At 34.2% G+C, this 127,906-nt stretch overlaps 10 protein-coding genes, 1 non-coding gene and 1 pseudogene across 16 annotated transcripts; 6 read left to right on the top strand and 6 right to left on the bottom strand.

Moving 5' to 3' along the window:
* Positions 1–25,518: 25,518 nt before the first annotated feature.
* On the bottom strand, positions 25,519–28,913 carry LOC108329184 (chitinase-like protein 1). Its single transcript, XM_017563273.2, has 3 exons — positions 28,271–28,913; positions 27,234–27,393; positions 25,519–26,192 (listed from the first exon to the last, which is right to left on the bottom strand). Exons 1-3 carry the CDS (start codon positions 28,668–28,670, stop codon positions 25,778–25,780), a joined length of 975 nt encoding a protein of 324 aa, XP_017418762.1. The 5' UTR covers positions 28,671–28,913; the 3' UTR covers positions 25,519–25,777.
* A 1,825-nt stretch (positions 28,914–30,738) lies between these two features.
* LOC108329185 (CRIB domain-containing protein RIC4) lies at positions 30,739–32,185 on the bottom strand. Of its 2 annotated transcripts, none has more exons than XM_017563274.2 (3): positions 31,848–32,185; positions 31,597–31,734; positions 30,739–31,117 (listed from the first exon to the last, which is right to left on the bottom strand). In XM_017563274.2, exons 1-3 carry the CDS (start codon positions 31,966–31,968, stop codon positions 30,867–30,869), a joined length of 510 nt encoding a protein of 169 aa, XP_017418763.1. In that variant the 5' UTR covers positions 31,969–32,185; the 3' UTR covers positions 30,739–30,866. The 2 variants fall into 2 exon arrangements, with proteins under 2 accessions (XP_017418763.1, XP_017418764.1); XM_017563275.2 differs by having other exon boundaries at positions 31,597–31,731; positions 31,848–32,177.
* A 9,315-nt stretch (positions 32,186–41,500) lies between these two features.
* Positions 41,501–43,277, top strand: LOC108328639 (probable xyloglucan galactosyltransferase GT12). The gene has a single exon (XM_017562530.2). It carries the CDS (start codon positions 41,532–41,534, stop codon positions 43,137–43,139), a length of 1,608 nt encoding a protein of 535 aa, XP_017418019.1. The 5' UTR covers positions 41,501–41,531; the 3' UTR covers positions 43,140–43,277.
* Positions 43,278–43,669: 392 nt separating this feature from the next.
* On the bottom strand, positions 43,670–45,985 carry LOC108328147 (auxin-induced protein PCNT115). Its single transcript, XM_017561961.2, has 5 exons — positions 45,553–45,985; positions 44,960–45,163; positions 44,565–44,737; positions 44,345–44,447; positions 43,670–44,233 (listed from the first exon to the last, which is right to left on the bottom strand). Exons 1-5 carry the CDS (start codon positions 45,763–45,765, stop codon positions 43,898–43,900), a joined length of 1,029 nt encoding a protein of 342 aa, XP_017417450.1. The 5' UTR covers positions 45,766–45,985; the 3' UTR covers positions 43,670–43,897.
* A 5,696-nt stretch (positions 45,986–51,681) lies between these two features.
* On the bottom strand, positions 51,682–51,784 carry LOC128195689 (small nucleolar RNA R71). Its single transcript, XR_008247486.1, has one exon. It is a non-coding gene; the product is annotated as a small nucleolar RNA R71 (small nucleolar RNA).
* A 5,292-nt stretch (positions 51,785–57,076) lies between these two features.
* On the top strand, positions 57,077–64,562 carry LOC108327144 (probable xyloglucan galactosyltransferase GT14; annotated as a pseudogene).
* A 515-nt stretch (positions 64,563–65,077) lies between these two features.
* Positions 65,078–67,388, bottom strand: LOC108328146 (auxin-induced protein PCNT115). Its single transcript, XM_052873328.1, has 5 exons — positions 67,001–67,388; positions 66,394–66,597; positions 66,001–66,173; positions 65,781–65,883; positions 65,078–65,669 (listed from the first exon to the last, which is right to left on the bottom strand). Exons 1-5 carry the CDS (start codon positions 67,211–67,213, stop codon positions 65,334–65,336), a joined length of 1,029 nt encoding a protein of 342 aa, XP_052729288.1. The 5' UTR covers positions 67,214–67,388; the 3' UTR covers positions 65,078–65,333.
* A 4,746-nt stretch (positions 67,389–72,134) lies between these two features.
* Positions 72,135–79,376, top strand: LOC108327145 (uncharacterized). 3 transcript variants are annotated; one of them, XM_052873326.1, is made up of 14 exons: positions 72,135–72,413; positions 72,730–72,803; positions 74,067–74,147; positions 74,590–74,656; positions 74,850–74,914; positions 75,873–75,974; positions 76,836–76,925; positions 76,996–77,070; positions 77,150–77,182; positions 77,284–77,364; positions 77,506–77,568; positions 77,861–77,923; positions 78,436–78,501; positions 78,908–79,376. In XM_052873326.1, exons 1-14 carry the CDS (start codon positions 72,371–72,373, stop codon positions 79,037–79,039), a joined length of 1,035 nt encoding a protein of 344 aa, XP_052729286.1. In that variant the 5' UTR covers positions 72,135–72,370; the 3' UTR covers positions 79,040–79,376. The 3 variants fall into 3 exon arrangements, with proteins under 3 accessions (XP_052729286.1, XP_052729285.1, XP_052729287.1); XM_052873325.1 differs by having other exon boundaries at positions 74,590–74,671; XM_052873327.1 differs by lacking the exon at positions 77,861–77,923 and having other exon boundaries at positions 74,590–74,671.
* Positions 79,377–80,961: 1,585 nt separating this feature from the next.
* Positions 80,962–92,842, top strand: LOC108328145 (fanconi-associated nuclease 1 homolog). Of its 3 annotated transcripts, none has more exons than XM_052873323.1 (15): positions 80,962–81,189; positions 81,269–81,377; positions 81,461–81,903; positions 81,981–82,085; positions 82,615–82,873; positions 82,958–83,020; positions 83,307–83,381; positions 83,499–83,620; positions 88,284–88,354; positions 88,435–88,522; positions 88,613–88,753; positions 88,824–89,044; positions 90,955–91,228; positions 91,357–91,590; positions 92,301–92,842. In XM_052873323.1, the coding sequence occupies exons 1-15, from the start codon at positions 80,968–80,970 to the stop codon at positions 92,658–92,660; spliced, it is 2,787 nt and encodes a 928-aa protein (XP_052729283.1). In that variant the 5' UTR covers positions 80,962–80,967; the 3' UTR covers positions 92,661–92,842. The 3 variants fall into 3 exon arrangements, with proteins under 3 accessions (XP_052729283.1, XP_017417447.2, XP_052729284.1); XM_017561958.2 differs by having other exon boundaries at positions 92,226–92,842; XM_052873324.1 differs by lacking the exon at positions 82,958–83,020 and having other exon boundaries at positions 82,615–82,700; positions 83,329–83,381; positions 92,226–92,842.
* Positions 92,843–95,021: 2,179 nt separating this feature from the next.
* LOC108327146 (uncharacterized WD repeat-containing protein C2A9.03) lies at positions 95,022–100,089 on the top strand. The gene is made up of 9 exons (XM_052873322.1): positions 95,022–95,284; positions 95,435–95,602; positions 95,751–95,837; positions 96,271–96,405; positions 96,737–96,847; positions 97,821–97,912; positions 97,985–98,090; positions 98,968–99,054; positions 99,441–100,089. The coding sequence occupies exons 1-9, from the start codon at positions 95,171–95,173 to the stop codon at positions 99,852–99,854; spliced, it is 1,314 nt and encodes a 437-aa protein (XP_052729282.1). The 5' UTR covers positions 95,022–95,170; the 3' UTR covers positions 99,855–100,089.
* A 6,759-nt stretch (positions 100,090–106,848) lies between these two features.
* Positions 106,849–110,607, top strand: LOC108328992 (probably inactive leucine-rich repeat receptor-like protein kinase At3g28040). Its single transcript, XM_017562942.2, has 2 exons — positions 106,849–108,843; positions 108,929–110,607. Exons 1-2 carry the CDS (start codon positions 107,297–107,299, stop codon positions 110,403–110,405), a joined length of 3,024 nt encoding a protein of 1,007 aa, XP_017418431.1. The 5' UTR covers positions 106,849–107,296; the 3' UTR covers positions 110,406–110,607.
* A 522-nt stretch (positions 110,608–111,129) lies between these two features.
* Positions 111,130–116,080, bottom strand: LOC108327147 (eukaryotic translation initiation factor 3 subunit H). The gene is made up of 12 exons (XM_052873321.1): positions 115,954–116,080; positions 115,772–115,851; positions 115,338–115,454; positions 115,133–115,236; positions 114,930–114,996; positions 114,083–114,216; positions 113,958–114,006; positions 113,647–113,718; positions 113,464–113,565; positions 113,321–113,388; positions 111,567–111,719; positions 111,130–111,410 (listed from the first exon to the last, which is right to left on the bottom strand). The coding sequence occupies exons 1-12, from the start codon at positions 115,961–115,963 to the stop codon at positions 111,353–111,355; spliced, it is 1,014 nt and encodes a 337-aa protein (XP_052729281.1). The 5' UTR covers positions 115,964–116,080; the 3' UTR covers positions 111,130–111,352.
* Positions 116,081–127,906: the final 11,826 nt, after the last annotated feature.

The following is a 127,906-nucleotide window of genomic DNA, read 5'->3' as shown; positions in this document are numbered from 1 at the left end:
CTACCCACTCTTGAGTTCAAGCTTCCACTTACGCGGACCACTACAAAACGTGCGTTAACGAACGCTCTGCCGTAGTAACTGCCGAACGAGTTCACAGATTTAGTTAACACAGCGCTCGTTGGTAACTTCCATAGCGTTCCCTGACGGCTACGAACGTTCAGCAGTTGACGTACTGTTTACGTTGATTTGACCATTGCCATGCACTTTTTTGCATTTTTATATCATTGCTTAAGACGCCGTTCGTTAACAGGCCGTTCCTGAAGAGGTCGTTCGTTATCCATGGTAACCGTTCGGCCCATTTTTAGAGCCGTTCGGTTTCTGAACTTGGTTCTTAGGACCGTCCTTATTTGGTGCCCGTTCCGAAATATTCATATTACCTTAACAACGTTCGTTCTCAATGTTAGTAGCGTTCGTTCTTAATGTGGTTTTTATTCCTCTGTTATCCATTTAATGTACCCCAACCACCACGTCATAAATTATTACGACTTATTTATTATGAAATAAATGGTTGTTGAAACGGTTCAACACATTTACTGCTTCGTGGAACGGATTCAAATTCCACATCTCCCAATGCCATTCAACGTTCTTGTAACCAACCAATTAATTTACTCTACCAATTCATTGGACACGTCTGACGGTGCACTGTTCTGACTTTTCGTCAAACCTCTTCATTGTGTATATATATTTGTGGTTTAGGGTTGGGTAAATGGAAAGAGCCAAACATATTGGTTTTGCTATTTCAAGTTATGGCTGCCTCAACCTCCGCTCTAACATTACGAGTGTTGTGGAAATTTGGATCCATCCACTTTTCTCATTCGGTAAGCATGTTCTTCTTAATTAATTTCTTCTCATGAAAGTGACCTTATACTTGGAAAAAACTTGTGCAGGACATTGGGTACGTTGATAGGCACTTTGCTGCGGCCTTTCAAAATGAATTAGGACCGACATGGTCCTTGCTCGACAACAATGGTCACACGCATGTGGTGACTTATAACATGGATATCGTCAATCCAAGAATAACTAATGGTTGGGGTCAAATGAGAAACATATACCCTGAAAGATTGAACGATTCCCACATAAGCTTCGACTATGTGGGTAATAATAATTTCCATATCACCATATATTTCGGTGCTTGCTCCCAAGAGCGTAGGGAATCCTTCATTTATGATGGTACCAATTATCCTGATACGTCATTGTTTTCGGTGAAGTTGACAAAATCACAAGCACGGGGAAGTCATTTGGTACGTCCTCACTATTTTTTTTTTCTAATATATAGTTGTCATAAATTGGACAATGTGATTTACTTCATTTTTGTTACTGCCACAGGACTTGCAAATTGCATTTGGGAATCTTATCCGGAGCAAAGGCTTGACACAGGTTATGCTCCTTGGACAGAAGGACGGCATCATGTGTAGTGTTTTGGTTTCTGTCACTCGCAATTCCACAAAGTTTGGCAAAGGATGGAAGGAATTTTGCACGGAATATGGGTTGAAGGAGGGAGACGTGGTAGTCTTTGAGGTTAACAATCTTGGAAATGACATTTTAGTTGAAGTTTATATTAATGGATGTCCCTGTACTGTGATACATCCAATCTCAGTGTAAACCATAATGTACATTACGAATTCATGTTACTGTCTTTGAATTTTTATGATCTAATGAAAATGCAATTATTACTTATTTCTGTGAACCACGTTGGTCTTCATACAATTGATGTACTTCAACTTCAATAATTTTGACTTAACTTCATTTGTTAAGGTAAAAAAGAATAAATTAATTAATTCATTAAAACCATTGCAATAAAACATTTGTTGTCAAAATGATCACTAACATTTCCCATTTACTGAATAAGATAGTAATAAATATTGAGAAGTAAATAATATTTTGGAACATGAACTAAAACATTCTAACAAACAAAAGGTTTATTACTATAATTTTCTTAACCTTTTACACATCAAAACTGTTAGGGCCTTGCGAGTTTACGAGAGAAGAAGATATAGGAGGGGGAGAGAAGGGGACCGGACGGTAGAGGACAGTGGCCGAACGTTTGAAAGCGAGGACGAGCGTCCTGAGCGAGTGGAGCTGCCTGAGCGAGGACCGAGGACGAGCGTCCTGAGCGAGCGGAGCAAGGACGATCGTCCTGAGCAAGTGGAGGTAACAGGAAGGGCGGACGAGCGTCCTGAGCGAGAACCGACGACGAGCGTCCTGAGCGAGTGGAAGCAGCAAGGGCGGAACGAGCGGAACGAGGACGAGCGTCCTGGACAAGTGACAGCACCAACGAGCCTCTAACTGACAACAGTAGGATTAACGGGAAACTCGGGGGACGCTCCTCAGGATATTATAGTAGTAAATATAGTACCAATGTTAATAAAGGAGGAACCTAGGGTTTACGGCACGTTTTTGATAGGCATAATTACCAATGTTTTCAAAATTAAAACAACTATTTCAACATGATTCCAAACATGATAACATTATCTAAAACTGAAATTCGTAATGTAATACAACTTATTGAGGTACTCATTTTTTTCTTCTAACACCTGCAGTATAAGGACTTCTTTTTACGACACTCTTAACCCGTATTCGGGGTTGCGCTTTCATACGATCATACATTGTGTTTTGTTGCATTTGAAATCCACGTTCAACCACAGGGGTTTGCTGGTCATGCTGAACCGGTGTACTTTGACAACCATCTTCACTTCCCCACAACGGTTCTTCCACAAATTCTTCATTCTTATGTTCATTTTTTGCTTCAACCAACTTTCTTAAATCGTCAAATTCGGTAAACTTAATAACTTTGCCCCCAAAATAAAACCCACTCATGATATCTACCCATTCACCACATAACTTAGATAACAAATTCCTACCTATCTTAATAGAACTTGGCAAGTATAACAACCAACCAAAAACACTCTTCTCAATGTATCCCTTCTGCTCAATAGTCAACCGTTCGTTCAAAACACCTATCATCTTGCTTCCGCAGTAGTGTCTGAACACTAACTGCATAGGAAGTCATGCTTACTAATTAAATACAGTCAAACAACATATGTATGCAAATCAAATACAATCCTACGTACCTTCTTCGTTCTATCACTTCCTTTGTCACTTTGTTCACCACGTTCTTCCTCCATCACACTACAACAACACAAAAACTTAAATTACATTACACCAACACAATGAACTAAAACAAAAAATTGGAAATCATAACAAACATTGTCAACATATGTTAAAACACAACAAAATATAATTCTCATTTATGAATGCACATAATTCGTTCCACATAAAACAACATTTTCAAACAATCATGCTACAGGAACAGAACTGGTTCCTTAGGCAATATAAGTGGGTACCTGGGTGACAGTTTTTGCTCACAACGGCCAACAACTTCCACCCCTATGATTTTCGGGTGGCTTGTTTGGTTTCCCTCATTTTATCTACTTCTAAGTAATCTGGGAACACTCATGTTAACATTATTTCATCATATTCCTGCCACACAAAACAACATTTTCAAACACTCATGGTACAGGAACAGGACTGGTACCTCAGGCAAAATAAGTGGGTACCTGGGTTCCAGTTTTTGCACACCAAGGCCAACTACGTCCATCACTCTCATTTTGGGGTGGCTTGTTTCTTTTCCCACATTTCACCTACTTCTAAGCAATCTGGGAACACTCAGGATAACATTTTTTTAACATATTCGTGCCACACAAAACAACATTTTTAAACACTCATGGTACAGGAACAGGACTGGTACCTCAGGCAAAATAAGTGGGTACCTGGGTTCCAGTTTTTGCACACCAAGGCCAACTACGTCCATCACTCTCATTTTGGGGTGGCTTGTTTGTTTTCCCACATTTCACCTACTTCTAAGCAATCTGGGAACACTCAGGATAACATTTTTTTAACATATTCGTGCCACACAAAACAACATTTTCAACCACTCATGGTACAAGAATAGGACTGGTACCTCAGGGAAAATAAGTGGGTACCTGGGTTCCAGTTTTTGGACACCAAGGCCAACTACGTCCATCACTCTGATTTGTGGGTGGCTTGTTTGTTGTACCTCATTTCAGCTACTTCTAAGTAATTTCGGAACAATTTCTTAACATTTTATTAACAAATTCGTCTCCCATAAAAATACATTCTCTAGGACCCTTGCTTCACCAACATTACTGCTACCAAACCCGAATGAAGTGGGTCATTGGGTTCAAGTTTTTTGACAGCAAGGCCAACTAGGACCATGACTACGAATCCAACAGAATTACAGCAACAATGTAAGATTAAGCAGACAACTTGTATAAAAATCAGTAACAGAACAACATCCACTTGGGAGACGTTTCCTACATAACCAAATCCAATCCAAAAACAACATCATCCATGTATTCAACATTCATTTCACTGAAAAATGAAAAAATAGACCAACCTTCAGTGAACACGACGCGTGGCGGTTGGAACAGAGACGGTTGCCTAAGGTGTCGGTGGAACTCACAGTGCGGAAAACCCCTCTTTTTGGTCCACCTCACAGCCCACACTCTGGCGAACGTCCGGCGGCACTCCGGGACAGGGACGACACCACCTGGGACGAAGCGATACCTTCAACGCCTCCCTTGGTCGCAGGGCCAGAACGGACGACACATGCTGCCGTGTTCGCGTCGACCGCTCCACGTCGGAGCTGGAGGCGTTCGATCTCTCCGACACGGCCTTCAACAGTGGACGGCGGCACTCCGGCGCGGACTCGGTCTGTCTCTCTGTCGCTCGTGATCCCTCCTTTCTCCAACTCTCTCGTCTCTCTGTCTAGGTCACACAAGTCGTTTTGGTTGTTCGCGCCGGTTCTCTGTCTACGAAGTGAGAAAATAAAATTCAAATTTGAAACGCACACCCCAATCTGCCCGTGCCCGTCCTCGCCACGTCAGCGTTGAAGCAGGTTTCATCAGAAATTCTCAGATTGCAGCAGCTTTTTCCAACCAAAACGTGGGCCGCTCACACGCTGACACGTGTGCTGTGTCCAAATGTTGTCAAATTTGGTTGTTCGAGTATCATTTTCCTAAATTTAAATATAAGTGATATTTAAATATTTGGATGACTGATCTACTTTGACCGATCGATTGTTAGAGTAACAGGACTAAGAAACGTTTTTATGTCTATAACATCCTAGATTATATAGAAGCATATAATATAGTGAGTCTACATTTATATAAAAGAGAACAATTAGAGTAGACTGTAAATAAAGTAGTTAAGCTTACAGTCATCTCAGAATGAGACATAATTTAAAACTTAAATGCAAATAGAGTATTTCAAAAGGATAGGAATCATAGGGAAATCCTCAACAACTAAATAGTAATTCAAAACACAAGAAATACTAAGAGAATCCTAAGGAGACTAAGCAGCAACATCATCTTCCTCCAAAGTCTGCTCTAGAGGCACCTTATCCGTCTCTGCTCACATCCAAATGGATGATCATTGCAAAAGAAAAGCATATCCAAGCAAACACAAACACACAAGCAAGGGTGAGCTAGATATAAAAATCATGTTATAGCAGTCACAGACAATATGCAAGCAAAGACAGATATAGTACACTACACCTACATGACTTGCTGCACTTAAACTTGACTCGTCCGGACTTAGAATGATTGCCGAGCTATGGCGGGTCATGCACTCGTGGTGACCTCTACTACTTTGCAAAGTCATTGCCAATGGGTTTCACCCTATCACACTCACGAGGTTAGTCCGTTATCACTCACCTTGGGCCATACTAGAAGCACCCAAGACTAGGATCTCCTGCTACTACTCACGACATGGTTCAATCCTCTCTACTTGAGAATGATCGACCATTGTAGTTCCAGGATAACCCCCAAGACTGAGCTGCCATGCAAATCATTGTAAACACTAAGGGCACCACCATGAATCTTCTCCTTGAAGATCATGGAATTACGTCCAATACTATAGGGCACCACCATGTAACCTCCTTAGAGATCCATGGAATTACGTCCATCAACCATACTTGTTACACTTAACCACCAAACATGTTTCATACCATCACTTACTATCAGTTCAATAACATTACTACCATCATACTATGCATTTCAATTATTCCACACACTTGGTTCACCCAAAGCAAGAGCAAAAGAGAAGACTGGATCCAAAGGGTTCGCACAGCACACCCTATTCACAAGGCAAGACAAGAGGATCTCGCACATCGCACCCCTTAATTCGCATAGCGAATTAACTCGCAGCATGCATCAGACTTCAAACCTCTCGCATAGCGACTTGGGTACGCTATGCGAGAGCCCAGACAGAGACCAATCCCCCTAAAACTCTCGCTCTGCGCCCCACTCGCCTTTCGAATTAAATGGGCAGTGGTTCCAGACCACTATCATTTGCATAGCGACAGGATTCGCCAGGCGAATCCACAACCAGAGAGCAACACGCTCTGGTAATTCGCACAACGCACCAGCTCGCACGGCAAATTACCTAGCCAGTGAGCACCCTCTATAGAGTCTCGCTATGCGAGACCGCTCGCATAGTGACTCTACATCATCTGCAGAACGCAAATTCTGCAGAATCACACACTCACATCAATCCTTACCATTTTTAGGCCTCTTGGCCAACTTCTAAGATCTCCAATTCGAAGTATATGTTGAATTAAACATGTCTAACTGATTCTAACCCTTTCTAACATCTTTTTAAAGTGTTTATGCATTGATTTATACTTGAAAACTGAAAATCTCTCAACCCAGGGGCCCAAATCTAATTCCACCATTTTTACCATGATCTAGTCCGGTTTTAAGTTCCTAGCAAGTCAAAATTGACCTATCTGAGCTACCCAAACAGCCCAATTGCACTCTAGACCTCCAATGCCCAAAATCGTTACCTCACTTACTCTCCAAATGAACTAAAATCCTGATAGAACACCAAGTCTCCCACTTATTCAATGTTACAACAGACCTCTTACCCCAAGGCACTTCAACATAGTAATTACATAAATTAAATACCCCCACACAGTATACAACCATCGCACTCCAGTTCCACCGTTCCAAGATTCAACACATGCAACTACATCATTCCAAGTCAAAACACAATACCAACAGTAAAGCAGTTCAAAACTCAGCATACATCACATGTAAACAATATAAAAATGTATCCTAGCTCCCCTTACCTGGAAAACTTCACAGCACAGCTTACAGTACCGTTCTCTACAACACCTCACACAGCAATGACACAACCCCACTCTACAAATCACCCAAGTGGCGATAGAAACAGCTCTTAGAGCTAGAACGAACATAGGAAAAACGTAAAGAAGGGTACACTAGGAACATGTGTAAGACCCTTGTAAACTCAAAAATTTACCAAGTTGTAAAAAGTTCAAGTTATAATGTAAAATAGAATGCTGTCAAAGTTTGACATGGTTTACTATTTTATGTATAACTTTTTATACAATTAATATTTTGGGTTGATTCTTTTTTCATTGGAAATTAGACTCAAAGAGCTTCGATTCGAGTACTCATACGCCTAATTCCGACTTCGGGAAGGGGTTCAACTGAACTGTCAAAGTTGTGACAGATGTGCTGTCTGGGTGGATGGCGCCCAGCGCCCTTTCCTGTGGGGCGCCCGGGCGCGAGAGTTGTCAGTTTTCGCGTTTTGGATCTAAAACACGTGGGACTTACGTGGAAAGTTGGGGAATCTGTTCCAGATCCAACATTTCGGTCCTTTGGGCCAAAGAAGAGCATGGGATGATCCTCTTTTTCAATTTTGAGCGATTCTTTTTGGAGTGAAGGGCCATGGTTGTCCCTTGGGGCTGATTTGAATAAGAGAAAGGGGTGGATTCTGCACTTGGACTTAGGTGCTGAATTACAAAGAAGAAAGTGGTCCGTGAGAGAGTTTTCTAGGGGTCTTTGGAGCAAGGTGCTGCCCAGATTCGTAGTGAAGGATTCAAGGTGTTCCAAGGAAGTCTTCAACAGGTAAGGGGAGCTAACTTTGATTTGGAAAAATGCACATGTGTTGTTTGATGAAAGTCCTGCGAAATGTGATGAATTTTAATGGATTGAATGATGGGAGTTATGATGATAATTCGTTCTAATGTGTTTGTATATATAGATATGAAGTTTTAGATGAATTGGTTCTTGAAATGGGATGAAGAACGTGGTGGTTTTTCCTTAGCTTTTTCCAAATCCGAAAATCATACTTCTTGAACAAATGATTAGTTTGAATGGGATGGATGTGAATGTTTGTTGTGAGATCTTAGATTGGAAATGTCCTATTCTTAGATGATGGTTGTTGAGTATGTTTTGATGGTAAAAAGATGAATCAAATGGGATTTTGCTATAACTTTGATATATGAAATTTGTATGAACTTTATGATGAAAAATTGATGAATATATTGGATTGATGGTGGAAATTCGTTCTAGGATGTTGATATACATGTATATGAAGCTTTTGCTGGATTAGGTTGTGAAATGGGATGAGAAACATGATGGTTTTACCTTCCTTTTGATCAAATACGAAAATTGGGTATTTTGGTTGGTTGATGAATTTTGGATGGATGAATTGATGGTCTGTGTAGAAATCTTTAATAAGATGAAAGTATGGTGAGTTAGGATTTAAGATGTTGATGTTATAAAAGTTTTATGTTGTGGAAAATGATGGAATTTATAAGTATGGTTTGATGAGTAGTATGAGTGATGAGTTTTGGGAAACTCACTTAAGCATAGTGCAAATTCAAATCTGTTTGTGATGATTGATGAATTGGTGATGTGTGTAAACTGTTTTGGGATGGATTGAACTCAGTTTGGGAGTTTTTTGAGTGATTAAAAGTTGGTAGAAATTATGCAGAAAAATATGGGGCTATGCACTTAAAGAGTTGATTTTTGCATGAGAAATTGGATAAGTTGATGTTATGATGTTTCTGGCTGATTGTGGAGTGGTAATAGACTCCAAATATGTTTGAAAACATGTTAGAAGTGTTGAATATGTACTGGAAATCAAATCTGGAAAATTCTGGGTGAAAAACCAGAATCTGGTTGCTGTCACGGCGCTCCAGCGCCCATTTATCGCGCTCCAGCGCGCGATGGTCAGGTTGAGTCGCGCTCCGGCGCCCTCTGGTCGCGCTCCAGCGCGCCTGAATACAGCAGCATGCTGCAGATTTTGTTTTTGAGAATTTTGGGGGTTTTGGATGTCCGTTTTGGACGTTCTTTAGTTCGTTTTGGGGGGTTTTGACCCTTCCGAAGCTGTTGGTGATGGTTTCAAAGCTGTTTGAGTTACTTAAATATGGATATAAAAAGGATATAAAGAAAATGTGTTATGTGTACATTGTTTTGAGTTGTTAGATATATCTATTTGATATGGAAATGTTGTGTGATCGGTTTGACATTGCAAATTGATATGAGAATGATGTTGGATGGATAAGTACTGTTGAAATCATGGTTGTATATGATTTGATTATGAGTTTCATGTTAAATGAAGAATTGAGGTTATTAATGATATGGTATTGTGATAATGTCACTTATGCATTTGAATATATTGAACATATGCTAAGTTCATGGTTGGCGAATATGTGATGATGATATGATATGGGCGTTATGGTATGGTTGGATGGGTATTGTAAGAATTATTGTATATGGGTATTTTGGTCAGATGATGTTATTAATCGAGTGGTGGATAGTAAGCGTTGTGCGTGTTGTCCCGGGGAATCTCTTTAGGTGAGTGATGGGGGGTATACTTGCACTTGTCCGGGGAAGCTCTTGTTCAGAGTGATGGAAGGTGACATTGTGTACTTGCCCGGGGAATCTCCCTATAGAGTGATGGGAAACAGCACTACACATTGGGGTAATGTGTAACCGCCCGGGGAATCTCTTACATTTATGTAAGAGTGATGGGGGTGACGTGGGGTACTAGTCCGGTGAAGCTCGAGATAATTAAATTGGCGTTGTGCTTGCGGGCCCGGGGAATCTCTTTAGGCGAGTGATGAGGGGTATACTTGCACTTGTCCGGGGAAGCTCTTGATTAGAGTGATGGAGGGTGACTTGTGTACTTGCTCGGGGAATCTCCCTATAGAGTGATGGGAAGCAGCACTACACATTAGGGTAATGTGTAACGGCCCGGGGAAGCTCTAAAAAGAGTGATGGGAGTGACGCTAGTACATATTTGTGTATGTATTTTGATTGATCTGTAATATTGGTGGATGTAGTCTGATTTATTTTGTAATGCATATTGGTGTATGCATTCTAATTTGATATTTTGATACATATTGGTATATGCATAAGGTTGAAGCATAATTCGTACTTGGGTATATAGTTTGATCTGGTTAAGGTGTGGATGATAGTATGTTATTATGAGTATATTTATGATGTATATGAATTGTATTTTTGTTAGCTCACCCTTGCTTGTTTGTGCATGTGAATGCAATGATCGTATAATGTGTGATGTTATACGGGAGCAGATGTTATTGCAGATGTGATGGATGATGTTTCTGAACATGCATAAAGGATGAAAGAGAGATGGGATAGATGACTGGGAATGTATTTGTTTATATTCGATCCTGACTATTTAAACGTTTTATTTTCGGAATAATCAGTTTGTAATAAATATCGTACTATTTTTCCGTTGAGGTTGAATATTAAAATTTGAATTTTTACTTACGTGTTTTACGGAAAAATTAGTCGGCGTAACACCAAATTTCGGGGTGTTACACTTGTGGTATCAGAGCAGTGATTCTTTTTCGAAAATAAAATTTTAAGGATTGGGGAGTGAGAAATTCTATCATGCATTCTTGTAATTTTCTTGTTTGTTTATGAAATTGATTGTGTCATTACTATGCGTGTAAAGAGCATCATGTCTCAGAGAACTGAGAATTGCAACTCTCACAATGTGACTGAGAGAATCAAAGGAATTGTTGATGTAGTTTCTTATGAGAAACTAGTGTAAACTAGTGTTTTCTACAACACATATCGGGTTAGATCTCAACTAGTTCAGTCTGTGTCGGATGCCCGATCTTCGTAGCAGGGCGCAAGTTTAAAGCAAACTTGATTTCCTTGCCTCTTCAAGGTCTGGATGTTATTCTAGGCATGGATTGGTTGACTGCGAATCACATTCTTCTCGACTGTGGACGAAAACAGTTGGTGTTTCCGGACTCTGACGATTTTAAGTTGATCACAACTAAGGAAGCCTTAAAGGAGGTCAGTAATGGAGCCACATGTTTTGTAGTGATGGCTCAGGAGAAGAAGAAGAGTTCTGGAGAAAAAGCAATGAAAATCCCAGTGGTGGAGGAGTTTATGGATGTCTTTCCGGATGAAGTTCCAGGATTACCACCAAGCAGAGAAGTAGAGTTCTCCATTGATCTAGTCCCAGGAGCTGGACCAGTGTCTGTAGCCCCGTACAGGATGGCTCCGGTAGAATTGGTCGAACTAAAGAAGCAGATTGAAGAGTTGTTAGAAAAGAAATTCATCAGGCCAAGTGCTTCACCTTGGGGGCACCAGTACTATTAGTGAAGAAGAAGGATGGAAGTTCGAGGTTATGCATTGACTACCGGCAGTTGAACAAGCTGACGATCAAGAACAAGTATCCATTACCGAGGATTGAAGACTTGTTGGATCAATTGCATGGAGCTAGCGTGTTTTCAAAGATCGACTTAAGGTCTGGGTACCATCAGATCCTAGTGAAGCCTGAAGACATACAGAAGACAGCCTTTCGGTCACGTTACGGTCACTACGAGTTTGTGGTGATGCCGTTCGGAATGACCAATGCTCCTGCAATATTTATGGATTACATGAATCGAATCTTCCGGCCTTGGTTAGATAAGTTTGTTGTTGTGTTCATAGACGACATTCTCATTTATTCTAAGGATCAGAAAGAGCATGCTAAACATTTAAGGACAGTGTTAGAAACACTCAGGGAGCACCAGTTGTTCGGGAAATTATCCAAGTGTGAGTTTTGGTTGAGTGAGGTACAGTTTCTAGGTCATGTGATTTTCTGCCCAAGGAATTTCTGTGGATCCAACCAAAGTAGAAGCAGTGTTGAAGTGGGAACGTCCAAAAACAGTATCCGAAGTGAGGAGTTTTGTTGGCCTGGCCGGGTACTACAGGAGATTTGTCAAAGATTTCTCAAAGATAGTAGGTCCACTGACGCAGTTGACTCGGAAGGACCAACCATTCTCTTGGACAGACAAGTGTGAAGCAAGCTTTGAAGAGATGAAGAGAAGTCTGACAAGTGCTCCAGTGCTAATGATCCCAGATACTTCGAAGGTTTTTGAAGTATTTTGCGACGCTTCACACTAAGGACTCGGATGTGTGTTAATGCAAGAAAAGAGACCAGTGGCCTACGCATCGAGGCAATTGAAGGTACATGAAAGGAATTACCCAACACACGACCTCGAGTTAGCCGCTGTTGTTTTCGCTCTGAAGGCTTGGAGACATTATCTTTATGGATCACGTTTTCAGGTCTTTAGTGATCATAAGAGCTTGAAGTATCTTTTCGATCAGAAGGAGTTAAATATGAGGCAGAGCAGATGGATGGAATACTTGAAGGACTTTGACTTTGACTTACAGTACCATCCAGGAAAGGCAAATGTTGTTGCAGATGCTTTGAGCAGGAAGCGGATACAGATGTCAGCTATGATGGTTAAGGAACTAGAGCTAATCGAAAAGTTTAGAGATATGAACTTGGGTTTACAGTTGAACCAAGATCATATTTGGTGTAGTCATTTGAAGATCACAAGTGACTTCTTGGAGAAGATTAAAGCAGAGCAAAAAGAAGACGCAAACTTACAACAGACGGTGGAGTTGTTAGGGACAGAGCAGGCTAAGGATTTTAGTCTAGAAGCTGACGGAGTTTTGCGGTTTAGAAACAGGGTGTGTGTTCCAGCAAAGTTGGAATTGATAAGAAAGATTCTGGAAGAAAGACATAAGAGTCGTTTTAGCATACATCCTGGTATGACTAAGATGTACAAGGACCTGAAGGATTCTTTTTAGTGGACTTGAATGAAAAAGGATGTGGCGGAATTTGTCTCCTCTTGTCTAACTTGTCAGAAGGCTAAGATTGAGCATCAAAGACCAGGAGGAATGCTGCAACAGTTAGAAATTCCCCAATGGAAGTGGGATGACATATCAATGGACTTTGTGACTCATTTACCAAGGTCCCCGAGAGGTCATGATTCTATATGGGTGATTGTGGACAGGTTGACAAAGTGTGCTCATTTATTACCCATCAACCAGAAGATGTCATTGGATAAGCTAGCAGAACTTTATATTGAGGAGATAATAAGGTTGCATGGAGTACCCAAGATCATTATTTCAGATCGTGATCCAAGATTTACGTCAAGATTTTGGAAGAAAATGCAAGAATCTTTAGGTACAGAGTTAAGGATGAGTTCATCTTATCATCCCCAAACGGATGGACAGTCTGAAAGGACTATACAATCCTTGGAAGATTTGCTGAGAGCATGTGTACTGGATCACTTAGGAAGTTGGAGTGAGGTGTTACCTTTGGTGGAGTTCACATACAACAATAGCTTTCATGCGAGCATTGGAATGGCACCGTATGAAGCTCTCTATGGGAGAAGGTGTAGGACGCCTTTGTGCTGGTTCCAAGATGGGGAAGTAATATCGGTAGGTCCAGAGTTGTTACAGAAGACAACCGAGAAGGTTAAGCTGATACAAGAAAGAATGCGTGCAACACAGAGTAGGCAAAAGTCTTATGCAGACAAACGACGGAGACCTCTTGAGTTCGAGGTGGGAGATCATGTTTTTCTGCGAGTCTCTCAGATGACAGGAGTTGGAAGAGCCATCAAGTCAAGGAAGTTATCTCCGAAGTTTCTTGGACCGTTTCAGATTATCAAAAGAGTAGGACCAGTACCATATGAAATTGCACTACCTCCTCAATTGGAAAATTTACACAATGTGTTTCACGTTTCTCAGTTGAGGAAGTATGTGTCAAACCTTGATCATGTGCTCGAATTGGATGATGTTCAAATAAGAGAAGACTTGTCATTGGATACGAAACATGTGCGAATACTGGATGTTCAGTCGAAGCAGTTGAGAGGGAAGGATATTCGTACAGTGAAAGTGTTGTGGAATGAGAAGACTAAAGAAATGACTTGGGAATTGGAAGAAGAAATGAAAAATCTTTATCCTCATCTTTTTGGTTAACAAGTACAATTTTCGAGGACGAAAATTTTTAAAGGAGGGGAGAATGTAAGACCCTTGTAAACTCAAAAATTTACCAAGTTGTAAAAAGTTCAAGTTATAATGTAAAATAGAATGATGTCAAAGTTTGACATGGTTTACTATTTTATGTATAACTTTTTATACAATTAATATTTTGGGTTGATTCTTTTTTCATTGGAAAGTAGACTCAAAGAGCTTCGATTCGAGTACTCATACGCCTAATTCCAACTTCGGGAAGGGGTTCAACTGAACTGTCAAAGTTGTGACAGATGTGCTGTCTGGGTGGATGGCGCCCAGCGCCCTTTCCTGTGGGGCGCCCGGGCGCGAGAGTTGTCAGTTTTCGCGTTTTGGATCTAAAACACGTGGGACTTACGTGGAAAGTTGGGGAATCTGTTCCAGATCCAACATTTCGGTCCTTTGGGCCAAAGAAGAGCATGGGATGATCCTCTTTTTCAATTTTGAGCGATTCTTTTTGGAGTGAAGGGCCATGGTTGTCCCTTGGGGCTGATTTGAATAAGAGAAAGGGGTGGATTCTGCACTTGGACTTAGGTGCTGAATTACAAAGAAGAAAGTGGTCCGTGAGAGAGTTTTCTAGGGGTCTTTGGAGCAAGGTGCTGCCCAGATTCGTAGTGAAGGATTCAAGGTGTTCCAAGGAAGTCTTCAACAGGTAAGGGGAGCTAACTTTGATTTGGAAAAATGCACATGTGTTGTTTGATGAAAGTCCTGCGAAATGTGATGAATTTTAATGGATTGAATGATGGGAGTTATGATGATAATTCGTTCTAATGTGTTTGTATATATAGATATGAAGTTTTAGATGAATTGGTTCTTGAAATGGGATGAAGAACATGGTGGTTTTTCCTTAGCTTTTTCCAAATCCGAAAATCATACTTCTTGAACAAATGATTAGTTTGAATGGGATGGATGTGAATGTTTGTTGTGAGATCTTAGATTGGAAATGTCCTATTCTTAGATGATGGTTGTTGAGTATGTTTTGATGGTAAAAAGATGAATCAAATGGGTTTTTGCTATAACTTTGATATATGAAATTTGTATGAACTTTATGATGAAAAATTGATGAATATATTGGATTGATGGTGGAAATTCGTTCTAGGATGTTGATATACATGTATATGAAGCTTTTGCTGGATTAGGTTGTGAAATGGGATGAGAAACATGATGGTTTTACCTTCCTTTTGATCAAATACGAAAATTGGGTATTTTGGTTGGTTGATGAATTTTGGATGGATGAATTGATGGTCTGTGTAGAAATCTTTAATAAGATGAAAGTATGGTGAGTTAGGATTTAAGATGTTGATGTTATAAAAGTTTTATGTTGTGGAAAATGATGGAATTTATAAGTATGGTTTGATGAGTAGTATGAGTGATGAGTTTTGGGAAACTCACTTAAGCATAGTGCAAATTCAAATCTGTTTGTGATGGTTGATGAATTGGTGATGTGTGTAAACTGTTTTGGGATGGATTGAACTCAGTTTGGGAGTTTTTTGAGTGATTAAAAGTTGGTAGAAATTATGCAGAAAAATATGAGGCTATGCACTTAAAGAGTTGATTTTTGCATGAGAAATTGGATAAGTTGATGTTATGATGTTTCTGGCTGATTGTGGAGTGGTAATAGACTCCAAATATGTTTGAAAACATGTTAGAAGTGTTGAATATGTACTGGAAATCAAATCTGGAAAATTCTGGGTGAAAAACCAGAATCTGGTTGCTGTCACGGCGCTCCAGCGCCCATTTATCGTGTAACACCCCTTCTCGGAATGTCACAGAAAATTTTTCAAAATAATAGTTTACATTTAAAGGCACAACATTTAATATTATTACCAAAAAAATACATCAAAGTATTAAAGAGTAATTATTGGATTACAAACCGAATATTAAAAGTTGTTTTAAAATTACAAACCATAACAAATTAAAAGTCTGCTTAAAATACAATTCTTCACAACAATTTATTTTCACACTTTAAAATTTCCATGTAAATTTCCCAACACGCTCCTCGTTCTAAACTTCTTCAGCTTCACCTGGAACATCATCTACTCCCGTATAACGATACGCATTATACGATCATCGTAGTCACACAAATAGGGTGAGCTAACCATAACCATAAGATAATAATTTACAGATAATCGTAAACACTAAAAACATCTAATAATATTAATAGCGTATTAATAAGATCGTAACACCTCTGCCGAAAGAACTTAATATCATAATGTAAAGCTAGATAACCAGAACAAGGAAATTTCTTTGGACACGACTCGAAGTTATCAGACCTATTGATTTTGTCCTTCACACGCAGCTAATGGACGCTGGTCCTTCACACGCAGCTATTGGACCTATCTCGGTTCTTGTCCTTCACACGCAGCTATTGGACACTGGCCCTTCACACGCAGCTATTGGACCGCGGATAAGAGTCGTCCTCCACACACCGCTTTAGACATATCTTCCCGGTTCTTCAAGGACTTACGAGTAAAAACATTGGTGAGTAACATCCATTCACCAAGCACAATACTCAGCACGATTTAGAATTTTACGGGCTAGATATCTGTATTTCCCTCGAAAGGGTAAAATGACAGAACTCGTATCCACCTATCGCCTTATATAGGCAAAAAGGAATTTATCCTTTTTAACTACCGAGATAAAGCATAAAAATATTTTTAATTATACACGATAAGAATATAAAATTCTTAAAGGCTATCTCATTAAATTCCACAAAAATAAAGTACATGCCAACTTGCATTAAATACAGAAATCACATTCAAGACAATTTGCTGTCAATTTCGGCCTTCGCTTAATGTTTCACCCGTAACTCACTCTATAGAATTCTGAATGAATTGATTCTTGTTTTGTTGGATTCCAGACTTAAAAACCTTTCATATGAATGCTAACTCGTAATTTTTGGATTAAAGGATCAGCTGCAGTAAAATTTTTAAAGTAAACATTTTCGTAACATTTTTCTGTATTTTCAGCTATGCCTTTCTTGAATGTTTTGTTTATTACTCTCTCCACATAATTCCAAATAATATGGTTCTTTTTGCGTTAGAAAATAGACTCAGTAAGCTTTCTTTAGACACTGAAATTAAAATTTTTGGACCACTGTACTAACTGCAGTGAAATTATGAAAAATTAGCTTTGTCTGAGCTTCCTGGACAGGTGTACATGACTCACGGTAAATTAATTATAGCAAGTAAAAAAAAAATTGAACTTTTGCTTCAATTAAGAGAATACAAATGAGAGGGGTGCCATGGTTTCAAATCTGATTTCCAAGGCCAAATTAGAGAAGTGATTAAATATAATTCTAAAACACATTATTAAACAAGTTTTCTATAAGGCTTAAATCCTTTGTCCTATGGTGCTTATACGTAGGGTTGGCCCTTTTCACATAGATAACAGTTTGGCATTAAGTAATAAGGCATGGCATCATTCTTATTAAAATAATTCATATTTAATCTAAAATGGCCAGAATCTAGTACCTTTAATGGGCTACAACGTTTTCTTTCGAGTAAAAAGAACCATGAGGTATGGTCTCATGCAAAGCTCTACTTTAAATAAAAAAATCCAGCAGCAGTATTTATAAAATCTGACATGTTGGTTTAGACTTTCAATGATTCTTAGGATGTTTATCTACTCCACGGGTGTCTTCATCATAGCCATACTCTCTGATTTAGGACAGAGCAAAAGAAATGACATGCTACAACTTTTCTTATTAAAGAATTGATAATTAGACAACATGCCACGGTTAAACTATTTTATGGCAGCAACAAAGATTCACTGCAAGGTATGGTTAGTGAGAGAAGTTTTATTAAATAAATGAGACCCATGCATGAGGTATGGTCTATCTGACAGAATAGGTACAACTATGGAGCAATACAACGAAACAATTATTTTTTTTTTATACTCCAATATCCTAGATAAGTGAGGTTTAACTCTCACGCGTATTACTACCCTAAAGAAAGATTGGTAAGTTCACCATCTAATCTGAACCAAATCTACAAGGCACACACACATATATATATATATATATATATATATACATTCAGCCAGTCTAGCTCCAATTTTTCTTTTTCTTCGTTTCAACAAAATTTCGTGCAGAGACATAAAGTTTGCAGATTATATGGTTATACAGCTACAAGGATCCAGAACAGAGAAACCAGAGCTCATCTTTCAGTTTAAATATTGCAAGGTGTCATACGATATATATATCAAGATTAACTCTTCTACTTTTCAACATAAGTAAAGAAATGAATTAACTCCCCTACCTCTTTCTCCAGCAAAGATTGGTTGGTTCTCCTTACTTTGTTGATCTAAGTCTCCTTCTTCCTTAGTTTCTCAACTTCTCCGGCAACACTCCAATTTCAGATATCTCTCCCGTTCACTCTTTCAGTTCATACTATTTTTTTTTTCTTTTCCTAATGAAATCCTACGATTTATTAGCAAACAGACGGTCCCTCCATTTCCAAAGAGGAATCATGTTGGTCACTAGAAAATGATAATATTGGTTCTTAAGGTCAAAATTTCGTTCAATGTTTCCCACAGAGTCATTTTATGATGAAAGTTTTGTCTGATGTGTGCACTTAAGAAGATATTGTGCTATGCTTACACAAAAGGTGACCCCAAGGTAAAGGAAATAGACCAAAACCGTGAAGAGTGGAGAAAGCAACAACAATAAAAAAAAATTATCAGATGAAGTGGGGAAAAAGATTGGTCATGGTTGAAGAAGAAAAGATTCATGGTACTCAATATGGCCCTAGTATGCACGAAAATAAATTCTGCACGTGGCCAATGTATATACATCATAGTTCAAGCTTTTAGAACTAAAAAAAATATATGAAGAATTAATTATAATGATAAAAGACAAATAAACAAAATTATGAAACTTTGGAAAGAAAAAAAAAATATGTTAACAGTTTTGCAGAGAAGTCAAGATGGAATTGTAAAAGTTCTAAGTATAAAAATACTCAAATAATAATACACAAAGAAATTGTCATACCCTTACAGTAACACATATCAAGTGATAAAAATTCGAAGTGATTGAAAGTCACTTATTCAAGAAAGCACACAAACAATTTATTCATAACTAAAGATCAAGTTTTACAGAGTCCTAAAGCCATTTAATTCAATAACCATGGTAATTTAACAAAGTAAGTAATATAATAGAATTACATCTTAAACACTTAAATACACAATTACCATCACAAAATAAGAAATTCTTACTAACTAAATATTAGTTGCAAAATAAATTATCTTATAGTATTAATTTATTTTTGGGTCTTACATATCGCGCTCCAGCGCGCGATGGTCAGGTTGAGTCGCGCTCCGACGCCCTCTGGTCGCGCTCCAGCGCGCCTGAATACAGCAGCATGCTGCAGATTTTGTTTTTGAGAATTTTGGGGGTTTTGGATGTCCGTTTTGGACGTTCTTTAGTTCGTTTTGGGGGGTTTTGACCCTTCCGAAGCTGTTGGTGATGGTTTCAAAGCTGTTTGAGTTACTTAAATATGGATATAAAAAGGATATAAAGAAAATGTGTTATGTGTACATTGTTTTGAGTTGTTAGATATATCTATTTGATATGGAAATGTTGTGTGATCGGTTTGACATTGCAAATTGATATGAGAATGATGTTGGATGGATAAGTACTGTTGAAATCATGGTTGTATATGATTTGATTATGAGTTTCATGTTAAATGAAGAATTGAGGTTATTAATGATATGGTATTGTGATAATGTCACTTATGCATTTGAATATATTGAACATATGCTAAGTTCATGGTTGGCGAATATGTGATGATGATATGATATGGGCGTTATGGTATGGTTGGATGGGTATTGTAAGAATTATTGTATATGGGTATTTTGGTCAGATGATGTTATTAATCGAGTGGTGGATAGTAAGCGTTGTGCGTGTTGTCCCGGGGAATCTCTTTAGGTGAGTGATGGGGGGTATACTTGCACTTGTCCGGGGAAGCTCTTGTTCAGAGTGATGGAAGGTGACATTGTGTACTTGCCCGGGGAATCTCCCTATAGAGTGATGGGAAACAGCACTACACATTGGGGTAATGTGTAACCGCCCGGGGAATCTCTTACATTTATGTAAGAGTGATGGGGGTGACGTGGGGTACTAGTCCGGTGAAGCTCGAGATAATTAAATTGGCGTTGTGCTTGCGGGCCCGGGGAATCTCTTTAGGCGAGTGATGAGGGGTATACTTGCACTTGTCCGGGGAAGCTCTTGATTAGAGTGATGGAGGGTGACTTGTGTACTTGCTCGGGGAATCTCCCTATAGAGTGATGGGAAGCAGCACTACACATTAGGGTAATGTGTAACGGCCCGGGGAAGCTCTAAAAAGAGTGATGGGAGTGACGCTAGTACATATTTGTGTATGTATTTTGATTGATCTGTAATATTGGTGGATGTAGTCTGATTTATTTTGTAATGCATATTGGTGTATGCATTCTAATTTGATATTTTGATACATATTGGTATATGCATAAGGTTGAAGCATAATTCGTACTTGGGTATATAGTTTGATCTGGTTAAGGTGTGGATGATAGTATGTTATTATGAGTATATTTATGATGTATATGAATTGTATTTTTGTTAGCTCACCCTTGCTTGTTTGTGCATGTGAATGCAATGATCGTATAATGTGTGATGTTACACGGGAGCAGATGTTATTGCAGATGTGATGGATGATGTTTCTGAACATGCATAAAGGATGAAAGAGAGATGGGATAGATGACTGGGAATGTATTTGTTTATATTCGATCCTGACTATTTAAACGTTTTATTTTCGGAATAATCAGTTTGTAATAAATATCGTACTATTTTTCCATTGAGGTTGAATATTAAAATTTGAATTTTTACTTACGTGTTTTACGGAAAAATTAGTCGGCGTAACACCAAATTTCGGGGTGTTACAACATGCAACTTGCCCTAAGTCCCAAACATTGGAGAGCAATGAAGAGCTACTTACCCGCTGAAGAATGAAAATCTAATCGGATGGTTGCGAAGCTCACAACACCGCGGTCATCTGAGCACCACCTAATCAACAATGCAACGACTGAATGTGAGGGAATGGTAGAGCGAAGGTAGAGCAAAGTTAGGGAAAATAAGAGTTCTAGAGAGAGAAGGGAAAGCTGAGATAATGAACTTAGATCTGAAAGTCATTTCTAAGGTCATAGTGCCTTTAGTCTTACGGGCCTGACTGCCTCAACATAAGTTCCAACTGTTTTTGGCTCATTTTTCAGATCTTTACAATGTCAAGTAAGTGTGATGCACTATTTTTATTAATAATATTTACTACTATTATTATTTCTTGTTAATAAAAGAATCAAATTATATAATTGATTACATAACATTAAATCAACGTTAAAAAAAAGTAACAATTTTACAAATTAAATTTTACTTTTATTTCCTTTTCATCAAACAATATATTCCACTCTGTTTCTAATTATTTATTTTTCTGATTTATCCATTTTCACCCTGTGCTTAAATTTACCAGATTGAATATTGATCCATTTTTTATTCATAAATGGTGCTGGTTTATTTGTTTCTATCAACTTCATTTTCACAAATTTATTAAAAAACTTGTGAACGTGAGCATGTTGGTGACTCGGTCAACAAAGTCCACGATTTCAATCCCCCAACTTACATTATTTGAATACAATACTGTTTATAATAATAAATGATTTTTCAAATTATTGAATAAACATTTACAAAAGAATTTAAAAAATCGATTTTACGTTACTCATAAAAAAAATCTTTATATTATTAAGTAAAATAACAAACTATATATTTATAAACTAATATTCTCTATCTTATCATGATTTTTTTAATTTCTTGTTTAAAAATTAATCTTGATTACATTACACAATAAGAATTACAAATAAAATATATTTTTTTATTGCATGTTCTTTTAATGGATATTTCAGAGTTCATATTGTTATTTCAAATATCTTAAGATAATAAAATCAAGTAGTTGAAGTATTATTATGAATTACACGATTGTTCAGTTTAGGAGAGTCATTTAAAGAGTGTAATTCTTAGTAAAATAATTATTAAAAAATATATTATTATAAGGGACATTAATATTTCAAAAACGGAGATTAGTGAGTCGAATCAAATTAAATTGTAACGTTTTAACTACTACATTCATAAATAAAAAACAGTTATAACTTACTTATCAGCTATAATATTTATTCAATAAATGTTCAATCTAATCATTAAAAAACAAAAATATACCTAATTTTGTTGGACTAACTTCTAAAGTATGTATTACTATTTTGGTTAAGTTTTCTTATACAAATTATATTCTTACTCCAAGCTTACGTTATTGTATGCTTCTTAATTTTTATTGTTCCGTTTGGTCTGATCGACTATTAGTGTTTGTATGAATAATTTGTTAATAAATGTGTAATAAAAAATAATCAATTACTTAAATATCAAATATATATTTATAAACTTTCATTATGGGTTTCTAATTTAAATTGATTCAATTGTAAGTTACACACCAATAACCTGATTTAAGATTAATCTAATTATCCTCGATAGTTAGTTTTTGTTTGTGATCTAATTAATTTACTAATTATTTTTTAATTAGATAATCGATTTCTCAGTCCATTGACTAAACTGTCATTACAATTAGTATATTTAAGATTCAGTTAAAAGTGTTTTTTTAATACAATATATGTACCTAAATTTTAATAAAATGATTTAATTTAAAAAAAATTGATTCACTCACATGTTTGTTCCACGTTTACAAGGTAGTGTTTGGATTTAGCGACTTACAGGTATTATTAATTAGTAAAGTAACACTGGATCCAACACAAAAGAAGAAGAAATAGTTTATGCATGGCATGTGTTCAACGATGTTTCTCCAAACTCAGAATTATTTGACTGTAAATCTGGCAAACAGGTTTGTCCCGACAACATTTTATAAGGAGGTTTCACGTGGGACTTTGGAAAAGTCTTAAATCTTATAATGGAGAAAGATAACATATATAAAACACTCATTTTCCATCTTTCTTATAATTCACCTCTCTCTTCGTCAGCCACTTCAATCAAATGCACATCCTAATAATTCAACTCTAACATTATCACAATGGAATCATTAGTAAGTCTAAACAAATAGAAAAAGTAGAACAAATATCAAAAAACTCGTTAACTTTATTATTTTTAGATTTTTGATAAAGAGTGGTATTAATCTCTTATATGGTTGGACTTATATTCATGTTTGTATCTCTCTGCCTCCTCGATAAATCCAACAGTAGTATTAAAATCGATGATTTGTCTTGATGACCGATTTAAACAAATATAATGATACCTATATCAAAAATCTTCTTAGTAAAGTATATTTAGATAAGTTAACACAATTAAAGAGATAATAATTCCAAATCGAAACAATAAAAAATTTATAACTTTTAAGAGAATTAAAATATATTAAAATATATTGTTGTTATTTAGTCAATTTTCAAATAATACTGACGAGAAAGATTGTTTAACTAACCTGAAAAAGAATCCATAGTTAAGGTTGGCTTAAAACTACATTATTAGTATAAGAAAAAACAGGGTCTACCAAAAATTGAAGAATAAAATAACACCAATGACATTAATTAAAAAATAGTTGTCGTAGGAAAAAAAAATAACCCTGCGTAGATGTTAATAAAAATAAAATAAAATTTCAGCGTAGATGTTATCCAGAAAAAAAGATCTCGCAAAAAAACTGTTAACTAAAATTCAGTTAACTAGATTGAATCAAGTAAAAGAAAAGGTATGAAAATAAAAGGTATACATATATGAGATAAAAAATAATATAAATTTTTTAAATTACTTTTAATTAAATTTTTTATTTTAATTTTAAATAATCTTATTTCTCTCAGAAGCTTCTGGATTTATTTTAAGTATTTATCTAATAACATATAAATCTCTAAATAAACCATATTCCACCCATAAGACTTGAGAATTTTAAATGGATATTAACAAGAGAACAAAACGACAACCTAGACATAAAAAAGAACAATAATTGTCGTTGATTTATGTTTTTTTTTCAATTATGTACTTTTTAAGTCATTTTTTTTTCATTTTATATTTGTTATTGAACATCTCATTTATGCATTTATCATAATTTTTTTATTTTGTATGATTTCTTTTATGTCATCGCATTTATCTATATTTCAAAAGTTATTTTTTAAAATTATTTACCAGAATAATAATAAAATCTTAAGTATCATCACCCCCTCTGCATAAGTATAATACGCTTTTGTTATATATAAATACCCAACAATATAACGAAAAGTTGTAAAGGGCATTTTCTCGAATTTATAAAATACCAACTTTGGGAGTTTAGACAACAATGAGTACGAATGACCAAGTCCTTATATTTGGACTTTTTCCTTTTTGCACCCCTTCAATATCTGGGCACTTCTATCCATTTTCAAAATTGGCCCACAAATAACATCCACAGACGAATGTAATACTGACCCGTGCTTGCTATATTAGATTTTATAAACACAAGACAACTGTCTGAAAAAAAAAAGAATGTTTGAATATTTAGATTGAAAAATATTCACGGATACAAAAAAATATCAACATTTAATATAGACCTAGACAGAATACAAATGATAAATTTATAGGTTAGATTGATAAGAGAGATATATAGATAAAATGAAGGTGTATGTTTATCATTACTTATTTAAATTAAAATATAGTTGTTTAAAAAGAAAGAATTTAAATTGTACTTTTGCCTCTTATTTTCAAATTCATTTTAGCCTTTTTATTTTATAAATTAAGTCAATTTAGTTCTTGAAATGGAGATAATTGAGAACACAATTTTTAGTATTTTTTCAATTGGTTCAAAATGTGAACCTTATCCTTGAATGAATTCACTTCTATAAAAGCTATGAAACTCAATTAATGTTTAAAAGAAAATCATGAATATAACCAAGTTAACGCGAAAAGTAAGTCCCACAAAATTAATCTTTAGATATTTTATTGATAAAAGTTCAATAAAGTTCTTTAATTAAAAAAGAAAAACCTTAAAACCAAGTCTCTCAACTTAAAAAATGCAATAATATACCAATTTACTTGTAAATTGTCGTATACTTTGATCATAAATTACATTAGACATGAGTTAAAACTGTTAATAACCATATAATTACACTTTTAAAAAACTAAGAACCATATAAAATAAAATAAATGAATGATAAAACTTAAAGAGTAATTAAATTACACAGTCGTCTGATAACGGATGCGCAACAGTTCTATTTACTTGTCATTTTATATAGCTGGCATAAATAACTTATATGGTTAGCCATTAATGAAGACCAAGATGAGTTCCAAGAAATGAAGATATTCAAATTTACATTGCAACCAAGAAATGTATATGTAATAATGATAACGACAAAATGCCCTCACAACGTACATATATACCAGATACAAATTTTTCACGACGTATGGTATTACAATATGACTTAACTACTAAACAATGACGAAGAAAAGCTAAATGAATCCGCACACTGCCATACAAAGTTCAAAATTATTGCATACCAATAATTTAAAGAACCCTTATTAACTTACACTTTCAAAGGGATTGGCACAACAGTATAATAAATGTAATCTAAGTTGATGAGGCAGCTTTGGAAGATGGATTGAAAGGAACCTGCTCAGCGCATGTAAGGTATTCATGGGGTCCAGCCTGTTCTCTACCAACTCCAAGAAGATCAAGATAGTACATGTAATGGGAAACGATATTGTTCATCGTGTCCACATCACCTTGACCACAAACACCATCCCCATAGAGAATGTTCATTGTAGTGCCAAAACCAGGAACGCGATTCTCCATAGTGTCATTCTTGGTAGGCTTCCAGTTGCCAACGAAGGCATCATGAGCAGAGGGCTGATACTTCCTTATTGGTGTCATCCATCTCCATATTGCAGCCTGGAAAGCAAGGGTTGCATTCTGCTCTATGTATTCTGGATGGCTTAGAAGATCCACCTTCAAAGCTTCTCCAACAGCACCGTAGTTGTAGTTCCTGAATTGATCATGTCATTAAGTATAACCTCCACATTCAACAAGCACAGCGATGGTGATAAAACCTAATGAATCTTTTTCTTATTGAGTATTTGTATTTTTCAACTTTCAAATAAAAAATGCTCCAATAAAATATAACCAGAACTGCCTTCATAAAATATAAGTAGCCTTAGATGCTACTTAATTTGATAAGATGGCCATTATGCTATTATGGCCAAATATCTACCTATTCAGACCAAACAGAACTGGTACATCAGAACAATAAAAGGTAGGGAATCAGGCTTAAGATTTTATTGGTGTCACAGAAAAATCTGCACATGCATATAACTGTTCATAATTTTCATTGATATCACTGATAATTTAAAAATTCATCTGCACAAACCCAGAAATACAGCTCTGTGTCTCCCAATTACTGATAAATTACCGTTTTTTCTTTCTATTCAAACTTATCCTACTTTATCTCTTGTTGCAATAGGTTCTTTCTTATTACTATAATCTTCAAACTTGGTAACGTAATGTCCATTTAACTTCTATCTTTACTTTGTTATGATTTGAAGGAACTATAATTGTCTTAACCTTAAAGTAGTTCTCTGTCCACGAAATGTGTCATTTAGATTGCTAAAACAATTAGTTTCGTTGCTAAAGTGAGTGTGATGATCATGATCATTGATGTACTTTGGATGAATTAATTGGTGATAGCACCAGAACCTAACTGCTATCCATGAACTACATTTTTTTCAGACAAGAGAGAAAGCTATGAATTAACAAATAAATTTGCGGTGTGTGTTAACCCTTCAACAAGTGTGATGGATTTGATAAAGATTGGTCAAGGATATTGCAGAAACCTTTTAACAACACTGGTTACATTTGAGACGAATGGCAATTTTCATGAATGAGAAAGAAACTAAGCCTAGCTTAGGTACCTTTTGTTATCTCTTATGGATTAAAAAGCTATTTAGTCAACAAAGAAAAGAACACCGGGAATTCCAAACCAGGAAGATATGCTTCAATTATCTGTACAGCTAAACAAACATACACATACCAGAAAATGGGAATAGCACCACGTCCATAGTACTCAGCACCGGGAGTACAGGGGTATGTGAGTTTGAAATACTCATCGCAGTATGACTGCATAGGACTCATTTCATGATTGTAACAAAGACCCCAAGCCAAAGGTCCTCCAGTAGCCACTCCATAACCACCTGGTACAAGTATTATAAGACCAATCAACACCACACAGTTGTCCAATTAAAACACAACTAAATCAATCACCTTACTACGTGCAACTCTCGCCAAACATCTCTCTACCTTAAAATGCGATTCGACACATCAGACACCATATGTCAATCAAAAACCAAATCATCTAAAGACAATATGTGCCAAACCAACTAAAGATCCAATTCCCTTCCCCGCATTCAACTTTCCACAGATTCACACATTCAACAACTATAACCGCCGGACAGAGACAACGCATGTTTTAATTCAATAAACCAGACTCAAATATGATAACTGAGTGAATGCATGAAAAAATTGACAGCCCCGACTCAGTTCCAAACAAATCAAGGTTACAGCATAGTGATAAAATCACACACAATAAGAAACTCCAATCATTCAAAGTTTCAAACACCACCGACAAACATCGCACAATCTCAAAATTGCTTGCTCGACCTAATTATGTCTATCCCACACTCGCACATTCAACAAGTCAACCGTCAAAGAAAAATCAGACAGAGACAAAATCAGATCACTCTATTCATTTCGACAAATCAAACTTAAAAAACACGTTCAAAATCAGAGATGCCCAATCGTCATCCAACACTTACAAATGCGAAGACTGCGAGAGTGTTGACTGCACTGTCTCAGTTCCAGACAAATCAAGCTTTACAGAATGGCAATCAAACCAGACCACGCAGCAACAAATGAAAATCATCCAAAGTCTCAACTCAAGCACAACAACACACACAGATCTCACAATCTCAAAACTGCAAGCTCCAACTTAAACAAAAAATTTCACACTCCAAACCAAACATACACAATCCATAAATAAAATTCACAAAATGTGGACGGTAGAGAACTCACAAGAGGTCTTGCTGCCGACATGTCCGAGGAACGCGGCAATCTCCATCATCTGCATGGTCTTGTTGCCGGTGGTGCCGAAACCTTCCGGTTCGAAGAGAGAGGCGGCGGCGATGAAGGAGTGGTAGTCCCAGAATCCGACAGCGTGCGCCACCGGAGAGTTCCGCTTGGAGAACAGATTCTCGAACTGGTAGGTCTGGAAATAGTCGGTTATAGTGAGATTACAACAGTAAATTGACCACCCCTTGCATTCCCACCCTTTGTCGCAGTACTTCTTCCCGTGCTTGTACTTCACCAGCGTCTTCACGTTTGAGTCCTGCTGCGCCTCCACACGCGCCGCCACCACCGCGAGTACCACCACCAACGCGATTGCCGCAACAGCGTTTCGCTTCGCCCTCTCCATTTCTCTCTCTCTCTCTCTCTCTCTCTCTCTCTCTCTCTCTCTCTCTCTCTCTCTCTCTCTCTCTCTCTCTTGACGTACAGAGAAGAGGGAGAATCGACCAAATAATAATAACACTACGAGTTTTTCTGGTAGAAGGTCCTTCTCCTATGGCGTTATGCGTGCTTACTCTGTGTGAGATTATAGATCGAACACTTTAGAGGAATCGACGGTGGATAATGCGTTGGTGGGACACAAAGTGTTCGATGTTTAAGTGATCACAGACTGGCTTTGAGGCAAAGAACCGCATTTCTCCACCGACACCCAAGCAGGACACGTGAAATGTCAATATTGCCCTTCGGTACAGCATTGCTTGGTCAGTTGGTACGTCTTTTTTTTTAGTCTCGTTCTCGCGGGTCTTTTCTAAGCATAAATTATAAACATTTTAAGTATCTTAATTTCAAGAATAATAAGATTGATTTTTAATAATAAAATTTCATTGTTGATTAAAACGATATTGATTATGAAATCGTTAACATAAATTCCGAATTTATGAGTGAAATAAACATAATTAAAAATAGCAAAAAGTAATTAATCATGTTTATGAAATATTACAAAATAGATTACCATCTCAGCTTGTAACTCCATGCATACATACCTATTAAAAATAAACAAAGATTAAAAAAATTATAAGAAAGAATTAACGGCCAAGTATTTGCTATTAATTTATTTTATTAACTCGTTTTTGTGATGAGTTTTCCATTTACAAATTAATTTATACAGTTTGCTAATTTAAAATTGAAACTCCCTATAATTTGAAAATAGGTTTAAGTGTGAAAAAATAGAGTGAAGAGAGGTGTCGGTGATGATAAATGAACAAAGAGAAAGACATAACATAATTAACGACAACCGACACAAACTTAGCAACAAATTATCTTCTCATAATTATAATTAAGAGTACACTCCAAATTATAAAACTCTTATATAGAACATAAACTTAACTAGAATGAGAATGAGAAGAGCTTAACATTGTTTTGAATTTTTGATAAATTATTTCAAAAGAAAATTATTTGGATTTTACATGTTTAATCATTTATACTTTTTCTTCATTATTCTCTCTCTATATATAAGGTGTATAATGTTTTGAATTCTAAAACTATCACGATTTTATTTTCAAAAAATATTTAGAGAATAGAAAAAGAAAAAATATTTAAATTGTATCTGATTTAACTCGTGAGATTATTGGATGTAATATGAATAAATATTTCAGTTGAATGCATGAATTTAATTTCTCAAATATTAAATATACACTTGTGTTGAAGAATGATCATAGCCCTCATAATTATTATATTTTTAATTATTGTCATCATATCACTTATTTTATATAATTCTTCTATGTCTTTTTCAACCTCTTTCCTGATTATAAATTTTTGTGTATAACATATATTCTATTAAATTTTTTTTAGTATAACTTTTTTTGTATACTTAAAAATTTTTATTTGAATCTTATGAGGTTCTGTTAATTTTTCTTATCAACATTTGAAATTTTACCCGTTTTATTTATCTATTTTTCATTTACGTTTAAAATACGATCTGAATCCTTATGTTTCATTTCTTTGTGTCACTTTATTTTTAATTGTTTATAACATTTAACTATTTGTACAAGAAATACTGAAATTATCATTGTTTATTTTCTTTATTTTTTGTACAACAATTTGAAATGGGAAACACTCTGAAAATAAGATCACGAATTGGTAATTAAATTAAGAAAACAGAAAATAAAAACACAAGCTAACAGATTTTAATGATTTGTACGAAGATAGCTGTGTCTGGTAAGAGGATGAGAAACTACGAAGACAGGAATGACAGAGAGAGAAGGTGGATTTTTTAATTTGAAATTTTATTTAAGTTAAAATTTTAACTTTTAATTTTTTATTTAAGTTATAGTTAATATAATACTTTAAAATAAAATAATGAAAGTGAATGAAACTTAATTAAATATACAAAGAAAATAAAAGGAAAGAAAAAACTCAAATTAAAAATGGAAAGACTTCAATATTGAAGAAAATAATGTAATGAAGCTTGGGCAATCTCAAGAACAGAACAAAACAAACAAGCATTCATGAATTTTCAATCTGTGCAGTTGTGTATAAACTCCTAGGTACATAGTCATCAATCATCACCATTAATCTACAATTAGAAAGGGTTCCCAGAACTGTTTTAACAGCATTTTTTTGAGGAATTAGCATCATCAATGAGAGAACATTGAGCTTGGGTAGCCATGGCCAATTCAAATTGCTTGAATGAGATTGGAGACAGAGACAACAATTCAGGTGCCTTCAGATTGTCCCAACCCCTTACATTATTTGTAATGCTTGACCCATCAATTCCAATATGTGTCACATGCTTCACATCTGTTGGAAACCCAATTTCCATATCAGATGCCATTTCCTCCTCCTTCTCTCTGTAAACTGCATTCAAGCCAATAAAATGTGAGCCTAAATTTCAAGTGAAAAAGTTAAATATCTAAAATTTATAAGCTCAGCCTAAAAAGTTAAGAAGTAGAACTTTAAGTTTAACTCAAATCCACAAAATCAGCTTGGAAAGTTGAAAGGTAAGGTTTGCATTCATTTATATATTCTAAATTAGTTTTATCTCTAGTCGACGTAGGACTTTTAATACATTCCTTTATGTCAAAAAATCATCTTGTAAGATGAGATTTATATCTATTTATATATTTTAAATTAGTCTTATTTCTAGTTGACGTGAGACTTTCAACACACCTTTAATATTAATATTGGGAAACCGGTTTATAAAATAAGGTTAACACAATTATATAATCTAAATTGATCTTATCTGTCATTTTGAAAATAATTGAGATTAAAATTTGACGAAGTTAAGACCAACAAAATTCATGACAAACAGAATGATTAAGAGTTGTTGAACTCACAAAATAATTGAGGAAAATTCTTGATGGTCTTGATTATTCTGTATATGCCAGCAGCTACATTAGGCTTTGGTAGAGACAGAAATCCAGAAGGCTTGCCTCTCTTGATATTGGCTCTGACTATTGATCTATCATGTCCTTCTTGCACAACGAATATCTCAAATTACTCATAACACTCCAATCACTCAAGAACAAGAAGAAAAAAAAAAGAATTAACAGAGAGACAGTAAGATTATTCAGAGAGAAGAAACTACTTGAAACAATAGTGGCTTTTGAATCTTCTTTTGATCCTTTGGGTACACCCAACTCCACACTTGAATGGGAAGCACAGCTGAAAGAGCAAGGAACAACTATTCTTTCCATACGTTTTCTCATCTCTCCCAAAACCTAAACTTTATGTTTGTGTACCAACTTCTTATGCTGCAAAGCTTGGCCTAGATAGCTATCTATGAACAGGGTGGCTAGAATGTGGTTATATTTAGGTTGCTGTTTGTCTTTATGAGCAAGAAAGAATGATTTACGTGGGGAAAGAAATTATTTTGAATCCAAGTTTGGTACGAGGGAAAAAGATGTATAGAGTATATATAAATGATAATGGAGTGGGTGTGTTAGAGTAATAGAGTGGGTAGTTGGTTAAACTGTGCAACTCAACCTGCTTTAGGAATTTGTACCAAAATTGAAAATACTTTTAAGTTTGCCAGGCTAATAATAAGTGGGATTAGATTAGTACTGAGTTCTAAAACTAACTTTTGTTCTTCTACAAGCTCCCAAATAATTATCATAATCACCATATATATTCCAAAGTGGGCTCCTCCTAACTAGCATCACTTGTGTACTAAGGCATTCTTTTGCAGATTTTTCACATCTTTGCATCATCATCAATCAACCCTTTGTTCCCTTCACTTTATTTCCTTTATAAGTGTCTCGTTTTGAAATCATTTGGTAACTTAATCAGACTCTATCATTCAGCTTACTTAACTTGTGTATATCAACATCGTAGAGTGAATCACAAGGGAGCTCTGCAAGTAATATTTAAGCACGTGCCCTCCCTTCTTTTTCGTTCTTGTTTCATGATTTTGTTCAACTAAACTCACTTACTTAACCTTTTTTTGCTTCAAGTTTCATTAGTTGGGTGGTGTGGTCAAAGACAATTTTTCAGTAATGAGTTTGGGTTACTGGTTTTTTGTGGGATATCTGAAAACAAAATTTTCATGTGTGCATTGAAAGGTAAGATAAAATTACTTAAGAAAAAGTTACCATCCTCACAAGGCAGAAAGTACTGGAAGTATTTTCAAGTGCATGGTGTGAAGCAAGAGCCAAGTTTCCAATGGCATTAAGCATAATTTTCTCACCATATCACACTCATACTAATGTCACGTAGGATTTAGTATCAACTTAAAGCAAGGTTCCTATTATCAGTAACTGACAAGTGTTGTCAAATTGCTTGTGTTTTTAGTTTTTAAGAGTGCGTCTCTCATATTGAATGTGCTACATTTTGTTGGTTGTCTGTCTATCATTTTTCTACGTGTAAGAGTGTGTTTTCTTTTCATCCTTTTCTTTTTAATAACCTTGTGAGTTTTTTTACTATTATGATATTTATGAATTACAAACTTTTATAATTTTTTTCATTTGCAATTCGATTTTTTATAACTTTAAAAATTAATTTAATTATTATAATAATTACTCTTTTTTTAATTCTTGAGAGTAAAAATGTTATATGATACGGAAGACTTAAATCTAATAACCAATTGAGTTTAATATCATGAATAAAACACATTCATTCAAAATGCTCTCGAAAAAGTAAATTATTTAAAGTTAATAACTTTGATGTTTTGTATCAATGTATTGTGACATTACTTATGTATTAAATTCAAAATTTAAGGTACAACTTTTAGGCTTTGTTCACTTGAATAGATTTGGAAGAGAGTGATTGAGAGGATTTGAAGGAAAAAAATTTTGTTGTTTATTTGAGTGAATTTGGAGGTAAATTAGAGTGGATTTGGAAGTAAATTTTTTTAATCTGTCACGTCAATCAAATCCTACACTAATTCTGACAAACTTTACTTCCAAATTCACTCTCACTTACCTCCAAATCCACTCCAATAAACAACAAAAAAATTTACTTTCAAATCCTCTCAAATCCCCTCAATCACTCTCCCCCAAATCCATTCAAATGAACAAGCCTTAATATTATACATGTTATTTGTTCAATAGATTTATCTTTTATTTTTGTAAAATGATTTTTAAGATGATATACAAAACAATTATAAGCTGGTAAACTTTTACTCAATCAAAAATTAATATGATGTTATTTGGTTATAAGTTGGTTAGTTCTTATCTGGTCACAAACCAACCAATTCTTATTCGACCACAATCCAATCAGTTTTTATTCGACCACAGACTGATTAGTCTTACTTTAGTGACATGTTATTTTTTAGTTTAGTATAATCTGAATCAAAAGTAAATGGATCACTAAATCAATCTTAACCCATATAATTATCTATAAACAGTGTAAATAATTTACATTGTTATAACATTAATTATTATCATATATAACATTAACTAAGCACCCAAACATTAAAGTATTTTTTATAAACATGTCAAACGTCCATCCATGGAGAAGCACTACAGAAAGACAGAAAGAAAATAAGTTGTCTGACAAAATCAATAAAATTAATCTTTTTAGAGTATTTTGGTTCACTCACTAAATACAATAGCATTTTCAAGGTCATTTCTTCAATAATTAAGTTGCATGTAACGAGTAAAATATTTAGACAGTTAACTACAAATTGTGTTCTATTAATAAAAAAATTACAATTTCATATTAATATTTTTAAAAATATTGTTATAATGTTTAAATTAAAAACTTTGTAGAAATTATTTAAATATATTTACCTTTTAACTTGATGGTCTTCATTTAATTTTAACAAAATACTTTACAATTTTAACCCACCAACTCCGAATAAATAACTAGTAATGCATTTTAATAAATTCCAGTCATCAAAGAAAATCTTTACCCCTTGTTCCAAAGTTTCAAATATGAGAATTTCAACCCTCAAATGAATTATAATTAAGTACACTAGAAAATATACTTTTAAAAAAATATTTTAAAAAATAAAGGAAACTATTTTTTTTCTTTGATACATAGTAAAAAATAAAACAAAATATTGTCAATAAAAAAAGTAATAAATTTTAACAAGATTTACTAAGAAAACTAATAATAATAAGGTTTAATGTCTCAATAGGTACCTATTTTCACCCAGAATTTCAAATAGGTCCCTTTCTTTTTCGTCATCTCAATTGAGTCCTTATTTTTGTAAAATTGAATCAAATAGGACCTTTCCGTCAAATTGAAATGACGCCGTCATTATTTTCACCCAGAAATAAAGCATATTCTTCTTAACGACGTCATTTCAATTTGACGGAAATGTCCTATTTGATTCAATTTTACAAAAATAAGGACTCAATTGAGATGCCGAAAAATAAAAGGGACCTATTTAAAATTCTGGGTGAAAATAGGGACCTATTCAGACATTAAACCTAGTAATAATGGGCCACTAGAGTAAAGTCACATGTAAGATTACGAAAAGTTACAAGTATTCCACAAAATATCATATGATCGAATATTATATCATTATCATATACGCCAATTAAATAGTTTTTTATCAACAAAATAATATTTAAAAATCCTAAATAATGGTAATAATTACTAAGACGTTATTATATAAGAAATTTCAAATTATTTCATCCATAAAAATAAATAAAAATCTTCCTTTTGCTCTTGTTCAAACTCGATCATTATTCTAAATGTATTATTGGAATGCTAGGATTTATTTATATCTATTTGAAAAGTTTTATATATTTGTAGAAATGTGTACATAATGACAAATAAAAACAAAATCATTCTAGAGAACATATCTTAAATTGTATTAATTCTCACAACATAATTTTTTTTAAATGAGATATCTTATATGTAAAACAAACAATTTTTATAACTTGGAATCAACTCCTTAATAAAAATATTCAGATTATTTTTTGATATAATGCCAAAATTGCATATTAATCTGCTTAATCATATTATGTTACCTATTAATTTAACATTAAATAGTTAATTAAAGTCAACAATTATTGATTTGATATCAAAACCTATGAGGTATATGTCAATAAAATTAAATAATTACATAGAAAATATTAATTTGATAATTAAACATATAAGACACATTTAAATGAGAAAATAAACCAGGACATTATATTCACACAGCTAAGACTGACTACAGTTGTCGGAAGTGTATGTGTGAAAGCTTCTCCATATAAGTAATATTCTGAGAAAAATTAGGAAATATATGCATACAATTAAAAATTCTATCTGTTAAACAGCTATTTTTAGAATTGTTGATGTAATACGTAATATATATATATATATATATATATATATATATATATATATATATATATATATATATATATATATATCAGTATATCAGTCTCAGTTTCACACCATTAACACAACGTGTAGGCGTCTAAATCATAATACATCAAATGCACGTTGTGCACAGCACATCATCTCTTGCTGTTTGATTACAGTATAAAGGGTGGTTGATGACGGTAATTAATTATTGTAATAATTTTTTTTTTAATTCTTGAGAGTAAAAATGTCATATAATACTGAAGACTTAAATTTAATAACCAATTAAGTTTAATATCATGAATAAAACACATTCATTCAAAATGCTCGTTTTTTTTTAATTATTTAATGTTAATACCCTTTGTTGTCTCGTATCAATGTATTATTAAAAACTTATGTATTAAATTCAAAATTTAAGGTACACCTTTTAATATTATACATGTTGTTTGTTCAATAGATTTATCTTTTAGTTTTGTAAAATGATTTTTGAGATGCATACAAAACAATTACATGGATGTTACTCGGTCACAGATGTCTACTTGTAACATCCCAAAAATACAATAATAACCATATAATAGAATTAATTACATTTCATAATCAATCAGTGCAGTCTTACACTAATACCAACGTTCAAAAACCGAACGGCGTTGAGTGCAGAGTTAATTTACAATAATACAGAAATAAGAAAGAGTCAGGATCGAACAGTTTTACAAAACCAATTACCGAACGATCGTTTACAAAACAACCAACATCTAATACTACCGAACGACCTAAGGTTCGGCCTTGACTTCAACGTCCACCAGATTCTCCTCTTCAATCATGTCTTCCAACAATGCTTCACCTTCTGCTCACATCCACACGGATGATCATTGCAATGACAAGACGGACGTACAAGGACGAGACAACACAAGGAAAACACAGGGTAAGCTTATGTAATTTAATTCACACATCAACATATAAATTAAACATTCCAACAACACAAGAATAGCCCAACATATATATAACGATACGAAAACTATCACTAGACGGACCGTCCGGACTGTATGAATCTGTGTAGCTACAGGCGTTCTTGCACCCGGGTGATGTAGTAACTGGGATACACTCAACAGCTGCCACCCGAGGTTAGCCCTGTCCAAAGTACCCCTAAGGACTAGGACCTCCTGTCGTTCCCACACATGACCTACCCCTCTACGTGAGGACGAGTACTCACGGAACATCAGGATGAACTGCCAGCATTAGCATAACCACAGTCATACTTTACCAATCCCAATATTCAATACATGAGTCGTTCCTCCCTGGAATGCTCGTTCAAAAACCACAACCGTTTATTCATCTCATATACTGTTCATCCTTTATAATCTTCCACTTTATTATCAATTTCATCATCAGGTACAAGGACATAAAATAACGAACGTTCAGCCCTCTTCAGAACGAGGACGAACGATAAGAAAGAGATCGATGATTCTCCCGTTCAGAACAAAATAAGACGAAGAGAATTACTTTTGGATTTACGAAATGAACCGAGTAAAATAGTGCAATATGTGACGAACGGTATTTACCACGTGAGTCAGTTGAATGAACTGAATCTCTCGAGTTCAAACCAATACTTAAGAAATAATTCAAGTATGGAGGCCTTAGGCCGGATCCAATGCAAGAAGAATATTCAAGATGTTAAGGATCATATTTAGAATAGTTCACATACGGAAATCCAATGCCAGTAAATGACCGAACATGGTAAAAGAAAGTATTACTACAGTTGGACGAACGTTATTTTATCAAGATTGATTATACAATAGTACGAGCGCTTGGTATAAGACCGAGCACTAATCAATACGAACGCTAGGTATAAGACCGAGCACTACTTAGCACGGACGCTAGGTGTAAGACCGAGCGCTACTAATCTTAAAGTAAGAGGGTATATATATATGTATTAGTTTATTTCAGATATCAGGGTACAACTATACTGAGCCGAACGCTCAAACATAGTATTTTCACATGAGGACGCTCGTTCTCGACTAGAATTCTCTCCAAATGAAAGAGTTCCATTTTAAAACAGTTTACTAGAACAAACCGAACGGTAGAGGACCGTTCGATAACGAACGTACATTATCATAATGAGAATTTCATATTCAGAATTTCATCTATTTTCAACTCAAGTTTTCAACATATCAGTTCATACCTTATAAATTCATATCAAATATCAATTTACATACTTTATAAAATTCCACATTAATAATTCATACTCCAAAATGATTACTCATGTTCACATTTCTACATATCAACCATCATCATACATATCAAGCAGCATGCATCATATTCATTCCTTCAAACAACGGACGTTCATACAGTAAGACAACATGCAAATGTCAATTAAATTAAATAAACTTCCCTTACCTGGATCAGTGAGTGAAACTTTCTAAACGTAAGATTTTGGGTTCGCCGGTCTACAGCTTTCTACCCTCAAAGATCACTTAGTTCTTCCAACTAAATCTAACCATATAAAATCAAGAATAACTTAGACTATACCCCTTCATGCAACCAGAATTTGGCTTTGCATGTAACAAAAGAACGCTCGACGAAGAAGAGAAACTTACCAGTTTCAGAATCTGGAACTGTTTGGTCCAGAATGAAGCTCACGACGCCGGGAATCCTTCTACGGTGCCTGAACAGTGATCGGAGCAGAGAAGAGTGAGCTACAGTAGAGTGAGAAGGGAAATTTCTAGAGAGAAGGAGGAGGAAATGGAAAGTTAGAGTTGGGAAGGAGAAGTGCATGCAGAGGAGAGTGAACAGGGTTGTTCAGAAAATCATTTTTTGTCTACCCCACGTCCAACGGACGTGCACTCTCCTATGGACACCTGTCCTCCACTTACTGATTTTCAAATCTTCCATTCTTGACACCTGGCGTCAGTGTGCAGAGTTTTGGGTGTGTTTTAAATGAATCTGAAAAGGGTTTTGGACGCATTAAATGAGATTAAACAGGTGGGGTTTGGGTTAAATTTCCGAGATCTGACACTACTCGATCAAAAGCTAATATGATGTTATTTGGTATAAGTCGAACAATTTCTATCTGACTACAAACTAACCAGTTTCTATTCGGTCACAAGTTGATCAGTCTTACTTTAATAAATTGTTATTCTTTGATTTAGTATAATCCGAATAAAAAATAAATGAGTGTTTATCTTTGTTCCTCTCCGCATTTCTCCATGCATCCCCACATTTTTTTTTTTAAATCTCAAAACTATTTCGTACATTTAAGAAAATCATACACTCCACTTTTTTTCTTCAAGAGATTTCGAGATTCGTTGAAATTTTTTTTGAAAGCTTCAAAAAGTTTCAAAATTTATTAAAGAAATTTACTTTTGAAATATATAAATGCAGAAAAAATTTGAAAAGGTCTCGAATAAAACACTCAAAGTATATGGGTCAAGGTCACCGAACTATCTTGATCCATATAATTATCTTATAAATAGCATCAATAATTTATATTTATTATTATAACATTAATTATTATCTAACATAGTTGAATATTAAAATATCTTTTATAAACACGTTATGGAGGTAGAAAAAATAGAAAGAAAACTAATTGATAAAGACAAAGTCAATAAAATTCATCTTCTTAAAGTATTTTGACTCTCTTCCTATATACAATACCAAATTTGTTTTCGTCATTTTAATGTGGTCATTTCTTCAATAATTAAGTTGCATGTAAAAGTATTTCAACAAAGTTAATTACGAATTATGTTTTATTAATAAACAAAAAATACAATTTCATATTAATATTTTAAAAATATTGTTATAATGTTTAAATTCAAAACTTTGTAGAAATTATTTAAATATATTTACCTTTTAACTTTATGTACTTCATTTAATTTTAAGAAAATACTTTACAGTTTTAACCTACCAACTCCAGATAAAGAACTAGAAATACATTTTAATAAATTCCAGTCATCAAAGAAAATGTTCACCCCTTGTTCCAAAGTTTCAAATATGAGAACTTCACCCCTCAAATGAATTATATTAAGTAACTAGAAAATATACTTTCAAAAAAATATTTACTAAAATAAATAAGGAAATTATATTTTTCTTTAATACCTAGACAAAAATAAAATAAAATATTGTCTATAAAAATTTAACTAAAAGAAAGTAATGAATTTTAACAAGATTTACGACAGAATAATAATAGTAGTAATGGGACCTAAACTGGAGTAAAGTCAAAGTAAGATTACGAAACAAGTTGTTCCACAAAATATCATGTGATAGAATATTATATCATTATCATGCCAATTAAATAAGTTTTTTGTCGAAAAATTAATATTTAAAATATCCTAAATAATGGAAATAATTACTAAGACGTTAAGAAATTTCAAATGATTTCATCCATACAAATAATAAAAAAAAAAATCTTCCTTTTATTCTTGCTTAAACTCGATCATTATTCTAAGTGTATTATTGGAATGCTAAGATTTATTTAAATCTTTTTGAAAAGTTTTATATTTTTAGAATATCCAAGAAAGATAATATACAAGGCAAGGGATTAGAAAAGAAAAAACAGAAATATGTACATAATGACAAATAAAACAAAAGCATTATAGAGAACATATATGTCTTAAATTGTATTAATTCTCATAACATTTTTTTTAAATGACATATCTTATATCTAAAACAAACTATTTTTATAATTTGGAATCAACTTTTTAATAAAAATGTTCAGATTATTTTTTGATATAATGCCAAAATTACATATTAATTTGCTTAATCATATTACGTTACCTTTAATTTAACATTAATTAGTTAATCAAGGTAAACAGTTATTGATTTGATATCAAAACGTGTAAGGTATATGTCAATAAAATTAAATAATTACCTAAAAGGTACAAAATATTAATTTGGCAATTAAACATATATAAGACATATTTGAATGAGAAAATAGTAAACCAGGACTTTATATTCACACAGCTAAGATTGACTACAGTAGTAGGAAGTGTGTTTGTGAAAGCTTCTCCATGAGTAATATTCTGAGATAAATTAGGAAATTCATTATATGCATACAATTAAAAATTCTATCTGTTATATAACTATTTATATATATATATATATATATATATATATATATATATATATATATATATAGGTATCAGTATTTCACACCATTAACACAAACGTGTAGCAATCTAAGTCATAATGCATCAAATGCACGTTCTGCAGCACATCATCTTTTGCTGTTTGATTACCGTATAAAGGGTTGATGATGATGGTGTACTTCAGTGACTCTGCACATCATTTTTTGTCATCAATGCATGAATGGCAAGTTTATGGTTTTTGATCTGTTGAATGATTTTATTCCTTTAATTACTTTCCATTGTTAGTCAGTTCTTCCTTTAATGCAGAAAAGGAAAATTAATATTCATTAATGATTTTTGAGGCCAATAGTTACTTTCCTTCCTTTCTTTCCTTCTTTTCTTTCCATATTAGCATTCATTCCTACATAAACTTTGTATTTCATAATCCCTCAGAAAAAATGTTCTTTTACTGAATGTCAGAAGGCCAAGCACAGAACATGGACAAGCCTCCCTTGAGGAAGTTCTTTGATAGCCTACGGTTTGTGTTTTTAATATCCTTTATGTTTTGTTTCTCATTGCTTCTCTTGGATTACTATGTGGCTGTCAGTGATCATGGAATAGAGTTTATACTTTTCCACATTAATGGTACCAACCATGCTCAGAGGCACACCATGCCCGAACCTTCAAATTCTTCTTCCATTTTTAATGAAACTGCCCATTGTCCTGAGAAAAAAATCCATGCAAATCAAAATGATGTATCAGCAATTCCTGCAGCACAAGGTGAAGTTCATAAGAGAAACAATATTGGAGTTGTTGCAGATCCTCCCTCAAGAAACTTGGATTCTTGTTCAGGCAAATATATCTATGTTCATGATCTTGCTAGGAGTTTCAATGAGGATTTACTGAAGGGTTGTCATTCTCTCATGAGGTGGTTTGATATGTGCCCTTACATGACCAACTTAGGCCTTGGACCTAAGGTTATTGAGAAACCAAAGGAGAAGGTTCTGCTGAAGGAAAACTGGTATGCAACTAACCAATTTTCACTTGAAGTTATTTTTCATAACACAATGAAGAACTACAAGTGCTTAACCAAGGATTCTTCTCTGGCTTCTGCTATATATGTGCCCTATTATGCTGGCCTTGATGTTGGTCAGTACCTTTGGGGTGGATTCAATGTTTCAATAAGAGATGCTTCACCAAAAGAACTAGTGAAATGGCTGGCACAACAACCAGAATGGAAAAGAATGTGGGGTAGGGATCATTTCATAGTTGGAGGGAGAATTAGTTGGGACTTCAGGAGAGTAACAGATACCAATGATGATTGGGGCACCAAGCTAATGCTTTTGCCAGAAGCAAAAAACATGTCAATTTTGCTGATTGAATCTGCTGGTTCAAAGGAAAATGAGTTTCCTATCCCATATCCAACTTACTTTCATCCCACTACGGAGAGAGAGATTTTTCAGTGGCAGAAGAAAATGAGAAATGTGAAAAGGCCTTACTTGTTTTCTTTTGCAGGTGCTCCAAGGCCTGATTCTAATTCATTATCATCTTCCATCAGAAATGAGATAATCAAACAATGCCAATTTCGTAGTAGTTGCAGATTTCTAAATTGTCATGATAGTCATCATCATAACCATTGCAATGATCCTGTGCAAGTGACAAAGGTGTTTCAAAGCTCAGTTTTCTGTATCCAGCCTCCAGGGGATTCATTCACTAGGAGATCAACTTTTGACTCAATTTTAGCTGGTTGCATTCCTGTTTTCTTTGATCCAAACTCAGCTTATAACCAATATTTGTGGCATTTACCCAAAAATGGTTCTAGCTACTCTGTATATATACCAGTAACAGATGTCACGCAGAAGAGGGTAATGATCAATGAGACATTGTCTAGAGTTCCAAAAAGTGAAGTTTTGGCTATGAAAAAGGAGATTATAAAGCTTATTCCAAGAATAATATATCGTTATCCAAGTTCTAGATTAGAGACCGTTGAAGATGCATTTGATATATCAGTTAAGGGAATTCTTGGTAGAATAGAAGCAATAAAAAGGGACACTACAAAAGTCAATGATTCCAGTTCCTAGTGTGTGGGAAGAAGGTGTACCAGGCAGAAGATGTTGCTGTTTAGCCTCATTTTTGTTTCACTTTGATTTTTAGAGCAGATACATCCTCTTGTACAATATTTCACAGCTATTCATTCATTTTTAATGCAAAGGTTCGATCTTAACTCTAATAATATGGTCATGTTCTGTGTATGTGTGTGTATTCATTTAAAAAGGTGTTTGATTACATTTTATCATTTCTAGAAATATTTGTTAAATTTTAGTGATTCATTTTACAACAAACTCAACTTCTTTTCCGCAATTTTATATTATCTTGTAATATGTCGAATGATAAATCTGGTTGTATAACAAGACATGAATGATCAAAACTAAAAATCAGTCATTGTTCATATAATCACTTGTTAAATTCATATGCATTTCTTATAATAAAAATTGTTCTCATTTATTATGTTTCTTTATATAAATATATAAGAAATTTCGTCCTCCACATTTGGTATGAAATAATTCTAGATTCTAGAATCAATTGCTAAGAATTTCAGAACGCAAAGCCATAATCATTTATCTGTCTGAACTCATTTCCACTGAACTCAATTATAAGTGTACACAACTGAAGCAACATGGAATCATCTGACAGAGTTCAAACCACCTGAAAAGACACCAGCTGCTGCTAGAAACTAGAAGAGTTCAAAACAGATAAATTTATTTAAGCAGCAAATGCACATGGTACTACTAGCAGAGTCATACAATGGTACAAGCATTAAGCAATGCACTTGATTTGATCATGCAGCTTTCCAAGAAGAAAGTTGTGGAGTATTAGCAGTCTTCCATGTATTAGCCCCATCCATGTATCTACCACCCTTGATATCTTCAGCAGCAAAGGACTCAAGTTCTGCTATTTCTTCTGGTGTTAGTTTGACAGACAAAGCGCCAAGGTTATCATTAAAGTTCTCAATTTTGGTTGTTCCAGGTATTGGGCACACGTCGTTTCCTTGGTGATGAACCCATGCCAGTGCAAGTTGAGATGTAGTACATCCCTTTTTTGTAGCCAGTTCCTTAACCTTCTCAAATATAATATTATTGTGCTCTACATTTCCAGGTTTGAATCTGGGCAGAAACTGCAATAGAATTAAATACACGTAGAAGATTATATTCAGGTATCAGTGATGAAATTTACAAGTATTTGACATGGATTTCAGAACTTCTGTAATAGCATGATTTTCACAAACCTTCCGGGAATCATCCGGTGCCAAATTCTCAAGCAGCTTTGTTCCTGATGACAAGAACCCTCGCCCAAGAGGACTATATGCAACAATTCCAATGCCAAGTTCCCTGATTAGTGAAAATTGAGTCATAAAGTTATTATACCTCGCATGATAGCAGTTTCATTGAACCTCAGAAAGAGAACTGTTTGATAATAAAACATAATGTTTGTGTGTTGAATCACACCTGCAAGTTGGAACTATTTCTTCCTCGACATCTCTTGACCATAGCGACCACTCCAACTGCACTGCTGTTATCGGATGAACTGCATGTGCTCTTCTGATTGTTGAAGCTGAGGCCTCAGACAGACCAATATATTTTATCTTTCCCTCCTCAACAAGTTTTTTGAGCTCCCCAACCTTACAATGCAAAAACAAGGCAAAAACTTGAAGTCATCATAGGTTATCCTTTTCCATATGTGAGCAAATGATCATATCTCATGTCAAACATAAATTTCATGATGTCAAAATACACAGGAGTGATCAATGAGTTTAAAATTTCCTACAAGCATATTATCAGTGTAGCCAAATATGTCACCAAAGAAAAGTCAAACAGAGGAAAGCACAGAGAAAGGGTGAAACCGTGACTTCAATAGGCACACGAGTATCAACACGATGTTGGTAATAGAGATCAATGCAATCGATCTCAAGTCTCTTCAAGCTGTCCTCACAAGCAGCCCTCACATATTCTGGATCACCTCGTATCTCCCTTTTCCCTTCAGGTGTGACTTTGATTGCAAACTTGGTAGCCAATTCAACCTTATCTCTCCACCCTCCCTTCAGAGCCTGCAACAAACAAACACGTATGCACACATCGTTTTATCATATCGTAGCAACAATAAGAAAGAAAAACTGTAACCACTGCTCTCGGAGGAACCAAAAGCATCAAAAGGAATATCAGGAAGTGTAATAATAAACTCTTTCAGTGCTTTCCGATGCTACTTTGATATCAGAAGCTGACTGAGCTCACATATGTTCAAAAGTTAGAGGACTAATTAATTCATGAAAAGAACATAAACCAGAACAAAGTTGACCCAATAAAAAACAGTTTCTTTTTTTCCTAAAAGACTCAATCTTTCCTCTTTAAAGCACTGGTTAGCTAGACCCAGAAGAAACATATGCATGATCAAGTGAAAGCACGAGAAATATGATATCAAACAGCACAAAGAATCAACCTTTCCTAACAGGACTTCGTTGGTGTAAGGACCGTAGATGTCAGCACTGTCGAGAAAAGTTACACCACTTTGAACAGCATGGTGAATAAGAGCAATCATATCAGGTTCTGGCTTAGCAGGACCGTAGTTCGAAGACATTCCCATGCACCCCAATCCCTGCACAGACACCTCCAACCCTTGAGAACCCAACTTCATTCTACCCACTCTCGCCATGATGCTCTCAGTGATTCTTCTTCCTCTACCAAAACACTATAATTCCACTTTGTCTGCTTGCCTTGACGAACTTGGGTTGGTTTTAAGTATGGCGGAATCCTTTAAATGTGATCAATCCAGAAGATTAAATTATTCTACGGACCCTACGAAAGGTTGTGCTTCATGCACTTGTCTCCTCCATTGTCCTTCTCGTAGGACTGAGTAATGTGTGGTCCAGGACATTTCCAACTTACAAAGGAAAAAGTTTTTTAACAAATTCATTTTTTACAATAACACGTGGTTAGTAACATGTATCAAATATACATATCAATAAAATAATAATACATAATTAATTATTAAGAAAAATTGTTAAAATATCAGTCGTATTTCAAATATTGAAACCTTAATTATTAATTTGACTTTTATGATGAAGTCTTTTGTTTTGCTTCATATTTTTTTTACTTAATTTAATCTTTATATTCTTTTTAAATGTTGTTCTTATTATTAAATTAACATTATTAACATCTTTTTAGAAGTTTTAAATGTTTGCAGTCAATCTTTTTTCTCTTTGAATTACGTTCTACTTAAAATATACACACCTTAAAAATTAGAGTAATTCTAAAATAGAAAGATGATTCAAATTTGATAGTAACAAACTTAAATATACTTCGGATATATTGTGATAAAAATGTGTTAGTACTTTTTCTAATATTTGAGATGAGAAAAAACGTATAGAAATTGTTTTGGTAAAGCTCATACACAAAAAAAAAAAAACACGTGACCTTTTGAAGAACACGTCAAAAGGATTTATAACCCAATAATTTTGTCATTTTAAAAATTGTTGAAAGTAGAGTCCGGACAAAATGTTATTATTAGACATTGATGTTATATATATGTTGTGATGCTAATGGAATAGAATAATAAAAAGAGCAAATAAAGTAACTTTTATGAAAGCATAATGTGTCCTTGATGTTACACGGAGTGATTTTGGAACATAACTACATGTCAATTTTTAATATAAAAAATTTAACTTATTTCTCAAATTTTTTAAATTCTCTCCTTTTGTCAACTTATTAAAAACATTTACCACTTGATATATCTTTTATTTACTTTATTTATCAGATGGTGGATTTTATTTTCAAATTTGTTTATTCCTACTACGATTTTGAAGTTCTTTTATAAGTTTATTATAGGTTTATAGTCGATAAACAACTTTATTTTTAAATCTAATATGTCTAATAAACATACATCTCAGCGTCACAGAGATTAATACATGTAGGGGCTGGATGGAATAAAACAAAATCAGCCCAAAATGTAATAAAAACAAGACTATTACTTTCCGCACCTTCAAAATTCCAGTACTACCATATGACTAAATTCTTCTTGATAGAAAAAATAATAAAAATCCTAACATAAACCCCTTTCCTTCTCGTTACAAAAGCGCCACAATTACACCTCCATTGTCATCAATGCCAATGTGTTTCAGATTTTGAATGTAATAAGAACTTTCAAATTCTTAACATATTTTAGTTTACTTATGAATTATACAATTTATAAAAGGTTCTTTCACTTTAAACCTCCAAAAATTTTATCCTACACCTCTAATTTTCAAAAATAATTTTACGGATTTTATTTATTTATTTCGAAATCTAATAAAAACAAATGAAAAATTCATTATCAAATTTTGAAATTTAAATTTGATAAAAAAAACATCTTTCATCAAATTTAAAAATTTGATAAGAAAATAAAAATCCTTCATCCGAAATATGATAAAAAAAATATTCATCGAATTTTGAAATCTAATGAAATGCAAAAAAGTGAAATGTAGAACTTTTTGAATTATAAAGGACAATTTTGGATTTTTAAAATTTTGAAAATGCAATGATTGAATATGCAAGTGAAATATTTCATAAAGATAATAATACTTTGACAACATTTTAACATCATTTATGTGTCATTATGTGATTATGTGAAATAATTTTGGATTAACCACATACACGTAGATGATGTTAAAATGTTGTCAAAGTATCATTATGCATTTATAAAACGTTTTCAAACCAAAATGTTACCCGATTGTACAATCCATAAATATTAGTGAAAGTGTGCCTTTGGCTAACTGAGGTGCATAAACTATATGTATGTGCAACATGTAACACCCAAATATTTTAAAGGGTATTACTGATAGTAGAGACTAAATTAATTTGATATCTCATATAAACAATCAAACTTTATTTCAATTACTCCAAAGTACAATACCAAACTTACAAACTTTAAACAATATAGTCTTCACCATTGAAATTTCAACTTATAAGTTTTACACAACATAATCTTCCCAATACAAATTTATTCTTTTTACAAAAATCCCTGAAAGTTTTTCCCCGCATCTCTCTCATCTCTAAGCTTTTTCAACCGCATATGCAACATTATCTAATCACATATAACATGAGTTATATGATCATAGTACAAACAAATAAGGGTAAGCCAATCATATCATAAAATCATTAAACTTGTAATAAAAATATTATAATCATGTATTTCTGCAATTGATAAAATATCATTATTCCGATGTCATTAATTCATCATTATCAAAATCATCTTTCTCATTTCCATAAATCTTACAAGTGTACCATGCTTACTCATGAAGCCTTATGGTCAGACCGCTCTGTGTCTGCTTCCTTAAGCCTCACTTATATATTATGTCTTACTTTCTGAAGCCTTATGGTCAGACCCCTCTCTGCCTGCTTCTATAAAACTTACGAATCATATGTTTATGTCAAAGCCTTATGGTCAGACCACTTTCTGCCTGCTTTCATAAATATCAGGTGTTACTTTGCTCATACCAAACTCTCATGGTATAACTCGAACATACTACTCCCGGTAGTAAACGTCATTTCATAAGTAATGATTTCTCATATCCACTCCAACATTTCATAAAACCAACAATTCATACCCTCTTATCCACCTAACTCAATCATGTTCATTCTTTAATCATGAATTCATAATAACCCGTTTTGGTATCAATAAATTAAACATATTGCCAGATATCATGCTTCATATTATAAACTCATTTTGCCCATAACGAGTATAACTCAACATATTTTCACCAAACAAAGATCATGGATCAACCAAAATATATCAACATATCTTAGGAACTACATATTAAAGTCTGGGCTCAATGTAATGATAAATAAAATATATATGAAATTTTTACCATGATAATATTATGCATCTACAATCAACTTGTTTTATTTTATTTTCATCCTAGTAGAGATTTTTCTTTACCCCAATTGGTCACCGGAGAGGACTCAGATGTCTGAACGCATCAAACTCACCTTCGACGCCAGCACATATGACTAGTCACAACTGACTGGACCAGGCCAGGGTTGCTCTATGATCAGGGATGTGCCAACTCAGGTTTTTAAGGTTCCTCTATCCAACCAACAAAGAAAGGCCCTCAATAATTAACAATTGATTTGTTTAAATTATCTACCATGTTCTCTTATGCTCTAAATTTGAAATGCCAAATTTTAATGTGTTCACTTCCTCTCATAGCAACCTCAAACAATATCTGTACATCTATTTAATACCCATATATAAGCTATTTCAGAACCCTTACTTCAGACCTTCCAACAAGATCAATTTCAGCCAACAAACTCATTCAAAACAGATTAAATTCATCACATCACAACATGTACAATTTCACAGTTTCAGTTATCATACCCAATTGATAGGTGTAAACTTTACTTGTTTTTGTTGCTTAAATTGTTGTGCTTTTGAGTAAATTTTAGTGTTAATTCTCATGAAAAATATATAATTATTGATACAAGTATAATTTTGACTGTTTAAATGTTTTTGATGTTTTTGTTGTTTATTTTGATGAAAAATAAGGATTGGATACCATCAAAGACTTGGACCACACTCATGGGCGCAGTTTTGCCGAGAGTTTCACGCCCGGGCGCGAGATAAAATGGGCGCCGGGCGCGACTTAGAGGGATGCAGTCGAAGATTAAGCGGACGCTCGTCACATAGCGAGCGCGACGCTCGTCTAGGGCGCTCGTCCGGATTCTCGTCCAGAAAATAGGACGCTCGTCCAGCAGAGGAAGCAGAGGACGCTCGCCCAGCTGGCAGAGGACGTTCGTCCAGCGCTGCAGAGGACGCTCGTCCAACTGTCGCCAAGAAAGGACGCTCGTCCAGCTCGCAGAAGTGGCCGCTCGTCCAGCTTGCAGAAGTGGCCGCTCGTCCAGCTCGCAGAAGTGGCCGCTCGTCCAGACCGCTCGCACAAGTGGACGCTCGTCCAGAAAGTGGCCGCTCGTCCGGACGCTCGTCCAGAATTGGGACGCTCGTCTAGAAAATTGGATGCTCGTCCAGAAAATGGCGCGTGACTCAATTATTGAACCCTTCTCTTTAAAAGCTGATTCAGAGGAGTTGCAGAGTGAGATCTGGACGGAAAGGAGACCAGGGGAGACGCTGCAGCAGCTGCTCCAAGGGCTTCCATGGTGGAAAATCACCAATTTCCACCATCCAATCCATCATTTCTCTCTTCTATGATGTATATGTGTAGCTAAAACTCCATTTCACTGGGGTTGAGAGTAAATTTCTGAACTTCTATGTAATTTTTCTATTAATGCATGAACTTGTTTGAATTATGTGTTCTATCCTTATTATTCATGCTTTTGATGGGAATCTGAGCTATTTGAACGGTTAAATCATTGGGAAATGTATGAGACCGCGGACCTAGGATAGAACTGCTAAAGGATTTCGAGTCCTAGACATAGGAGGGAATTTTTAGTCATCTGTGACATTGTGTTTAAGGCAAATCTGATAACTGAATTAGCTAAGGGATTAGTAATTTAGTTTGAGTGATTATGAACTGTCATCTGAGGGATCAGGGACTGCATGCACCTAGAATGTCGATGCTTAATTTTGAGGAATTGTGTTAGTAGAAGATTACCAGAGTGATGAATTTGAATTTCAACCCCAGTGAACTTTAATTCATCTGTTTTTACCACTTTAATTTCATCTGTATGCAAATCTTAATTGTGTTGTAAAATTAATCGCTAAATTAGTAAACTTTAATCAATCTGTGAATCAAAACAAATCTCTTGGGAAACGATATTCCGGACTTACCGGTTTATTACTTGTACGATTCGGTACGCTTGCCGAGGTCTAAACAAGTTTTTGGCGCCGTTGCCGGGGATTTGTTTTTGTTTTCGTTGGTTGTTTGTTGTTTATCTGGTTTAATTGATTTTAGCTATCTGTTGTTTAAGTGTGTATTGTGATTATATTTGAATTCTTGTGCATAATTGTTATCATCTGTAGAGATTGTGTATTTTTGGATTGTTTCTTTTTGGTTTGTGTTTTGTATGAGAAGCAGAGAACATGTTGAAAATCTACTTTTTGATCCAGAAATTGAAAGAACTGCTCGAAGAAAAAACAGCAGAAGAAGGAGACAAAGTAGAGAATCCAGAGAAGCCTCTGCTATTTCTGAAGAAATTCTGGACTCATCATCTGGTCAAAGAAAAGAAGAAATGGAAGATAATCGCACTGGAGAAGGTTTTGGGCAAGGAAGACGTACTCTTGCAGATTATAACACTTTCTCAGGACCTCTGCACTTCAACAGTATTGCAAGACCAGTGGTGAATGCTGCCAACATGGAGATGAAGCCAGCTCTTATTCATCTGGTGCAGAACAATCAGTTTCATGGATTATCTCACGAGAATCCATACACTCACTTGGCTACTTTCATGGAGATTTGTAATACAGTGAGGATTCATCAGGTTCCAGATGAAGCAATCCAACTTAGCTTATTTCCATTCTCATTGGCTGGTAATGCAAAAATGTGGCTGAATTCCTTTCCAGAGAATAGTCTGACAGTCTGGGATGATGTAGTTGCAAAATTTTTGAATAAGTTCTTCCCTCAGTCCAAAGTCAATAAGGGAAAGCAGGAGATCTCTTCTTTCCAACAAGATGCTGATGAAACTCTAGGTCAAGCATGGGATAGATTCAAAGGCCTACTGAGAAAAACCCCTACTCATGGATTTGATGAGCCTACAATGTTAAATCTGTTTCTTGGAGGGCTGAAATCTCAAACAAAGTTAATGTTAGATGCATCAGCTGGAGGTAATATCAGATGGAAGACACCTGAAGAAGCAGATGATCTGATTGAAAATATGGCTGCAAATGATAATGAAGTTCAGAGTGAGAGAGCTCAATTTCAACAAAAAGGTGTTCTTCAACTTCAAACTCAAGATGCTTTACTAGCTCAGAACAAGATTATGACTCAGCAACTTGAGACATTAATGAAGAAGTTATCTCAGCTACCTAAAGAACTGCAAAATGTTTCTCAATTTTAACATCAGATGGTTCAGAGTTGTCAATTGTGCGAAGGAAATCATAATAATGGTCAATGTGCAGTGCAAATCATGTCTCATGAAGAAGTACACTATATGGGAAATCAAGGTCTTCAGACGAATTATGATCAACGTCAAAGTTTTAATCAAGGATGGAGACCTCATCCGAGTATGGGACAAGCTGTTCCTTTCAATAGACCACCTCCACAGAACTTTCAGCAACAACCTTCTCTGACAGAAAGAACTTCAAAACTGGAAGAAACTCTTCAGCAGTTTATGCAGGTATCAATTTCCAACCATAAAAGTACAGAAGCCTCACTTAGGAATTTGGAGATTCAGGTGGGTCAATTAGCTAAGAAGTTGGAAGAAAAACCAGAGAAGGACTTTGGGGCAAACACTGAAGTAAATCCAAAGGCAGACTGCAATGTTATTACTACAAGATCAGGAAGAATTCTGGAAGAAAGAGGGATTGAGAAAAAAGTGAGTGAAGAAAAAGATGAGATGAGTAAACAGGGAGATGAAGAAAAAGAGAGAGAGGGAGAGAAAAAGAAAGAACATGTGTACGAGAAACCTCTTCCATATCCAATGGTTGTCTCTAGAAAGGATAAGGAAAGACAGTTCCAGAGTTTCATTGATATTTTCAAGAAATTGGAAATCAAGATGCCTTTCTCAGAAGCACTGAAACAAATACCTGCTTATTCAAGATTCATGAAAGATTTGCTCACTAAGAAGAAGAAGAAGTATATTGAGGAAGAAACTATAGAAGTACAGGGCCAATGCAGTGCTATCATTCAGAAGTTGCTTCCTCCAAAGTTTAAAGATCCAGGTAGTTTTACAATTCCATGCACCATTGGTGAACTGGCTGTTGGGAATGCGTTAATTGATCTTGGAGCCAGTATCAATCTTATGCCTCTGTCAATGTTTAAGAAGATTGGAGAATTAGAGTTGAAGCCCACACGCATGACTCTACAATTAGCAGACAGATCGATCAAATATCCGCAGGGAGTAGTAGAAGATGTTCTGGTAAAGGTAGATAAATTCTTATTTCCGGTGGATTTTGTTGTCATGGAAATGAAAGAAGATACAGAAATTCCTCTGATTCTGGGAAGGCCATTCATGAAGACTGCTCGAGTGTTGATCGATGTTGATGAGGGAAAGCTCAAAGTGAGAGTTGAGGATGAAGAAGTAAATTTCAATGTCTTTGAAGCAATGTCTCACCCAAATGATGAAGATACATGTTTTCAAATTGATGAACTTGAAGAAGTCTGCATGATTGCACAGAAGACGAAGCATATATCCTCACCTCTTAATCTGGATGTTTTAAAGGAGATTCCATCTGAGGAAGAAGAGAAAAGAGAACAGAAGTTGCACTTGAAGTTGCTACCTTCACTTCTGAATGATGTCAAACCCTTGGATCAACCACAGAGTGCTTCTTAGTGTCAAGCTAAAGACGTTAAACAAGCGCTTACTGGGAGGCAACCCAGCTTTCTAACTCTATCTATTTATGTTTTCAGTTCTTTTGGTTGTGTGGATTGAATTATGTTTCTGCAATGATTTGATTGTGAATTGTGTGTTTGAAGTTTGAATTTGAATTTGGAATTTTGTCCATGATAACTGGCATGATTGTGAGATTGTTATTGCAGAATCTGAGTTTTAGAACTTGTGTTATGATTATATATGATTTGTTCTTGAATCTGATTGATTGTGACCCAGAAGTTGAATATCTTAGTGTACTGAGAAAGCTTTGAGAGCAAGTGAGAAGTTGTTATTGCTATGAATTTGGTTTTTGCATAATTCTTATTAACACAGATACATTCTGGTTTAGAAATGAGAAAGGCAGTTTTGTTTGATGAAATTAGCTACTTGGCCAGATGACTACCCATATGTGAATATTAATCCTTTGTTATCCTGTTTGAGCCTTATATATATTTTTGTGTACCCTCAGCATATTACAGAACAATCTACCTTATCCAACACTCTAGAAGAAGAGAACAAGAAACATAATTGTCAAGACATAGGTAGAAATTAAGTTTGGGGGAAATCATATTCAGTTGAATCTTAAACTGAAAAAAAAAAGTTATTGTATCATGTAAATATGAAAAAGTATCAAAGTTAGAGAAAAATTCAGAAAATGTGTTATGTGATGAATGAAGAGGTAGTTGATGAATAAAGTTTCAATGTTGTTATGTTATTGTTCTCCTCTTCTTTAGTGTTGTTTTGTTTCCCTGTAAAACCATGTTTCTTCTAGCCAAGCCAAGTTATAACCTGAGAAAGTCCTTTTGATTTAAATCAGAATGTGTGAATTGTGTATGAGATGACTTGCAAAAGTTGATGAAGTAGTTTATGACACTCTGAGCGTGAATTAAATTGTAAACACTTGCAGGTTGAGATAAACACAGATTGAGCATTGTGGTTTTATTCTTTTTCTGGTTGTCTTATCATTTTGGATTCAAGAACTTGTCAATATAGGAGTTATAACATTTGATATGAATATTTGGAGGTGTAGGTACAATCTTTACTCTTGTGACAGATATTATGTGATGGAATATTAACTGCTTTGTTGGGTTCGTTTTTCTATTGTTTTTGTTTATTTTCATGAGGACATGAAAATATATAAGTTTGGGGGAGTTTGATAAGTGTAAACTTTACTTGTTTTTGTTGCTTAAATTGTTGTGCTTTTGAGTAAATTTTAGTGTTAATTCTCATGAAAAATATATAATTGTTGATATAAGTATAATTTTGACTCTTTAAATGTTTTTGATGTTTTTGTTGTTTATTTTGATGAAAAATAAGGATTGGATACCATCAAAGACTTGGACCACACTCATGGGCGCAGTTTTGCCGAGAGTTTCACGCCCGGGCGTGAGAAAAAAGGGCGCCGAGCGCGAATTTACCGAGAGGTTCGCGCCCGGACGCGAGATAAAATGGGCGCCGGGCGCGACTTAGAGGGATGCGCGGACGCTCGTCGAAGATTAAGCGGACGCTCGTCACATAGCGAGCGCGACGCTCGTCTAGGGCGCTCGTCCGGATTCTCGTCCAGAAAATAGGACGCTCGTCCAGCATAGGAAGCAGAGGACGCTCGCTCAGCTGGCAGAGGACGTTCGTCCAGCGCTGCAGAGGACGCTCGTCCAGCTCGCAGAAGTGGCCGCTCGTCCAGACCGCTCGCACAAGTGGACGCTCGTCCAGAAAGTGGCCGCTCGTCCGGACGCTCGTCCAGAATTGGGACGCTCGTCTAGAAAATTGGACGCTCGTCCAGAAAATGGCGCGTGACTTAATTATTGAACCCTTCTCTTTAAAAGCTGATTCAGAGGAGTTGCAGAGTGAGATCTGGACGGAAAGGAGACCAGGGGAGACGCTGCAGCAGCTGCTCCAAGGGCTTCCATGGTGGAAAATCACCAATTTCCACCATCCAATCCATCATTTCTCTCTTCTATGATGTATATGTGTAGCTAAAACTCTCATGGTATAACTCGAACATACTACTCCCGGTAGTAAACGTCATTTCATAAGTAATGATTTCTCATATCCACTCCAACATTTCATAAAACCAACAATTCATACCCTCTTATCCACCTAACTCAATCATGTTCATTCTTTAATCATGAATTCATAATAACCCGTTTTGGTATCAATAAATTAAACATATTGCCAGATATCATGCTTCATATTATAAACTCATTTTGCCCATAACAAGTATAACTCAACATATTTTCACCAAACAAAGATCATGGATCAACCAAAATATATCAACATATCTTAGGAACTACATATTAAAGTCTGGGCTCAATGTAATGATAAATAAAATATATATGAAATTTTTACCATGATAATATTATGCATCTACAATCAACTTGTTTTATTTTATTTTCATCCTAGTAGAGATTTTTCTTTACCCCAATTGGTCACCGGAGAGGACTCAGATGTCTGAACGCATCAAACTCACCTTCGACGCCAGCACATATGACTAGTCACAACTGACTGGACCAGGCCAGGGCTGCTCTATGATCAGGGATGTGCCAACTCAGGTTTTTAAGGTTCCTCTATCCAACCAACAAAGAAAGGCCCTCAATAATTAACAATTGATTTGTTTAAATTATCTACCATGTTCTCTTATGCTCTAAATTTGAAATGCCAAATTTTAATGTGTTCACTTCCTCTCATAGCAACCTCAAACAATATCTGTACATCTATTTAATACCCATATATAAGCTATTTCAGAACCCTTACTTCAGACCTTCCAACAAGATCAATTTCAGCCAACAAACTCATTCAAAACAGATTAAATTCATCACATCACAACATGTACAATTTCACAGTTTCAGTTATCATACCCAATTGATAGGTGTAAACTTTACTTGTTTTTGTTGCTTAAATTGTTGTGCTTTTGAGTAAATTTTAGTGTTAATTCTCATGAAAAATATATAATTATTGATACAAGTATAATTTTGACTGTTTAAATGTTTTTGATGTTTTTGTTGTTTATTTTGATGAAAAATAAGGATTGGATACCATCAAAGACTTGGACCACACTCATGGGCGCAGTTTTGCCGAGAGTTTCACGCCCGGGCGCGAGATAAAATGGGCGCCGGGCGCGACTTAGAGGGATGCAGTCGAAGATTAAGCGGACGCTCGTCACATAGCGAGCGCGACGCTCGTCTAGGGCGCTCGTCCGGATTCTCGTCCAGAAAATAGGACGCTCGTCCAGCAGAGGAAGCAGAGGACGCTCGCCCAGCTGGCAGAGGACGTTCGTCCAGCGCTGCAGAGGACGCTCGTCCAACTGTCGCCAAGAAAGGACGCTCGTCCAGCTCGCAGAAGTGGCCGCTCGTCCAGCTTGCAGAAGTGGCCGCTCGTCCAGCTCGCAGAAGTGGCCGCTCGTCCAGACCGCTCGCACAAGTGGACGCTCGTCCAGAAAGTGGCCGCTCGTCCGGACGCTCGTCCAGAATTGGGACGCTCGTCTAGAAAATTGGATGCTCGTCCAGAAAATGGCGCGTGACTCAATTATTGAACCCTTCTCTTTAAAAGCTGATTCAGAGGAGTTGCAGAGTGAGATCTGGACGGAAAGGAGACCAGGGGAGACGCTGCAGCAGCTGCTCCAAGGGCTTCCATGGTGGAAAATCACCAATTTCCACCATCCAATCCATCATTTCTCTCTTCTATGATGTATATGTGTAGCTAAAACTCCATTTCACTGGGGTTGAGAGTAAATTTCTGAACTTCTATGTAATTTTTCTATTAATGCATGAACTTGTTTGAATTATGTGTTCTATCCTTATTATTCATGCTTTTGATGGGAATCTGAGCTATTTGAACGGTTAAATCATTGGGAAATGTATGAGACCGCGGACCTAGGATAGAACTGCTAAAGGATTTCGAGTCCTAGACATAGGAGGGAATTTTTAGTCATCTGTGACATTGTGTTTAAGGCAAATCTGATAACTGAATTAGCTAAGGGATTAGTAATTTAGTTTGAGTGATTATGAACTGTCATCTGAGGGATCAGGGACTGCATGCACCTAGAATGTCGATGCTTAATTTTGAGGAATTGTGTTAGTAGAAGATTACCAGAGTGATGAATTTGAATTTCAACCCCAGTGAACTTTAATTCATCTGTTTTTACCACTTTAATTTCATCTGTATGCAAATCTTAATTGTGTTGTAAAATTAATCGCTAAATTAGTAAACTTTAATCAATCTGTGAATTAAAACAAATCTCTTGGGAAACGATATTCCGGACTTACCGGTTTATTACTTGTACGATTCGGTACGCTTGCCGAGGTCTCAACACCAATATAATAAAAGTCATAAAATAGTTTCACAAGAGCACACCAGTTCAACATTCATATGCAAATATTTTATAAAATAAATTCATACAAAAATAATTAGCTCCCATTACCATCAAAATAATATTAATATAAAAATTTAGGGGAATCAAGAAGTTGAATCTGGCAGAGCCGGTTAGACAACTTCTCATCCTTCCAGAAAGATGCAATAAAAAAATAGATAAAAAATTAAAATTTCTGGGGAAACAAGAAGTTGAATCTGGCAGAGCCGGTTAGACAACTTCTAATCCATCCAAAAATACAATATAATTAAATAACAAGAACAATAACATGTCTGGGGAAACAAGAAGTTGAATCTGGCAGAGCCGGTTAGACAACTTCTAATCCTTCCAAAAATGCAATAAAATAAATAAGTAAAGCAATAAATAGTTTGGGGAAACAAGAAGTTGAATCTGGCAGAGTCGGTTAGACAACTTCTAATCCTTCCAAAATACAATAAAAATAAATAAGGAAAGCAATAAAATGTTTGGGGAAACAAGAAATTGAATCTGGCAGAGCCGGTTAGACAATTTCTAATCCTTCCAAAATACAAAAAAATAAACAACTAATAACATACAAATGGCATAACATAATCAACATCACATTTTACAACTATCACACTTGGATATCATCACAGAAGCATACTCTTATTTAAATTTCAAGATCATACAGAAACAAAATACTCCATATTCAAGATTTAAGATCAGACAAAAGCATAATATAGCATATTCCAGACTCAAGATAATACAAAAGGAAATACTCAAAGTTAGCTCCCCTTACCTCTATTCCAGACTTAGTTTCCTCTTCTTAAACCGTTCTCCGAAAACATCCAGAATTTCCCCTCTTCAACTAGAATTTCCTCCAACTCTCTTCTCTCACAATTTCTCTAGAATGTTGGTGCAAATCTTCAGCCTCCCCCCCTTGGCTATTTATAGCCAAAAAAATTTACTATTCATTTTTACTATTCACTTTTACTATTCATTTTTACTATTCAAAAATTATTTTTTATTCACCATTCTTATCTCTGAATGATTAATTCTACGTGGAGTGTTCTCTTCCACAATTTATTTTAATATATTTTTTTTAACTATTCACTATTTACTATTTACTATTTACTACTCACTATTCACTTTTCTTAAAAAAAATCCTAAATAAGTTATCAAAAATTTGAAGCTCTCCCTCTAGAATTACTATAACTTTATATCCAAAAATTTAAATTTTTCTATCCATTAAAATTATTATTACTAATAAAATGCTAAAATTTACTATTATAAATATATATTTTTTTTCATGGGTCTTACACAACAGCTTGTGTTAGGTGTTTTCAATATTAAGATTTTTTATATTTAAAAAAAAATAGTGAGGTCATTTCAATTAGGCCATGGGGCTGGAGAAAGAAACAGCATAAAAACAAACAAACATGGAGGTGCAAAAAATAAAACCAAGGGATGAGAAGAGCATTGGTGGCCCAGCCCAAATGGATTTCTCCAACCCATGAGGGAGCTGCACTATAATAAATGTTAAATGTTTTAGGAAATAATTTAACCTGGATTATGATGTACTAAGTAAATGTTAAATGTTTTAAGGCATGTAACGTGAAAATTTAACCTGCATTTTATAACGCATTAAGCAATTTTTGTACATATCCTGACATTAACAACGAGCTTATGCTAATGTTATTATGTGAGTTATTGGTGGGTTAATAAACATAAGTATGTTTTTAATTTTTATGAAATTGAAATTTGTTTCTCAAAAAATAATTTTTATTCATATATTTTAATTATGTATTAAATGTAAAAGGAAAAAATGGTAAGAGAAGAGTCAAATAAAAAAAAACAAATAAAAAGATATTTATCTTTTAACTTACACTGATATGTATCAATAAATATTTTAATGTAATCAGTATAATTGTTAGACATATTACTTAAAATTTAATGTCATTAGTTTTTATTGACATGTATTTTATACATTATTAAAATATACTTATTAAAATATATGGATGAATTTTATATAAACTTTAAAATAAAATCAATTTTAAATTCACATGTAAATATGAAATGCTAAGAAAAATTATTAATTCACAGATTTAAATATTTTTAAATAATTCTCTCTAAGAAAACATTTTATATAGTGTTCATAACTTTTATATTTTTTATTAAAGTTTTATTATCAATTAAGATTAGGTGTGAAATACAAACACTAATATATTAAATAATAAAAGAGAAGTAAAGTTCTAAAACTTAATTATTTTATTTTTCAATCTTAACTATTGATTTAAGTTTTGTTTAATATTTAATCTATAAAATAAAATAATTTAATTTATTATCTATACATATTAATAAAAAATACTTTTTATAACAATTTTGTAACCATCATTTTTAATATTTCATTAAAAATTTTATTTTTATTAATATATTTCATTATATTATTTTCTCTTTGTGTTTTATAACTATTTTCTGTAAAACCCAATCAACTATATTTATAATAAAATTACAAATGTTATTTATTTGAAAACTATTTCTTATGAACATATTCTTTTAAATATAATAATACCTTTTGATTCTAATAATTACCAAAAGAGTTAATTTTTTATTTTTATTATCATAATACAGAAATAGATAACACCTATATTATGATTAAAATAATATTAGTGAAAACACATGTTTAATTTTTTAAAATAATTTAACATGGATTATGATGTACTAAGTAAATGTTAAATGTTTTAAGGCATGTAATGTGAAAAGTGTGAGGAATGAAGTTCCACATTGATGGGAACTTGTAAAGGGATATGGCTTGGTGGCTATAAAAGAAACCTCTTGTCCCCTTTGTTACACATCCCATTTTCTCTCCTATATTCTTATTTCTTGTATTTTCATAATTTTGAGAAGTTTTGTACAGAAAGAGAGAGGTTCCATAAATAGGTTTGTATTCTGCTGCTATTGTCATTAGAAAATAGGTTTGTATTCCGCTGCTATTGTCATTAAAATAGTGTTGGTAAAATTGTAAATAGGTTTGTATTCCGCTGCTATTGTCATTAGAATAGTGTTGGTAAAAGTGATGTCTAAGAAAGTTCTGGCTAGGAAAAACTGAAATGTTGATAGAACAGTTTGATAGTGTGAAAGTGCTGTCTAAGAAAGTTCTGGCTAGGAAAAACTGAAATGTTGATAAAACAGTTTGATAGTGTGAAAGTGCTGTCTAAGAAAGTTATGGCTAGGAAAAACTGCAGATGTTGATAGTGTGAAAGTGCTGTCTAAGAAGGTTGATAGACCAATTTGAAAGACTTCAGTTGGATGATAAGAAAGATAACAATGCTTCCAGGGGAGGCGATTATTCATAAGAATTTGAAATTGCTTTGAAAAGATTACCTTCACTTGCGAATGTGGGAAAAGCTTGGAGCTTGGAGCTGACGATAATAACTCAGGACTTAAATATACACTTGAATATCAATGTAGAATTGAAAAATCATGTAGTAGACATTTTATTAATTTGACTATTAGTCTCTCCCCTAGATTTATTGAATGAAATGAAAATATAAAACTATTTGGAGAGGACAGATCATGCGGAGTTTAAAGATCTTTTTCGAGTTATTATTTTTAAGTTTGGTTTAATCAACACAATAATCAAAATAATTAATTAAATAATAAAGAAAAATAAGATACTATATTAAAAAAAACCTTAATTATAATATTAAGCAGAATAACAAATTACAAACATATAGAATGAAATTACAAAACACCCAAAAATTAAATATTTACCTCCTATTTTTTTAACTATAATAATAATGGTAACAGCGATAAAAAAATTTATTACAAATTATAAACTAATAAAAAATTCCTATCCAAACAAAACATTTTCCTAACGAAAAATTAGAGAAAAATTGAAGAACCATAAATTGCAACTTATCTTAACCCTTATAGATAAAACCAATTTATCGATAAGCCTAACCCAACATATATTTTTATCATTTTTGTCTTATTTTTCTCTTTTTCTCTTAAATTTTTTCCTATACCTTGATTAGATTAGCAAGTAGAGTAACTCCTAAGTATAACAAAATATTGAAGTTGCTTAAAGGCTATACCTTCCCACGTCTGGCTATATAAAAAATATATTTATTATCAACCAACAAATTAATAATTTTATCAATTATATTAACAAATAAAAACTCAAGTATTTCTTAATAATATATACGTTATACCAATTCAACACATTATACATAGTCCAACCACTCAATCAACCAATGATTATTATATTCATATTTATCTCTGAACACTCAAAAGCCTATATAATTACCATGAGTGCAATTTTAACTAATCTACATATTAAAATTTCTCGAAATAAGTGGTTTATTTCCTACCAAACGTTTCGTCAATTGAGAGAAAAAGAAAATCACGAAGGACATATCAGTAAATATAGAGTGTATCTTTAGTAGATAATGTGTTGTTGGATTCAGCTGCAATTTAAAAACTATAGAGTGTAATAATTAAATATAGAAGTTAATTAGGCTTAGGGAATTAAATCTGTCTGCCACACGTAAAAGACGAAGTAACCAAAAGGGCCAATGATATGAGATTTTTGTGGGCACTTCAACAACACTAACTCACTGTCGCTATCATCATAGGAGTTGACAAACCCCAATTATTCAACACTTTTGAGAATCATGTACCACTCTTTCGTTTATCAGTGCCTCCCAATTTCAAAATGATCAAATAATAAGCATCATTCTGTCAGAATCTTGACCTTCTAACACTTTTTTAACCAATGAAAGAAAAAACTTGTCTTGCGTTTATCAATGTTCTTTGAGTTTTTTATTTTTTTATATGCCAAATACGAATCATCTAAAGTAGCTACAATCGACCCAATTATACACAACAAAAGGCTACGACAATTTTGAGGAATCCCTTCACTGCACATATATTAATAAAAAAAATTAAGAACATGTTAAAATTGAAAATAATCAGAAATTAGATAACTCTTGATATAAACAAAAGTTTCATTTTCAATGTCACTGTTGTTCTAGAGTGTTCATTAAGATACAAACACCAATAATAAAATATGAAAAAGTTTCATTTTTAATGGCATTGTTCTACGAAGGAGAGTGTTCATTGGTAAGATACAAACACTAATAATAAAATATGAGTCTAACTACATCAAGAATTAACATCACTCCTACTTGAAATTTTAAGAAGTCTACCTCATTCCCACCAAATCAGTTCATACTGTTATATAAAGAAGAAAGTTAAGTGGAAAGATACATGAGTCCAACTACCCAAGAGATTAACACCACTTTTAACCTAAAATGTTAAAAAACTTAACTTATTTCACAAAATCAGTTTGGTGAAGTTTGTACTAACTCATATATTATAAATTAACTTTATTTTTAATGAATCGACACGTAAGACTTTCATCAAAAACAAACTCCAGAATTGACTCATTATATAATTCGTTACCATTACCACCATTATGTGTTAACCCTCTTTACATCCCAATCTTTAAACAGGACATGCATAAAAGGGAACATGCATGAAAACATAATGAAAAATCCACTTGTACTTATCTACATATATATCATCTGGTTTGTCTTGATTCTCTTCTGAAAACTCCAAAATGGGAACTTGCATTTAGCCTAATGTTTGGAACAGAGCAACTTGCCATGAATAATTTGTTTTAAAATGTTATTGATTCATATCCATTAACGGTCATGCATTGCATAGAATACGATTCTGCAATATATCTGGTTCTTGATCGTTGACAGAACATTTTAAAACACGGAATTGATGCTTCGCTTTGCCATAGGCAATAATTATCTCAGTGATATACCAAAGAACAGTAACTAAGAAGACTTCTACGTAAATTAGTTGGGACTTCAGGAGAGTAACAGATACCAATGATGATTGGGGCACCAAGCTAATGCTTTTGCCAGAAGCAAAAAACATGTCAATTTTGCTGATTGAATCTGCTGGTTCAAAGGAAAATGAGTTTCCTATCCCATATCCAACTTACTTTCATCCCACTAAGGAGAGAGATTTTTCAGTGGCAGAAGAAAATGAGAAATGTGAAAAGGCCTTACTTGTTTTCTTTTGCAGATGCTCCAAGGCCTGATTCTAATTCATTATCATCTTCCATCAGAAATGAGATAATCAAACAATGCCAATCTTGTAGGAGTTGCAGATTTCTAAATTGTCATGATAGTCATCATCATAACCACTGCAATGATCCTGTGCAAGTGACAAAGGTGTTTCAAAGCTCAGTTTTCTGTATCCAGCCTCCAGGGGATTCATTCACTAGGAGATCAACTTTTGACTCAATTCTAGCTGGTTGCATTCCTGTTTTCTTTGATCCAAACTCAGCTTATAACCAATATTTGTGGCATTTACCAAAAAATGGTTCTAGCTACTCTGTATATATACCAGTAACAGATGTCACGCAGAAGAGGGTAATGATCAATGAGACATTGTCTAGAGTTCCAAAAAGTGAAGTTTTGGCTATGAAAAAGGAGATTATAAGACTTATTCCAAGAATAATATATCGTTATCCGAGTTCTAGATTACAGACCGTTGAAGATGCATTTGATATAGCAGTTAAGGGAATTCTTGGTAGAATAGAAGCAATAAAAAGGGACACTACAAAAGTCAATGATTCCAGTTCCTAGTATGTGGGAAGAAGGTGTTCCAGGCAGAAGATGTTGCTGTTTAGCCTCATTTTTGTTTCACTTTGATTTTTAGAATAGATACATCCTCTTTGTACAATATTTCACAGCTATTCATTCATGCAAAGGTTCGATCTTAACTCTAATAATATGGTCTATGTTCTGTATGTATTAATTTAAAAAGGAGTTTGATTAATTTTATCATTTCTAGAAATATTTGTTCAATTTTAGTGATTCATTTTGCAACAAACTCAACTTCTTTTCCGCAATTTTATCTTATCTTGTAATATGTCGAATGATAAATCTGGTTGTATGACAAGACATGAATGATCAAAACTAAAAATGTGGCTCATATAATCACTTGTTAAATTTATATGCATTTTTGATGATAAAAATTGTTCTCGTTTAGTATGTTTCTCTATATAAATATATATATATATATATATATATATATATATATATATAAGAAATTTCGTCCTCCACATCTGGTATGAAATAATTCTAGATTCTAGAATCAATTGCTAAGAAATTCAGAGCGCAAAGCCATAATCATTTATTTGTCTGAACTCATTTCCACTGAACTCAACTATAAGTGTACACAACTGAAGCAATATGGAATCATCTGACAGAGTTCAAACCACCTGAAAAGACACCAGCTGCTGCTAGAAACTAGAAGAGTTCAAAACAGATAAAGTTATTTAAGCAGCAAATGCACGAGGTACTACTAGCAGAGTCATACAATAGTACAAGCATTAAGCAATGCACTTGATTTGATCATGGAGCTTTCCAAGAAGAAAGTGAGGGAGTATTACCAGTCTTCCATGTATTTGCCCCTTCCATGTATCTACCACCCTTGATATCTTCAGCAGCAAAGGACTCAAGTTCTGCTATTTCTTCTGGTGTTAGTTTGACAGACAAAGCGCCAAGGTTATCATTAAAGTTCTCAATTTTGGTTGTTCCAGGTATTGGGCACACGTCGTTTCCTTGGTGATGAACCCATGCCAGTGCAAGTTGAGATGTAGTACATCCCTTTTTTGTAGCCAGTTCCTTAACCTTCTCAAATATAATATTATTGTGCTCTACATTTCCAGGTTTGAATCTGGGCAGAAACTGCAATAGAATTAAATACACATAGAAGATTATATTCAGGCATCAGTGATGAAATTTACAAGTATTTGACATGAATTTCAGAACTTCTGTAATAGCATGATTTTCACAAACCTTCCGGGAATCATCCGGTGCCAAATTCTCAAGCAGCTTTGATCCTGATGACAAGAACCCTCGCCCAAGAGGACTATATGCAACAATTCCAATGCCAAGTTCCCTGATAAGTGAAAATTGAGTCATAAAGTTATTATACCTCACATGATAGCAGTTTTATTGAACCTCAGAAAGAGAACTGTTTGATAATAAAACATAATGTTTGTATGTTGAATCACACCTGCAAGTTGGAACTATTTCTTCCTCAACATCTCTTGACCATAGCGACCACTCCAACTGCACTGCTGTTATCGGATGAACTGCATGTGCTCTTCTGATTGTTGAGGCTGAGGCCTCAGACAGACCAATATATTTTATCTTTCCCTCCTCAACAAGTTTTTTGAGCTCCCCAACCTTACAATGCAAAAGCAAGGCAAAAACTTGAAGTCATCATAGGTTATCCTTTTTCATATGTGAGCAAATGGTCATATCTCATGTCAAACACAAATTTCATGATGTCAAAATACATAGGAGTGATCAATAGTGTAGAGTTTAAAATTTCCTACAAGCATATTATTAGTGTAGCCAAATATAGAACAGACAAATAGAGCAAAGCACAGAGAAAGGGTGAAACCGTGACTTCAATAGGCACACGAGTATCAATACGATGTTGGTAATAGAGATCAATACAATCGATCTCGAGTCTCTTCAAGCTGTCCTCACAAGCAGCCCTCACATATTCTGGATGACCTCGTATCTCCTTTTTCCCTTCAGGTGTGGCTTTGATTCCAAACTTGGTAGCCAATTCAACCTTATCTCTCCACCCTCCCTTCAGAGCCTGCAACAAGCAAACACATATGCACACATCGTTTTATCATGTCATATCATACGCAACAATAAGAAAGAAAAACTGTAACCACTGCTCTTGGAGGAACTAAAAGCAACAAAAGGAATATCAGGAAGTGTAATAATAAACTCTTTCAGTGCTTTCCGATGCTACTTTGATATCAGAAGCTGACTGAGCTCACATGTGTTCAAAAGTTAGAGGACTAATTAATTCATGAAAAGAACATAAACCAAAACAAAGTTGAGCCCCCATCAATAAAAAAACAGTTTCTTTTTTTCCTAAAAGACTCAATTTTTTCTCTTTTAGAGCACTGGTTAGCTAGACCCAGAAGAAATATATGCATGATCAAGTGAAAGCACGAAAAATATGATATCAAACAGCACAAAGAATCAACCTTTCCTAACAGGACTTCGTTGGTGTGAGGACCGTAGATGTCAGCAGTGTCAAGAAAAGTTACACCACTTTGAACAGCATGGTGAATAAGAGCAATCATATCAGGTTCTGGCTTAGCAGGACCATAGCTCCAAGACATTCCCATGCACCCCAATCCCTGCACAGACACCTCCAACCCTTGAGAACCCAACTTCATTCTACCCACTCTCGCCATGATGCTCTCAGTGATTCTTCTTCCTTCTATACAACACTATAATTCCACTGTTTCTGCTTGCCTTGACGAACTTGGATTGGTTTTAAGTATGGCGGAGTCCTTTAAATGATCAATCCAGAAGATTAAATTATTCTACGGACCCTACGAAAGGTTGTGCTTCATGCACTTGTCTCCTCCATTGTCCTTCTCGTAGGACTGAGTAATGTATGGTCCAGGACATTTCCAACTTACACTGGAACGAAAAAGTTTTTTAACAAATTCATTTTTTACAAACTTTTTTACAATAACACGTGGTTATTAAACCAATGACACATAATTAATCGTTAAAAAAAATTGTTAAAACATCATTGTCGTGTTTGAAATATTGAAACCTTAATTATTAATTTGATTTTTACGATGAAGTCTTTTGTTTTGCTTCATATTTTTTTTTTACTTAATTTAATCTTTACATTCTTTTTAAAATGTTGTTCTTATTATTAAATTAACATTAACATCTTTTTAAAAGTTTTAAATGTTTCCACTCAATCTTTTTTCTCTTTGAATTACGTTCTACTTAAAATATACACACCTCAAAAATTAGAGTAATTCTAAAATAGAAAGATGATTCAAATTTGATAGTAACAAACTTAAATATACTTGGGATATATTGTGATAAAAATGTGTTAGTACTTTTTCTAATATTTGAGATAGAGAAAACGTATGGAAATTGTTTTGGTAAAGCTCATACACAAAAAACACGTGACCTTTTGAAAGAATGAACACATCAAAAGGTTTTCCAACTCAACAATTTTGTCATTTAAAAATTTGTTGAAAGTAGAGTCCGACAAAATGTTATTATTAGACATTGATGTTATATATATGTTGTGATGCTAATGGAATAGAATAATAAAAAGAGCAAATAAAGTAACTTTTATGAAAGCATAATGTGTGCTTGATGTTACACAGAGTGATTTTGTGTTCATGCACTCTTCACACATAAGAAAAGTATCGTGTATTAGAGTGATTTTGGAACAGAATTACGTGTCAATTTTTAATATAAAAAATTTAACTTATTTCTCAAAATTTTTAAATTCTCTCCTTTTGTCAACTTATTAAAAACATTTACCACTTGATATATCTTTTATTTACTTTATTTATCAGATGGTTATTTTCAGTTTTTTATTCCTACTACGATTTTAAAGTTCTTTTATAATTTATTATAGGTTTATCGTCAATAAACAACCTTATTTTAATTAAATCTAATCTGTCTAAACATACATCTCACCAAGCACAGAGTAGTTTAATACTCAATTTTATCAACTCGCTGGTTGGATCCTTCTTGCTCCAACACTAAACTAGTGTCTACTGGGTAGGTGTTTAATTATAGTTTAGCATTGAATCTTTTGGCACCTTTATTTACTTTTATGAATTCAAAACTCAAAAAGTATGACAACATTTATAAGTTTGTCATCTTAAACTTATCTTAGTAATAAAAATGAAGAAGATTTTTTGAGTTAAACAAAAACATAAAATAAGAAATGGTTTATGATGTGTTTGTGATGTTTTTAATTAAATGTGCAAGTGCAAAATTAACGGTGGTTTTCAAAATGTTAATTTATTACTCTTACATATTTTCCATGAAAATGAAAATTTAAAATTATGTAATTATTTTTGAAGTTATTAGAGAATTGATTTGATCTTTTATTTTTTATTTAAAAGTAGGTGTGAGAGCACTAAAGATACTAATATTTAATGAGTGATTCAATTTTAAAATATTAGGCAAAATCAGGTAAAAGTCAAGTGAGTGACAATGTTAAAACTTAATTAAACATTTTCGATTACAATTAAATTTATTTTACCTTAATTAAACCTCCAATTCACTATCATGAAATTCTAATTAGAAACTTCTTCTCCTGTTTGTTTTCTGATTCTCGAACAAACCTAGTTTTAGGGTGTCCTTACGAGTTTCGTATCCTTTGTTTTTGTTTGAACTCGCGAATCCTAGTGGCACGAGGCGGATGAAGGCGCTGCATTGGGTGTTTCGGGTGAGACTTGTCATCATGCAAGGAACGGTGGCTAGGTAGGAGGTTTCGTCTTCTTCTTTTTTGGTTAGGGGTCGGGATTGGTTGGAAAGGTAGACTCCCTTCTTCTTCTCTGTTATAGGTTCTGTTATTTGAGGTTTCTATTATTGATTATTCTCACAAGTTTTGATCACGCGATTTTAGGTTAAAATTTTGATTTGGGATTTTAAAATTTTTTTTGGTTTGGTTTCCAGTGATGATTTGGGTGCGAGCAGCGGTGGCCGACAACATAGACTGTTTAGGCTGGTTCAACCTATTATTTGGTTGCATTGTAGAACTATAGACAAGACATACGTGTTTAGTAAGAAGAATAGAAAAATCTATTAAAAATAAAATAAAATAATATAATAAAGAAAAATATAAAAAGTGTCATGGTCACACTGTGACCACGTATTTTAAAACTGAACAATTAATTGAATATTAGCTAATTTAGACATTACATTAACTATTTAAATGTCTTCAGTAAAAATGACAAAATTGAATCAATTTTAATAAAAAAGAATCACCAATACCTCAAAAATAGGATAACCATTTTACATAAAATAACTAATAAGAGGGAAAAAAGTATTAAATCAAAAGAAATTGAAAAAAAAACTATTTTTTGATTTTAAGTTTTATATCTTAAAAAAACTATGTTTTTTACATGCAAGTGCGAAAGGTGGTACGGGATTAATACATGTAGGGGCTGCATGGAATAAAACAAAATCAGAATGTTACCGGATTGTACAATCCATAAATATTAAAGAAAGTGTGCCTTTCAGTAACTGAGGTGCATAAACTATGTGTATGTGCAGCAGCTTCTGTTAGGTGTTTTCAATATTAAGATTTTTTATATTTAAAAGAAAATAGTGAGGTCATTTCAATTAGGCCATGGGACTGGAGAAAGAAACAGCTTAAAAACAAACAAACATGGAGGTGCAAAAAATAAAACCAAGGGGTGAGGAGAGCATTGGTGGCCCAGCCCAAATGGATACACTTTTTCTTCTCCAGCCCATGAGAGAGCTGCACTATAATAAATGTTAATGTTTTAGGAAATAATTTAACCTGGATTATGAGGTGATTATGATGTACTAAATAAATGTTAAATGTTTTAAGGCATGTAACGTGAAAATTTAACCTGCATTTTATAACGCATTAAGCAATTTTTGTACATATCCTGACATTAACAACGAGCTTATGCTAATGTTATTATGTGAGTTATTGGTGGGTTAATAAACATGTTTTTGTTAAGTATGTTTTTAATTTTTATGAAATTGAAATTTGTTTTTCAAAAAATAATTTTTATTCATATATTTTAATTATGTATTAAATGTAAAAGGAAAAAATTGTAAGAGAAGAGTCAAATAAAAAAAACAAATAAAAAGATATTTATCTTTTAACTTACACTGATATGTGTCAATAAATATTTTAATGTAATCACTATAATTGTTAGACATGTTTCTTAAAATTTAATGTCATTAGTTTTTATTGACATATATTTTATACATTATTAAAATACACTTATTAAAATATATGGATGAATTTTATATAAGCTTTAAAATAAAAATCAATTTTAAATTCACAAGTAAATATGAAATGCTAAGAAAAATTATTAATTCACAGATTTAAATATTTTTAAATAATTCTCTCTAAGAAATCATTTTATATAGTGTTCTAAACTTTTATATTTTTTATTAAAGTTTTATTATCAAGATTAGGTGGCAATTTCCTTCTACTGTTCAAATACAAACACTAATATATTAAATAATAAAAGAGAAGTAAAGTTCTAAAACTTAATTATTTTATTTTTCAATCTTAACTATTGATTTAAGTTTTGTTTAATATTTAATCTATAAAATAAAATAATTTAATTTATTATCTATACATATTAATAAAAAATACTTTTTATAACAATTTTGTAACCATCATTTTTAATATTTCATTAAAAATTTTATTTTTATTAATATATTTCATTATATTATTTTCTCTTTGTGTTTTATAACTATTTTCTGTAAAACCCAATCAACTATATTTATAATAAAATTACAAATGTTATTTATTTGAAAACTATTTCTTATGAACATATTCTTTTAAATATAATAATACCTTTTGATTCTAATAATTACCAAAAGAGTTAATTTTTTATTTTTATTATCATAATACAGAAATAAATAACACCTATATTATGATTAAAATAATATCAGTGAAAACACATGTTCAATTTTTGAATGATAACAAAATATAATAATGTTATAATTATAAAAATAAATACAAATGTTTTTTTATAATTTTATTATAAATAAATTTTGTTTATTTTGAAGGTAATATCTTATTACAAAAAAATATTTAGTTTAAAAATGGTTAAATTTAATTTTTTTAAAAAAATAGTTAAATTAAAAAAAATATTACTCAAAAGGTAAAATTGATAAACACTAACTTATTAAAGGATAAAATTGAAAAAATATATAAAAAAATAAATGTGAACTGCCTATTAAATATATTTCTCACATATTTTGTTTATTTTAGCGACTGATTAAATATTAACTGTGTGATAACATGATTAAATATATCTCTCCCCTATTTTGTTTATTTTAGCAACCGATTAAATATTAACCGTGTGCTAAAATGTATGTGAAAAAAGATAAAATATGAAAAGAAAGTGGTGTATTTTATCAAATATTATAAACAAAAAAAATTTCATATATATATATATATATATTTAATAGTATATGAAAAAAACTCAACACAAATAACTTACAAAATAATTATAATTAAATAATAAAATGTATAAAATTATATTATAACTATTATATGTATGTTTGTTACTCAAGTAAAGGGAATATACTATTAATATACTATTATTTTATTTCTCTCACAACTTCAAAACTAGGGTCCAGTGAGGAAAAGTAGGAGCTGTGTGTGCCTTCCATAGCCAAGGTTTCTTCGATTTTCTTGTCTCCTCTGCCAACTGGTCAATTCACACCAGTGGGAAACACAAACAGCAAAGAACCCTAAACTCAAAATCGCACATCACATCGTCAACCCTAAGCGCAGCGTTTCGCTCTAAATGCTTCGCGACAGAGTGCGCTAGCTACTTGCTGAGACTCACTGCCTCGCCATGGCTCTCCCACTCGGCAAGCTCACCATTCTGATCGGTGCAGGTTCACTCTCTCATCACTTCCTCCAATTAATCTTTCTCTTTTTCTTTAATTTCAATTGCTTTTATTCCATAATTTGTTCCATCGCAATTTAGGTTCCTTTGTTTTTCGATGGAACAAAATTTGTCTATTGGTAGGGTTATTGAGTTGCATTCGTATATTGAGTGTTAATTTCAGGAATTTAATGAGCCGTTCTCGTAGGTGGGTGCATGGTGTTTTGTAGGCTAGGATTAGAATAAACACCTCGCTTAAATTCGTTTGTGTTTTAGGTGTTATTGGTTCAGTAATTGCTAAGGAAGGCAGTCTGTTTGTGTTTTAGGTATTGTTGGTTCAGTAATTGCTAAGGAAGGCAGTCTGCCTGACGTTTCTGGTCTCGTCTCCGGTGCTTTTAAGGTTAGTGTACGAGAGCTCAACTTGTTTCTCTGGGTGGTGTTGTTTTTGTTATTTCTTTTGTAAGTTTTTTAAGCTTCTAGTGAATTGTGTGCTTAATGTACTATGCCTATGGGTATAAATTAATAGATGCATTTTTTTTTCTTTGCGGTGAATGATGTTCATAATTTTCTTAATTTTATAGTGTTTTATTCTCTCTAAAGTGGTATATTTGGGATACTGTGCAAATTAACAGAAGTTTGAGGAGGCCTAGTATGTACGAGAAGTGTGGATATGGGTAGGTAGAATATTATTGGTTATGGTGTGGGAAGACGTGAGGTTAAAGTGTTATGATGGCAAAAATTGTGGATTAGACAGTGCCCCCAAGTCATATGATTTAGGTTTCTGGAATTGGATCCATTATTCTACAATGTACACTTCAAAGTCATATAGGTATTGATGAGAATGTAACACATATGGGGTTCCTGTTTGGGGGACTACATAAGTTTTGATCTGTGATTGTAAGGTGTCTATCAAACTCAAAAGGAAAGTTTTACTGGATGAATGGTTGTGAATTTTTGCTGCTAATTTGTATGGTCATCAGGGAGAAAAAAAGAGTATCTGGGTTTATAGCCCTGAGGTAGATGAGTAAGGTAATATTGCAAATTAAAGTTTGTGTCTGTTAAGAAAAGGACGATGGAAACTTCCCAAGTTGTTTTGTCTAGTGAGAAGACCAACAGAGGCTCATGCCTATTATTGAGAATAAATAGATCATTGGAAACTTATCAAGAAGAAAAGAGAAAGTAACTGAGTTTAGAGTACTGAGGTGGATGTGTAAGCAATGATGAAGATCTAGTTTGTTGGAGACAGTTGGAGTTGCATCTATTGAGGAGAAGGTGATGGGAACTTTCCCAATGTTGTTTAGTCATTTGAGAAGACCAACAGAGGCAGATGAAGAACAAGAAAATATTAGGAGAGACTATTAAATAGTAAAAAACATTCTAATTAGGTTTACCAAAACTTTGGTTTTTCATTAGAAACCTGCTTCGTCAATTTGGCTTATTCCTCCTGCTGGGCTAAGTTGGTTGTCATATATACTTGAGAAGTTCAGTCATGTTATTTCAGCCTTTTTATATCCTAAAATCCCAAGTTCGTAATATTCTGGATGCTATTATTTTATATTAGTAATTGGTTTCAATTTCCATCAATATAATCGGTATATTTCAACTAGCATTTATTGTCAGTGAAATGTGCGGGCTTTTTGCTGATTGTAATCTTTTTGATCAGGTTGTTTTGAAGCAATTTAAAAGCAGTGATCCTGCTCCAGCTGTTAAAAAGCTGCCTCATAATGATGCTTTGATGGCTCAGGTTTGCACGTTGTTGCTGCTGACTCTTAGTTATTCATTATATTTAAATTTAATTAGGAATAGTTCTTTGTTTAGTTAAATTGCATGCATCATGCAGAACATCTTTTAGTGAATCTTATAATACATGACTTTGAGTTCTGATCAATATGCAATAATCTTTTACTTTTAATTGTCTCATTTATAACAATTAAGTTGTATTATGAAAATATGTTGTGTAAGTAAATGTATAATGTACGTGCTAACCTTAGCATTGTTCCTGTCTTTGAATTGAAAAATGAGAGCATGGCCACATTTCTCAGCTTATATTATAAGAGGTATAACTTTTAGTAGTTGAAGTGGGCTTTTTATTTCCCTGTCGAGTTGGCTACAAAAACAAATGCTGTATTTGTAAACATACAGAAATATGGGGTAATTGAAATTGCTAATAAACTGTTCATCTACAGGTAAACAGTCTTCGTCAGGAACTACAGCTTCTTGCTAGAGATAGATCAATCACTATTGTAAATTCAAGTGGGACAAGTGCTGGTTAACTACTTTCTTTTACATTTTGTGAGGTTCCTTTTTTTTCTTCAGCAATTTAATAAAAGCTGACGTGTTAATTTGCAAATCCTATGGGTGTCTCCATACTTTGCACAAGCGAACCTGTGTTTCCTTGTTTTTTTAACTCCAGTGTTATTTTCTGACTTGTTTGAGAAATGTACAGGTGGAAAAAAATATGTAACAGTGATTGTTATTGTTGTGGCGGGATATGGATACGTCTGGTGGAAGGTAATGTCTTTTATTCTCTCAATCGTTGATTTAAGTAACTGGATGCTGTAGTAATACATTCAGGTAGGGAACTTTTAGGGATAAAAATTGAATTTTTTGTTGGTGCTTTCAATAATTGCTAGCTGCTATATGAACATGGATCCAGCCATGATCTCAACTTTTGAAATTGAACATAGTAACTGGATAACGTGATGGATGGTTGATATTTGGGATGGAGAGAAGCCTAGTTGGAGAGGCTTGGGGGAATCTGAATTCTTGTTTATACCCTCATGCCATAGGAAAGTTGTGAAGGGACCCCCACTATGACTGTTTCATATGCTGCAATATTGGGATTATAAAATGAAGTTTTGGCTTCTTCCATTGATGGATGTCAAGCATATGATTGAAAGTTTTCCAATCTTGTAAAATATATAAACCCTTTTAGAGATGGTATTTTCTAAAAATTTTATTATGACCTGTTCTCATAGCAATCATTCATGTTTGTTTGAGTTGTTTCAAATAATCTTTTTAACTTAGCCAAATTGCATTTATCATTCTTTTCTTAGAAATGTCTTTCCTGGTTTAGTTTTAGCTCAATTCTGTCATTGCTTTGCTGTTCGATGATTGTTAGTTGTCAGGTTTGCATGGGAGTGAAAAATCCAGGAACAAAGTTTGTATACCAAAAGTGAAAACTCTAAAAACTATGAGAGAAAATCATTGACATTGTTGGGTAGTAATAGTATAACAATCTACATGTATTATTGCTCCAACTTAAAGGTTTTGTCCGCCCTTATGCAAAGGTCTGTCATTGTGCATGAAATTGTCTAAACTGAAGTTTATGCCAGCAGTTGGATGCTTGTTCACTTTTTGTCTATCTTTTTTAACAATTAATCTTACTGTAATCTTATTACCTTACTTTCTCCAAATATTCAAGTTGCCACTCTTATGATTTAGTTTTATGACTCTTGTTTGCTTGCAGGGATGGAAGCTTCCTGATTTGATGTTTGCAACTAAACGTAGTTTGTCTGATGCTTGCACATCTATTGGTAATCAGATGGGGAAGCTGTATGGAACCATTGATGTAATTTTTCTTTTCTATTGGATAGTTTCTTCTTCTTAGATTGTGTCAAAACCAGTCATTTCTTTTAGAGATGACAATGAATGACAACTGTCTGTTGGGTATAATAGCTATATAGTATAAAGTAAAATATCAAGTAGCAAATGAGTAAATAATTTTAATAATACAACTAAGTAGTATTTATTTGAATGTTTGTGGACTAGAAAATATACAAAACATATGAACTTGATGAGGATCTTAGTTTGTTCTTTTTTTGATATTAAGCCTATGTGCGAATCCTCTAGAATACTGGAAGTGCACATTATGATATGTATCCTTTATGGGACTTTTATCAATGACAATATAATGTTTTAATAAATAGATTTGGTAGTAAAGCTACTTAACTCTAATTTTATTCTCTCTTTTATGACTGCTTTCAAATGATTTTTGAGCTTGATTTGATTATTTATGGGACTTTTATCAATGACAATATAATGTTTTTATGAGTAGATTTGGTAGTAAACCTGCTGAACTCTAATTTTATTCTCTCTTTATGACTTCTTTCAAATAATTTTTGAGCTTGATTTCTCTTTCCAGCCTTTTTGAGTTGAATATTATTCATGTAAATATTTTCTGACAGCTTTAAGTGCAATATTTTTCATCATTAAAATTGTATATTTCCATTGTCAAAATATATTATTTCCTATATTTCAAACATTATTTTAGTGGAACTTAGTGTGGTCTATAAAAGATAATGCTTCTAAATCTTGTTTTCTGGTCTGATTAGTTTTCTGACTTTCTCCGGCCATTCAGAATAATACTAATAGTTCTTTTACCGTGGAATGGTGAAAATGAATAATATTTAGTTATCTACAATGATTTCAGGATGTAAAGAAGAAATTATCTTCAAGAATGAACCGTTTAGATGAAAGTTTAGACGAATGTGCTGCCCTTACTGAAAGCACCAGGGAGGAGGTAAGTAAAGATTTTATGATTTCTAGTTTTTCCTCTTCATTGTTTAACATATGAATATCTTCTGTTACAGATATCTGTAACTCAACAGAAGGCAGATACGATAAGTGGAAATTTCAAGTCTGTTCATGTTGCAGTCCGTGTTCTGGTATATCAATTGCTAGAATATTTTTACTTTTAATTTTGTTGTTGCTTGTTTAACTTAGCTTGATTACTTTTCTTCCCAGGAATCTAGAATTAAAGAAATAGAAGAGAAACAGGTATAGTCAATTTGATTTCAGTCACTGCATAATTTAATTTTTTATGCTATGAATATTGGTTACATCCGTGATTTACTATTTACTAACTTTAATCCGTGTAGGTGGCCACAACCGAAGGAGTAACCATGTTGTGTCAATTTACAAAGACTTTGGAAAATAGCAGAACCACAGAGTATATCCAGGCATGAACCAAGCGTTTGTTGCAATGTTTTTTTTTTACTTGTTTGGCTTGGTTTTGTGGTCTGAACTTCAGATTTGGGTTCTATTATGTTACTGTTTTTTTTACCATATAATTTGCTAACACGTCTGTTTTTAATATATAGCCATCATCATCCAGTTCTTCCAGGCCAGCCATTGAGCTACCACCCGTTTCACCCTCTTCGAGGGTAAGCATTTTTCCCCACTTTCATTTTATGAGTGCAATATGACTTCGGGTGAACTGTTCTTGTCAATTAGACGCGCTGGTATATTATGTTGTAAATTTATAGGATGTCTTGCTGTTAGTTTAACAGTATATTTTATTCATTGGCCTAGAAAATGAAGCTGTAAGCTAAAGAATGAATGCAGGCATCAAGTTTGGTTTTGTATTGTAGCCCCCTCACCCCCTCCCGAAGGCTTTCGCTTGTCCACTTCCTTTGAAAATTGTTCCTATGCTCACTCCTAGTCTGTATTATACAGGGTTCACAGTCGGGTTCGTCTAGGCTGTCACTTGAGCTACCTTCTGTTACGCCATCAGCAAAGGTAACTTCTATATAGAAATTATACTTCCTGGGTATGCTTAGTCTTAGTATCTGCATGGTTCGAAAGGTGGACAGTAGGGGAGTTGAGATGAAGGTTACACTTGCCTACATGAGAAGCTGGAAAACAAAATGTACTTATTTTCAGTTTGAGTCATGACTTAAATATTTTTTTCTTCATTCCAACTTACTGTCTCTTGCTCAACCAAGCAAACCCTGAATCTAGTAATGCAGTTGGTATTTGGAAAGAATCACATAAACACATCCAAATTACGGGTGTGGCTGTTGGTGTATTTGTTTATTCATGCTCCTTGTATAGACTTTCCCATCCCTTCCTCTCAAATAAGTTCTTCTACATAAGGGTTTTGTCACTTTTGTCGTCTCTCAACTCATCCAAATCCTTCATATAAGTTTGTGCAGTCTTTGTAACTGTGTTTTACTTTTAATTGAAAGCTTTTACTGCTTCACTACTTGTGCTAATTGTTAGTTTTTCCTACCATTTTGTTTTCTTAACAGGATGGATCGCCATCAACAATATCGACTGATCAACCATCTCCATCGAATTCTGGTGGATCTGTCCAGGTTTGCAATATTCTGTTTTGCTTACTCAGATTAATTTACTAGAGAGGTGTGAAGTGGGAACAATTATTTGTTTCACATGACATCGTTTGGCTATGTTTTTTGCTACTGTGATTTTTAATTTTACATATTTGTGGGATGTGTGGCTAAAAGTTGACAAGTTTGTGTTCATTTTGGTGAAATGATGCATTTTCCTTGGAAAACCCAGTTTTATTTTTATGGATGTGATTTTCACAATTAAAAAAATATTTTCCATTCGATTACAGTTGTCTGTAGTTGTAACTTAAATTCGTATTTGCGTGATTTTATTGTCTGTATTACCCACATTTTTCTTAACCTGTGTTACCCACATTTTTCTTAAATATATGTTTTTGAGTTTTGACCTTGTTAGTTTGGGACGTCTTTTCAGGAGAGTAGAACCAATGGATCTAGTTCTGGCTTCTTTGGGCTGGGTAGGTTATCTGGCGTCTATGCTCCATTTCTGAGCAGAACTCGGAGTGCCACAGATTCAGTAGTCCAACAAACTCGTTCGACTAGTTAACAGTAATAACATGTCCTTTCTTTATCTTCTTATTCTGCAGTAAACAACTATAGATTATTGGACCTATGGTGGGGGTGAAAATCCTCACCAGTTGGTGTCTGTTCAAAAGACGTATGCACCATCAATTATAGTATGCCCAGGCCAGATTATAAACTGTCTGGGCAATTGAATTTTGCAGAGATGTTTCTCTCGAGTTTCATTAGGATTAAAATTAAATAAGAATCTCCAATATTGAACTGGGAAAGCTGGTCAAGGAAAGAGTGACTATTGAGTCGTCGTGAACTCTTTTTGTTCCAGCCTATTACTTTGTGAATTTTATACAAATCTTGTTAACAAATTTTCGCATAGCTCTAATAATACAATGACGGCCTTAGAAACCGTTGTAAGTGCATTTTCTTGTTTGGATCGTTCTATTGTAAGCAGGTCTCCTCCATTTTGATAATGGTTCTTTTGGATAGATTTTCCATATGAAATTGGATGGAAATATTATTGGTGCTTTAGCAAATCTACATATTTAAATATAAAAATCAATAGTTAATAAATATTTTCTACACATAATTCTTGATGATAAATTACAACTTGATGAATAATTTTACAGTTTAGGGTTTAATGTGTGAATTGTTTACATACTTGTCAGGACATGAGCCACGTAAAATTAAAATACTACTATTAGTAATTTTTATAGTGGACTAGTCATTGAATTGGTTGAGATTCAATCAATGTTTGACTACATAGCTGATTAAAAACTTCTATAAGGAAGTATTGAATTATAATTTTACTATTATGAAATATTTTAAAATAATTGAAATAAGGAGAAATCAGATCTTTTTAATTGTACATTTATACAATGATCAAGCTGTAAGTTTTATTAATTAAAATCAATAATAGTTGAGAAGGTTATTCATATTTATGTGAGTTCTAAAATGTTTATTTGTTTCTTAATTTGAAAATGTTTTAGATTAAATAAAAGATAAAGAAAGTAGATTAATTCTTTTATTCAAAACAGTATTTTGCATTATTATGTTTCAGTAATTTTAGATTGGTTTAACGAGAGTTATTTACCGATTATGAAATGATCTTACTTTAATGTTAGCTAACACTTAACTAGACATTCTTAATAAAATTGATGGATCGGTTCAGTTTTCATGCCAACGAGAAAAAACAAAACCTTAATTACATTAAAATGAGCTCTCTCAATTATTCTCAAATTTATAGTCTCGTCCTTTACCAATCACCAATTAATTATATAATGAGCTTTGCTAATATACCAATTAATTATATATATTATATTGAACAAAAAAAATATTTATTATATGAAGTAGTTTAAGTATTATTTACCAAATATATAATAATACATTTATATATTTAAAATATGAAAATTTAAAAATGAATATTGAGTATGATATATTTACTAATGATATATAAATAGTATAAATGATGATATATTCACTACATTTTTAATTTTTAATTATTCATTTATGATTTAATGATTATATACATAATAACTTAATAATCTATACTTTACATATCATATGACGATAGTATTATCTTTTATGGACGTTTCTTTGTTGCGTACGCAATTTTTCTTTTTACAATTATATAATTATCATGACAGTTGGTTAGGTATATTATGATCATTTTATCAACGGTTTCCTAGAAGTAAATATAATTTTAATTATGGAATCTATTTTTTTTTTGTTGTGTAATAAAATATTAAACATACAAGCATAATCGTGTTTTCCCTCATATATATATATATATATATATATATATATATATATATATATTTATTGTCGTATAAATAAAATATGTAAAATAACATAAATGTATCATATTATCATATTATTATAAAAAAAAATTAAAACAAAAGAGAGTGGGGAGACTTCAATCAATTTCATTTAATTTACTTTTCATGAATGACAATAAAGATGGTGAAAATGGCGGGAGATTTAAGGGTATGGTTATTTTTCCCTCTCTTTCCCTTTGTGCAGCGTGCAGTAGTGACATTAGAAATGGTGCTCACAGGCAGAGAAAGTTTGATTCGATTAATTGGCAGACGGAGGCGCTTCCTCCCCAATCGCCGCTCTATCCTCTCCGATCCCATCCCTGATCCTAGCCCTAACCCTAACCCGAACCCCAGCCCGTATCCGGTATTGCATCGGATCTTTTTCAATCTCTTTCTTTGTGCTGATGTTTTGAGTGACACATTCTCATCGTTTTCATTTTCAGGTTGTTGAACAACCGCCGCAGCAACCAGATCAAAGCGGCGACGTACAGTGCCCTGTTTGCGGCCGCAACCTTCCCGGTGATGATCACAACCGCATAAACTCTCATCTCGGTATGTGTGCACGCTATTCACGTTTATATTCTTGCTTACATCAGTGTTTCTTTAAACTCTCTCATCTCGATTTTCACTCTCAGATGTGTGTCTCTCTCATTCACAACCAAAACCGGCAACAAAACGAAAGCTTTCCCAACGCACCCTCCTTGAGTTAAACTTTTCCCCATCCAATTCCAAACCTAAACTCCAGAGTCTCTCTCACCAATCTAACAGTGCCTCCTTCCTTCCTCTTCCAAATAACGGCTGTGAAGAAGAGGAAAATTGCGATAAACAAGAACCGCCTGAAAAACACGAGACTGGAGTTAATTCTACACTTGTTGCCACTTCCTCATCTTCCTCGCCTTCCTCGCCCCTGAACAGTGGGGTGCCTGATGATTCTAAACCAGTTGATTTGCTTGGTGCCACGCTTGAAACTTTCATCGTTGGCCGGAGGCACGCTGATAATCCAGACGAAATATGTGCTGGAACCGCCATATCTCTTCTGAGGGACCCTCAAAATGTTAAGGACCCCAATGCCGTTAAGGTTTGTTTCTTTTCCCTCTATAATAGTGGTATCTTCTGTTTGTAGTTTGAAGGAGCTCATTGTTGCTCTTGGTTCAGGTTGTTTCTGGGGATTCTGCATGCTGTAAGTCGTTAGGTTTTCTTCCCCGCCATCTAGCCCAGTACCTATCTCCTCTTATTGATAACTATGGCCTTGGATTTCAGGTATTCAAAATTTTAGACTGTTCATGAGTTGTTTATGTATTAATGTGCCTTTGTCACTTCACTTTTTTCTTTTAGTTGTGTCAATTGGATTATTGAAATAGAAGGTACTTGAAGAGTTGATTCTTGCATTATGTGATAAAGATATATCAATAATTGATAATCGGTGGCTGAAGTTTCATTGGATGTATATGAGATTAAAGGGATTTTGCAGGTGGTTTCAAGGTTAAATTTGTGATTCTTGTTGTTCTGTGGACAGAGTAAGTTTAGCGTTTTGGGTTTGACAGCATATAAAAGAAACTAAAGACATTGTAATATAACCCAATAAACCACCTATTAGTAATGACTGACATTCTTCTAGAATTTTTGGATAAGTGCTCTAATTACGTTCTTTTGAAATTACTGGCCCACTTGTTTAATTTATTCATTTATTCTAAAGATCACTTGACAATTCTTCTAATTACTCAAAAGATTGTAGATTAAGCAACTTAATACTCAGCCTCATTATTTTTCTCTTTGGAACTTGTCCCAGGGGCATGTTACTTCTGTTCCAAAACATTCTCTCGAAATCGTGCCAATTCAGGTTACGTGTCACAAAACGGCAAATGGTGAAAGCAAGTACGCTGATGAGACCTTTATATGCTTATGGAAAAATGTTCAACACGTTGTTAAATTTGAAAGCAGGAATCCTCCTTCAACTGTAAAGTATCAGCTGAATTTTTTTCTTATGCTACAAGAAGCGTTAAGAAATAATATTCACCTTTTAACTGAAGATGAGAAAACCTATATGGGTATTAATACTTGTGACTTTTATTTTATTTTAAATTCTTAGTCAGATATTTTAAACAATGTCTCATCTATGGATGATTGGACAGATTCATTCACTTTACTCTCAAATGAAAGTCAGAGGCTTTTTATCCGGCTATACACTAGAAAAGGTTATTTAAATTTCATACTTATTTTAAATTCTGGTTGTCTTCCATCGGGCACTAAAACTTATGTCACATCACAAATGTTGATGCTCTGATTATTCATGTCGTGACAGTCCCACTCGTCTCTGAAATAAATGCTTCTGTTTGTATCCAAGTAGAGATCTTTTTGTGCCACTTGTTATGAGAGAATATGCCTATTGTTTAAAGTGATTTTCTGAGCTGCCTATTAATCATTTTTGAAGTTTTTGTTGATTTCGAATTGATAAATTTTTTATATTGGGTTCTCATGAAGGACCTTGGTTTCGCATGTCTAGCATTTCATATTCTGAAATAGTGGATACTCAAAAGGCAGTGAAGGAACTTGCTGGTAATTCAATATAATTCGTAAGGTTCATTTCTTCTTTCCATGCAAATATGATTTGATCTTTTGCTATTAAATCTGATTCCTCCTTTGTAACCTGAATCTTTGGTATACATGTTGCAGATAAAGAATACATACATTTTATTGAAGATGCGAATCAACTATGTATGAGTGATGTGAAAGATATCTTGAATGTCCTCAATGTTTCTGAATTGCGTGAAATTTGGAGCATTTCACTAAAAAAGGTAAGAATTAATTGCTTGTTTTAGGACTACACACACATAATGTTTTTCTTAGATTTTTCTTATTAATTTTTATAGTAGGCAGTTGGTCGTTGTGTGCAAGTTACCTGTGTATCAATCTCTTTCTGCTATTAAATAATAGTTGTATCCTCTGATACACATTAAGTGATATGAAATTGCCTGTTCTGAAATCTGTCATGGTCGAATTTATTGTTTTCTGAAGGTTCTGAGTTTACCGTTTGTTACTTTGCTTCCAAAGAAGTTAAGGGCAATGATATTAGTTGATGTTCAGTGCCTACCTATTAGGTTATTGCTTCTTCTTTTTTGTTTCTAAATTAAATGACTGCTTAAGATCGTTGCCTTTAAGTTTTAGGACAATTGATTCGGGAGGATTTGCGTTGATTTGATTTGATCAGTTACAAAGCTTATCTTATTGCAAAATGTTGTCAAATGGATGGTTTGTACTTATTGGGTCGATTGTGCAATCTCTTTTTTTTGTTTTGGTTTACCTTTTTTTTCTTAGTTTGTTATCCTTATAGGAGTGCATCCTGAGCATAATGTGTATTTTGTGACAAGTGAATGGAGCTTTTTGGATGGATCCTTCTAAATTTGGTTGTATCTTTTAGAGAATTTAGAGAAAGAAACTCTCTCTTTCTTATTATTATCTTCACACTAAACACATACTTATACAATAATGAAAAACAGTAATCAACAATAAACAGTAAATAGTAGGCTCCTACAGAGCCTATATCTAAAAACATACTACATTTCAACACTCCCCCTCAAGCTGGAGCATATAAGTCATATGCCCCAAGCTTGGAACATATGAATTGAATTCTAGCCCCCCTTAGAGATTTGGTCAACATGTCTCCGAGTTGTTCATTAGAATTGACAAATTCAGTAACCAGTTCCTTTGACAACAACTTCTCTCTAATAAAATGACAGTCAATTTCTATGTGTTTCGTCCTTTCATGAAACACAGGATTGGAGGAAATGTGTAGAGCTGCTTGATTGTCACAGTACAGTTTCATTTGCTCATTTTCACAAAACTTCAATTCTTAAAGAAGTTGTTTAATCCACACAAGTTCACATGTAGTTAGAGCCATAGATCGGTATTCAACTTCAGCACTAGATCGAGCAACAACGTTTTGTTTCTTACTCTTCCAAGATACAAGGTTCCCACCAAGTAAAACACAATATCTTGTAGTAGATCTTCGATCAATTGGACTACCAGCCCAATCTGCATCACAATATCCTTCGATCTGAGTGTTTCCCTTGTTCTCATACAATAGTCCTTGTCCTGGGCTTCCTTTTATGTATCTGAGAATGCGAAGTACTGCATTCCAATGATCAACATGTGGATTTTGCATAAATTGACTCAACTCCAACTGGATAAGAAAGATCAGGTCTTGTTATGGTAAGATAAATGAGTTTTCCAACTAGTCTTCTATATCTCTCTGGGTCTGAGAAAGGTTCACCCTGATCTGTCATTAACTTTTGATTTGGGTCCATGGGATTATCAATGGGCTTGCAATTTGTCAGACCTGTTTCCTCTAAAATGTCAAGAGCATATTTCCTTTGTGAAATGATGACACCTTCTTTTGACTGTGCCACTTCAATACCAAGAAAATATTTTAGACGACCCAAATCTTTACTTTGAAAGTGATTGAACAGATGATTCTTTAACTGATTAATTCTAGTGATGTCATTCCCTGTAATAACAATATCATCAACATACACCATGAGATAAACACATTTGTAAGGAGAATAGTGACCATAAAACACTGAATGATCCGCCTCACAACGTTTCAATCCAAATTTTTGCACCACCTGACTAAATTTACCAAACCAAGCTCGAGGTGATTGCTTTAAGCCATAAAGGGAACGACGCAACTTACAAACTAATCCAGACTCCCCCTGAGCAACAAATCCAGGAGGTTGCTCCATGTATATCTCCTCTTCCAGATCACCATGAAGGAAGGCATTTTTAATGTCTAACTGATAAAGAGGCCAATGACGAATGGCAGCCATAGCAAGCAGAATACGAACGGTACTGGTTTTAGCCACAGGAGAAAAAGTATCACAATAGTCTTGGCCGTAAACTTGAGTATAGCCCTTAGCTACCAGTCGAGCTTTAAGGCGATCAATTTTACCAATAGGACCAACTTTAACAGTATAAATCCATCTACAACCAACAGGCTTCTTATCAGGAGGAAGAGGGACAAGATCCCAAGTGCCATTGTGTTCAAGTGCCTTCATCTCATCAACCATGGCTTGTCGCCATCCAGAATGAACAAGTGCCTCATGAATATTATTAGGAACCTTAGTCGATGATAATGAGGAAACAAAGGAGAAATATGTAGGAGACAAATTATGATAACTCACAAAATTATAAATAGGATATGGATTGCGAGTAGAACGGATACCTTTCCGGAGGGCAATGGGCCAGTTATCATCTGAATCAGTAGAAGGTGAAGATGATGAAGGATCCATGGTCTGAGGATCTGATGCAGAAGGATCTGAGTCTCGAGGATCGTCAGTGTTAGGAGTTCGAGATTGGGTTCGACGCTGATATGTGATAAGAGGTGGAGGAACAATGTTATTTGGATTTTGATTTTGAGGTACAAAATCAGGAATAATTAGAGGATCACATGTTGGTAAAGGAAACATTTGTTGAACAGAGGAACGATCCTCCATGGAGGAAGGGAAAAAAGGTGTATCCTCAAAGAATGTGACATTAGCTGACATATAATATCTCTTTGTGGAGGGAGAATAACATTTATACCCTTTCTGAAGACGAGAGTATCCTAAGAAAACACACTTGATAGCTTTTGCTGAGAGCTTATCAAGACCTGGAGAAACATTATGAACAAAACACATACACCCAAATACACGTGGGGAAACATGGTATAAAGTGTCGTTGGGAAAAATGACAGAGTGAGGAATTTTATTATTAAGAGAGGAAGAAGGCATCCTATTGATAAGAAAACAGGCAGTGAGGACTGCATCTCCCCAATGATGTACAGGAACATTAGTATTCAACATTAAGAAATGTGCAGTTTCAATGAGATGTCTATTCTTTCTTTCTGCAATGTCATTTTGTTGTGGAGTGTGAGGACAGGTTGACTGGTGTAAAATTCCTTGGGAAGATAAGAATGAAGAAAATGCTAGAGAGAAGTATTCCTTAGCATTATCACTTCGAAGAATTTTAATTGTCTTCCCAAATTGGTTCTTAATTTCAATAAAAAAAGACTTGAATATGGACAAAAGTTCAGATCTCTCTTTCATTAAATAAATCCAAGTACATCGAGAGAATTCATCAATAAAAGTTACAAAATAATTAAAACCAAATGAAGTAACACGACTTGGTCATAATCGGAGTGTAAGCTTCTCAGAATTAGGACCATGTAAAACTTGTCAAGCTTTTTATTGATCCCTTCTAATGAATCAGCTACAAAGAAGTTCTTTAATTCTTCTACAGCAGCCCGAGCCTTTGCTATATGAGAAACCATGTCATGGTTGACTTGTTTTAGAGGAGCTACTCTTTGGGTTGCATCAAAAAGACGTTGTACGTCATTAGCAAAAGTATCTTCTGCCCTTTTCCAGAATGATGAACATGTCTTATAGGGTCTCAAGATATCTAAAACCTCTTGCTCCACTGACTGCCACAAAATTGCGCATAACTGAAAATCCAATTTTTGCCATTGAGATTTTTCTTCATCTGGAACCATAGAGATATCTTGTTCAAGATGATCATGGTGTCCTTGACCAAGAAACCATAATTCCACTGCAGAAGACCAAGATAAATAATTTTTCCAATTGAGTTTTGCAGATGTGATGATAGGAGTTGCAGATAGAGAGGAATTAATTCCAGTAGTAGATGCCATTACAAATCTGGAAAGTGAACCAGACTTGGAGAGATATTCAACTATTGGGATTGGGAGAGAGAAAACCCTAGGTATCAATTACACCCACTAAAACAGTGAAGTAAGGTCCGAAACAGGCTCAGGAGAGTGAGGCGAGCGGAACCCTAGATGCGCGGTGAAATTCCGACCAGCGTAGGGCGGTGCGTGAACAATACGCCCGCGAGATCTGGCGGGCTGCGGCGGCGCGTGAGGGCGATGCAGGGATGGCGACCACCAGGGTTGGGTCGCGCTCACGGAGGCGCACAAAACCCCTAAATTTTCCTGAGAAAATGAGGTACCGGCAGCGACGACGGCGACGGCTGGTGGTTGATGGCGTCTACAGAAGAGAGCCCCGGTGCTTGGCTCTTGATACCATTTTAGAGAATTTAGAGAAAGAAACTCTCTCTTTCTTATTATTATCTTCACACTAAACACATACTTATACAATAATGAAAAACAGTAATCAACAATAAACAGTAAATAGTAGGCTCCTACAGAGCCTATATCTAAAAACATATTACATTTCAACAGTATCCATTGTAGAAGTTCCTAGATTGAATATTGGCTTCTGATGACTACATAGTAAGAGGGCTGTGTGGACAGATACGGGCCAAACAATTGAATATTTTTTGTTTCTCTTTACAAACCTAGATGTTAAAAAATTAATTAGGTAATGCATCTGATGTGTGTTATTTGCTGTCTCCTTGTCAGCTTTCTTATGAACTAACTATTAAATGTAGTATATTCTATTAATGTTCTAGGGTGGTGGTCATGGGTTGAAGAAGCAGCATCTGATTTCATCCATTATTTCTAGTGACGCTGGTGTACCTTGGTATTAAACTTCTAGTTGTGATTTTATAATTTGTGGAGTCAAATATGTTTTATTTAATATTTGCTTCCCGTTGAATGCAGGTCACAATTATCAACTATGATTTTGGAAAGATCTGGTTCTTGTATTAGGATTTCATCAAAATCTGAGTCTCTTATGTGGCGTACTGAGGTGCCTCTTTGATCTCTGCTAATTTTGATTAAAGGATTTATTCAAATTGGATAATATTTAGGTCTGATGTAAACGATATTCCTTTTGCAGAGACTTTTCTTCTTAAATGGAGAACAGGATCTGTCGTCCTTTCTACTTGTGGATATGGGAAAAATTAAGTATACAGCTTACAACTGCATAATATCAGAACCAATTTTCTCAAATCGCAGGAATCTGCTCTCTTATGAAGAGGTACATATCCAAGTTCAGAGGTGTTAGTGGTCTTCCGTTCCTTCTTCCATATATGACATTAGGTTTTCAGGCTATTGAAGTGGCACAAATTATGGATGAAGCTCTTGATACAAACAAAATTGAAGTTGTATTAAGGTGCATAAAGCTAGCTGAATCCCGTGTATCTACTGATTTTTCTGACCGGTACTCAACTTCTGAATCAGTATCTTCAATTCAGCACTTATTTACAGCATCATGGGTATACTCCAAAGTGGTCACCGTGGGGATTTCTTTCCTTGAGCAGGAGCGCAGGTAGTTTTGAGGTTTATTAGCAAACCCTTAAATCTTGTTCAAATGGATACATAACGGCATCAAAACCTATACGATATGTAGTAAACATGTATGAGAGTGAAGTCTTTAAAATTCATGGTAAAAACGTTTTGGAGCTTGTGTAGTATGGTATTATTACTATCAGTTTTAGGAACGGCAATCATAAATCAGTGGGGCAGTAGAGTTATAATAAATCGATGCAAATTATCCTCAATTATTTATCTACTGTTCCATCCACTCGACAAGGACTCACTTTTAAATCTAGTCTACTTACTACCTACGACAAAATTGGATGATGGTATTTTAGCTCTTAACGGTTTCTGGTTTTAGAATTTATTAGATCCTTCCATGGATGACTGTATCTAGCACTATAATGCTCTTTAGTTGTGAACTATCATACTTTAACTAACTATCATAGTTTGTTTAACTATGAAACCCAGATAGTTAAATCCTAATAGATACGAGGATATGGGAAATCCTAAAAAACCAACACATGATATGGCTTACATACATTTAAATGTATTTATTCTAGAATTTACACAACAATAGCGACTTCTTCCCCCATCTACTTCAACCACTTTTCTTTCTATTTACTCGACAAACAGTTTCTGTAAAATAAAAAATAGTAAGATCAATTCCTTGCACCATAGTTGTTATAAAGTGGATAATGTAAACATAAAATCTAGTTGAGTTTCTCTTATTACTACAGTTGCAGTGAAATACAGAATCAGAGGAAGAAGATTTTCTTCAATTACACAGAACAGAACTGATACAAACCCAATTGTACAAGCCCTAATGAATCTTGTTGCGTGAGCTAGTGGCCAAAACAGAATTCATTTGCTGCAACCTGTGAGCACTTAGTAGTGATGTGGTACTTTTCAATACCAGAAGTACTGCAAACCCCAATCTATAGAAGAAGAAACCCATTTTGCTGCCAGTTGCCCATGCCATGAATAGTACAATCTTTGACATTAAGTCCCACAAGTATTCGAAGCACTATTTTGTGGCCAATCTCCTTTTTGTGGATCTAAGACTTCTATGTGAGAAGTGTCGAAATAGCTGTGAATATGTGAAATAGAGTCAGCAGTCCAGCTCACATTGTTACAGTGGAAACAATTTGAATGTGTCCTATATGATGGGTTTTTGCTGTATCTATTTCCTTGAAGCTGTATGAGTTATGTTAGATCCCTGTTTCTTGTTACTAATGATGTGGAGAAGTAGAAGCTAGAATAAGTGGTGGAACCGCGATTGAATGTTTCTTACAGCCCTAGTGGCACCAATATCTTATGCTTCTTTAAGTAATGATTCCGGCAAAGCCTTTGATTCTGGTGATTACTGCCTTTAAGAACCAATTGGAAATGTGATGATTGCTAGTTCGATGATGCTCTCTTATGTTATATTTATGTTGAAACTGGTCATACGAAGTATTCAAACAAACCAGTTCTAAGCTGCCTGGTCTATTTTCTCTAACCACTAGCACCATAAAATCTGGTCAAGTGTGATGATCATACGATTGCTATATCAACTTATGAGTACTATGAATGCAAAGTTTCAGGTCTCTTCAGGGTACACCTCATTGCTTTATTTGCCTCCTGTCCACTTATTGTCATTGATTTATCGACTCTAGTTCTGCACAACTCATGTTCCTGCACCATTTCCTCCTCAGCCTCAACAATAGATTTTATCCATATTTACTGAGTGAAATAGCGTCACATATAAAAGATGAACACTAGATCGAGCTCCTAATGGAATGAACTCCAATAATGTTACGCCTCCATACAGCCTTAACTCTAAGGATGTTAAGTAAGCATGATTTTCATTTATGTAGAAATAGATGGAGCATATGTATTTGCTTACATGGGTTCATGGAAGAACTGACATTTGTTTCTCAGGTACACTGACGCAATTAATTTGCTCAGATGGCTGCTAAATGTTTTCCCTTCTGATTTAAGAAGAGGATATTGGACACTGAGGTTATCAATTGATTTGGAGCACCTGGGCTTCATTGATGAGAGTCTCCAAGTATCTGAAAACGGGTTGCTGGATCCATGGGTACGTGCTGGTTCAAGAATGGCACTGCAAAGGCGGGTTCTTCGTCTAGGTAAACCACCAAGGCGCTGGAAAGTTCCTAGTTATTCTAGGTCTGCACTGCAGAAGATCCCTCAGGTAAATTGCTTATTGTTTTATGATTCATTGATTCTTACCTATAATTTGCTTGGTCCTACTCTCTTCAAATTAACATTTCTGATTTTCTTTAACAAGGCCTTCTCATTGTGGTTGTTGTAATGATTCAGGTTTTTGTTCAAGGGAGACCATTGAATTCTGATTTGGGAGGAAAGAATAGGTACTACAATGAAGAGGGGAAACAATGTGGAGTGGAAGAGCTTGCTTTGAATTACTATGCAAGGGATGGAGGTGGATGGCAAGGTGTTCACGCAGAGAGTGGGATATGGTTAACCATTTTTGGGCTACTTATGTGGGATGTCATATATGCTGATGTACCAAATGTCTTTTATACTAGATTTCAGGTACATTTTATTCAGTTAATTAACCCTCCCGTCTTTATCAGCTTTCAACTTTGTGCTGCATTACTATATTTCGTGTACGATGTCTTGGAGATGTGGAATAAAATTTCCACAGCAGTTTCAACTATAAATAGATTGTTGACAAAGGTCATTATCAAGTTTTGCTTTTCCCTTTTTTACCTGTCTCTAGTTCCCTTTTCATTGTTACTCTACGTTACCAGTTTGCTGAGCCTTTTTCACCTGTGCTCGAGTTCACAATCTTAAGTTGTCTTACAAGTCACTTCTCAGAAGCTGCTTCAGGGAAGCCTCGTTGGCTCCTCCTACCTTTAAAATTAAAGCTTGACAAATTAAGGGATAGAGGATTTTTTTTCTTTCCATGGACTTCTAATTAAGGGCATAACTGTTACCATCATCCATTATGAATCTGATTATTTTCATGGTTATTTTCTTATAGTTTAACCGAAGACATTAGTTTAACTGTGTTATGCTAGAATTACCACTTTATGTTGATTATTTGTACTTTTGCCTTTTACTCAATTAGGGTTAAAAAAATATTGTTAGAAGACTCGTATTTAGTGTTTGTTATGAACAGACATATTCATTCATTGTAATTTTACTCATTGGTCTTGAATTTACAGAATGCTCCTTTAGATTTTGGTACTGATGGTTTTTATACTTCAAGAAAGAGTGTCATAGAATCCCATCTGCAGCAGATTCGTGATGGCATGGCCGAGGAGTTTCTTATTAAGTCATGGGAAACACATATTGGAACAGCATGTAGAGGAGTTAATTGGGACTCCCATTCTTTGGATGAGCTTCGCGCTGCTGTTACTTGTGTTGGGGGCACTTGTTTGGCATCTCTCTGCCAACTTCTGGCTCAAGATTATCGGAGCTGGTCTAGTGGGATGCCTGATTTGCTGCTATGGCGTTTCCATGGAGAATACAGTGGTGAAGCCAAGCTTGTTGAAGTTAAAGGCCACAATGACCGACTCTCCGAGCAGCAGAGAGCATGGCTATTGCTGCTTATGGATTGTGGATTTTCGGTTGAGGTTTGTAAAGTGAAACCGTTGTAAGTTGCTTATTATTACTATTCACGTTGAAGTTTACTCTGGTACATTTGACGAAGTTCATTATTCATTTACAAGCAATACTCTTGGAAAGAAGAGGGACGGTTCTATACGACATATGAACTACTCTACTCTTGACCGAAAGTAGTAATAGGTGCCCAGCCAGAAGAGCAGGGTATTTCTTCTTCCATCCTCATGGTTAATTCTTATATTTATTTTTAGATTGTCCAATCTGAAATATATTTTTTAATTTTAGATTGTCCAATCTAAGGAAGATTTTCTGATTGAAAAATCTGATAGATTTTTGAATTTTATAACCTGGAATCCAATCCATAAACAATTTGGACATTTTCCCACAACTATAAAGGTGCAGGAAGGAAGTATAAAGGTGCTATACGAAATTGTAGAGAAGCAAATGCCAGCAGAGCCAATGAACCATTGACGCAGAGAGATTGAAATACGTTCATGCAGTAATTCTTGTTGCTGATTCTTCATCTAATTATGCAATTATTTTTGCTCTAGCTGATTCGTCATTTAATTATTCGGTTCCGTGCCTTATCAAGTATTAACTTTATGTATGTTAGGGAGATTACTCTGGTAAATTAAAGTATCATTGTCCATAAATGAAAATAAATAGTAATGTCAAGATCAATCGCACGAGCAATGTAACTGGAACAACCCCACCAACACATATGAAGTGACCCTTTTCAACTCTTTTGTCTTTGTCAAAACTCTGTAGCACAGCATAGTAAACATCCTTTACGTATGCCATTCCGTCTCTGTTAAGGTTTGTTCATTTGATAGGACATATCCCTGATAAGTGAATGTATATTTGTCGTGTCCATTAAAGCTTGCAAGCTACATTCCTCTTTTCTACAATTAATAATATCGTTAATTTAAATCCACTTTTAAATATTCGATCAAATAATATAAGTACTAAGTTTTCAAATAGTCTGACAACACTTTCTGACTAATGAATCTTTATTTTGTTACATAAATGCACCTATTTGCACTACTAAAGTAAAAACATTTCATTAATACATTCCACAATAAGAAAAAGATACAAAAAAGAATAAGCAGTTTATGTACTCTCAAAGTTGATTCATATTTCTTATAATTAGAAATAATAAACTCATTTGTTTTTTTATAAGGCACTGGGGGAGTGTTAAGTAGGGTGTAGCTAAAAGGACTAAAGACAACAGAAAGCTTGTTCTTTCTGTTTGATTTTGTCGATGAGGTGTAGTAAGTAGGTTTGATGAATAAAATAAGAAGCTTTTGATTGCGGTTTGTGGCATGTCTTCACTTTTTGAATGGGCGTGTCTTTTTTCATCCAAATTTTTTATATATTGCCTATGCAAAAGAAAAAAAATCAATCATACATCTTAATAATACAAAAATACTGAAATAATTATTTATAAAGTAGTGAAGGTAGAGTAGTAGATTATTATTTAAAAATAATAGTGATGTAAGAAGTGGTAGGGATAAGGAATTAGGTAGTGCGGTGGAAGATAGTGAATAAATAAATAGAAGAAAAAGAAAGAAGATGAATAGAAGAAGAGGGGAGTGTCCCAGGAGCACGAGGTTGTCATCATCTCTTTCTTTTTTTTGTCCATACACACACAACAAAACACATTACACAATCAATGAATGTCTCTTTACTCAATCCATATTCACATTCCCATCGCAATTCGCAATGCAATCGATACTACCCATTGCCTTTTCCTCCCTTACTAATTATCACCACTAATATTCTTATCATCTTCACACCTTTTTACTTCTATATCATCAACTTAATTAATCACATCTATCAAATTCCTATTCTTCCAACTTTTCAATTATTTTAGTTTCATATTTTGAAAAATAAAAAAATTTAATCAATTTAATTCAATAACATTATATTTTTCTTATAACATTAACCTGAGTTGATAATACCTTTATGTATAAAAAAATATTAATATAATTAAATTAAAATTTATTTTTAAAATTTAAAGACAAAAATGTACGAAAGTGTGAGAAATTTGTATCAAATTTCAATTTTATATCTAAAATTAAGAGTACAAACGTATTTGACTCATAAATTTAATAATTATGTCTTAACATTGTTAATCTTTTTAAACGGTAAAATAAATTTATTGACCCTACGTTATCAATATATTTAATTCTTAAAACTATACTGTATATTAACTTTTTATTGTATTTTTTTCAGGATTTATAGCGTTTCTTTTGGACCTACGTATTAAAATAAGAAAAATAACTGGCTTCTTAATGAGATATTAAATATTTATATAGATATTTTAATTGTTTTTGTTTGGAAGCACAGGTAGAAGAAAGAAACCCTTTAATCTCATGCTTTATTCTTTTCGCTCAGAATTTTATATTGATATATTAAGTTGCAGGAGAAGAGGTAACCGTGTTTCTTTCGTGTCTTCGTTCTTCTTTCTGTTCCTACAACGAATGCACGGACACACTGCAATAATCTATTGAAAAGGGTTGAACTTGGACGCACGAAAGACACCATGTCCAACCATGATGACATGAACCCTTTTGATCAAATGGACGAAGACGATTTCTTTGATGAAATTGATTACCAAAACCATGGTGGGGATGCTGCTCTTGATGAATATGAAATGGTTTGTTTTTTTTCATTTCCTATTCTCTTTTCGGGTTTGCATTTTTATTTTTAATTTTTAGTTTTTTGAGTTGTTTTATGTATCTATTCATTGAACTGAGAGGGAGTTTGTTTCTTTTTTTTTTGTGTATGTGTTTGGTGATTGGAACAGCTTACTAAGGTGACTGATACGTCAGCTGCACAGGCAAGAAAGGGAAAGGACATTCAGGGAATTCCATGGGAGAGGTTGAACATATCAAGAGAAAGGTACAGGCTGACAAGGCTTGAGCAATACAGGAATTTTGAGAACATTCTTACATCTGGGGATGCTGTGGACAAGGTCTTTTCCTTTCTGTTTCTTCTTTGCCCTTTTTTATTGTCCTTTGTTTAGGGTTGTTGGGAGGATAGAAATAGCAGTGAATTTGTTTGACTAAATGTTTTGATGTTCAAAGTTTATTTATTTATTTTTCTCCTATTTCGGGTCCCAGGAGTCCAAGCAAATGGAGAAGGGTGGCAATTACTATGAGTTCTTCTATAACACAAGAATGGTTAAGCCTACCATCCTTCATTTTCAGGTTTGTTGACTTTTTCATTTGGTGATGCACCTAGTTATTTTCCTGCGATTTGAATGGCTGATAAACTTTGCTTTAACATGACTTGAAAGTTGAAACTTGAGTGTTTGGGTGGTTTCCTGTGTTATATAATTAACCAAAATGTTATTGATTGTGTGTGGCTGTACTTCTTGTACATTGATTTTCTTCGTGGACATTGAGAAACAACAGTCCTGTAGAAGATGGATTGGGTTTGTTTTATATTATATATCAAATAAAAATAAAACAAGCATGTGTCCATTTTCATTGGACACAGCGGTTCTGTTTCTCTGTATGGTTTGTGGTCTTACAAAAGTAGGTTTGGATTCCTTATCTAAATGATATTCAAGCTTAATGTAATGGATTTTACTGATGAAGGAAAAAGTCTACCCTAGTGACATTTGTTTGTGACATGCAGCTGAGAAACTTGGTATGGGCAACCTCAAAACATGATGTCTACCTTGTCTCCAACTACTCAGTTAATCACTGGTCATCTATAAGTGGTACCTTGTCTGAGATAATCAATTTTGCTGGGCACGTGGCCCCTACGGAGGTAATGCAGTCTCTTACACAATCTTGTTCATCTATAAAGATAGAGGAATTGAAATGTTACTTGTGTCTTTTCCGTGCTTTATGAATGCAAGTCTTATGCGGAACCTATAATTTCTTTAAACATGAGAAACCTACGGTTGATAAGTATACATGTGTGGTTAATGAATCAGAGAAGTTATCATGGTTCATTTGAGAAAACGATTTAGTTAAGAGTGCAAATTATGACGAATTTTATACTAGAACACAATCTAAATGGCTTCAGCATTGCTTTATTTAAGTATACATATCTTATTTCTTTGCTTTACTTAACTGTGCATTCTTTGGTCTTGTAGAGACATGTAGGAAATTTGTTGGAAGGATTTTCTCAGACCCAGATTAGCACATTGGCTGTCAAGGATAAGCTTCTTGTTGCTGGTGGCTTCCAAGGAGAGCTTACTTGTAAGGTGAGTCCGCATGATTTATGCTTCCGATACTCTATTAAAGATGAATGACTTTGTATTATTAATGATATATTTATATATTGCTTGAACATCTATCCATTGGGAGACATTAAATTTTCTTGAATGTGCGGGTTGCTGTGAATAAATTCTCCCATGTAAAATATAAGGCAGGTGGTCATAAAGGGCTACGTGTTCTTTAAAAGAATAGCAGGTTATCTATATGGAATCAGTGCTATGTAGGGTTTTGTTGATAGGTGGTCCTTTGCATTAAGTTACTAAAAGTTTGTGTTAACTCACTCTTATTGTTCAAAAATTTCATCTTTTGATATGATTCTTATATGTTCTAAAGAGGGAAACATTTTTGTTAGATTTCATTTTCTGTTAGATTCCCTGTTAAATTTTGTTGAACTTTGACTTTGAGGACTAGTATATAGATTTACTAGTGAAGCTCGTGAACAAAAGATCTGTTTGGATCAGTTAGGCTCAAAAAGGTGTTTCTTGATATTCATTTTTATTTTACTGATAATTGCAGGAATACCGTCCTATTTTCACTTTAAAATTACTACCTTTACTTGTGAGGAGCTTGGTCTCCCTTATTTCTAATACTCTTGTTTCTATCATAATTCACAATAACTTCTCAATCAAGCTCAACTTAATCACTAGGATTAACTTGTAGTTAATCACCCTTGTTTTTTGGGGGTCAAACCTTCCTTTGTTTGCACATCTTGCGTTATTAGATATTTCGGATTCTATGATTGTGGTGTTTTACTTTTTCTCCTTTGTTCTCTACTTGGGGCTTCCTTCTATTTGGGTTGGCAATATATACTTAGTATATAGATTAATTGTTCCATTTTATTGGGTATGTGATAGGAATTATTGCTACTACGCAAGCCTACTATCTCTCCCCAATTCTCAATTTTATCATACTAAGATTAGGATTGTGTGCTGCAACTTATAGTGTCTATTCTGAATGAAGCGTTTGGATCAGAAGGGAGTAAGCTTTTGTACACGGACCACACATGATGATAATGCCATAACAAATGCAATTGAAATATATGACAGCTTGAGGTATTTTTCATACCAAGTTATATTTGTCTCTGTTTGGAACATGAACATGGCTTGACATGAAAACTTTTGCAGTGGTGCAACTCATATTATTGCTTCCAATAATGATTGTGGTGTGAGAGAATATGACACGGAAAGGTTTCAGCTTTTGAATAACTTCCAGTTCTCTTGGCCAGTGAATGTAAGCACCTCTAAGAGAAATCTGACTTATGCAGTATATTTTTTTATTTTATTTTCTTTTTCAATTGCTGCTTGTTAGCTAATTATTCTCTCACTCAGGTTCGTTCCGATTTCCCTTTCTTGTAGTTCCTTCTTTCTTTTTTCAGTTGGTTAGAAGAAAATATATTAGAAAGTGAAAAGAAAACAGTACCATAAGTTTCAGGATAAGAACTCTTAGAACTTAAAAAGAAAACCAAAACAAAGACACCAAAATACTGAAGTCCTATAACTGTAAAACCTAGTTAGTGTAGGAGTGTTGTCCAATCTCTTTGCATATCTTATTTGTTGATTCCATTAAAGGATATGATGTACCCTTGTAATCATAAATACAAGCATTCCTTTCAACTCACATGCACTTTACAAACTATCCAGCCATATTGTTTTGATTTTCATTTTTTTTGTATTTAAAAGGGGACATGAAGAAACTGATTCATGCCACTTGGACAAATTCATTTCTTGCTCGAAAAGTTGACCTTTGAAGAAGCTTTTGATTTCCAAATGGACTTATATGGAGATAGTCTTTCCCTTGTAGGAGGATAAGTGAGAAATTGAAATAAGATTTGTTTGAAATTTTGAAAAATACCACAGGAATTCAGGTTCCAAATTGCATGTCTTGATTAAAAGGAAATAGAGCATAATCAATTAAAGCCAAAGATGGATTGAAGTTAACTAGTTTCCATGTTAAATTTTTTCTTCTAATGTTTGATTGTCTTAAACTGATTTTCTTGATTTGAGCATGGCAGTTGCATTCACAATTTGTATGAACTTCAACTATTTTTTCTACATCATTTCTACTTCCAAGAAAATGCAGTTTTGATCTGCCTTGATTCCTTATGCAGCACACATCAATCAGTCCAGACCGTAAGCTTATGACTGTTGTTGGAGATAACCTAGATGGGCTGCTGGTGGATCCTCAGAATGGGAAGGTACTTGGTTTCACTTGATCATACAGTTGTTGGAAACTTTTGTTCAAGTATATTTTTTTGTCTTTTTCCCGATGAATGCAGTCTTTGATTTAGTTCATGCATTTGCTAATGGAGCTGTATGGGTAGTGAATGTGAAACGAGTAAAACTTTCATTGAACATATATGCTATATGATGTGGTCATACGGGTAGTCATTGTTAAACATCTCCAAGGGATAGTGAATGCATGCTAGATATGAAAAGTGTTGGGAAAGGGAGATGAAGATACGAATGTAATGAAATTAATTAAGCATTATGTAGTTACCTTGTAGTTTTATACTTTCCAAAAACAGCATACCATGCTGAAGAAACTTCCACTAACATCTTTGTGACTTGTTTGATTTCTTAGACTGTTGCTACTTTGGTTGGTCATCGAGATTACTCTTTTGCTTCTGCATGGCATCCCAATGGGTGTACCTTTGCAACGGGGAATCAGGATAAGACTTGCAGAGTATGGGATGTTAGACACTTATCTTCTCCTGTTGCCATTGTCAGGGGTAACCTAGGGGCAACCCGTTCTATTCGGTTTTCTTCAGATGGTCAATATATGGTGGTTGCTGAGCCTGCAGATTTTGTGCACGTTTATAGCACAAAGGCAGACTACAAAATACGGCAAGAGATTGATTTCTTTGGGGAAATTTCTGGGGTTTGTCTGAGTCCTGATGATGAGTGTATGTATATTGGAATCTGGGACAGGACATATGCAAGCTTGCTACAGTATAATAGGAAGCACCAATTTCAATATCTTGATGCCTACTATTGATCTTTATTCCTGCCAGTTGATTTAGGAAAAATCATTGATGTTGATTTATAGAGCAGTTTGATATTCTAGGTCCTTCTCCTTTCTCAGTACTTGATGTAGGTCAGTCTGATTAATCAAGACCACAGCATCATAAGATAGTTGTACAATGAAATCATGCCTCACCTTCCCTTTATTTCTGAGTTTTTGATGTGAATGCCACCTGCAGAAATCACAAAATTGCATGGTTTTAATGTTATATACATAGTCTTCATCTGCATCCAACAGTGGTTATAGTTTGGTTTATATTATTTGGAAAGCAAATGGTGTTCGGCTAAGCAACTTATAAGATGTGGCCGTGCCTTGGCATGTTGAATGTCCTTTTTCTGGATAAATGCTTGGAACAAATTCTTCACTAGTATGTAAGTTTTATGTAGACTTAACTAAGTAAAAAACAAGTGCATGTTAATTAGTGTAGTTTATATGAAAATGGTATGTTGAAAACATTTCTCTCCTTTTCTAAATAGTTTATATGTTGTTCATTAAGGAAACGTCATTGCTTGCTTCGGGCATCAAGTTTTTTCTTAATATGAATTCAAATCTATAAGAAGAGAGAGGGCACAAGGTAAAGAGAATAATAGTAAGAAGAAAGTGAAAAAATGTCCTTCTATATGTGGAAAGGAAACAAAAATGGATAGAAAAATGGTGATGGGTAGTGTGGGAAAACGGTGAGAAACAAATTTAGGCAAAGATTTCTTTTATAATTTTCTCTTTTCCTAGATCACCTTTTGTCTTCTTTATCAACATTTTCCCCTTTCCTTGGTAGTTTTTCTTTTTATGGCAATACTTTTAGAAAATTTATAAACATCTTGTTTAATTTATTCATCATATTTAAGGATAGAAGTTATTCTCTCTATTTATTTAAAGTTCTTGAATATTAGTAAGTAAAAATACAAATTGTCTAACTAGTATTAATCATGGTAGAGGCAAGTTGATTTATCCATTATACTATTCCTACTAGTGCATTTATTAAGAAGTTAACAATAACTTCAATAGAATTTTGATGTTCATGCTAGTTCCTCTATTCCAAGACGTATCTTTAATATTTTAAAACCATATTTGTATCATTCGATTTTTTAAATATGAGAAATTGATTTTTTGTTAGTGAAATTTAAAAAAAAAATGAATTTTTCATCTTCAAGTCTTCTTCATGATTTGACTGAATTTTATACCGTGTTTCTTCCAAATTTAATGTTCAATTTTCGTTTAGCAAATCCAATTGTCTTCTACTAGAAATTCATTTTTGAACAAATTTTATTAGATAAATTTAATCTGACCAATGAATTTCTTAAAACTTAGGTTTTTTTTTTTATCAAAATTTATTATTGTAAAATTTATTGAGTCTTTTGTGCTATTTCTTATGAGACTATTATCATATTAATAATAAATATCTAATTTCATTTAGTTTTATACACGATAAGTTTATATATAAGTGTTAAAAGAGTGTGTCATATATTTAATATCAATTAAAAAATCAATTATAATATACAAGTAGGATAATGCTTATTGAAGAAACTAATTTTATAAAAAATGAATTGAAACCTAAATTACTTTATACTGAGGTTTTCAAACGAATTATGTGTGGAGGAAAGGCTTGAAATTGAATGTTATAACACTCAACTTGTGTACATCTAAGGGAACATAATCACCATCTTGAACTGATAAGAAACATTTATTTATTTATTTTTTGTATAAAATAAGATTATTATACAAAACTTTGTGTGAAACTTAAGAACACTTAATAAACTGAAAAATTGTGTGAAGTCATTTTAGTGGTATATTTTTGTTCCTCTAAACACATGGTAGAGTATGATATAAGGGAAAGAATATGTGAACAACAGACAAAAATGGAAAGTGGGAAGATTCCTCGTTTTAATGTGTTGCCGTGCAGATAACAAGGAGATAAGGTATATGAAATGTTAAAAAAGAGTTGGAATAAACGCGTTTTTATACTGATAAAGATATTGTTTGTTTTAATTAAATTTTTATAAATTAATTTTTAATATTATTTTTAAACATTTTTTATCAAAAGAAATATATTTTACATGTATGTAAATTCATATTCAATCTTTTATTTTATCGAATTTAAAACTTTGTTCCTGTCTTTACATCAAATTCAGATAAAGCTTAGAAAACAAATCATGCATAGATTAAAAAAAACACATTGAAATATGGATGATTTGGTAGGAGCTAATGTTGATAACTAGGAAGCTTGATCAATAGCATACATTTTCTTTGAGAACAACTTAGTGACATATCACATCACATTAAAATGCACAAAAATTTAGAATGAATGGTTCTCGTTATTTCCATCAAATTGCTCCTGTTTTTTTTTTCTCTGTTTAAAATAAGTATTATATTAATAATTTTTTTTGATAATAGACTACGATTTTACTATTTTATTAGTCTAATCACAAACTATTACGTAAATAATTATAAAAAAATTGTTAAAAAACTATTATAAAAATATTTTCCTTAGTAAAAAAAAATATACACCATTTCTGAACAATAAAGGTGGACAAAAGAAGAACAGAGTAATAAAATAAATTTCGTCATCCTTCCTCGCCCAGCAGAGTTAAATATTGAACAACGATATCATTTAATACATATTATAAATAAAGATAAATAATCCTAAAAACTGAATTATTATACTTTTTTAAAAAATATTACAAAAATAATATCAAATAAAAAATATATTTTTAAAAAATGTAAGTGTCTTGTCACAAAAGAAATTTCTTTTCATATTTCTGAGATCAATTGTTCTTCTAACACACAACATTTTAAGTTATTCTACTTTAAATATTTTAACTGATATAGTTAGATTTTTCAATGTAGCATGTGATTGAGATTTTAATTTTTATTGAAATAATAAAAACCCTACCAAAAGAGTTTGAGATTTTGTTTATTTAATATTGAAGTATTGAATCTGCACATTTTCAAAGGAAAATTTTTAGGCAAAAGGGAAAAAAATGTCTGTTCTGTTTGACTTGTTTTAACTGTTATGACGAAGAGATTTTATAATAAAGATTGAATATTTGGGAATGGAGATGATTTAGAAGAAGGAAATTAAATTAGGGTTTTGAAGGGATGGTTGGTTGAAATTGGAATTTGATAGAGGCAATTGGAAAAATGGGGACAAAGAGACAGAGAAAGAGAAAGTGTGACAGAAGAATCCCGTGAATGAATTTTGGATCTTATGTTCTGATTTCTGACCACATTCACGCGCAACCCATGTTCGTTGGACCCACACCACACCAACAAAACAAATATATATTTTTTTTCTTGTATTTATTGAAAAAAATAAAAAAATAACTGTGTTGGATGTATTTCACATAAAAGAAATAGTTATAATTAAAAATAATTTTGAAAAAAAACAATATACCCTAAATAATGAAATCTTGTTATATTTTGTTACATATATATGTTTATCCTAAATAGTTATAAATGTAATTATCAATAGTAGTTTAGTAGTAAATTAAAACGGAAATATTTTTTTAATTTGATTGAGATTATTTTTTAATGAAGATTAGATAAGTAAAATCATAATTAAATTATAATTTTTTAATCTAATGATAAGTTATTCAACCATTACATAAATTGACTAAACAAGAGAATATATGAGTTATCATCCAACTTAGCTCTAATGTTGTATAATTATACTATTTAGCATTTGATGATTATGTTAATGCCAAACTTAATGACATTTAAATACTGTGACCTACGAATTCTAGGGTTTTACAAAAGTGTCTTGAGACTCCAACCTTTAGATTTTATTACAAATTTAATAAATAGGTACAACTCGAACAAGATCATGTCTCCCCTCATTGTCTTCCCTCCAAGCATCGCCGAAACTTTTCCCGCTATTCCAAACCTGAACCAGTTGATGAGAAACATGGACTTATCGCGTGTCTCAAAATTCTTGCCCACATTGCTCTGTTGTGCTTTTCGCATCCAAGAAAGAAGAGTTTGGGGAGTGGGGGTGGTGATAAGGTGTGGGAGGCGGAGCGGGGCAAAAGGGGAAGTGAGAGAGAGAGCAAGTGGAACAGATATTCGGATTCAATTTAAAAATGTCATGTTTTCTGCCAAATCATTCATCCTTAATGCCGTTTGTTTCTATTTAACAGAAGGAACAATTTTGATGCAAAATTAGATAAGTAAGGAATAAGTTGACACTTTTTTAAAATCAGAAACCAAATTAACGTAATCGAGCAAAATTGGGAAAAAAGAAGTTATTAAGCCTTAAAACAAACAAGAGTACACTTTTTGTTTTTAAATTATTAATCATTTCAAACAAAAATTAAGTTTTCAATTAGTGGGACAAACCCAAAAATCTTATTAGAAAAAAAGGAAACATATTAGATACTATGTTGCTAAAACCCTGGTGACGGAATGAAAATAAAGTTGTATAGACAATATATCTACGTGAAAGTTTTTTATTCCGTCATTTAACTAGAACTATAAACTTGTATTTATTATTAAATAAGTATTGATTTGACAAAAACATAAAATGTAATTTCAGTCAAATATAAAAAATAGGAATAAATAATACATATTAGTAGTGTAAAAAGCATGTATATATTTTTATTTTATACTTAACCTATTAATCTATAAATTAACAAGATGAAAACATTTAGGAATATAAATGTCTTAAAATATGGTAAAATATGAAATAATGATAAAATAACGTACTTTTGTATTTATTTAACCCATAATATAATAATGATAAAATAGTTATAAAAAAAAAAGAAAATATATTTTTGAGAAAAATAAATTAAAAGTATGTAAAAAATTTGTGTAGAAAATATCATTTCTTTAAAATATGTGATGTGATTGGAAGCAGAAGATTCTTAGGATAGCTTAAACTGAACTAACGTGATGAAAAAGTTACAGTGAGAAAGTACAATTAATAAAGGACTTTGCTTCATCCTCACACTGTCTTGGTACACTTTACTGTACATTCATGGATTCTGCTACACATTCATTTACAATGAAAAACAAAATGGAAAATCTTACAACGATTTACAATATTTTCATATAATATATTATTTATTTGTTATTATATTAACATATTCGAAATTTAATAAAAAATAATAAGTGTTATATATTAAAATATTATTAAAAGATTTCTGTTAATATATTATTATTTGCTAAAATTCATTTATTTTACGGATTTTTGAATAAGAACTGCGGAGCACAATGCATTTTTTTGTCTATAAGATAATAAGTTTTACTGTAGGAATAAACAAATTGAATAATCTATAATAAAAAAATTTATGAATTATTGTGAAGATTTTGAGTATATATTGTTGTGAATAGTCAAATTAAATAGTATATATTATTGTGAAGATTTTAAGTTATTAATAACGACAACTTCACTACTTCAAGATAAGTGAAAAATCTTGTATTAGATAAAAATAAGTAATACGATTAATTTATAAGAATAGTTTGTTTATATTTAATTGATGATAAATTTTTTGTGTCTTTTCTAGTAAAAAATATCAGTAGTATCAGAATTTAGTTGATCTTAATAACAACTTGAATAAATGTGATATAAAATAAGTAAAAATTCTATAAAGTTTGAGAATTTTTTACATTACAAAAATGTTCATTTAAAAAATATATATATCTCATTCATTAGTATTTTTATGATGTCTCTCCTTGAAAGATATTTACAATAATTTCCTTATGTTTTAATTGTGTGGGTGTGGATCATAACATTTAAAAAAATTTATATGTAAATTTTCACATTAATTATATATTTCTAACTATGTTCCAAGTTTTAAAAATCAGAAATGTACTACATCAAAGAAACATACTACTAACCAGCAAGTAACATTAATAATATAAAAAAATGAAAGTAAGTATAATTACTTCGACATTATTTGAATCAATTACATTCCAATTCATTATTTGTTGTCAGAATAGAGACTTTGGAAACATTGCAGGAAAGGTAAGTTGAACATGTTATTAAAAATTTAAAGAGATTATATAGTAACATTATTGTTAAGAACATTTATTCCTCTTGCTTTTCAAACTTTATATCTTATAATAAGCTTAAAACAACAATTATAGTAACAAAGAAGAGAATATTAACAATATTAACTAAAATTTATCACAAATCACAAAGTTTTACATATCAGATTTTTATATATATTTTCTGAATTACATATCTGACAGATGAAAATTGTACCTGAAGTAAAGATATTCACATAAAAATCTCCATATTCTGCTACCATGGATGTAAAAGTGGTAGCTTTCATGTGTTGCCTCACCTAGAAAGGTGATACACTGAAAATTTGAATCTGATTTTCATTTCACAAGATAGTAACATGGTTTTTGTCACCTTCTGCTATAGCTATAAGATAGCTATAAGATATCTCATCATCTACAGAAACGCATTCTTATAATAATAGACTGACTATGACTCAGGCTAAACAATATTTGCAACCAAAAAATTCTCATGACATACTTCAATTATTTAATTTTCTTCTGTATAATTTTATCATTCACTTTCTTATTTTTTTATACACTTTTGCTTAAGCTATATTAACATTTTCTAGTTATCTAGTTGCTGCTATATTATTTTTTTATTGCATGTATACCAAATAGAATATTATTTTGATTTGAACTACAATCTCTCTCTAATAAATCAGAGTTTATTGTAGCAGATTCGAGATTCTTTTTTCTAGATTGAAGAGTGACTATTTTTCTTTTCTCAAATTTAAAATCAGCAGAGAAAAACAAACCACACAGCATTCTGCAGAGACAAGAGAAGGAAGTGTCATAGTATCAGTAGTTTAAACTAAAAAGTGGTTCCTCCTTATAGAGGCATCAAGATCAATGCATCATATCATTCAACAACACCATTGTCACGAATAAAAAACTGTTCCCATTTGAATGATAGTAAAACTACAAAACCTCACAAGGAAACAGTTAACATATATATACATGCTCACAAAATTATTCTTGAATTTACACTAAAAAATTGCATATTTAACTCACTGAATATTCGAAAACGAGAGAAAGGAAAGGCACAAGGAGGTAGAAGTTGTAGGACACGACAAAGGCTTGTTTGGACAAAGGCCTTGTAAGGTGTAATGGGGTGGCAATTTGTCAGTAGCTTAGCCACGTTTGTTGGACCAAAACTGTTTGATCACGGACTACACTAACAATACCATATTCACCCATTTTCTGCTTTCTTCAATAGCCATTTTTGTAAAATATTCTTCTCTCCTTCTCGTGAGCTCACATGTAAAATCGTTTTCGCAAATGTAGTGTAACATCTACCAGTCATTACAGTTTTCACATACTATGCTATCCCAAAGAGAAATAAGCCATAATCATAGCTGACTGCTAAAGATAGAAAGATAACTCCACCAGCCCCATCGAGAGGAAGAAGGACAAGAATGAGTATTTCTCAGTTTCGATCGAGAGTTTTGAGTTTTCTGATTTCAGTTTCCTGTTTTCTGACATGCTTAGGAAACAATGACGTGCCTGTCCAGTTGAATGATGATGTTCTTGGCTTGATTGTGTTCAAATCAGACCTTCAAGACCCTTCTTCTTATCTTGCTTCATGGAATGAAGACGATGCCAGTCCATGTTCATGGCAGTTCGTGCAGTGCAATCCTCAGACCGGAAGAGTTTCTGAGGTCTCATTGGATGGCTTGGGATTATCTGGGAAGATTGGAAGAGGACTTGAGAAGTTGCAGCATCTTACGGTACTGTCCCTTTCTCATAACAACTTGAGTGGGAGTATCAGTCCATCTCTTACTCTTTCAAATACTCTTGAGAGACTCAACCTTAGTCACAATTCTCTTTCTGGTTCAATCCCTACTTCTTTTGTGAATATGAATTCAATAAAGTTTCTTGATCTTTCTGAGAATTCATTCACGGGATCAATCCCTGAGAATTTTTTTGATACTTGTTCTTCCCTTCATCACATTTCTCTAGCTAGGAACATGTTCGATGGGTCGGTTCCTGGTTCACTGCCTAGGTGCTCCTCGTTGAATAGCCTTAATCTTTCCAATAATCGTTTCTCTGGTAATGTGAACTTTAATGGGATTTGGTCACTGACCAGGCTTAGAACTTTGGATCTATCCAACAATGCCTTATCTGGGTCTTTACCTAATGGAATTTCATCCATACATAACTTGAAGGAGATCCTATTACAAGGTAACCAGTTTTCAGGTCCTTTATCCACTGATATTGGATTCTGCCTGCATCTGAGTAGGTTGGATTTTAGTGATAATCAGTTCAGTGGAGAACTACCTGATTCACTTGGGAGGCTTAGTTCTTTGAGCTATTTCAAAGCATCAAATAATTTTTTCACCAGCGAATTCCCTCAATGGATTGGTAACCTTACCAGTCTGGAGTACCTAGAGCTTTCAAACAATGAATTCACTGGAAGCATCCCACAGTCAATAGGGGAACTGGGGTCACTGTCTCATCTGGGAGTTTCAAGTAACAAGCTTGTTGGAACTATTCCATCATCACTAAGTTCCTGCACGAAGTTATCTGTGATCCATCTCAGAGGCAATGGTTTCAATGGCAGCATTCCAGAGGGTTTGTTTGGCCTAGGATTGGAGGAAATAGACTTGTCCCGCAATGAATTGAGTGGCTCAATTCCAGCAGGATCTAGCAGGCTCTTGGAAACTCTAACCAGCTTGGATCTTTCAGATAACCATCTCCACGGGAATATCCCTGCAGAAACTGGTCTTCTTTCAAAACTAAGCTATTTGAATCTGTCTTGGAATGATCTTCAATCACAGATGCCTCCAGAATTTGGCCTCCTTCAGAATCTAGCAGTTTTGGATATTCGAAACAGTGGCTTGCGTGGTTCAGTTCCAGCAGATATATGCGACTCAGGCAATTTAGCTGTCCTCCAACTAGATGGAAATTCATTGCAAGGGAATATTCCAGAAGAGATTGGGAATTGCAGCTCTCTTTACTTGCTGTAAGAATCCTATTTCTGAAGCCCAAGTTTTAGTTTTGGTGCACGTCTTTTTTGGAAGATACTAATTTGTTCTACTTTTATGCAGGAGTTTGTCTCACAATAACTTGACTGGTTCAATTCCGAAGTCCATGTCAAAGATAAACAAGCTAAAAATCCTGAAACTGGAATTCAATGAACTAAGTGGAGAGATACCAATGGAGCTTGGAATGCTTCAGAATCTACTTGCTGTGAACATATCATACAACAGGCTCACAGGCAGGCTTCCTACAGGTAGAACATTTCAGAACTTGGACAAAAGTTCCTTGGAAGGAAACCTGGGTCTATGCTCACCCTTGTTGCAGGGTCCGTGCAAGATGAATGTCCCCAAGCCACTGGTGCTTGACCCAAATGCATATAACAACCAAATAAGCCCTCAAAGGCAAAGAAACGAATCATCTGAGTCAGGATCGGTCCACCGCCACAGGTTTCTTAGCGTATCTGCCATTGTAGCGATATCTGCATCTTTTGTGATTGTATTAGGAGTGATTGCTGTTAGCCTGCTTAATGTTTCTGTGAGGAGAAGGCTATCATTTGTGGATAATGCTTTGGAAAGCATGTGCTCAAGCTCTTCAAGATCAGGGAGTCCAGCCACTGGAAAGCTAATCCTGTTTGATTCCCAGTCCTCACCTGATTGGATCAGCAATCCTGAGTCCTTGCTCAACAAGGCATCAGAGATTGGAGAAGGAGTCTTTGGAACCCTCTACAAGGTTCCATTGGGATCACAAGGTAGAATGGTCGCAATCAAGAAGCTTATATCCACAAACATAATCCAATATCCAGAAGACTTTGACAGGGAGGTAAGGATCCTAGGGAAAGCAAGGCACCCAAATCTAATAGCATTGAAAGGATATTATTGGACTCCTCAATTACAGCTTTTAGTAACTGAGTTTGCACCAAATGGTAGCTTGCAAGCCAAGCTACATGAGAGGCTTCCTTCTAGTCCTCCTCTTTCTTGGCCTATGAGGTTCAAAATTTTGCTTGGAACAGCAAAAGGGATTGCTCATTTGCACCATTCTTTCCGTCCACCAATCATCCACTACAACATAAAGCCAAGTAACATTCTGCTAGATGAAAATTGCAACCCCAAGATCTCAGATTTCGGGTTAGCTCGGCTTCTGACAAAGCTAGACAGGCATGTGATGAGCAATAGGTTTCAGAGTGCATTAGGATATGTGGCACCAGAATTGGCGTGCCAGAGCCTAAGGGTGAATGAGAAATGTGATGTGTATGGTTTTGGGGTGATGATCCTTGAGTTGGTGACAGGTAGGAGGCCAGTGGAGTATGGTGAAGACAATGTGCTTATACTGAATGACCATGTGAGGGTGCTGCTTGAGCAAGGTAATGTGTTGGAGTGTGTGGATCAAAGTATGAATGAGTACCCAGAAGATGAGGTATTGCCTGTTCTAAAGCTAGCAATGGTATGCACCTCTCAAATTCCTTCTAGCAGGCCAACTATGGCTGAAGTGGTGCAAATACTGCAGGTCATTAAAACACCAGTTCCTCAAAGGATGGAAGTGTTTTGATGCGATATGCTTCTATGATGAACTAGCTTGTCATATAGAAAAATATCTGTTAACTACTAAGATTTTTTTTTTTTCTCTTTATGTTGTGTATCCTTTTCATTTTCCTTAGTAGCCAATTGGTTTATGTTGATTGTTCTTTTAAGTACAAGCAGATTTTCCTCATATAAATGGAAATATTGCTATATAAATCCGTTATTCTCAACTCTTGATTTCTCTTTTTATGACAAGCTTTACGGATTTCATTTACCCAACTTTTAATCCTGTTACAAACAACATCAATTTAGCCACGTTATTCATCGGAGAGGACAGCGTGAGTTCTCGAAAAGTAAAGTTTACCAGGTAAGAAAATGGAATTGAGGAACCAAAACTTACGCATTGTTATAGACGTAACTTTAATCCGGCAACATACGCAGAAGAAGAATGCTAGCTATACTTTCTTTTTTGTGTTTGTTTTTATGAATGGTTAGGATTTAGCTATACCCAATAAAATCAGTAATTTCCAACCAATCGTGAAGGCTTCCACAAAATGTAAAATGTTTCTATTACTACCCCATTCAAATCAAGGTAAAAAATCCCCACTTGGATTTTCAAAAAAGTAATTTTCTGCCATTAAATACAAGAAAGTGCGAGCATTGGTAACTTCAACTCAAGGAGCCTCCTTATTTTCCTTAAAGGTGTTATATTTTCCACAAAAATAATGAATTAGCTGGTAAATACAACTGGATGCTCAATTTTGTGGCATAACTCAAATAACAAGTGGCTCAGCATGTATCTCCAAAGAACAGATTATACAGGCATATATAATGGATGGGTTCAAAAATAAACAAAAATTGCGTCGCCTTAAAATCATAATCCTCTAATATAGCCAAATTCACCAGAAAAGTCTTGGTACTATATGGAAAAGAAATTGGACTAAACCACAAGAATGGCAGACAAAAATTGCCTTCTCAATCTTCATGCAAAGCCTTCATCAAATACAGCCTGTTAAAGCTCTGCCCTGACACCCTGCAGAACATGCAACAGAATGTATGAAAGATTAAACTCAATCGGCTAGAGAAGACAATGACAAGAAATAAAATAAAGTCAGAAACTTCAAATCGGTAACTTCGTATATTTGCTCCTCAAACATGAAAAAAGAGGAGCTCGGTCATCATCACGTACCCATTGATTTGATTACAGTAGTTGGAAATTTGATTTGTTATGAGGAAGCTCTCCAACCGTGATGGCTCGGGGAGGGGCTTGAAAACGGGACTTGAAGGATCTTCTTCCGGCAAGGGCTCTTCTCCAGCAGCTTTACGAGCCATGTTCTCCGCCCTATTATTATAAAAACAAAAATATATAATATGTATAAACAATATTTGAAAACAAGGGATAAGCTATCTATTGCTACCATTAATTTTCATGGGTGTGCTTAAAATATAAAAAGACAGCCAATGATAAAATTGTTAATCAGGCCTGTGAATATTCAAACACTGCTGGATTTCCATAATGTTCGGTTGAAAATAAAAGTTAAAAATTGCGCTACAATTACCAAACATACATTTATCATTGATTGGATATGGGATATGAGAAAATAAAAAACGATAGAGCATAAAGCAAAGTATTACGATGGCAATGGTCCAGCCCCTCCAAAAGAAAAAACAGAAAATCACTATTTCCTAACATATAATACATTGATCATCATATCATACCCATAGCACATGCAATGAGAGAGATGTAGAGGGAGGGGACCATTTCAAAAATATAATAATTGAGTTTCTTGTCCTTATATTTTGAATCTGTATGATTAGGTGTAAAAGTTTATCCCTTCAACCACAGTTCATTTAAAACTTACCAAAAACTAAGAAATAGAGAAAAAGTGCATGACACAGGAAAACTGCTATTCTGCTGATTCAGTAGCAATTCAAAGGAATCACAGGTCACAATTCTTCCCAATAAACTATTGTGCTTCCTACCTCCGGTGCTAAATTAACAGTGGATAAAATTGAGATTCATACAACTATGATAACAATGGAGATTATAAGTTGTCTAATGACATGCACTGAGAAAAACATAATGTATAGTATTCATCCAATCCAATTAAATGGTTCTGCGGACTGGTCTTTACTTCTGAAATTCTGGAAAGGTATAATAGTCTAACAAAGTTCTTGACCAGAAAGCAGAAAATGGTTAAAAAAATATCAAGGTATTTATGTATCAAACGTAAAAACCAGTGCTTCGAGTATAGGATCTTTTCAGCTGTCATTGTTCAACTCGAGTCAATTTTAGAAATACAAAAATGCTTGTTTTCATGTAAATTACAGTTTAATTATAGTAAGGAACAAAAATATATCCTGGTACAAAATTTAAAACGTCTAATTTGAAAAATTCTGTAAAGCTTACAACCTATATTCATGTGCTAGCTTTTTATTTGCAAAAATCATTGTTAAATCAGTTTAATCATAGGTGTAATCACAAGTTATTGTGTAAAACTAAGGTACTAATTCCTTAGTTTCCATTTTGTGGGTAGAGGGTTTTTTCATAAAAAAACCAAAAAGGTGGGTAAATTCTTATATGTTAACAACGATATTTAAATCATTGGTGGTTTATGCCGATTGGCCACCCACTATGAAGCACATTGTAGCTTCCTAAAATGGAAATCTGATACTAAATGGCTATGTATGTAGATTTCACAAAGTATTCAATAAATCATGAGAATAAACAGAATCTAAAACAATTAGAAAACCCATATTCAAAGACATGGAATCTGAACAAAAACAAAATCATTAGTGAACAAAAATCCTCCATTCAAACGCTGACCATCTTCAAAGAACATAAAAAACTAACTGCTGATCTATGAATCTTAGTCTTACAAAGAAAATATAATGAAGTTATTACTTTTGAAGATTCTAGTTCAAGGGCAATCTTAAACGTACCTTCTCTTTTGGAGCCATGCTTGCTGCTGAGCTTGTTGACGAGACAAACTCCTATAGTAGAATTGGAACTAAGATAGAAGAAAGTTCAGTTAGTTACATTGTGAAAAAACGAAACACCCACGCACAAAAAGAGCTAAAATAACCTTTTGTTGTTCTAGTGACAAGTCATCCATGCATTCTATCAAAAACTCCGTATTCCTCTCCATTAATGAACTGGTTGACAATTGCAGACGGTCATAATCACACTGCAATGGCACAAAAGCAGATGTAAACATAAATTAAATTTAAAATGACCAAAAGAATCCCTACTAAAAATCATTGTTCACCTGGGTGACAGGAGTATCAGGTTCCAGCTCAGTCATGAAAGCACTGATAAGGGCAGAATTTGAAACTTTGATCTGATATATTAAAAAAAATTGATGGTCAACATTAATAAAAAAAAACTACCAAAAAATAATTCAAAACCAAAATTAATACACTTCCATACAATAAAATATGCAACAATAGTATTCATCTTAATGCCAGTAGCATTTCTAGCTCATTCCTAACTGTTGCATTAACAGATATGAAGAAGATTATTAACATTCAATTGGTCCAACCACCCAAAAAGGAAAGGCAAATTCCTGGAAAAACTTACCGGTATTTCCTCAAATATATCCACCCATGATAAATTCTTCTCCCTCAATCTATTTCACAAGACAGAAAATTGAGAAATCAAATGGTTCAACTTTTAGACAACAAGACACAGAAGAAAAATCATACTTCTCCCCAGTAAAATTATTGCTGCGATAGAGTTCCATGAATGAGTCAGAAAGCTTCAAGGCCTTCAGAGCCAGAACACCTTGATCAGACCTTGATGGATCATATATTATGCAAACACAACGTCTAATATTCTCCTGAAAAACATTGGTAAGTTTGAAACAAAAGGTCATTCATCGGACTTGATACTGTTGAAAATATTGTCTTCAGCCAAAAGAAAATAAAAAGTGCACAACAGACTGCATCAAAAACAATTTTCTATTTTAAATATCAGAATTCACTAGCAGCCATTTTTACAATAAATTGAAGTAACAGGAAACCTGAACATTGGAAAAGGCATGGCATTCACGTCATCTAGTTATATACAAACATTGGGTATGTTTGTCATTCTACATACTCCACTCAACTTCCCTGATTTCAGAAAAGACTAATTCTAATTTGAAGCAGTATGATAAGCATGTTTGTAATAATAATACAGTTAGGCATGCATAATATTCCCAATGAATCGTAAAGGGTAACTTTCATATCTGACACAATTGGTTAAGAATGGCATCGTGCTACATGATCATAAATTCATAATAGTTAACCACTCAGAAGTTCAAATCCTAGGTGATGCACCCCGTATCCTGTGTTGGCCAGTTGAGCATTATCAATTTATAGTTTCACAGGTTATTATGATATAGTAATAACCTCCTAATAATGGCTTCATTTGACCCAAGTAGAATAGTCATGAGAGGCGTGTTATTGTAAATATCAAACTACGGGAGCATTTGTGCATAACGTCATTTTCATGAAATCCCAGCTGAAGCAAAATTATGAAAAAATAAATAAATTGACAAGCATTCGCTACCTGGTAATTCATAAAGGTTTCAATAAGTTCCACAGTCTGAAAGGAGCCGAGCAATGTAGATTGGTACCTGGATACGGAGAATTATCCCATAAGTAGGAGAAATTATTACAAAGAAAGAACGTCTTGAACCAAAATTTCATCACATTAAACAAACCACTAAAAGCGCAGGTATCACATACGAAAAGTGTCATCATCATACATACCATCCAACAGTATTGTTGTCAACATTAACCTCCCTCAGGCATCTCATCATTTCCAGCTGGTAATTAGCACCATCAGCTTCAATTTCCTCATCCTCCTCCCTCATCTGCGATTTTTAGCAACCGAAATAGCGATGAATTTAGGAGGGCAATGCTGAAGGATTCAAAAATGGAGAAACGAAAAGGAAAAAGTAAGGAAACATCATACTGGAAAGGGGAAACAGTTGGTAACTTCAAGAACACTGCCAACATCCAACCCAAGAAGTTGCCCAGTGACTAAAGAAGGCGAGTGGTCCTTACAATGCTTAATTATCTTAAGAATAACCTGTTCAACCAATACACAATGGCACCAGATTGGCGTCAGTATTTCTTCACAGAGCACAGAATTAATGAATATTCACTTACAATACAAGGACCTGCCACAAAAGCATATAACATGAATCCTACTACCAGATGCCAATCAACATAAGAAATGTTGTCATATCAAAATCCATATTATTGAAGAAAACAAGTACAGATTAGACACAAACAAGAAACAAATTGAAGCTGAACGAAAGACCCTTCCAAATTAACCCCGTATATACAAAGGAAAAAGTGAACAACAGTGGAGCCATTGAAGTTTGTAAAGCATAGAATCCATACCAGTCCTTCAATCTGGACGACTCTAAGAGGCGGCGCAGCCTCCTCCGTCGCCGCGACTTGGAGAAAAGATCTAGTCGTAGCTGCATGCGTAAAACGAGACATCACTCAATGGCATTAAATGAGCGAATAAAAATGAAAGAAAAACCCTAACATAGAACAGATTGTTGGGAGCGCAATCATACTTGTAGCCATGTTTTGAATCGAAAGATGGAAGACTCTGCGATAGAGTTTGGAAGAGGAAGAAACCCTAACGCACGCCGGAGCAAGAGAAGGGGTTTTGCCTGCAATTGGGTTCAAATAGTCCACAATAAAATTATTAGCCCAATTTTAAAAATAATATAATAAAAACGACATTATAATTTTGCTTGTGAAATAAACATTAATTAACTTAATATATATCAAATATCTCTACAAACTGTTTACACGTTTTTTTTTTTTGGTAATAATTTAAAATGTTAATATAAAATCTATATCTATAATAACATATAATAGAAATTTTGATATATATACAAATAAATAATATTTTAAAGATAAAATAAAATTAAAAAAATAAATAGACTTTGATATGTTACCATCATATTTATATAAATTATATAATAAATCACCCTAAAAATACTAATGAGTTATTTTATATTGTATTTAAAATAATAATAATAATATACACAAATACTATTTTTTATGATAAAACTATTCATTTGAAAAAATTATATTCCTCTTCTAACGAAACTTTTTTTTTATTGTTTTTAATTTTTTTAATGCACACTTGTCTTATAATTGTTACAGAAATTTTACAGATCTATCAATTTAGAAAATATATTTTAATTAGACAATTAAATTTTTACAGATGCATAGAGTTTTTAAAAAAAGAAAAAGAAAAGTTACCAGCCTGTTATCTAGTATTTACAATTTGATGGTCTTGAAAAAAAGGATTACAACTTTTCCTCGTATTAGCATCAATCATAAAACTGTATTGATAAATAAAATAATTACATCGGTTTTTTTCTTAAACTTAAAATTCTGTTTTAAGTGCAGTAAAAAAAATATAATATAGGTTTATTTATTTAGACTATTGGGTTAAGTTGTCTACAGCAACAAAGCAAGGACAGCGGTGAGAAAAGTGAGATGAGTTTATCGAATAAATAAAATGGTGAAGTAATAAACATTTATTTAATAAAAACCTAGAATTAAACAATTAAATTTTATAAAAAAATATAATTAACTGTAACATTAAACGAATTTTAGCTTTTACAATTATTAACGCAGTTTTATTTTATTTAAATAATTAAATTGTTCATAAATATTTTATAATTATAATCGATAATTTATTTAATACATACAAAAACTAACTGTAAGAACCTAGAAAATAGAGTATTAGAGTAGATAGATGTATTAAAATAATAAGACGAGCTTTTTACTTTAAAAATAATCTGATAATATAAATAAAACTTTTTAAAACTCGATTCATTGTCTAAATACATTTTATCTCTCTAAAACACTGTTTCCTTCCGTTCCTTTGACTTCTCTCTATCATCTCTCACTTTTGGGCTGTCGGTTTGACGATCACGGCGTCAAGGGCTACGCATCAGACCGATCAATTGGGTGAATCGAGCAGGTAAGTGATTATTCCTTTCTTGCACGTCTAGGGTTCTTGATCTTGCAAATTGGTTCTATTTGCATGGATCCAAAGTTATTTTCTTTCAAATTCTAGCTCAATTTAAGTTCTAAGGTTGTTTTCCATCACCAATTGGTGATATGTAGGTGTTTCTAGAAATTCCTTGCAGTGCAAGGCATTGTCAAAGTAACTTTGTGAGCTAGGCTGTTTATCCCTGAGGTAAGGGGAGCTAGTTACTATTTTAACTTATTGTACAACATGTCTATATGCTGAATGTGGTGTTATTCTGTTGTTGAAGCACAAAATTGGGTTTTTAGAGTGAAGTGAATTATATGTATTGAAAGGTTTAATCTGTGAAACTACAGTGTGATAATTATGAACTGATTTGGATGAATTTAATTGTTGTGAATGAACATATTGGAGGTATTTGATGTAAGAAATTTGTTGTATTGTTAATTAGATAGAAAGCCTAGTGAATTATGTTTGTTTTTAGTCTTTTTAGAGGAAATGGAGTAGTGAATTTGAGAGTTATGGGTTATGGACTCAATTAGACTGTATGGACAACTTGCGGAAGTCAATTGTGACTGGTTAGAGTCATCAAAGTGGTCAAAAATAGGTTCAAAGTGGTAGATTTGATTTTGGGTCCTAAGTTGATAGATTTGATGTTTTAGAGTAGAATTTGATTCATAATCAACTTAGATTGAGGTCAGGAAGGTTTAGAATCACCTAGTCAAGTCTAATTAAGTATATAAAACAATCTAGGGGTGTTAGAAGTTGGGAAAAATGGTTAGAATTGGTAATGGCTGGTTGAGTTGCATAATTCTGCAGAAACTTGTTCTGCAAATTATGCAGACTCGCTGTGCGAATGGATTCGCATAGCGAGTCACCTTGGCGAGATGCTCTCTGCCAGGGAATTCGCACAACGAGTGGGCACGTTGTGCGAATGGGTTAAGAGGGTTGTTCTCTGTTTGATGATCCGCATGGCGAATCGAGAAGCTATGAGACTGGTTGGGGTCTGGGACTATTGTCAATTTTATTCGAACAGTGAATAGGTGTCTGATACAATTCGGAGGTTATTCACATAGCGAGTTTAACCGCTATGCGAATGGTTTTGAGGGGTGGGTCTCTGTTTGAGGATTCGCACAACGAGTTGGGTCGTTGTGCGAGAAGCCTCTGGTCTCGCTCTGCGAATGTGTGCATTGTGCGAATGGTTCAGATTTAGTTCACTATTTTCTTTTGGTCTTTGTCAACACCCAATTTTGTCCGGATTGACTAAATAAATTTGTTTTATTGTATTCTCCTCATAAAAAGAAAAATAGAAAAAATATATATATAAAGAAAAATAAATAAATAAATAAATAAAATAAGAAACAAAAAACGTTTGGCTCCTTCCACGTGCATGCGACCGTTCACCAATATCACAGACGTTCGGCCATTCGACCTGAATGACGCTCGTCGTTCATGTCAACCATTCGGTCATTCGGTTTCATTGACATTCATCAATTCTCAGGATCTACCGTTCTGCCATCCAAGTGTTCAAGCGGTCGACCGTTCGGCTTCTCAATTTTACCGTTCGTTTTGCGCTCGGTCATATTTGTTAATGAACGTTCGGTTTTCATTTGAACGATCGTATTTGTTTTACTGTCATAGGAAACGGTCGTTCTAGATTACGTTTTGTTCGTCATGTTCGGTCTTGTTGAGGCGCTCGTCCAAACAGTATGCAGCGCTCGTCCAAACAGTATATTATAGATTCTTAGAATATCGTTCGTCAGAGGCAGTGCTGACTGTGTTTTAAAATGGTCTGAGGACGCTCCTCACTCATCTACCGCTCGGCCATGCAGGGTCTCACGTGTTACACACTCTACCGTTCGGTCATCCTCGAGCGTTCCTATTAAACCGTTCGGTCATCCTAAGTAATCCACTATTCAACCGTTCGGTCATATTATTTTAATGAACGTTCGATCATTTCATTTGAACGTTCGGTCTTGGTGATGTTATTCTCATTTGAACGTTCGGTCTCCATGATGTTAGTCTTCAGCGTTCGTACTAATTGTCCTAAATTTCGTCCAAGGTTCGGTTTTGAGCGTTCGGCCCAGTATGGTTTGATCAGCAAAAAAGTGTTCAACAAATAGCGTTCGGTCATATTAGTGAACGTTCGTTTTTGAAGTTATTTATTCTCAGTTGACCGTTCGGCCTAGGTTTGATTTCAGTATTCGGCCTAATAGATTTCAACCATTCAGCAAATAGCGTTCGGTCATATTATTGTTGAACGTTCGGTCTGGATGATGTTTTCTGTTATCTTTGATAGGGAACGGCCTAGAAGATGTTTGTCCTGTACTGGCGTGTTCGGTCTTGCTGAGGCGCTCGTCCTCATTCCCCCTCTTTTACCGCTCGCCCAGATCACTTCTCATCTGCTACCGCTCGTCCTGATCGTTCCTCCTGCCGCTCGTCTCAATTTTTCCCCACTTTAACATCTACTTCAATCTTCCATCAGGTCCACTTCTATCTGCTCCCACTTCACCAACCCTCCTTTTATTCTACCAAATTATTCCAACTGTCCTCAAACCACAGCTACCGACACTCCTCATCCCCCCTCTTGTCTTGTTGCTCCGTTTGTTTAGGGCCCCAGTAATGATTCCCACAAACTTCCACTAATGTTTCCCACCTCACCAAACATTTCACTTCCAACACTCCATTACCTCCAGCGACCATCATCAACACCCTGGCTTCCACTCAACACCAACATGGCAGAGCAATTGTTGGAGGCACATGGTGAAGCAAGCACGCGGCAAAAGTGAAAGCTGCTGACGGTATGGGTTTCGCGAATTAAAAAAGGAGAAGCAGAGAATATTTTTGGCTGACACTTCCACCTGAGTTTGTCTTCCACGAGCGCCCATCTGGAACCTCTGTACTGATTCTGTTTGGCATCTGTAAAGCCTGCTACACCACTACAACACTCACAGGCTGAGGAGGGGGGCGGCAAAAAGAAAAGGGAAGGAGGCGTTACTAAGTGAGGGGAGGACTTACGGAAAGGGGGACTGAACAAAAAGAAAAAAGAAGGAGCCCAAAGGAAAAGGAGGAGACAGAGGACGCGTTTGGAGAGGAGGCATCATTTACAGAAAGGAGAAGGAGAACAAAAGGGGGAAGCATCTTGAAGCTGCGGAGGTAAGTCTCGTATACCTAAAACTCTTTGGTCATGCCCATGCTCATCTATATGTTCATAGATATGATTTCCTTATGCGTGCTGAGAGATGATTGAAGTATGTGTTCGATCAATGTATGGTTATATTCGTTTTCCTCTGTTAATCAAAACTAACTTAAAAGACTCCATTTCTCGGTCACCCAATCTTCAAGCTTGATCCCTTCATGACACTGATCCCTTTCTGTTCCCCACCCCGTCTTCATCCTTGCCGTTCGGCCAATGTCATCACTTTCATCTACAACACTGTTCCAATACTGGACCTCTAACCCTTACACACGTCAACGTCATCACCTCCAACCTACCGCACGGCGGATTCCTATTTCGTCTCGCCCAGAGCGTTCGTCTTCTCCACGAGCGTTCGCCTCCAACACTCACCTCCAACCTACCGCACGGCTGATTCCCATTTCGTCTCCCCCAGAGCGTTCGTCTTCTCCACGAGCGTTCGCCTCCAACTCTCACCTCCAACCTACCGCTCGGCCAATTCCCATCTCGTCTTCCTCACGGACGTTCGCCTTCCCTACGAGCGTTCGTCCCCAACACCTTGTACAACATCTTATACTCGGCCACTACCAACACATTACGGCCACCACCTATCCTCACCCAGTCATCATCTTCATCCATATTCACCCACTGTAACTGCCACCCTCGAGCACCCACTACCACAACCATCCTTACGCACGGCCAACATTCATCATCCTCCCTCACACGCACACTGACAAGCTCCCTTTTGCGCTCCTCTGATCATCTCACCAATAACCCGTACCTACCCACCTATCACACACTACTCACTGGCTCCCTTTGATCCTCTCACCCGTGGTCTTCACACCATCTTCAACATCCTAACCGCACGGCTTTTACCTCTAACACTTTATCCTCAACACCAAACACCTCTGCCTTTCACCTCCTCCGCCTTCCAATGGCTTTCCGGCCTCCTCGAGCCCCTCCTCAACTGTCGTGATGCCGCCGAACTCTTCCCCCCTCGACCTCGCTTACGCCGCTATCCCTGGACCACCTCGACCCTCACCGTCATCTTCTCCTTGCCTCCATAGCAACCGTGTGCCACCGGGAGTTTGAACAAACACCTGGAACCCAGAAACCAGATTTGAGTGCCATCTGAGACTCTGCCTCAGTCTTTTCCCGTCGCCCATGATCCAAATCTGAACCACCATCATCTTCTCTGTACCTCAGCCCTTCTCCGAAGCCACCGAACCACCATCTTCTACCGCCGCGTATCTCTATCGCGACCCCCATCACCAGCACGCTTCGGATCCGGTCACCGTCGTTCTCCGCCACTGCCATCTTCGTCGGCAACTATCAGTTATGGAGGGCGCCGCCGCCTCTGCCTCGTAGCCGCCATCTTCTTCTCGCCTAGATCGCATCGATCAATACCGCCACCACGAGCTCCAGCGTCGACCACCCGATTCACCAACCTCCAAACAGTCGACCTCCATTGGGAGTCATCCCCTCCACCATCAGCCATCCCGAATCATTACCATCACGACCGCGAGGTCCCGGTTACCTGCAGGGTTCACCATCGTCCTCCAGCATCAAAGCCCTCGCTGACGTCCGCCCATCACTTCTCCATCGCGAGCTGTGGCTGCCGAGTCTAGGAAGGCCCCTTTGTCTGACTCATAAGAAAGAAAGGAAACTCTGAATGAAGGAGCCTGGGCTTTGAGCCCGTTTTGGTTCAAAACAAAATAACAAAAAAAAAAAGAATATATAATAAAGAAGAATTGGATCTGAGGAGCAAATACTCGGTGGCACCCCTTAATCTTACTCTGCACGCACCTCTGATTTTTTATCTCTATACCCCTTTTCTTGTTGGGCTTATCTCTTGCTTTATTTTTATGTTTTCTTTTATTAGTTGGTTTCTATTGCATGTAACCCTCTGTATGATAGCCACCACCACTCCTTTGTTTTATTTATGTTTTGTTGGCTTTGTTTATTTTGTTTTGCATAAAAATTACAAAAAAATAATAGAAAATATATAAAACTTTAAAAAACATTTGATGATGTAAATATCAATATGAGTGTTCGTGCGATCGTACGCATCAGCCTAGTGCTCATTACCCAAAACAATAAAAAATAAGGAAAAAGTCGTGTGAGTGCTCGTGCGATCGTACGCATCAGTCTAGTGCTCATTACGCAAAACAATAAAAAATAAGGAAAAAGTCGTGTGAGTGCTCGTGCGATCGTACGCATCAGCCTAGTGCTCATTACGCAAAACAATAAAAATAAGAAAAAAGCCGTATGAATGCTCATGCGATCGTACGCATCAGCCTAGTGCTCATTACGCAAAACAATAAAAAATAAGGAAAAAGCCGTGTGAGTGCTCGTGCGATCGTATGCATCAGCCTAGTGCTCATTACGCAAAACAATAAAAATAAGGAAAAAGCTGTGAGTGCTCGTGCGATCGTACGCATCAGCCTAGTGCTCATTACGCAAAACAATAAAAATAAGGAAAAAGCCGTGTGAGTGCTCGTGTGATCGTACGCATCAGCCTAGTGCTCATTACGCAAAACAATAAAAAATAAGGAAAAAGTCGTTGAGTGCTCGTGCGATCGTACGCATCAGCCTAGTGCTCATTACACAAAACAATAAAAATAAGGAAAAAGCTGTGTGAGTGCTCGTGTGATCGTATGCATCAGCCTAATGCTCATTACGCAAAACAATAAAAAATAAGGAAAAAGCCGTATGAGTGCTCGTGCGATCGTACGCATCAGCCTAGTGCTCATTACGCAAAACAATAAAAAATAAGGAAAAAGTCGTGTGAGTGCTCGTGCGATCGTACGCATCAGCCTAGTGCTCATTACGCAAAACAATAAAAATAAGGAAAAAGCCGTGTGAGTGCTCGTGCGATCGTACGCATCAGCTTAGTGCTCATTACGCAAAACAATAAAAATAAGGAAAAAGCCGTGTGAGTGCTCGTGCGATCGTACGCATCAACCTAGTACTCATTACGCAAAAAATATAAATATTACATTAAAAATACCAAAAATATATAAAATCTTCAAAAAAACCTAAAAACATCCACATTTTCAAACAGGAAACAATATTGCTAGCCAGAACTACGTGATCATTGATTCTCCATAAAAAATGGAGATACGTAGGAGCAAGGCTAGCCCTTGTCAGGTTCATTTCCCCAAAAATCCAAATTTATCCATAATCAATTTCAAAAAACAAATTTCTCAAACAGATCAAAAGAACTACGGAACCCTGATCTCTCATTCTGAATGAGAATACGTAGGAGCAAGGTCAATCCATGTCGGACCCAAAAAAACTAAAAAATATTGTTTGTTTCTTTAGAGTTTTATTTTAAGGGAAAGTTAAACATTTTGAATACCACATCATATTCATGTATTTAGTTAAAGGTACTGCCTTAAGGCAGGCGTTGTAGGGTGCTAATACCTTTCCTACACGTAACCGACTCCCGAACCAAGAATCTGGTTCTAATAGACCATGCCTTATCATTTTATGGTTTTTTCGTAGTTTTCCAGAATAAACTATGGTGGCGACTCCAAAATCTCTCTTTTCAAAAGATATCTTATTTATTTCCGGATCGTCATCATCCGTCGCGATCCCGGTTGCGACAGTCTTAAGTTGTTTTAAAAGAACTTTTGAGTGCCTTATGAAGTATGTTTGAGTTGTATTATGTTATATAATTGGTTATTGTTGTGAGTTGTGTTTCAAAGTGAAAGTTGGTGTTTTCAAAGTTGTAAGTTCAAGGTATGGTTGATGGACGTAATTCCATGAACCTCAAGGATAGGTTACATGGTGGTGCCCTATATTGTGATTCAAAGTGAATTCTCTTGTTGAGATTCAAGTATGTTTAGAATGAATGCAGGAGCTCGGTCTTGGGGGTTATCTTGAAACTCCAATGATCTTTTATTCTCAAGTAGAGAGGATTGATCCATGTCGTGAGGAGTAGCAGGAGGTCTTAGTCTTGGAGGCTTCCAGTATGCTCCAAGGTGTGGTACAGACTAACCTCGTGAGTGTAGTAGGGTGAAATCCATTGGCAATGACTTTGCAAAGCAGTAGAAACCACCACGAGTGCACAACCCACCATAGTTCGACAATCATTCTAAGTCTGGACAGTCAAAGTTAGTGTGGTGTCATGTGTGAAGAGTTTATGTGATGTGAATGAATAAGTATGATTGTATGAAACTTAGTAAATGAGTATATGATTAATCTTTGTTTAAACTAGCTTACCCTGTTGTGTGTGCTTGTGTTTTGTATGTATTGGTGTTCTTTCTTCTGCAATGATCATTCTTTAGGTGTGAGCAGCGGGAGAAGAGGTGTCCCTGAAGCATGCATTGGATGGGAGTGATGTTGTGGAGTAGTTAGTTTAGTTGAATCTTGTATATAGTTTTGAGTATCTTATTGTTCATATATAAAGTTTAAATTTATAGTTGTTTTTGGATAACTATAAAGATAATACTTTATATTTTAGATGAATAACTGTTCTACCTTATCATGTATGTGATGACTCTCTGCTATAGTTTATACTATATTTCAGGATGTTACACTAACCATTAATAAAATAATTTTAATGTTTATTATTATGTTTTTCTTACTTTTGAACTATTTATCTTTCATTTTAATATTGTTAAAAATTAAAATATAATTAAATATATAAAAAAAAGACTTAAACTAATAAAAAAAGCAACAGACAAAATTTAACAAATAAAAAAGTAAATTATCAACTATCAACTAATAGATAAAGTGTTAAACATAAAACAAAAAATTAATTAGTGGAGTTAATTATTTCAAATTTGAATAATTGGTGGAATTAAATACATTATTTTAATTAACGAAATTAATTATCCCAAATTTTAAGATAAATATAGTGAAATTAAGGTTCATTGATTACATCTCAATTCTTAGTGCATTGATAGCATTTTGGAATGATATATTATTTAAGAAAAAAAATATAATTTTAAATATTTAAAGAAAATCAAGAACATCTTTTTTAGATAAAATTTTCCACGCTATGAATTTTTTAAAAGATAGATAAATAAAATTCATGACTTGTTTTTTATGATGGAACTTGGCACACAAATCTTATATTCTTCCGAATATCAATCCCATTAAGAAATACCTAAATCAGTTTTAAAGTCATGACATGAAATATATAAGTGAAAAAATTAATGAAAATAATTTCTCATTATGAAAATAAAAAATAAAGATAATTTTACAAAAAAAACAATTGTCTAACCATGATGGAAGAAATACCTACATCACAGTATAAGGAAATAACTAATAATGTTATTACAAATTTGTAATTAACATTTGCATATGTAATTTTATTTAGTATCACAAATAAGACTTTAACGATGGAGATTTGAGATACTTTCATCGAATTGTACGAGGTTAAGTCACTTCATACATAATGTTATTGAAGATAAGACTTTATACTCGTGAAATGAGTGAGTCCACACAAATTACGAATCACATTAATAGTTTAAATATGTTGTTTTCCCAACTTTCAACAATAGATTCCAACATAATTGAAAAATGAATGTGCAAAGTTTTTGCTTCAAAGTTTATTTAATATGATGAACTCGTCATCAACATAATAAATTACAACATTGATGAACACTTTAAGGATGTTGTTGGAGCAATTATGAAAAAAGAATCCAGGAGGACAAACAAAGTAGATATGATGGAAAATTTAAAGCAAGCACATGTTTTGGTGATGGTGAGAGGTAGATTAACAAAATGTGGATCTAGTGGGAGCCAAACACTTATAAATCAAATTCTCAAAGTAAGAAACATCTCAAATGTTATTATTATGGCAGGAGAGCAGATGTCAAGAAATATTTTTGGCATAAGAAGAATGGAGGAAATAACTCAAAAGCATCAACCACACAAGGTTGTATGGTAAGTACGTCGGAGGACGAAGATACTACAGTGAATGAAACACTAATTAGATCTAGTGATGGAAGACGACTACACGATAGATGGATAATGGATTTAGGTGCAGCTTGGCACATGACTTCGAGCCGAAATTGGTTTTACACTTACGAACCCATCTCAAGTAGATATGGATTCATAGGGAATGATCATGCCTTAAAAACCATTGGGTTTAGTACCATCAAAATACAAATGCATGATGATACTATTCCCACAATTCAAGGGATATGACAAGTGAAGAACTTGAAGAAAAACTTATTGTTTATTGGGTAATTAGATTACCTTGGGTGTAAGATCCATAATGAAAGTGAAATATTAAAAGTGGTGAGACGTAATTTGGTAGTGATGGAAACATAAAATATCATGGTGAGTTTGTACATGCGTACGAAAGATACATTGCAAAAAGTTAATGTAACAATTTCATCAACAAGTAAAGAATAAGTGGTGATGATGTGACATCATAGACTTAGGCATATGTAAGAGCGAAGTCTGAAAATTATTACGAAACATAATCTCTTCCCCAAGTGCAAAAAGGTTGATTTATCTTTTTGTAAGAATAAGAAGCAACATAGATTAATGTTTGTTATAGTGACAACCAAAAGAAAACATATATTAGACTTTGTTCCTTCTCATATACGGAATCACAAATATTATCTTAAGAGGCAATTTTTTTTTTGTTAAATTGATTATTACTCCAAGAGATTATGGGTATACTTTCATTAAGAGGAAGTTAGATGCATTTCCATTGTTTAAGGAATTTAGAACACGAACTATGAAAAGAATTAAGTGTTTAGGTTATGCTGACAATGTGAATGGGTATTGCCCATGGAGTCTTACTGTCCACAAGGTCTTTGTTAGCATGAATGTAATGGTGTTGCAGATAGAAGGCTTTGAAGAAAAAAAAAATTGGTTTACATGTTGAACAAATCTCTATGCAAGACATCCAAGTGTTCATACTAAAGATTTGATTTCTTCATCATTAACATTGGTTACAATAGACTGAGTTCAGACCATTATACTTATTAGAATGAGTTTGGTGAGAATAATTTTTTCATCTTATTTTTGTATGTGGATGACATGTTGGTGGTAGGTCCCAACAAAGCTCAAATCCAATAATTGAACGCAGAGTTGGTTATGGAGTTTGATATGAAGAACTTGAGACCAACAAATAAAATTTTAGGAGTGTAGATTTACCAAAACAAAAAAGATAGGAAGATTTGACTTTCTTAAAAGAATTACTTACTGAAAATACTATGACGCTTTGATATGCAAAATTGCAAACCAATTTATGTCGCTTTTCCTATCAATTGTAAGTTATTATCAAGTACGAACCCTAAAAGTGAAACAAAGAGGTTAGAGATGTCTAAAGTACCATATGTATCACCTATGGGTAGCCTTATGTATGTTT

Source organism: Vigna angularis, chromosome 2 (assembly GCF_016808095.1).
Source record: "Vigna angularis cultivar LongXiaoDou No.4 chromosome 2, ASM1680809v1, whole genome shotgun sequence".
In the NCBI taxonomy this organism is placed as follows: Eukaryota; Viridiplantae; Streptophyta; class Magnoliopsida; order Fabales; family Fabaceae; genus Vigna; species Vigna angularis.
Note: the sequence above shows the minus strand (reverse complement) of the source record. Positions and strands in the feature narration are given on the sequence as shown.

Excerpts from the sequence above, each read along its gene's own strand:
- LOC108329184 (XM_017563273.2), bottom strand. The coding sequence starts at position 28,670 with ATGGAGAGGGCGAAGCGAAACGCTGTTGCGGCAATCGCGTTGGTGGTG. Across the intron at positions 27,394-28,270 it reads TGTCGGCAGCAAGACCTCTT|GTGGTTATGGAGTGGCTACT; the intron begins GTGAGTTCTCTA and ends TACTTGTACCAG. Across the intron at positions 26,193-27,233 it reads GGTGCTATTCCCATTTTCTG|GAACTACAACTACGGTGCTG; the intron begins GTATGTGTATGT and ends TGATCAATTCAG.
- LOC108329185 (XM_017563274.2), bottom strand. The coding sequence starts at position 31,968 with ATGAGAAAACGTATGGAAAGAATAGTTGTTCCTTGCTCTTTCAGCTGT. Across the intron at positions 31,735-31,847 it reads AAAAGCCACTATTGTTTCAA|AAGGACATGATAGATCAATA; the intron begins GTAGTTTCTTCT and ends TCGTTGTGCAAG. Across the intron at positions 31,118-31,596 it reads GAATTTTCCTCAATTATTTT|TTTACAGAGAGAAGGAGGAG; the intron begins GTGAGTTCAACA and ends GCTTGAATGCAG.
- LOC108328639 (XM_017562530.2), top strand. The coding sequence starts at position 41,532 with ATGTCAGAAGGCCAAGCACAGAACATGGACAAGCCTCCCTTGAGGAAG.
- LOC108328147 (XM_017561961.2), bottom strand. The coding sequence starts at position 45,765 with ATGGCGAGAGTGGGTAGAATGAAGTTGGGTTCTCAAGGGTTGGAGGTG. Across the intron at positions 44,448-44,564 it reads GAAATAGTTCCAACTTGCAG|GGAACTTGGCATTGGAATTG; the intron begins GTGTGATTCAAC and ends TTCACTAATCAG. Across the intron at positions 44,234-44,344 it reads CACCGGATGATTCCCGGAAG|TTTCTGCCCAGATTCAAACC; the intron begins GTTTGTGAAAAT and ends ATTCTATTGCAG.
- LOC108328146 (XM_052873328.1), bottom strand. The coding sequence starts at position 67,213 with ATGGCGAGAGTGGGTAGAATGAAGTTGGGTTCTCAAGGGTTGGAGGTG. Across the intron at positions 66,598-67,000 it reads ACGAAGTCCTGTTAGGAAAG|GCTCTGAAGGGAGGGTGGAG; the intron begins GTTGATTCTTTG and ends TGCTTGTTGCAG. Across the intron at positions 65,670-65,780 it reads CACCGGATGATTCCCGGAAG|TTTCTGCCCAGATTCAAACC; the intron begins GTTTGTGAAAAT and ends ATTCTATTGCAG.
- LOC108327145 (XM_052873325.1), top strand. The coding sequence starts at position 72,371 with ATGGCTCTCCCACTCGGCAAGCTCACCATTCTGATCGGTGCAG. Across the intron at positions 77,071-77,149 it reads ATGTTGCAGTCCGTGTTCTG|GAATCTAGAATTAAAGAAAT; the intron begins GTATATCAATTG and ends TTTTCTTCCCAG. Across the intron at positions 77,183-77,283 it reads AAGAAATAGAAGAGAAACAG|GTGGCCACAACCGAAGGAGT; the intron begins GTATAGTCAATT and ends TAATCCGTGTAG.
- LOC108328145 (XM_017561958.2), top strand. The coding sequence starts at position 80,968 with ATGGTGAAAATGGCGGGAGATTTAAGGGTATGGTTATTTTTCCCTCTC. Across the intron at positions 81,904-81,980 it reads AGGACCCCAATGCCGTTAAG|GTTGTTTCTGGGGATTCTGC; the intron begins GTTTGTTTCTTT and ends CTCTTGGTTCAG. Across the intron at positions 83,021-83,306 it reads CCGGCTATACACTAGAAAAG|GACCTTGGTTTCGCATGTCT; the intron begins GTTATTTAAATT and ends GTTCTCATGAAG.
- LOC108327146 (XM_052873322.1), top strand. The coding sequence starts at position 95,171 with ATGTCCAACCATGATGACATGAACCCTTTTGATCAAATGGACGAAGAC. Across the intron at positions 95,285-95,434 it reads CTCTTGATGAATATGAAATG|CTTACTAAGGTGACTGATAC; the intron begins GTTTGTTTTTTT and ends TGATTGGAACAG. Across the intron at positions 95,838-96,270 it reads CTACCATCCTTCATTTTCAG|CTGAGAAACTTGGTATGGGC; the intron begins GTTTGTTGACTT and ends TGTGACATGCAG.
- LOC108328992 (XM_017562942.2), top strand. The coding sequence starts at position 107,297 with ATGAGTATTTCTCAGTTTCGATCGAGAGTTTTGAGTTTTCTGATTTCA. Across the intron at positions 108,844-108,928 it reads TGCAGCTCTCTTTACTTGCT|GAGTTTGTCTCACAATAACT; the intron begins GTAAGAATCCTA and ends ACTTTTATGCAG.
- LOC108327147 (XM_052873321.1), bottom strand. Across the intron at positions 113,389-113,463 it reads TGTCACTAGAACAACAAAAG|TTCCAATTCTACTATAGGAG; the intron begins GTTATTTTAGCT and ends CTTCTATCTTAG. Across the intron at positions 111,411-111,566 it reads TACTGTAATCAAATCAATGG|GGTGTCAGGGCAGAGCTTTA; the intron begins GTACGTGATGAT and ends CATGTTCTGCAG.